Source organism: Salminus brasiliensis, chromosome 1 (genome assembly GCF_030463535.1).
Source record: "Salminus brasiliensis chromosome 1, fSalBra1.hap2, whole genome shotgun sequence".
Taxonomy (NCBI): domain Eukaryota; kingdom Metazoa; phylum Chordata; class Actinopteri; order Characiformes; family Bryconidae; genus Salminus; species Salminus brasiliensis.
The window spans coordinates 14,263,258-14,407,436 of NC_132878.1; the positions used below are offsets into that span (position 1 = coordinate 14,263,258).

The window sequence follows — 144,179 nt, forward strand, 5'->3', positions numbered from 1 at the left end:
GGAAACATTTCCCTGGAAACATTTGGTTTGGTCCCTATGAAGAACTAAACACATTATTTAACACACCTGCCAAGGAGTCTAAAGCTCTGAAGCTGAAGAAACTGGTGTAGCTGGAAGGCCCCCACGCAGAGATAACCTCTGCCAGCCACTATGCCAATGAATGATGTGTTGTAACAGGGTGTTCGACAGTATATGCAAAATATAAACACAATACATTTTAATATATTTCAGTATATTCTTTAAATGGAAAGTCTCTCTCTGCCTCACACACACTTTCACCCCACTCCACACATATAAAAACACAGTCAATCTGTGTGTTACAACTGTCTCCTATCTTCAGCTATGGTTTCCAAACACACAGCTCTATACAGGAAAAGGTCAGCAGAGGCAGACAGTAGAGCTCTACAAACAGGACTTCATTTCTAACATTTCTAACAGGGTCTCTCCACCAGAAGACCCTTGCCACTCCCATTCATCCACACCGAACTGTAACCAAACCCTGAGGCAGGAGGCCAGCTGTTAGGGGTGAAACATGCATCAGTGCATTGTGTTGCAGTGATCTGAAGGTGGCAATTAAGCTGCATAACAACATAACTGATTCTAATGGGAGTTGGCAGTGATTCACTACACAGCCGGTAGCTGTATTAAATGCTAGATCAGGAATAAAAAGAAAAAGGAGCGAGTAGACTGCTTCAGTGTTGCTACATGGTTGTGATGGCATTCCAGGTGATTTCTATGGAGTTGTTCAGTGGTTGCTATGGTGTTTCTAAGTGGTTGCTAGAAAAGTGATATAGTGTTGCCAGGTGGTTTCTGTTGTGGTGATGTTTCATGGTTGCTAGGGTGTTGCTAGGCATTTGGTATGCAATACAGGGTGGTTGCTATGATGTTTCTAGGCAGTTGCTAGGTGGTAGCCAGATGAGTGATGTGATGTTGCCAGATGATTTCTACAGAGTTGTTTAGTGGTTGCTATGGTGTTTCTAAGTGGTTGCTAGATAAGTACTATAGTGTTGGCAGGTGGTTTCTGTAGTGGTTATGTTCCGTGGTTGATAAGGTGTTGCTAGGCATTTGCTCTGGCATACAAGGTAGTTGCTATGATGTTTGTAGGCAGTTGCTAGGTGGTAGCCAGATGAGTGCTGTGATGTTGCCAGGTAAATTTCTATGGAGTTGTTTAGTGGTTGCTATGGTGTTTCTAAGTGGTTGCTAGATAAATGCTATAGTGTTGGCAGGCGATTTCTGTAGTGGTGATGTTTCGTGGTTGCTAGGGTTTTGCTACACATTTGCTATAGCATACAAGGTGGTTGCTGTGATGTTGCTTGGTGGATGCCAGATGGGTGATGTGATGTTGCCAGGTGGTTGCTATGGAGTTGTTTAGTGGTTGCTGGAGTGTTGCTAGGCATTTGCTATGCAATACAATGGTGTCGGGACTAACTTTTTAAATAACAAAACATGATTGGTTGATTCCATTGTCTCTTTCTAAAGAGTGATAATTAACCTAATGTGTCCTAACCAATGGGTGAGCTTGCTTTTTTAAAAATTGAATTCAGTGCTTTTTAATTCAGTCTGTTTACTTTTGCCATGTGCTTCTCGGTCCACAAGTCCAGTGTTCACCTTTTTGTTTCCTCTGTAATTATTACTGAGTCTCACCAGATTGTGCTGATATCCTGATGGCGCAGTGTGTGGTTAGATAGCTTACCCAGTTAGCTTTTAGCCTACACTCCCCTGTCCCTGGATTAGGCCACAAGATTTCCTATGCACTAAAGAGACAGCAGCGTTTGAGGTTCACAGCATGACACTTTCATGTATTGACTGTGTATTCAGTGTATTAAAAAAGGGCATAAAAAAGTAACCAAATTATGTCAAATCATGCTGATATTTGCCTTATTTTAAATCAAGTCATGATGAGGTCACTGCAATCTATATTATGCAGTGTGGTGTTCTGCACATTCTGCTGTTTGTGGTGCTGCTGTGAAATTGTTCCTGATGTTATCTGAATGCTTTCAGCTTCAGGCTAAAGGAATAAGTGCCTTGCATTGTAAGTGAACATAATAAATATAATGAATTTGAAATATTACTACATATAAATAAATAAAATGACCTGACCTTAGACCCTGGTTTACATTTTTGTAAAATTAGACCCACCCATTTGACCTGATATTGTGAGGAACTGGGTTTGGTGCACGAGTCACAGCACATGAAAAACAGGATTCCTTCTATTCATTCATTATTTATTTCACTATGTATCTTTTTACAGTAGGCTGCTTTATCCCCCCCCCATACACACACACACATACCCCCTTCTCTGCGGTTCCTGCATGCTGGCTGCTGTACCAGCGATGGGGAGTTTGCCTGTGTGAAATATTAATAAGAAAATGGCTAATGCATTTTTAACTACCCGGCAGCCACCCTGCCTCTCAGTGCTTCCACAGTGAAGCGACACCAGTCCTTAAACGCTGGTTTTAAGGAGTCTGGACACCTGCAGCCCATAGGGGGTGCTGGCCTATGGACTAGTGGGTCAGATCTCAGATATGTCCAGAAGAATTGTAAGTACTTTAACTTTTGATTCCCATGATTCAGCTTTTACATGTTCAAAAAATTATTCCCTTTCCCTAAGATATGGCTGATTATCCATGACAAGTTTGATGTCTGAAATTAGCTTTCTTTTGTTTGGCCCTGGTGTGCCAAAATGAATGCAACCATCAAGTGTGGAGAAATATAGCATTAGAAATGCATTAATGCTGTCATGCCTGTGCATTGCAAAGCAACATCATTCCAATTGATAGTTCTTTATATACTTCTTCCTACAGACTGCTTAGCAAGCACCTAGAAACACCTTAGCAACAACCTGGGGCACCTTAGCAACCATTTGAAAAACAATAGTAACCACCTGGCATATGTTAGCTACCACCCTAACAACCACCTGGTATACTATAGCATGGGAGAGTAGGAACACTTTAGCGACACCAAAGCATCCTCTAAGCAAAACTTTAACAACCACTTGGGACATCGAAGCAACCACCTGAAACATAGCAATCCCATACCAACTGCCTGGAAAACTATAGTAATCGCCACACCATAGCAACCATCTGAGATATCAGCACTTTATCAAGCAACTAGCAACCCCAGAGCAACCATCTAAAATACCATAGGAACCACCTAGCAAAAAATACCTTCAACCTACTGACCACATAACAACAACCTAACAACTGCCTGGATATGGGAACCATTTAAACAGTGCAATTTCTCTGCATTTCATTCTAGACATTCACTTTTCTGGTTTTATCTGCAAATCTACATGTGTGGCCATTTAGGTGTGCAGTCTTATAGAATCTCCAAATACCAAACAAGCGCCTTTGGTTGATTAACTATATTTGGAAAAATGGGCAATATTGTAAAATAAAATTGGAATCCAAAGATCAAATGTTTGTTAAATAAAAAGGAAAATAATCTAAATTATTGAATTATTTATAATCCAATTATTATTAGGTTGTAAATGATCTACACACACGCACACACACACACACACACACACACATATATATATATATATATACAGTGAGTCCAAGAAGTATTTGATCCCTTGCTGATTTTCTTTGTTTGCCCACTAATAAAGACACTATCCTTCTGCACTTTTAATGGTAGATATATTCTAACATGGAGAGACAGAATATCAAGACAAAAATCCAGAATATCATTTTAAAGAATATATTTTAATTGATTTGTATTTCAATGAGGAAAATAAGTATTTGATCCCTCTTGCCAAACACACTCAATACTTAGTGGCAAAGCCTTTGTTTGCAAGCACAGCGGTGAGACGTTTGTTGTAGTTAACCACAAGTTTAGCACACACACCAGGGGGAATTTTGGCCCACTCTTCTTTGCAGATCCTCTCTAAATCATGAAGGTTGGTGGGCTGTCGCTTGGCAACTCTGACCTTCAGCTCCCTCCATAGATTTTCGATCGGATTGAGGTCTGGCGACTGGCTGGGCCACTCCATGACCTTAATGTGATTTTTCTTGAGCCAATCCTTTGTTGCCTTTGCTGTATGTTTAGGGTCGTTATCATGTTGGAAGACCCAACCACGGCCCATTTTCAGATCCCTGGCAGAGGGGAGGAGGTTGTCCCTCAGGATTGTGCGGTACATGGCTCCATCCATCTTCCCAGTGATGCGGTGAAGTAGCCCTGTACCCTTGGCAGAGAAACACCCCCAAAACATTATGCTTCCACCTCCATGCTTGACGGTGGGCACAGTGTTCTTGGGGTCATAGGCAGCATTTTTCTTCCTCCACACATGGCGGGTGGAGTTGAGGCCAAAAAGTTCAATTTTGGTCTCGTCTGACCACAAAACCTTCTCCCAATAACTTGGTTCATCTTTCAAATGATCATTGGCATACTTGAGGCGCGCCTCCACATGTGCTCTCTTCAGCAGGGGTACCTTTCGGGCACTGCAGGATGTGAATCCATTGTTGAGCAAAGTGTTGCCAATTGTTTCCTTGCAAACTGTGGTCCCAGCTGCCTTCAGGTCATTTGCTAACTCCTGCCGAGTGGTTGCAGGACGATTTCTGACTGTTCTCAGCATCATTGCCACCCCACGAGGCGAAATCTTCTTTGGAGCACCGGGCCGAGGTCTGTTGATTGTCATGTTATACTCTTTAAACTTTCTGATAATTGCACCAATAGTTGTTACTTTCACATCCAACACCTTACTAATATTTTTGTAGCCCATTCCAGCTTTGTGAAGGTCAACAATTCTGACTCTGAGGTCCTGTGACAGCTCTTTGGTTTTACCCATGTTGGAGACTTGAAATCTGTGTGATCTGTCTGATTCTGTGGACAGGTGTTTTTCACACAAGTGATTAGTGAGAACAGGTGGCTTCAGGTCAGGTAACAAGTTGATTGGGAGTGTCTAACTGGTCTGTAAAAGCCAGAACTGCTAATGAATACTAAGGGATCAAATACTTATTTCACTCCATGAAATACAAATCAATTAATATATATTCCTTAGATTTATTTTCTGGATTTTCTTTTTAATATTCTGTCTCTCCATGTAAGAATACATCTACCATTAAAAGTATAGAATGATCATGTCTTTATTAGTGGGCCAACGAAGAAAATCAGCAAGGGATCAAATACTTCTTGGACTCACTGTATATATATATATATTGTAATTAAACTACCTTCTTTCCTAGCCACCTAAATGACTAAAACATACCAGCATAAGAAGTCAGTCAGAGTATGTTTTAAACCCCAGTACTGTTGAGCAGTTCAGCACACTTGGAGAAAAACACCAATTGTTTACATCAAACCAAAAAAAATTGGCTAGCACAGACTTACCACAAAGAACCAGGTCAGATTTCTGTCCCAAACAATAGAAAGGGATCTCCATGAGACCACTGCTGGTCAGATTTTACTTGGGTGGTAGACCACTGTTGTACCAGTGGAGACTCAAAGACAGTAAGATCCAAGCGCAGGGTTTTATTGGAAAAGTCTTAAATGGTCCATGTTGAGATTGACAAGAAAGTACACTTAAGGTAGCATTATGGAGGATTAGTATTTCTTACTCCTGGGCTCCCCCTACAGTTGGGAAGTGTAATTCACATTTTAAGCCACACCTAAGGGCTTTACACATGCATTTCTGGACAAGCTAAGAGATACAGACAAGACAAGACAACCATATTTACCATTTGTGTTGGACACAGATGGAATTTGGCTTCACCTATAACCTATCCATGAAGAACACACACCGTCCGTGAACACACACTAGTGAGCAAACGCACATCGTGACAGTGAGCACACATGCCTGTAGTGGTGGACAGGAGCAGGGAAGGTAAACTTCTCACTCAAGGGCCCAAAAGTGTCAGGTTGCCGAGCCCGGGTATCGAATCCACAGCGCTGTCATGAATAGCCCTGAGCTCTAACCGCTGAGCCAGTATAGTACCATCACTGGAAGTAAAAGAGGCATGTGGACTGAGGTGGTACATTAATATCACAGGATTTTATATGAATATGACTTGGTACAATTGATTTTTTGAACAATAATCCATAGATAAATACAACTTTATAAATGTTCATAAAGGTTTACATTAGTTGTCATGGAAGGCTTGTTTATGTAGAAGTCACGTAGCCTTATGATCAACCTTATACACTGTGTGCAGAATTAAATGAGTATTTAAAATGAGTATTTTGATCACATCATCCTTTTTATACATGTTGTCCTACTCCAAGCTCTATAGGCTTGAAAGCCAACTACCAATCAAGTAAATCAGGTGATGTGCATCTCCGTAATGAGAAGGGGTGTGGTCTAATGACATCAACACCCTATTTAAGGTGTGCTTAATTATTAGGCAACTTCCTTTCCTTTGGCAAAATGGGTCAGAAGAGAGATTTGACAGACTCTGAAAAGTCAGAAATTGTGAGATGTCTTGCAAAGGGATGCAGCAGTCTTGAAATTGCCAAACTTTTGAAGCGTGATCACCGAACAATCAAGCGTTTCATGGCAAATAGCCAACAGGGTCGCAAGAAACGTGTTGAAAAAAAAAGGCACAAAATAACTGCCCATGAATTGAGGAAAATCAAGCGTGAAGCTGCCAAGATGCCATTTGCCACCAGTTTTGCCATATTTCAGAGCTGCAACATTACTGGAGTATCAAAAAGCACAAGGTGTGGGATACTCAGGGACATGGCCAAGGTAAGGAAGGCTGAAAAACGACCACCTTTGAACAAGAAACATAAGATAAAACATCAAGACTGGGCCAAGAAATATCTTAAGACTGATTTTTCGAAGGTTTAATGGACTGATGAAATGCAAGTGACTCTTGATGGGCCAGATGGATGGGCCCGAGGCTGGATCAGTAAAAAGCAGAGAGCTCCACTCCGACTCAGATGCCAGCAAGGTGGAGGTGGGGTACTGGTATGAGCTGGTATCATCAAAGATGAACTTGTGGGAACTTTTCGGGTTGAGGATGGAGTGAAGCTCAACTCCCAGACCTACTGCCAGTTTCTGGAAGACACCTTCTTCAAGCAGTGGTACAGAAAGAAGTCGGTATCGTTCAAGAAAAACATGATTTTCATGCAGGACAACGCTCCATCACATGCATCCAAATACTCCACAGCGTGGCTGGCCAGTAAGGGTCTAAAAGAAGAAAAAATGATGACATGGCCCCCTTGTTCACCTGATCTGAACCCCTTAGAGAACCTGTGGTCCCTCATAAAATGTGAGATCTACAGGGAGGGAAAACAGTACACCTCTCTGAACAGTGTCTGGGAGGCTGTGGTGTCTGCTGCACGCAATGTTGATCGTAAACAGATCAAGCAACTGACAGAATCTATGGATGGAAGGCTTTTGAGTGTCATCGTAAAGAAAGGTGGCTGTATTGGTCACTGATTTGTTTTTGGTTTTGTTTTTGAATGTCAGAAATGTTTATTTCTAAATTTTGTTATATTGGTTTACGTGGTGAAAATAAACAAGTGAGTTTTTTATTAAGTTGCCTAATAATTCTGCACAGTAATAGTTACCTGCACAAACAGATATCCTGCTAAGATAGCCAAATCTAAAAAAAAAACCACTCCAACTTCCAAAAATATTAAGCTTTGATATTTAGGAGTATTTTGGGTTGATTGAGAACATAGTTGTTGTTTAATAATAAAAAGAATCCTCTCAAATACAACTTGCCTAATAATTCTGCACACACTGTATATCGGGAGCATCAGTGCAGCAGCATCATTCGTTTCTCAAGATGGCAACATTGACCCCCATGAATCTTTGGCTGATTATTTGGTGATTAATTAGTATCTACAGTGAATTACTCAGCAATTACAATGGGACTAATACGTATGTTGTGTAGCTGTGAGGGTAAGGAATTAAAGTCTGGGTCAAATATAGGTTCCTTGGGAGTTCAGGGCTTAATGGCCAGTCTATGAAGTCACTTAAACCATCACAGAACTTCCACCCATACACACGCACACACCCCCAAAGATCATATTAGAATGAACTCTCCATGGACCCCTGCAGCTTTGCACCACAGTGAGTATGCAAATGAGGCAGACTGCTGAGTATTGCAATAATATACACTAAACTCACACACATACACATACACACGTTCGTTTAAGGACAGGACAGTGTTGTCCTCCCAGTAACCTTCTCATTTTCTTCTCTCCCCTGCTCTTCATCCTGTTCTCTCTCTCTCTCTCTCTCTCTCTCTCTCTCTCTCTCACTCACTCACAAACACACACTGCGTCCCTCCCTCCCTCCCTCGTTCTCTCTCTCTCTCTCTCTCTCTCTCTCTCACACACACTTCCTTTCTAGGTCAGGTTCGAGCGTGCGCCTCTCTCTGCTGTCTGCTCCAATCTGCCCAGCTAAAGCTGATCCCAACCTCAGACAATACAGAAAGAGAACGAGAGAGATAGAAAGAGAGGGAGAGCAAGCAGAAGAAGCACACAAGGGAGGGGGGAAAAAAGATAGAGAGAGAAAAATAGGTGAAGAAAAGGCAGAAAAAGCAAGAGAAAGGAAGAGGCAGAACCAGGGAGAGGGAGAGAGAGAAGGACAGAGAGAGAGAGAAAGATAGAGAAATGGGTTAGGCAAGCGTAGCATGGGCTGAGGGGCGGGGTGTAGCAAGCTACTGGGATTGTGTAACACCCTGTCCTATTTTGTTCAGTAAAGACACACGATGCTCCAACACACACACACACACACACACAAACACACACACACACAAGCAATCATTTATATACTTTATTTGATTGCACACGCAGAATAAATATCAGCAGGATGTTTCACATGTTTCACAGCTCATTGGTTCATTATATATACAGGGTGCCAGCCTATCGCAATGGTCTATGCGGCAAGTACTACCAAACTATTCATCGTTTCGGACCTAGTAAACCCCTTCTTCGCAATTGTAGTGAGTAGTATGCAGTGGTGAGTACTTACTGACAGTAGTCAAAAGAGGAAACCAGTCACATGGTGTTGAGTGGTCAAGGCTTATTGATGCGTAAGGGTAAGAAAGGATATCCATTGTAGTCTGAACCAACAGAAAGGCTACTGTGGCTTCCTGTAGTTCAATGGGCTGCATAGCTGCAAACTGGTGCAAAGTGTTCATGCTAACTATTGTATTGTTGGGCACATTGCTGGGCAATGTTCTGCCCAGAGCAAGGAATGACTGGGAATGGCTGTTTCTAAGTTTAATGGGTCTATGAGCAGGAACTACATATTCTTTAAATGTAACAGACCGTTGACCTTCTCAATGATTCCTTGCCCTCGTCCACTGTGAGGGTGTCTGTCCAGTGCCTTGACTTTAAGCAGGTCAAACGTGTGCTCCGCTGGACTTGTAGATGATCAGCCAGCCCCATGTTCATAAAGTTTCCAGCCACTCCTGTATCACAGAAAGATTCTGAACCCCAGGAGGAAGAAAAGCAAGAGACACACTTTCCTCAGATGCCCCAGGAGCAGGAGATCCTTTCATGACCACAGCACAGGCATAACTGCATGGGTTCAGGCTTAGAATGGGCTGTTTAGTCAGAGAAAGCTGACTCTTTGGGTCCTTATTCTCACACAGCCTAGATACATAAACTGTTGAAAGTCAATGGCAAAATAAACTTACAATAAACTGAGGGGCATGGCGGTTAATAGGTTACCTCCAGAATAGCCATATGAACTAAGGAGGCTCCAGAGGTGGGAGCAGAGAGATTACCTATGAGGCTTTCTGGTCAACCACTGGCTGGGCTTTAACTGAGGGCACAAGGTGTTGAAGAAAACCCTGAACTAGTGTTAGTTCTTTTATCTATTGGTCTTAATTGACCAGACGTTCTTCCAAACCTGCTAGATCCATGTTTGATCCAAGTCTTCTGCAAACCAGACCTGGAAATACAGAATCCAAGTGCAGGTGTTTATTGCCTAGATTCTGGTTACACCTAGCAATCAAAGTACTGTGGGCTGATCCAAATACCAGAGTAATCATGAAAAAATCAAAAGTCAAAAAGCATGATAGAAAGCAACAGAAATTACAGTAATAAGGTAATTAATTAATTAACCCAACTGATGAGTGCATTACATAGGCAAGCTGCAGCAGAGCTGAGGCATAACATGGTAAACACTGGGAAGAGAGCGACCTTCTCAGGTGAAGAGGAAGATCACCAGGACCATCATTGACAGGACCATTTTGTCAGTTAGGTCTGTTTTTCTGTGGTTTTCCTACAAAGTCATGACATTTTTGTTCAGAAAATATATGAAAACTAACACACACACACACACACACACACACACACAACTCCTGCTTTCAGTATGCAAGGCGCCCTTACAGTGTGGAACAAACACACCAAACCCCCGGCCCTTCAAAGACAGAGCTAATCTCACTCGTGCTCACAGCCGATGCTAATTCAGTCATTGGGAATTCACAGCCACACTGCGCAACACTGCTTCACTGGCTCACATGAAGAGCGTTGGTGTAAGTCTGTGCTGCGGAAAAGCTACACTGCTTTACACCGGAGCTTCTTCGATCCTCAATACCCAGGACAATGGAGGAAGAACAATATACAATAGTCTAGTAGGTAAAACAGTTAAGCTAACATAATTTGCATTAATCTCAAATAATTGGTTAAATAAAACAATATTTAAAAAACAGCAGAATAAATAGAACATTATGCTAATACATTTTCCAATCTTTTTTTAGTGGGTGCAAACCCCATCATGAGCAGGCAGGTAAAATGCTTTTGATCATTAATTGTTTTTTGGTTTATCATTTTTTTGTGCTACTAATTGTAACTTACATCACACCTTACGTGTTCATATGCCAGGTATGTTAGTAGAACTATTAGTTAAGGCATAACTAGTTAGGCTAACTTAGCACCTGTTTTTTTTTTTTAGCTAATGTTAGTCGTGTTAAAGCGCCGTACAAATATAAACTGAATTGTGAATTAGTTAGTAAAGCATTGTTCTGTTCATGGAATAATCTTTGACCATTGCTTAGAAACATGAGTCTCCTGTCAATGGAAAAATATTCATTTCAGTCGCGCGTAACAATTACTTGCTTATATAAGCAAATGTCATTGACTTCACTCTCTGTTGCTTAGTAATGCCACTCACATTTTGCATTTTGGTCCACATCCAGCTGATGTTGTGAGCTGTGATATTTAATATAAATTCTAATAAGTGCATTGTGGGAGATTGTAGTGCTCTCAAAATCCCACTTTACAATTCAGACATAAAAATGGTGCCCTAAAACGGAAACAGGGAGCCATTTCAGTCATTGCTACACACACATGCGTTTAGCAGGCCGAGTTTTCCCCATAAGGGGGTGCTGTTAGCACTTAAGTTGCTTTTTCGCAACAGTTGTGCTTTGTATGCATAAATGAGATTACAAGTCCTGCCATGTTTTGTAACTTGAATTATAGAACTTCGAAACTGCATTAATTCTGCATTAAGACAATTTTGACTGCAAACTGCTTTAAGAGAAGTTTACACTGTATGACTGTCATTGTGATAATGCTGTCACAGACAAAAATTATGAATGTTTTTACTAAGAATCCGTAAATGCACAGTGTACATTGGACTTTACTGGCCCATTTAAACATGTTATCCACAGTGATACTTATGATACTGGATGTATGCCATTCCAATTTTTTGTTATGGTATACGATTTTGATATAATCCTATTTATAATTCGCTTGTTCAAAAATGTTCAAAACTAAATTAAAATCTACAATCAACAGGACTGATATATCACTATTACCAGAGAAGAGCAGACTTATCAGCAGAAAGTGGTATAGGTTTTGGTTGCTTTGGTGCGTTCTTTAAAGGGTTAATGAGTTGATTAGTCGCCAATCAATCAGCACTCAGTAGCTGTGCGGCTAGCATTCTAGCGCCCAAAACTAATTGCAGAATAGTGAAAGACACTGCTGAGATATATAGCTGCCTTCACACAGACTCTTCCTTACAGGTGCCAAACATTTATTTATTATATATTATTGTGCATTTAGTCAGATGTTTACACATTTATTAATGTATATCTAGTTTGTGACTTTGGTTGGGTTGAAAATTTTACAAACCCATTAAACTCTGTATTTTGCCAGAATTAAACATACTTTTTTTCCTTTTTGTGGTAGGCTTGTGGTAAAAATGATAATCTCTGCTTTTATTGGTTGGTTTATGTCACTGTGACGGCCCACAGCAACAGAAACAAGAACCGAAACAAACAAAAAAAATTTAATTATTCTCAAATCTTGCAACCTAGTACAGAGCCCCTAGGACGAGGTGAATTATTCTTTTTTTAGGTAAGAAAGTGGTGAACACCCGATACTATGTGGTGAGCACCAGATACTAAGTGGTGAGCACCAGATACTATGTAGTGAGCACCAGATACTACCAAATGAGCACTTCTTGCACTTGGGTGAGCACAGTCTTGCAGGTATGCTGTAGCTAAATGGATACTGAGTTTATTGAAGTGTACTTTCAGCTAGGTCTCAAATATAAAGACATAACATTTATTCTTGCTAATTGTCATGGACACATTATCACTGAGAGACAAAAAGCATTTAAAAGACAAAGGGTCTGTTTCGTCAAAAGAACTACAGTAACATAGACAACATAATTGTATTAATTCAACAACAACTGCGAAGCTCAGGTCAGCTCCATGGTTACAGGTGGATGCATATAAAATGTCAAGAAAATGGTTTGCAAGTGAAGAAAGAAGACGTTCCTAATCTGATACTGTTCATTCTGGAAAGGCAGTCATCCCATTTCCAGATGCCTGTTATCTTTAGATGCATACTTGTTGCCAAGGGCCGATGATAAAGAAAAGAATGGCTCATAAAGAAAAAATGGCTCAAGATTCTGAGACAGATTTTGAAGCAATCTTAACGATGAAATGACATTATTTAATAAATAATAAAAATAAAAATACCATGAGGAAAAAGTGGCAAAGCAAAACCGACTTTACTGCATAACACTTTTCTCTTAACCCACAGTCCAATTCTCTTAACCTTAACTATACTGCATTTCACTGCACAGTGGTTTTAATATGGCAAGCGTAAATGTTCTCTACATCTATAACTTTTTTTTAGATTATTATTATTTTAATTGTTATTATTATTAAGTTACCTCTGTAGTTTAAGCAACCTACAAAATTACTATAATGTAAAAAGGAACTTAAAACCTGCAAATTGCTGTAACCAATCTTGCTGAGTAAGTAGCTAGTAACTTTAATGCTACTTTTTTATTGTGAACTGTTATAGTTAACAAACATTAGCTATTAGCCCAGAGCTAACGGTAGAAGCAGGAGGTTTCTTTTTGTAGCAAAACCATTTTGCACTACTATTTAATCTACTTTCACCAAGTCTAACATATATTTTGTAGCCTTCTAGCTAGCTAAGTTAGATAATGTTAGCTAGCTAGCTAACTATATCTGTCAAAGGCAGCCTACATTTATATCACAAATGGTCTTTATAGCTGTCTAAACAAGCATAGAGTAGCATGGAGGAATCCAGTGAAAATTGTTACTGTTTATGGACATACACTGTCCTGGTGTATCTGATGCTCACCACATAGTATCAGGTGCTCACCACATAGTATCAGGTGCTCAACACATAGTATCTGGTGCTCACCTGATAGTATCGGGTGCTCACCACATTGTATCGGGAGCTCACCACATTCTTACCTAAAAAAAAAAAAGTACACCATGTTCCTTCAGAGGCTCTCCTTCATAGTGTTGCTTTCCTCTCTGGGTCTCAGTGTCCAGTCATCACAGAGTATGGTTAGCTAGCTAAAGAGCTTTTACTCTTGTCAGCTGCTTCAGAGGCTTCCACAATACAGTCCTCTGGTGCAGTGAACCACAGTGGTGCTTGCTCCTGTCACCCGACGCTTTCTCTGTCCGGCCCAGCATCAGTTTGTAGGAGGGCAGCATCTCTAATAATCACAGTGTTGCTTGTTCCATTCCAAAGCTAGCTTTTAGCTTCTGATCAGCCATTCTCCCTTCTATGGTTTGCATGTCATTAGTTTTTAGATACCAACAAACCTTTCAGGCTGATTCTATAGCTCTGTTTTACTGAGCTTTACTTATTTATCAACCATGCCGAGGAAAATAGGGTACCATTAATCTGGAGGCTCTCAAGGACATTTGCTAATTTCATAAAATTGACAGTAATGTAATGAAACATAGCAAATGAGTGTTTAGATGATGTGTAACACGGCAGGGGAAAATGATGCTGTTTCAAAGACTTCAAAGACTATCAGTATGGACAACTGTTTTTTACCTGAACAGCAGTGATTATGATATGGCTATGTTAATACAGTGGTGGCTCAGCGGTTAGAGCGCCGGGATATCGATAACAGGGTTGTGGGTTCGATTCCCGGGCTCGGCAAGCTGCCACTGTTGGGCCCTTGAGCAAGGCCCTTTACCCTCTCTGCTCCCCGGGCGCTGGAGTTGGCTGCCCACCGCTCTGGGTGTGTGTGTGTACTCACTGCCCCTAACACATGTGTGTGTGTGAGTGTGTGTTCACTACCAGATGGGTTAAATGCGGAGGACACATTTCGCTGTACAGTGTACAGTGACAAATACGTGCACCACCACCTAAGTGCACCTAAACTGTTCTTCTACGTACACTGAAGAATGATCATGCTCTAACATTTACACCATTAAAAATAGATTTCAGTATTTGCCTGATACAACAGACACACACACTAACACTTGAGCGCACACACACCCATATGCCTCCTCACATGCACATAATATTGGAGGGATAGCTTTTTAGCGTTATTTGAAAAGAGATCTTATTGCCTCTCATAGTGTTTTATCCTTTCATTCTTCTAAATTCTTAAATCCCTTCTTTTATGTTATTTATTCGGCATCTCTCCTTTCAGACTACAGGTGCTTCTTCTCGCAGCATGATGTAATTCAATTGTAATGCCAAACATCAAACGACCATGCAGTCGTCATGTTTCAGAAACACGCTCTTCAAAGCCTTTGGCATCTCTTTGCATCAGAGTGTTTGAGTGTGAGGCTAAAAAGTTGGCCCTGAGCATCAGTCTGGGGAAAGATAGCATTCATTTTTAAAAGAATAAAGTACAGATGCTGAACCACTCGTGTTCGTCTTTAGCCTTTTGACTCTGTTGTGGGGCATCGTGGAACGACGTGACCTTGCACACGTCAGAGTGAATTCTCTAGCACGCACAGACACACACATTTCTCTCTGTAGCTCTCTGAAATTCTAATTAGCATCACAGCAATGTTGGGACTCTTTTTAACACCATGATATTGGAAGCCTGTTGTCCTGTTATCAATTGTTGACTATAAATATAAACAAAAATATATCCCTATCTCCACTTACTCGCTTAATCTCCCTCAAATCAAACCCTGGATATACATCTAGCACATACCTCCTTCACAATGCCCCTAATGCAGCATCACTGGGAGTGTTTAAACATGCTTGGATGAGTATCCCTTATTCCCTTTCTCAGCTTATCCCCTATCTCCCTCAAATTAAACCCTGATTATATATCTAGCATCTAGCGTTCTTCGAAATACCCCTTTTTTGCATTAGGAGCATTTTGAAGGAAGCACATGCTAGATGTATAATCAGGGTTTGATTTGAGGGAGATCGCAGGAGCAAAGGGAACCTATCCTGTCTCCCTCAAATCAAACCCTGACTGTCATCTAGCATTCCACATTCCACTTTTGAAATACAACTAATCTAACATTATTGTCCATGCTTAAACATGCTTGGAGGAGAGCACTAACTGACTGGAGAATAGTATCACTTGCTCCCTATCTCCACTCTTATTTGGGTCTTTATTATAGTCTTTATTATAGTGTACTATAAATAATGAATAAATATTGCTATTTGCTGTCAGGAATTTGCAGATTAATTAATTATTATTATTATTATTGTTGTTGTTGTTGTTGTTGTTGTTATTATTATTATTATTATTATTATTATTATTATTTTAACCCAATTTCCAATTTCTAGTCGCTAGCTACACCATTAAAAAAATAATGTAAAGAACATGTAAAGTCATTTTCTGGCAGCAGGGGTGTAAAAATGAGGCAATTATTTGGCAGTTTGTACTGACATTTTCTAGCACTCCTGCTGAAAGAACAAATATATATATATACCTCAGCTTAGTTGACATTTTGACGGTGATTACTACCCAAACTACCCAAAGCACACAGCCAACCATACCAAAATGTCTCTTAGACAATATACACACAGTGATAATGCTTAATAAAATTACTACTAAACTTCTTTTGTTTCTAACTAAAAAGTATCATGGGAGCACTTGCTTAAAATATTTCTTTAGTCTATAGTCACACATTGAACATGCAGTTATATCAGCATTATGAATTATGAAATTATGAAAATTGTATTACTTTTGTAATAAATACTTTTTATTTTGCAGTTAGTTTTGTTAAAATGTACAAGCTGTTAAAACAGAATGTTTTCCACTTATATATGATTTTCTTGTAAATAACACATTTCATTTTCTTGTTCTTTTCTTCTTGTAAATTGTAATTGTGTCATTGTAAATTTTATATATATATATATATATATATATATATATATATATTTTTTTTTACAGTGTAAGCCTCATACACACACCCTTATCAAGAAGGGGTGGACATGGACATGCTTCAACACGCTTGGAGGAGAGCGCCAACTCCCAGTCCTGTTATGTCAGTTACCACGCGCCTGCGCTGATTAGCATTAGCAGAGTGATAAGGGAGAGCCAGAGAGCCATCCACAGAGAGAGAGCAAGGCCAGTTGTGCTCTCTGGGACTCCCAGTCACAGAAGGATGTGGCAACACTGGGAATCAAATGAATGATCTCCTGACAGTATTGACAGCATTTATACAACCCTATCACCTCCTTCCCGTAGTGGTAACAGGCAGAGCTACGTTTTCCTCACTCCCCTGCAATTTCAGTAGTGTAAGTTAATCTGCCTGCCTTAACTCCAAACATTAACCTGCTGACAGAATGAAACCCACTGATTTCCCTGTTCTGTCTCTATTATAGTGCTAGGAGGATGTTAACTGGTGTAGCTAATGTGATTATCACATGACCCCTCAATCTTTTGGAGAATTGTTGTGATGGTTTGATTGCATTCAGTGACAAGAGAGATAACTCAAGTATCGGGGGGTGCAACCATCATTTCAGAGAACACTGCAGCAGAGTTTAATGCAGGGGGGCTTTACAATCTCTCTTGCTTACATATGACTTTAGACATGGTGCTAATAGGTTTATGTTTATGTGCTCCAGAGAGTCCTATTCTATTGGCAATACTGTTCTACAGGAACTAGACAAGCTGTGTGTGTGTCTGATCTGATCTATAGATCTGTGATCAACTGAGTCGTATTAGTGGGAGAGTGCATGTGTGGTGTACACTTAGAAAAGCAGTATAGGCCTGCACACTGTGGAGAACAGTTTACTGACATGGTATGGGTTAATTTATCCCCTTAAAGGGAGTTCTAAAATCAATACAAAGTTATTTCTGATTATAGGACATTTCCATTACTAGGAAACTATGATAAATCATTTTTATTATAGTGGAATTGATCTCTTCCAGGATTACAATGCCCCCATCCACATGGTTTAATAAGTATGAAAATTATGTAAATCATGTGCTAAAGTCTTCAGAGTCACCAGGCCTCAAACCAATTAAACACTTATGAAAGATTTCGAACAGCATTCTTCACCAATACAAACAAAACACCAACTGAGGGAATATCTTTTGGAAGAACGGCGCTCCATGCTGCCAGTAACAGTGCCTGAGACTCGTACAATCTAATCCACAGTTGCCCAACACCTTCCTATGTCACTGCCTGATGCCAGGTGTGGGCTAGAGGGGTACATGGGCAGAACATGGGTTGGCCATATAAAGCTAACTCAACATAGGTTCATTAACCCCCTAGACCCTGTAGCTCACACCTCTCCACTCTTTTATAGCTACAATACTGTGACAGCATTTCCATAGGCCCTAAAACAGAACCTTGTGGAACTCCACAAGATATGCGAAATCAAATTGCTACAAAAAAAATCCCAATTGTGTCTGTATAAGAATTAATAAGCCTATGAACATGGACTGTGCGTGATTGCCACCTAACCATGTGTCTATACAGCAAAATGACCGTACAGACACTGTGTTCAGTCACAACCCATGTGTTTCGGACAGAGGTATCGACATCACATGATCTATAAGACTGAATTCGAATCAATTGCAACCTCTGGCCACTGAGTGGCATCGCGTTAAGAGAGTTAGGAGGTAAGCTCATCCATGGAAAATAGGTTCTAGCCTGAGAACCAAAAAGAGTCTTGTATAACCACGTCTGGCGAGTACCACGGTACAGAACAACAGTGCCATCCAGTGGCTAGACGTGGGAATGCACGGCAGGGTCTTGTCTGTCTCTATTGGTTGCGGGTGTGTTTCTCTGTTTTTCTGTCGGAGTTTGTGTGCACTGCTTGTTGCCGTTTCTGCTTGGGAATGTGTGTTTGGATGACCTTCTATAGTGTTCGCTGTCTCTCCACTCCCACACACGCACACGTACTCCAGTCTTTGTGGAGTATTTATGTGTCCTTCTGTAGGACTGAATTCTCCTGCGCTAAACAACCCAGTCGAACCCAGTCGAACCCAGTTGTACCTTGTACCTTAACTTCAGGTTGCAAAAGATAATGTTTTTCCTCCTTTTCTTTTCTAAAAACTTTTTTGGTAGCTTTTTTCTTTTTTCCATTAATAACAGCTTGAACAGATTTCCATAAAAACGTCCAAACATTCGTGTTGTTCATTATTATGGGGATGCTACCTTATTTCAATGTTACTTTACTAAATGGTTAATAATATTATAAACTGAATCATATTTCTGCACTTTCTTTTACTTTCATTAAAAATAAAAATACATAAAAATACATTATCCACATATTATTATATTTGCCCCAAAATAAATAAAGGAATTAAAAATTTCACATTAAACATGAAAATAGTTTCCCCGTCATGTATTTAGCTCATTTAGTCAAATACATCCATTTTGCAAAACTGTAAACATAAGTTCGCTGTTGGATCCTTAAGCAAGGCCCTTCACCCTCTCTGCTCCCCGTGCGCCGCAGCAATGGCTGCCCACCGCTCCGAGCACATGGGCTCACAGTCACTGTGTGTGTTTCACTGCACGAATGGGTTAAAGGCGGAAGCCAGATTCCATCTGTGTCCAACAATAATGGTGCATATGGTTGTCTTGTCTTGTCTTGCTACATGACATAGCTAGCACTATTAGCTTTATGCTATTATACTCAAAACACAAACTTCCACCCTGATAGGACTACATTTATATGGGGTCCTTGGGTAATTCTCTCCTTATGGGCTCCTCTGTAATTAAATCCCATCCAGATTGACTATGTCTGTGTTTTTCTCCCTTGTCCTCTGAGAAGATTACAGGCTGAAAACTTAGCAGGCGTTACAGTATTTGTACATTATATATTACATTATATATTATATATTACAGTGCATTGTGGAATTGTCAGAGTGCATTGAAAATTCAGCACTTTGTTTTTGGACACCACCTGTAGTAGTAGTGCACTATACAGTGAATAGGGGACAGTTTCAGGCCCAGCTTCTGTGTTTTTTTTCTAGGGGAGATGTTGCTTCAAGTTGGGAAAAAAGGTTCTTGGCCACTGCTGCACACCGTATTTAGTCTCAGCATTCCTTCAGTGGATATTAAACAATTACCTAATCACTAAAAACACTTTATGAAACAAAAACTTTCTGTAATGAAAATGAAAAGAGATTGCTATTGGGACCAGAGCGTCTTTGGCCGTGTGAACGCAGCTGTTGTGAAACATATTGAACTCGGTCAGCCTTTGGTGTTTTATATAAATATGTACGTGAGTATAACTATGTATGTAAATAAAATCCTAGCTGTTATGAGGCCGAGGAGAAAAGGAAGTAAATTCGAATTGTTCACTTTTTGTGTTTTTTTGGGGGGTGTTATAAGCTTAGGTGTCTTAAGCAGTGACCCTGTAATCAGGAGATGATGGCCGCTTTGATCCCCGGTGATGCCACAGCCATCCATGCCTGGAAACATAAATAGCTTTGCTCTCTCTGAGCGGGATGGTAAGCTATCCCTCACCCCTAACCACTCAGGGTAATAGAATTGACAGTTTGCGCACTCCTCCAAGTGCGACCAGCTATCCAATGATGCTGCGGCAGTTTGAAAAGATGGGTGGCTGACTCAGGCCAAGCACATGCTAGCCTTCATCCTCCCCGTGTTGATGGCATCGCTAGTCAGTAGAAAGAAATTTGCTGGAAAAAAATTGTTCCTTAACAATAGATTTCATTGATCTTACAATATGAAGTTAAAAGGACAAGAACTAAATTACTTAGGTTTAATAAACTCTATAACAAAATTAGTTTTTTACATTTTTCATGTTCACTTTGTGTCCCCATTTTTACTGTTTTTGAGTTTTTGACATAATTTGAACAGAAATATTTAATTCAATTCAATGCAATTCAATTCAAAATGTATTTATATAGAGCTTTTCACAACAAATGTTGTCACAAAGCGCTTTACACAGGTCCAGGTCCTTATGAGCAAGCACCACAATGGAGGTGGTAGCGACAGTGGCAAGGAAAAAACCCCTCATGGATGAAACCTTGGAAGAAACCAAGACTCAGTCCGAAGAACCCATCTTCCTTAGGTCGCCCACACAGCACAGACAAACAAACAAATAACATTACAATTGTGATCACAAACATGAATGTCATGATAAAACCATTTTATTTTTATACAATTTTATATTATTTCATATATTATATATTTATTATATAATTATCTGTAACAAAACCTTTGCGTTTTGTTAGGAAGCAATAATAAATACCCAAAATACTGTGATTAAATAAAAATGCCATGTAGAAAAGTAAGGACCATGTCCAATCTAGATATATACAGCTTAAAATAACAGTCTAAAATTTGTAATCTGACCTTTTATTCCCATTGCATATGTTTACTGGGACTGATTTACACCCTCTAGGCTGCAAAAGCCAAGTATATATATATATATATATATATACAAGGTTAAAAAATTACAATATGAAGCTTCAGTTCAGGCAACGTTGGCCTGAAATTAGTTTTTAACATTTTTGGGGATTTTCTAAAAAATCAACAAAGGCTCAGAAATATCCATACAGCACACCTGTATGCAGCAACAGTATAGTCAGCTCATGTGTTGCAGTGCACATAAGTGTTTTCGAAAGTGTGTACATGCAGTATGTGTGTTTATGTAAATTAGTGCAGCTGATGTGTCCTTGTGCCTGCCTGAAGGAGCTGAAGGTCTAGATTGGATTATGATGATCATGAGTGAGGGTAAATGACCTCCACACACCTGGGCTCACCGGTCACCATAACCCAGCACTTCCAGATACGGGAGACCAGCCGCTTTCCATTCAGCAACTTTCCATTTCCATACGAGCTTAGATACAACATTTCTATTCCAAGGTCATGTGGAAGAGGCAGTTCAGTGAGAAAACTAATTTACAGAATTCCCTGTAAATTCTCTGTAAATTCCCCCAGTTTCCATATGGACTGATCTACTGCATCCCCAAATGTCAAATAAAAAGCAATGCTTAAATGTAAGATGGCTTGTGCAGTGAGTTAGGCCTGCAGTTGATACAGTGCTATTTAATGGCACCGAAGCTTTTACTTGCAATTTTACTCTGTCATTGCCACTCCGGGTCCGCAACACTGCTACTGCACTATGTAACTCTGGTGGAGCTGCAGGAGACCTCTTACGAAAATTGTGCAATTCTGCGTGAGCTGTATTTGTGTAAGGTCCTGTAAAATCACCCTACTGTCTCAATCCACATGCTTCTTTAACTTCAGATGGTTGTGCTGTATCCCTGCTTGCCAACAAATGCAGGTGCTGCTCAAAGCACAAATTTGTTTTTACAGCAGTGGTGTAAAAGTGAAATACACTCCCCCAACTGTAGCAGCAAAATATACTAATTCCCACATAATACTGCTTTAAACCAAAACAACAAAATCTATAAAACTATAAACAATGTAAAAGAGCAAATCTCTACCAGCAGAAGCTTATTTTCCAGTTGATTTCAACACTATGGTTTTACTATTCATTCTAATTCTTGCTCACGAGCCCCCCTAGTGGTGGGCTGAGTTAATACCGGATAGTAAAGTCTATACCTCAGTGCAATGTGATTTTGTGATCTTTAATTTGTTCGTTGCTAACTCCCATCTGCAGGTTAGGACTCCCCCAGTAATCTGTGACCCCAGACTGGGAGGCTCTTAAACAGACTGTGGCCTTGCGAGATTCAGGCTTATGATCTCCTCGCTCCTGACCAGCAGACAGTTAGACTGTTGTGCCTTTTAAGCTTTAAAGATTATGCCATATAAAAGCACACTGTCCTGCACAGAAATGTAGATGGTTTAACAGCTCTCAGGTGGTGCAACTGTTTCCAGAACTCTTTGCTTGTCACGAGACAGGAGATCATACAGTGGTATGCAAAAGTTTGGGCACGTCTGGTCCAAATTTCTGTTACTGCACTGTAATCCTACATTTCTCTTAGGAATCACACCTGTTTAGACCTGTTTTGCTTTTAGACAACCACCAGCTTGTACCTCCATTCCAGATGTTTTTCATTTTTCATTGTTTTTGACATAGTGTCAAAATTCCATGATGAATGGACCAATTGAAATGATTCAAAATGATTACAATCTTTTTACATTTTCTTTTTTTAAGAAGGTTTTTTGATCGTCCTGTAAAGTTGCCAATTTGTATAACAGGGGCGATATACAAAGTAATGACTAAAAAGCCTTTGCCCATTGTTACTTAAGTACTAATAGCGGCCTCATGTGTTTTTTATCAAATGACAAACGGATCCCTAATATACAGTATTGTGGTACAAAGGCTAGTGTGTGATGTCAGCAATTATTCACCACCTCCAGAGCTTGCCTTTTCCTTACTCTATGGCCTACACTATATGGACAAAAGTATTAGGACACATGCTCATTCATTTCTTCCAAAATCAAAGGTATTCAAAAGAGTGTATCCTCCATTTGCTGGATTAACAGTATCAGGGAAGGCTTTCTACTGAATTTTGGAGCACTGCTATGAGTATTTGTGAGACCAGGATGTTAGATGATTACCAACTCCCCCACTCATCCAAAACGTACTGGTTGGAGCACCATCAAACCGTCATTCCAGAGAACACAGTTCCACTACTCCACAGCTCAATGCTGGGGGGCTTTATATCCCTCTAGCCCATGGCTGGCATTAGACATGGTGCCAGTATGTTCATGTTTATCTGCTCCAGAGAGTCTTATTCTATTGACAGTACTTCTCTACAGAGACTAGACAAGCTGTGTGTTTGTGCATTTGCACATCTGTGTCAGCCATGGTTGCTACTGAAAGTAGCTGAATGCATTCATTAGTGAGGGTGTCCACAGACATTTGCACCTACAGTGTATATGCAGCAATAAGAGCGTAATTCCGGTGTGTGTGAGTGTGTGTGTGTGTGTGTGTGTGTGTGTGTGTTAGAAGTCACAGCAATTACAGTACTGTAATTACGGTATGCATTTGCTATGCAGCAGATTCATCATTCATGGCTTTTGCTGAGAGATTGCTCTTTCTGCATCACTGTGGTGGTATTTAATGTCTGCTGCATATATTCATTTGAATGAGGGGGATTTGAGCTTTGTGGACAATACACCCTGTCTCGTAAATGTAAAAAGTGTAGAATAAGCAGGGGAGAAGAGCAAGGAGGATGAAAAGGTTGAGTGAGAGAGAGAAGGGGAGAGAGAGTGGACGGCAGAAGACAAGAGAGGTGAAGAGAAGGTGGAGGCTTCTCTGACGTTGCTGACTCAGGCCTATTCCAGAAAAGTGTTGATTTCCACTCCATTTCTCAGCCTGCTTTGTAATTCTAATGAGAGGAGGGAAGACTGGCAGAGGGTTCAGGGGGATGGAGAGAGATTGTGTGGGTGTGTGTGCGTGTGTGCATGTGTATGTGCGAGACAGAGAGAGAGAAAGAGAGAGAGAGAGAGAGAGAGAGAGAGAGAGAGAGAGAGAGAGAGAGAGAAAGCAGATTGAATATCGACTGACTCTAGGCTGTCCAGTGCAGACAAGCAGAAGCGCACTGACTCATCATCAGTGAGCTGTGCCAGCATTGGTAAAAGGATAGACAGAGTCAGGAGAACGAGGAGGAGGAGGAGGATGAGGAGGAGGAGGAAAGAGAGATGGACAGAGGAAGGAGGTATAGTAGAAGAAGCAGGAGAGAACAGCTTAGGTTGGCTTTATCTGGTGAAACATTTAAATATAGGCCCATATCCCACATTTTCCAGACCCACATTAGGACCCGCCCCATTAACATGATGTCCCCAGACTGGGAAGCTCTAGCCCATGGAGTACCAAGGCCTTGCCGGGATTTAAGCAGGCAGTTAGACTGTTTTTATTTAGGAGCTATGAGATCACACCCATATAAAACACTGTTTTAAGTGAATTTACTCTTTCTGTTCAGTCTTAGAAACAGATACGCTACATGGCCAAATGTTTGTGGACATCCCTTCTAATGAATGCATTCAGCTACTTTAAGTTGCACCCCTTGCTGCTACAGACGTGCACACAGCTTGTCTAATCCCTATAGAGTAGTACTGCCAATAGAAAAGGACTCTCTGGAGCAGATAAACATGAACCTATTGGCAACATGCCTAATGCCAGGCATGGGCTAGAGAAGTATAAAGCTCTGTGAAGCAGAGGACGTGTGTTCTCTGGAATGATGGTGGTGCTCCATGCAGTGCTTTCGGAATGAGTCGATTAGTTGGGGCATAAAGTGGGGTGGCGATCATCCTCAGCAAATGTCTCAATACTTCTGTAGGGTTTAACACTTCTAGAGTGGCAAAGCCGCCTAACTGCCTGCTTGTCAAGAGACAGGAGGTCATACAGTGGTATGCAAAGGTTTGGGCACCCCTAGTGAAATTTTCTGTTTGGGCGTTTTGACTTATGTCTTAACTTATTAGAATTTAGTTGCAACTGGATAGTGATTGGCCCACGCAAGCCACAAAATGACTCATTAAAAAAAAGAAAGAAACTGCACTGATGTTGGACAGAATCATTCATCTCAAAAAGTACATGTAACTGAGTTAGCTGTGCTATTTAAATAATATAAAGTGACATAGGGGGAGGATTAATTGCATATTATACATGTCGTCCCCCCTGTCTACCCTTTCGTGGACATGTATGTATACCTATACATACCAGTATACCAGTATGGCCTACAGTTTAAAGAAGTGGGCATGGGACAGGTTGGTCAACGGTTCGATCCCCTGGACCAGTTGGGGGATTGAAGGAACACTGCTTTCTCCTTCCTCAACATTCATGGCTGGCTGCCCATCGTTCTGGGGGTGTGTGTTCACCGCCCATAATCACAACTGTGTGTGTCTGTGTTCACTGCCATAGGTGGGTTAAATGCGGAGGCTAAATTCGGTTGCATTGCTGTACAGTGGCCATGAAGAATGATCTTAATTTAAAAAAAAATAAGAGAGAGTGAAGAGACGTAGTAACACAGGAGAGTGCTAAAAGGATGATTAGTGTACACAGAGTTAAATAAACCACTGTGCAATGTTATGATAAACTGATGTTTATGCACTTTATGTGAAATAATTCCATAACATTGAAACCACCTGATCAACAGCATGGGAGCAACTATAAAACCCACCACCAGATGGAGACATGTTAAACAATAGACACATTTGAACAATTCTGCCTACTCGTCTAATGTGCTTTGAGGCATTTCCCACTGCAATATTTGATGTGAAACACCAGAGTATGTGATATACTCTAAAGGCAGTATATACCTTGGCTTCATTAGCCAAGAGATGCCTTCATTAGCCACAAGACTGCACGTCCAGTTGATTGCAGTTGTTAAAAAATGCAAGTAAAGGCTGGGGTAGCAACACACCGGCAAGAGGGACCACTTTAAATGTACATTTATTTAAAAATAATTAAATACAAAGAAATCACAAGACGCAATGCAGAAGGACAGCAAGACAGCAAGACAGCAAGACAACAAGACAACAAGGCAGCAAGGCAGCAAGGCAGCAAGACAGCAAGACAGCAAGACAACAAGGCAGCAAGGCAGCAAGGCAGCAAGACAACAAGGCAGCAAGGCAGCAAGGCAGCAAGACAGCAAGACAACAAGGCAGCAAGGCAGCAAGGCAGCAAGACAACAAGGCAGCAAGGCAGCAAGGCAGCAAGGCAGCAAGACAACAAGGCAGCAAGGCAGCAACGTCCCGTTTCAGACGCGCCCCTTGTGAACCAATTCAGGAAATGTCGTAGAGGAAGCAAGGTTTTGTGGAGGTCGTAGTGGCACAGAGTTTGGGCCATGATTTAGTTTAGGAGCTGAACATTTACACGTGCACGGAACTGAAGGTAGGTCTGTTTAAACTAGCTGCTGTATGCTGTAATCCTGCTGTAAATTATTGTTTATGGCGTTAATACGTGCGGCCTTGCAGGTGCAACGTCAGCGGTGCTCTTAAAATAGGCTTTTCTTTTTAAGACATTATTGTTACTATCATAATCATAATTATTATTATTATTATTATTATTATTATTACAGGTATACTACTACTACTACTACTACTAATAATAATAATAATAATATATATTTTCTGCCGTTGTTAAGTAGCGTTAGTAGTAGATGGGGAGCCGGCTCTTTGGCGAAACGGCTTGTTGGGATTTCAGCGTTAGAACGTATCTAGCTACCTACCTAGTGCTAGTGCTACGTTATCTAGCCAGCGGCAGCTAACTTCCCTAACTTCCTTTACTTCTTTATTCTGGAAGCTCTCTTAACTATAAACCACAAACTCGGTTGATCTGCTGTAGTTGAAAGTAAACCGATACCACGTTGCATCTGTTTTTTTTATGATTATTACAGTCAGGAAGATCATCTCTGGATGAGACTTTCTAAAACGCCTAATTTTTCTTAAACACCGCGAGTCTAACTTATCACTTAACACGAGAGTCCTCTGCCAAGTGGACGAGCCTGTAATAGAAAGGAGACCGATTTCAGTTACTCTGTTTGTTCTCCATATAAACCCACTGTAAGGAACAGGCTTCCCTTCATTGCTTTATTTTTAGACTGCAGTTTCATCCATTTGGCTGTGCAGAGGGCTCAGGATCAGTGAGAGGTGTTGGGGGCTTACAGGTCATTGTTTAAGCTGGTACTTTAAACCAGGGTTAGCTCTTTTTCTTTAGGATGGGTTACAATGGAAAGAAAACAGATTGTATGTGTATATATATTATTATATATATTAATAATAATAATAATATATATATAATGTGTGTGTGTGTGTGTGTGTGTATGTATGTATGTATGTATGTATATGTCAATCTGACATAGGATCTTACCGAGCATATACACCCTGAAATGTGTGTGTGTGTTTATTTTGATATATAGATTCTTGACTCATTGTAGTAAGTGAGCTATTTATCTATAGGGCACGGTATTATCTATTTATAATGATTTTTTTTTATAACTTACATTTTATAACTTTATACTGTAACACCCTTAATATTGTATGATATTACTGTGCTGTATTGTGTAACTGCTACTGGCTTCTAAATTTCCTTCAGGATCAATTATCTATCTGTCTGTCTGTCTATGTAAAGCTTTTTCAGGATGGATGGATTTTTCATTTGAAATGAACCTTAAAAATGGAAAATGTGTAATTTCAGTGCAGATAAGGCTGAAAACTAAATACGAGTGACATGCTATTACTTAGTTAGTTTCTATATGTTTTGTTACCTTAAACTGAAGCGTGTTGAAGTGCTAGACGTTTAGTCACGTCCTTCAACCCTGGTCATAAGACAGGCGATGACAGCTGAAGCCAGACCAAGTAAGGCCTGAACTGACTGCACAGTGTTGATGCAAGGTTACAGGCTGTGTGCTTGGGTTTCTCTTGGAGTGTTCTGCATCTGACTTGAAGAAAGGAAGTGTTGGTAACGTCTTTACCATTTGGTAAACAGTGAGGTGCGCCACAGCCTAAAATTGTTCATCTCTGAACATTGAGAATTTTAGAAGCAACTAGCTGAGCAGCTTTGGGGTTTTATTAGTGCCAGACACAGTTAAGAAAACAGCAGCATATAACTTGTATGATTGTATTGTGTAATTTCAGTCCTTTAAATTAATTAATTAATTAAATGCTTACTCCAAAAAGTTAAGTATCTCTTTTTAAGTTTTGCTCTTAGCAATGTCCTCTGAACCAGTTTCCTCCCAACAGTCCACCAATCTTTGGTAAACGGTCTCAGATTAGCAATGTTAACTAACCTTTATGACTGTCTTCAGGATGGAGGACAACCTGATTGAAGACAAGGCAGCTTTTTACTCTAAGGCGGAGCATTACTGGAAAGATGTCCCGCCCACGGTGGATGGCATGCTTGGAGGTTATGGCAGCATTTCTAGCATTGATATCAACGGTTCCAAGAAGTTCCTTCAGAAATTCCTTGGGGTGAGGGATCACTGAATGTTTATATGCATGGATGATGTTGAATTAGGAGACTGTGTCATATTCATTTTTCATTATTCATTATCTGGGGCAGGTATGTTTTGAGTAAAGCTGAAATTACACTCAACATTAACGTAGCTTGAGAGGGGGGGGGAAATGTTCCACATAGAAAAATTCATACATTTGATTCCTTACCCATAATGTAGTTGATCAACCAAGAAATTAGAGGATAATATAGAGAATAACCATGCTGCACTGGTACAAACATAAAGAGGCAAATGTGGAAACCAAGCATGGTGAATTAACAATATAGATATAGATAGATACAGATATGTATGTATGTATGTATGTATGTGTGTGTGTAAACGCTGGTGAGCAACAGCACTGTCCCCTTTCCATTTCTCACTTTCTACCCCCCTGTTCCCTTTTCCTCAGGAGGGTAAGGGTAAGACCAGACCAGGTTGTGCACTAGACTGCGGGGCAGGAATCGGCCGCATCACCAAGCGTCTCCTCCTGCCCCTCTTCCGGACCGTAGATTTGGTGGATGTTACGCAAGAGTTCCTGGACAAAGCCCGCTCCTACCTTGGCGAAGAGGGGAAGAGAGTGGAAAACTACTTCTGCTGCGGCCTACAGGATTTCCAGCCTCAGCCAGAACGTTACGACGTCATCTGGATCCAGTGGGTCATCGGTATGGCACAAAAAGTATTACCATTAGAAACTCTTTATTTTATAAATGTCTTCTAAGAAACATATTCATGTAATTCATAGAAACTGGGCATTCATTACCACAGTTGGTTTTAATTACTTTTATTGTCTTAGTTTATACAGTTTATACTTTATATTTTGTCAGAATTTCATAGATAGACCAATGCAAAAGCATTCGCTACAAAAGGTTTGTGTGATAGTGTAGAAAAACCCATTATCTGGGTAGTAAGTGTTTATTTACTCAGTAAAACATTAGAAAAATAATATTAGTAAAAATACTAATCGCATGCATACAAAAAGTAGTGGTTTTACATTCACAATGTTCATTAAAACATCCCCAAAGCTTTTATTGTGTGACTTATAAAATTGCTTTTATAAATTGTGCTTAGGTGCCTCTGCACAGTACTGTATGTGTATGTACATAGCAAGTAAACACAGTTGGACATTTACATTCACTTGACGTGACTAATGTCTAACAGTCTAACTAACAGTTTAAAAAAAATTATCCACCCTCCCTTTCTATCCAGGTCACCTGACTGATGACCACCTGATAGAGTTCCTGAGGCGCTGTCGTGGTGCCCTGCGTCCTGATGGTCTGATTGTGATAAAGGATAATGTTGCCTACGAAGGTGTGGTGCCCGACGAGGTTGACAGCAGTGTGTGCAGAGACTTGCAGGTAGTGCACCACCTAGTGGCTAAAGCTGGACTCACCGTTGTCCATGAGGAACAGCAACAGAACTTTCCTGAAGAGATCTACCAGGTCCACATGATCGCTCTTAGATAGGAACCATGCGAGTGAGTAACTGAGCCAGTGTTTTAAGAGAAACTCTGTATGAGCCATATTAACTCTGTACAAGGTTGTTGCTTACTGCCGGTGTCGCTGCTGTTTCTGATGATGCACAAGACCGGAAAAGCATCAGTATGTGCCTGCGTCAAAGTGTGGGACGTTTTCAGGGCTCCTGTGGACTGCTGTAAAGAAGATATGTCAGGATACAGTAGTTGGGGGTACAACATCTTCGGCCTTTAGCACCTTTCAAGGCACTGTGCGCTTTGGATCCAACAAGTTCTGGGTTATGAAAGTGCTTTTTGTGCATTGATTGGATTGCATTGATAAGACTGTATTTTAAATTTAAGCCAGCCCAAATTTAACTCCCGTGTGTGCTTGTGTTGGATTGACTTGTCTGGGTGAATGTTTGTTCATAACTTATTTAGACTTGTGTATGCATGCAGTGTTTACAATGAATTGAGTGTGTGTGTGTGTGTGTATGAAATAAATAGCTTTGTATAAATGGTTAGTCATGTCTTCTATTTTGTCAAAGGGCCAGATAATGAAAAAGGAATAAACCACAAAGAATAGTGTATTCAGTTATATAAGGAATAATGCAAGGTTTGAAAATGGTAATATAATTATTAATTTAGTCTGTTTTGGAACATAATTCTGCACAAATATTAAACATGTTTAAACATGTTTAAGCTGTCTAGAAACTGCAACTGGAACTGCAATTTAAAGAAACTGCGACTCAATCCAGATGACCTTGAAACTGCAAATTGAACTTCGAAGAAGTGTGTGAAGTATGTGTACTAATACGACGAGTACTAATGTGGAGCACACCTGAAGCCTGATACTGTAACATTATCAGCTTATGTAGTGAAGGTGCTGTCCCCAGCTACATACCATTAACACACACCACTGACTTAAATTCAGTCTGCATTTAGTACTGAAGGCCAAAGTAAACATTTAAGTGTGCAGAGGTCTCTTAGGACAATGGGATCCATCATTATAAAAGCAGAGCTGTGAACAATTCTGCACATCATGGATCTGAGCTGGACTTTTCTCAAAACAAATTCTTATGAAGATTTAATTTATAAATAATAAAAAAAACAATTAAGACAGAATATTAAGAATATTTGTGAATTTATCAAGACACTTTATGGTTTTCTTATGTAACCTTAAGAAAGTTATTATTCTTAAAACCTATCACTTTTCTTGGCCATCTTCTTTATTATCTTTTATTATCTATTTTCTTTTTAAGGATAATCATCTAAGATTTTTTTTTTTTGACATGTTTGTTAAACCAAGCCTCCAGTCTTGCTCTGAAAGAAGCCAGCTTCCTCCATGGCTTCCAGCATTTCCTACAGTAAGCACTAATGCACAACAATGTCCAGTTCAGTCATAAGTTTATTCAAGGCTAATATTCAGTGTATATACATTGGAACAATATATGCATATTAATTTGGTTTTGCACCCTTTGGTCCTTTGATAGTCCAGTTTTGGATTCATAAATCTCCAACAATACTAGGCTGACAAATTTTAAACACTCTTCAAACAAAATCCAAGGCAAATCCTTAAAATGCTCATGGGTCTTACAACCTAAAACCACTGACAATGTCAGGCTCAGTCCATAACAGTCTCAGTATTTTTCCATCTTTACATTTTTTCCAGATTGTTATCAGTTCAAGTGGTAGATGCACAGACCTCAACTGCATGGCACACAACTGACTTGTGTTCAGTGTTACTTTCCTGCTGAAGGCCATGTGTGAAGTAAATATTAAGTAAGCAAACAGAGGCCAATTAGGACCAGGTCTCGCTCTGAAAACGACCAACTTTCTCCATTGCATCCAGCATTTCCTGTGCCTGGCTCTCTGTCACGCCTCCCTCCTGCTGAAAAACCTCTTTCAGTGAATCACATACACCTGTAGGCATCTGCTTGGAGTTCCTAGAGACCATGAAACAGACCATTAATGCAATGTATACAAAGAGTACATACTATAAAAGGCTGCTTAACTAGATAAAGGTGATTTCTTTAAACAACTTGAATTAAATCTTAAGAACTTAAGAACTGTTTCATTTCAGATCCCTTGAGGTGGTGTACAAAATTCCAACAATGTGACTGTCCAAATACTTTTGGACCAGACTGTAAACTCTTAAATAGTACTTTTTGAGTACCCTGCTATGTAGAAGACTGCATTCTTGTTCGCAATCAGGTCCCATAAAAGCTTGGCCTGCTCCTTTACTCTGTGCTGGACATAGATTTTATCCTCCTAAAAACAACAGAACGCATGAAAAAATAATAATAGGGTCATTCAATGCCAACTCGCAGAGGGCCTATCTAGTCATGTTAAGAGTTTACCTAAAACAACACAAAAAAAAAAAACACAAATTCCAGAGCTGTATATCAAGAAATCTGCCTTATTAGGCTAAATTGTAAACTTGAGTTGAAATGCTACACAATGACAGGAATTACCCTGGGCACAACACAATTTTTAAGTTTAAAATAACTGATTTCATTTAAATACATTTGATAAATTATTAATCATAGTCATTCTTTATTTCAGTTGAAGTTTACACTGGGGGCCATAAACAGGGGGTTTCTGATTTTCAGTGTAGCTCAGCATAAAACTACAGACTACAAAGCCAATAGAACACAGTAATAAACAGATATAAGATTTAGCTGTTAGTCAGATTTTATATATGTATATACTGTATAAACAACTTCTTTACAACAGTTTTACTACTCATTGTTATTGGGCAACTTAAAAAGTACATGCTCCAATAAATTAACCTGAACAATTATTAATGTGACACCATATACTTCCTGAATATATCAGCTTCAACCAGTTTTTCTGTAAGTAGTTCAACTTAAACTAAAAAGATACTTTCTATTGTTGCAGTAATTAAATTCTCTGACTGAATCAATATTAACATTAGTAGTTCCCATACTAATTCACCAATGCATTCCCATACGTTTTATTTCATAACCCCTTAAGCTCCCAGACTTTTATCACACCCTGAGGATTCCTAATCCATAACTGCATGCAATGCAATGCATACAGAGTTATTTTTTAGTCAAAACAGCGGGGGAGAAAAGCTAGGAAACACCGGTGGTTCTAAAGAGTTTAAGAAGTTAAGAAAGTAATCTCGCAAACGGGCCATCCTTGGTTTATGACTTGCATTAGTGAAATTGCTACTTATTTTGCAGCTGGGTCTTTAAATACCCACCTCCAGTGATTCTGATTAGTATAGCGTTATGTATTAACTCCATATTATAGTGTATTTTCCACACCCTACTGACCTGGTCCCTGGAGAATGCGGTGAACAGGGTCATGTGACCAGCCTTAACCCTTTCCTCCCATTCTGAGTGAAAGTAGAAATCTTTGGTCTCTGAGCGGCAGCCGAAGAACAGCACATTAGCTGTGGCAACAAAAAGAACATATTGGGGAAAATGTCTTAAAATGACTTAAATAAACAGTACACACACACACAGCAATTGTATGGCGCTGTATTGTATCCATGTTCATGAAGTACTCTTTCACTGTTATGTTACTATAAAACCATAAGTCAGGTCACCTTTATTGACAGACAGCTTCAGAAGAATTTGGAAAGCAACACTATTTTTGTAATTTTGCCTCTGTACATCACCTCAATGGATTTGAAATGAGTCACGATTTGATTAAAGCATAGATTTACAGCTTTAATTCAAGAGGTTTAACAAAAAATATAACTGTTTAGGAACTGTAGTCATTTTACATGACATAGTTTCTGTTTCCTCAGGCTTACGCCCAAAGTACTTGGACAAATTACTATAAATGATAAATAATTAAATAAAATAATTATGTAATATTATGCAATTAATAAGTTAATTAAGTCTAAAACCATGGACAACACCAAATGTTAAGTGGACCACTTCACTTGCATCAACGCTGCTTTGGGCTAAAACAGCTACCAAATGCAAATTCAACACCTAAAATCAACTCCAGACCATAAATTCACTTAACTGGTCATTATAATAAGGGAACAGGCTATACCAGGCCATAAAACCGATCAGTCAATTGTTTCACTACTTTTGAGCTTGTGAATTCCTCTACAGGTAATTGTTAAACACACTGAATTAAAGCTGAAAGTCTACACCTAAATCACATGTTGCTTATTTTATTTTAAACCCATTGTTCTGGTAAACAGAGGCAACATTGCAAAAATTGTGTCACTGTCCAAATACTTATGGACAAGTCTGATAGTAGCATACAGCCAACTGTAAACAAACTACACTGCTTGGTGGATGAATTGCTTATAATTGGTATGCTTGTATTTATGTGGATTCTATGATACTGCATTTCTATGATATTGATAAGCAATTTTATCTATAACCATATGCAGTACAGAAGCAACGTAAAGCTAAAATCTCCTCTCAAAAGTACAGATAAAAAACACAATACTAATCAGGTCTATGAACTCATATATCTGACAAGTAATTAAAAATATACACTCACCTGTTTTACTCTGAGCAATTCTCTCTTGTATGGCTGCTCTGAATGGGGCAACACCTGTCCCAGGGCCTACCATTATTGCAGGGGTGTCAAGATCCTGGGGAAACTTCAGGCTACCCTTCTTCACCCACAAGGGCACACAGACCTCACCTAAAGATCACACATGTCTTAGAATGTGATCATTAAAATGAATAGGCAGTGATGCAGTAAATTAGCTCAAACATGTCTGTTTGTGCTATAATTATAATAATACAGACTACTACTACTACTACTAATAATAATAATAATAATAATACACTTTATTTTAGATGGTTACAAAGGTACCCCAGGTGGCTGCTATGATGTTGCTGAGTGATTAGTATTCCTACCCTGAGAGGGGTCCAAAGATGCTAGCCAGGAAGAGCAAAGGCCTCTACGTGGTTTATGAAGTCTGGTTTTATACCTCACCACAGCCACTAAAATCTGGAGCCGGTTAGGGTGTGCCTGGAGAACATGTTTAGGTGAGGATTAATCATACTTAAGCATATTAAATGAACATTCCAGTGGTTCCAACCTAAGGAGTTGAACTTACCAGAATGGAAGACGCTATTGAGAAGGAGCGAGGCTGGATTTCAGGGAATAAATCTGGCAGATAGTCCACACTTAGCTCAGCTGTTGTATGAGGGAAGTCAGACAGAACCTATTGAAAAGACACAGAAGTTAACATCAGAGAACAGCTGGATTATGGTTTAACAGGCTTGCACCCAAAACAGTCCAAAACCACAGCTCACTATTATAGAGAAGTAAGTCATATTGCCTCTGCCTTTTTGATTCAAATATCCACTACAAATATAAATATGCCTGCCTAAATTACAAATTCACTGCAACTGAACCACCACCTTCAGATCAATTCATCAGCAATGAATTATGTACTTGCCTACTAGTTATTTTTCACCCTCAAACCATATGTTATATAGAAGTTTCATAGTACGTACTGAATAATAGATCATACTATCAATAGATCGTACTGAATCATAGTAGATCCTGAATCATTTACAGCTATTTCTGTATCATTTATAGTAGATACTGAATCATTTTTGGTATGTACTGAATCATTTATAGGAGGTACCGAATCATTGTGTTGATACTGAACAATTTATAGTAGGTTCTATACCATTTATAGTAGAGACATTTAAAACAGCGGCTGAATCCTTTAGTGTAGGTTCTGAATAATTTGTAGTAAACTCATCCATTTCAAGCAATTATTCAATCATTTATTTTACATACTAAATCTATCAATGTATCAACCAAATAATTTATTGTAAATACTAAATAATGTAAAGTAGCTACTGAAATATGCATAGTAAATACTGCCTGATTCAAAACGCTGAAACCCTGAGCGATAATTTTCTGTAGTTTCTGAATAATACGCATTACAATGACAAAAACAAAAATGTCTAGAGTTCTAGAATATCATGTCTTCAAGGTCTTGGAAACACTAATGCCCTCCAGAAAACCCTCACCTCCAGGGCTGTGCGACGGGGTCTGTTGCAGTAACTGTGCAGCTCATCCTGACCTTGCGCTGAGCTGAACTCGGCTAGTTTCTCTCGTTCTAGCTCATTGGTAGCGAAGGTGGTGAGCAGCTCAAAGAAAGAGCGACGTGGAACTGCAGCAATGTCCAAAAACTGCTCCACCAAGTACCTGACTGAACAAGGTTGAGGCAGGCGCGCAGGAACCGGAGCTGTGAGAGGCAAAGACAATATGTTCATTTTACATGGTTTCTATAGCTTCAAAACAGCGTCCAAATCATTTATAGAACACTGACTTGTTATAGGGAGAATAGCATCTCTGTCATTGAGCCCCCCCTACAGTTAGGGAGTGGGCCTCGTTCACTAAAATCTTCTAAAGAAATTTCTTAAAATTGCTCTTGAGAAAAGTTCTTTAGAAGATTTTAGTGAACGAGGCCCACTCCCTAACTGTAGGTCTACATTAGATTCATAATGTTTTTAGAAACTGCAGAAGTGTTCACAGCTCTGCTCTAATAATAATGGACCCCATTGACCTCATAAACTGCACAAATCCCAAATAAGAACATATTGGTGATTATCAGAATAAGTTTATCTTAGGCTTCATCACAAGTTCATTGATTTATTTATTTTGTAAAGCCTTTGTGAGTTTTTCCCCTAATCGTTTTGAATTCAATACCCAACTTAAAATTTTAGCCGATCAATATGGAGATTCAACTATTTGCTTTTTTCCTCATATTAACACTTAAAAATCAGTAAAAGAGACGCTGCATGTGAAGAAAGATTGCAGGCGACTTTAATTACCATCATATGATGTCGGGTGGCCATTGGGATTTGTGGAATATTGAGACAGACAGCATCTATGTATTTGTGTTTAATATAAGCTCTTTTAGCTTTTTTTTCCAGACAGGATCAGCCTACTTCTTTATTTCTCTTTAAACATAAAAAAAAATCAATAAATAATAATAATAATAATAATACATTAATTAATTAATTAATTAATTAAACTAACTAAACTAACTTATGTAAAAATTGAATCAAGATTTGAATTATTTTACATACAAATACATCTTAGACATAAACAAATAAATTCAAACAAAACTCAAATATTTAAGATGAAAAAGCAAATGTTTGTCTCTTTTTCCAGCAAAACAAAGAAGCTAACAAAATTTAAAATGTATCTGAGTCACATTATTAAGAATTCTTTGTTAACATGTAATCCTTTTGCATTTTTGAAAGACTGAAGTCTTTTGATTTACAAAAAAATAAAACAAAACCCAATCTCAGCTAACTGGTCTGGTCTGATGATTCGATTTGTCAGCTTTCAGGAAGCAGCTCTACTACAAACACATATAAATACATTAAATACGTCATTGTGGTGACCTATCATCAGGGCAGCAGGTCAGTGTTGGCTTTTGTGTGCATGCGGGTGGTTTTAGAGCCGAGGTGTGTTCACACTAATTACATGCTAAGGGTCACTTACAAACACAAACGTCATTCCTCAAGATAGAAAGATTACCTCTGACCATAAAATCTAAATTTAGCAATAGGAGTAATGTGTAGCACTTCTTGTCTACATGTCATGGCTACATGCCAGCTACACCACATGTTGTCATGGAATGCACAAACAGAAACACACGCCTGTGCTGCCGTCAGCAGGGTTAAGTATGAAGTAGCTGTCAGGGTCCAGTCTGAGAAGCTGGCAAAACTGCTCCACGTCTTCAGGAGAATTGCATGGCCTCATCATCACAACATCGCCTGCGCTGTACCTGTCAGACACACATTGTATGTAGGAAATTGCATTCATAAATTAAACATGAAACCCATACAGTCTTGCAGTTAGAGATCTATAACAAAAACGTCCTATTGGGACCTAAATAATATACACATACTTTTTAAAAGGTCAGTACTTTCTGTACTTACTGGATGTTTGAGCCTGTAATGTCAAAGTCAATATGCCTCACATCCTGGAAATGAGAAGGGTCTGTTACTCTCTGATTGGACACCATTCGTGCTGGGAAAGGTTGCGCTGAACTGGGTGGGATCTGGTCATCAGGTGGGAGGGGCTTCATCACTGGCTTCCCTGTGGTGTCATCGAGGAAGTGGAATACATACCGAGGTGGAAGACTACACAAAATACACACACATATATTCTTTACTTGCATCGCTGAGTGTGTATATATAGGCATAAAATTAAGACCACTGACAGGTGAACTAAAAAAACATTATCCTCATCTACAGTGGCATCTGTCAAAGGCAGCAAGTGAACAGACCATTTTTAAAAGTGATGTGTTAAAAGCAAGAAAATGGGCAATAATAATAACCTTAGCCATCTTTGACATACACACACACACACATCAGCCATAACGAACATATACTCCCTCATTTTCACACATATCAGACGCCCATGATCTTTAAGTGACTGATGTGAGGTTGTCAGGTGGTTGTTATGCTGTTTCAAGTTGTTGCTATTTGTCATTTGTTATGGTGTCTTACGTGGTTTCAGTAGTTACAAGGCAGTTGCTATGCTGTTCCAAGTAACTGCAATTCTATGTTATTTCAGGTGTTTGCTGTGGGGTGCTAAGTTTGTTGCAATGACTTTTCAAGTGATTGTGAGCATTTTGGAAGGTAACTGCTAAAGAAGATTGTTGGGTAGTTGCTATGGTATTTCAGGTGGTTGTTAGTTTATTGCTAGTTAAGTAGTGTCATAAAGACGTATCAAAAAACAGAACCAGAAAACAGCTTAGCAACCACCAGATACTGCATAACAACTAGATAACAGCACCCAATTAACTGCCCAACAACCACCTGGTAACATCATAGGATCGAACTGGAGTACAATGACAGCCATAAGAGATGCCACTGCAATCACCTAGCAACATGTAAGCACCCTAGCAATGGTGCTTGGACACCACAACAACTACCTAGCAACACTAAGCAAGATGAACCACTTGAAACAGAACAGATCAAGGAACCACTTGAAACAGAAGAGCAACCGCCTAGCAACCCTTTAGCAACCACCTAGCAACACTATAGCAACCACCTAGCAACACTATAGCAACCACCTGAGAAACGCTTTAGCTGTTTTTTTTTCTTCAGGAAATGCACTTTTCTAGTTTCTAGGTACAAGATACTTACAGCAGTTTTCTTTGCATTCAAATGCATGTAGGCTAAGACTATGACAGCTATGACAGGTCAGTACATCGGTTTTATTATGGTGACCTTTATTGTGCCATGACAAAAAGACTGCTGGAGGTAATTTTTCCACTTCACACAGTAGAATAGCTGAAAGCTGAACTCACAGATCTTCCTCACGGAGTGGACTTAATCCAGGAGGAATGGGATACAGGGACAAAGTTTTCTGCCAGAACGAAATCAACCAAGGGTCAGTCACTCCATCCGGTCTAAAAGAAATGAAATATATTGCATGATATTTTATTAGCTAAGTTGAATGTATGCTGTAAAATGAATATGAAAATATAGCTCTTATAATGCACTTAATAGCACTCTTCTGCTACACAACCAGTTTGTCCAGGCTGTGAGCAGGTAAAGCACTGCTCTCTGATCAGTATCCAAGAGTACTTTGCCAAAACCACAGATACTTACCCTAGATCATGCTGATCATCAGCCAGGCCCACAGGAAGCAGGGCATTAGCACCAAGCTGAAGCAGTCGCTTATAGAGCTTCTTAGCCACGAAGTTGAACCTAGAAAGTGATAGACATCCAAAGATCTAAACACAACATACTACAGCTCTATTGTAAGCCTTCATAATAGTATTTTACGCTGTTTGAGTGCAAATCTCTCAGACCATTTAAAGATTTTATTAATATAATTGTGTCTGTTTCTGCAATTAAGGCTCATAATATTTGAACTGAAGGTAAGGCAGCTGAAATGATGAAATAATGAAGACTAGCAAACTACTTGAAAATGGTAATTAATGCAATGGAAGACCTTACTTAGGATAAGACGAGTCCCCCAGGCCAAGCACTGCATAGTCCAAGCGACAAAGAGAACCAGCAGGCAAAGACTTCCTGAACAGAAACCTCCAGAAATTCTGCAGAACACAGAAAGAGACCATATTCTATGTTTTGCGTAGTGTGGTCTAAAACAGCAAGTCATTTTCATTTCATAGTTTCCTCCTTCTCTTCTTTCTTTTTAATTATTAACAATTAATAAACTTTATGTTTGCTTTTGAACCTCTTGAGTGGTCATGCACTACAAGTTCAAATGTTTGTGGACACCCCCTTAAATGAATGCATGCAGCTACTTTCGGCTGCACCCATTGCTGACACAGCTTGCCTGGTCCCTGTAGAGTAGTACTGCCAATAGAATAGGACTCTCAGGTGCAGATAAACATGAACCTACTGGCACCATGCCAAACACCAGGCGTGGTCCAGAGGGGTATGGAGTCCCCCAGCATTGAGCTGTGGAGCAGTAGAACTGTGTTCTCTGGAGTTTTGGTTAATGGAGCTCCATCCAGTACTTTAGTGATGAGTTGGGGAGTTGGGGATGAGGAGGGGTGGTGATCATCCAACATCCTGATCTGATCTGACTAACGTTCTCGTTGCTGATGCAATCAAACCCTAATAGCAGTGTTTTAAAATCTAGTAGAAAGTCTTCCCTGGACAGTAGAGAGAGTTACTCCAACAAAAGCAAGTTAAACTCATTTTAAGAAACAATGAATGAATGAGCAACATTAATAATGCCTTACCTTCATGTTGTCTGGAGGGTCACCTTGCCCTGTGGTGGCGCAAACAAACACCACAAGAGTCTCCGATATCAGATTTGCCTAAACCACACAGATATATGACAAGACACATGAACATTTACTACAGTTTTTTAGCAGAACAACTGATTTCCATTCAGGTTCTTAAGATGGACGCATGCCTTTACATTTCAGTAGTCTTTTTTTAGTTAATCCTAAGCCTAAACTAAAAGACGTTTCCAATGGAAAATCTCTACTGGCAGTGGAATTTAGTCCAAGATTAGGCATGGCTAGATGTCTAGACAAGCTGCACTTACTGTTTGTTACAACCACACAATTGTCTACTGGAGATTCCTTAACAACTTGACACGATTTGAGATGTTAATTATCTTTCATTATTTTTTTCTGTTACTTTACAGTACATTAGCATTATTAGTTCCTCACAGAGCAAAAGTAAGGATGCCAACATTGGATATCAATAATGTCCTGGCTAATCAATTACATTTTGGTGTATGGTGTAAGATATATACTAACCACACTGTAACTGTCCAGAGGTTGCACTCGCACTACTATCCGCCTTCTCTGGGCCTGCCGCCCAATTCTCTCGGCCATGTCCTGAGCCGTGCCTGTCTGGCTCCCATATAAAACCAGAAGCGTATGGGTCGACATTCTGGAACTAAAGCAAGCAAACATACACTGTTATATCTGCAGTGACCACGTGTAAAAAACACTGTGATCAATTCAAGGAGACACAGATATGGGCAAGTTGGCTTAACTTAATTTGCATATTCAAGTGATTAAAAAATAGGTAAACAATTTCACTGTTCTGCAAGTTTTAAATAAAGGAAGACTAACAAATACAATATACGTTATAACAAATGTACAAAACGCATGTACAAGGAAAATATTAGGGCTGGGCAATATGGTAAAAATACTATAACATGATATTTAAAGACATTTTCACAATTCACAATATGGATATTTATCATAGTACATGTAATCACAGACTAAATACATCAGTAGGAAAAGATTAAAAAAAACTGCCTACTCTCCTGTACTGAATACAGTAATTTATATTCAACATCTGCTGCACTTCATCTAATTAAACCTGTGTAATTACAGTGTTTGTAATGAAACTGCTGAGCAGTGTTTATTATGCACTTACAATATCTTTAGAAAAGCATATTGTCATGGCGTGTACAGCTAAATGCAGCAAGGTGTAGCAAAACAGTGAACACAAAACAAATGTGGAAACCAAAAGGGCGAACACAACGAACCTGGGACTGGGAGGAGCTTGGGAGCTTAACGGGTGAATATCGAGGAGGTGAACTAAAAGGGGGACTAAACATAAAGCCTCTAGCCTAGTTTGGGCAGAAAGTGCAGATACAAACTCAGGGCAGAGCCGCGCTCTGTGTGCAAACAGAGGTAGCTGGGGAACCAGCTGCCTGACTAAAAAACGAGGCCAACGTACCTCGCTTGCCTCTAGAATAACACTGAGAACTCTTGCCAACCTGAACACGCCACCAACGCATGAGGAATCACGGAGCGTCAAGGAGATTCCTGGAGATTTAATTCACGGCCTTGAGTGGCCGTAGTGGAGCTCCTTAAATACTCCCAGTCCCAGGTGCAACACATGAACAGAGAATGAACACAAATGAACCGCTATCCGGAAGTGAAATGGAAGTCCTTATTTGGGTCTGTAGGCGGTGGCTCGTGATCGCCCCGGGAGAGGGCGCGTTAACGCTGGCCTGACAACAATAATAAAATGTATCACAGTATGATAAAGCATATAGGCCTAAACAATGACAGTAAGAGTTAGCCAGCCCACAGTACAGGGTCAGATAGGTAAGGCAGTGTTACAACTAAGCCTCCCCAGAGAAACAACAGCAGAAGTCCATATTCCCCCCAAAAGAAAATGTCCAAATGTTTGTGGACACCTCTTCTAACAAATGCATTCAGCTACTTTAAGTTGCACCCAGATGTGCATAACCACCCCTCTCCCCCTCCAGCATTGAGCTGTGGAGCAGTGGATCTGTATTCTCTGGAATGATGGATGGTGCTCCATCCAATACTTTTGGGATGAGTTGGGGAGTTGAGGTGGGGTGATGATCATCTAACATCCTGAATGCAATCAAATCCTCACAGCAGTGCTCCAGAATCTAGTAGAAAGTCTTCTTCCCTGGACAGTAGATACAGGTACTCCAACAAAGGCAGCATAAGCATGCCCTTGATTTTGGTAGAAACAAAGAATGAGCAGGTGTCCCAATACTTTTGCAAATCAAGGTGCCATGTTTAACACAGCCACTATTCACCAGTCGTACGTATATTTGGAAGCAGCTAGACATTTCTATGTAGATTGGACAGCTTATTTAGCTCAGACATGTAGCTAGTTATGTCTACATTAAGCTGTACGTCTGTGAAACAACCTCACAGTTTAGACAACGGGATCGTTTTATGCAATATGAATAATAGCCTACCTTTTTCGTAGAGCAGCTCTTACCGCTGATAGTGTAAAATAACTAGTCCTGAAATTACCGCATGACCGAGTCGCCTCTAACTCACAGGGTGCGTTCCAATAGTGTGAGGGGATGCCACCTTGCTCACTATTCCCTATGTTTGAAAAATGGCGGACTCTTCGAGTACAAATATAGTTAGCACTACTTCAGTCCAGTAATTTGTCTCTTGCCAGCTTAGGACATTTTCGAAACAGTCGGTTTAGCTTCACAATACTAAGAACCACTAAGAAGTGATTAAGAACTAATTAACTAATTAAGAAGTTAATTATCGTCGCTTTCACACACAAACAAATAGTGTGACTTGACATTTTTGTGCCATATTGGTCAATTCTTGATGAACTTTTTGCCCGTTAGCTAGTAAAAGGTGACAACGCTGCTACTATAATATTTTAATTAATGTTATTATTTTATTTAAAGGTCATGCAAAATAGATAAATACAATAATAACTCAGTGCTGCCTTATTAAAGCAATTCTGGCATACTCAAGGCTGAAGGGCCCCTAGCGGAATGATTTGGGACGCGGCCACGTCGTGCGGCGTGCAACGCGTTTATCTCGAGACCTGGAAGTGCTTCCCACTGTCGGCAGCTTTTCCATCTTTTAAAAATGGCGACCGACAAAGGATATGTGTTTATGAGTGTTAAGTTATTTTTTGTGCTATTCTTTGCAGAAAGCCAGTGTCGGCTCCATCACCTCATACTTAAGGTAGTGAATCTGTGTGTCTGTCATTGAGCTAATTCTCTTAGCATGGCCGTGGCTTTAAAGGGTTGTCCTGAGGGGCGAGTTTAGCTGTCTAACAGAAACACTGGATGAGGAATTGGATGCAGTCTGCGTTTCACTGGCAGTGGTCCTGTTCCCTGCTGTGCCTCTCCGAAGCTGCGGTTTCTTTAACGTTACCTTCAGCTAGCCTCACGACCCCGGGTACCAAATGATGCTGGAGCCTGTCTCGTTTATAGAGAGGTTGGAGCAGTGGAAACAGCAGAAGTCTTAATGCTGTGCAGTAAAACCCTTTCATTTGTTTCTATAAGTGCTACTCAACCAGTAATGCTGGAATATCTAGCTATAATTCACCCTGCTAGAATATCTATAATTCACTCTGGATTTATTGCTTCAGTAATGCTAGAATATCTATAATTCACCCTGCTAGAATATCTATAATTCACTCTGGATTTATTGCTTCAGTAATGCTAGAATATCTATAATTCACCCTGGATTTATTGCTTCAGTAATGCTAGAATATCTATAATTCACTCTGGATTTATTGCTTCAGTAATGCTAGAATATCTATAATTCACTCTGGATTTATTGCTTCAGTAATGCTAGAATATCTATAATTCACCCTGCTAGAATATCTATAATTCACTCTGGATTTATTGCTTCAGTAATGCTAGAATATCTATAATTCACCCTGGATTTATTGCTTCAGTAATGCTAGAATATCTATAATTCACCCTGCTAGAATATCTATAATTCACCCTGGATTTATTGCTTCAGTAATGCTAGAATATCTATAATTCACCCTGGTTTTATTGCTTCAGTAATGCTAGAATATCTATAATTCACCCTGGATTTATTGCTTCAGTAATGCTAGAATATCTATAATTCACCCTGGTTTTATTGCTTCAGTAATGCTAGAATATCTATAATTCACCCTGGTTTTATTGCTTCAGTAATGCTAGAATATCTATAATTCACCCTGGTTTTATTGCTTCAGTAATGCTAGAATATCTATAATTCACCCTGGTTTTATTGCTTCAGTAATGCTAGAATATCTATAATTCACCCTGCTAGAATATCTATAATTCACCCTGGATTTATTGCTTCAGTAATGCTAGAATATCTATAATTCACCCCCGGATTTATTGCTTCAGTAATGCTAGAATATCTATAATTCACCCCCGGATTTATTGCTTCAGTAATGCTAGAATATCTATAATTCACCCCCGGATTTATTGCTTCAGTAATGCTAGAATATCTATAATTCACCCTGGATTTATTGCTTCAGTAATGCTAGAATATCTATAATTCACTCTGGATTTATTGTTTCAGTAATGCTAGAATATCTATAATTCACCCTGCTAGAATATCTATAATTCACCCTGGATTTATTGCTTCAGTAATGCTAGAATATCTATAATTCACCCTGGATTTATTGTTTCAGTAATGCTAGAATATCTATAATTCACCCTGGTTTTATTGCTTCAGTAATGCTAGAATATCTATAATTCACCCAGGTTTTAATAAATCAGTAATGCTAGAATATCTATAATTCACCCTGGTTTTATTGCTTCAGTAATGCTAGAATATCTATAATTCACCCTGGTTTTATTGCTTCAGTAATGCTAGAATATCTATAATTCACCCTGGTTTTAATAAATCAGTAATGCTAGAATATCTATAATTCACCCTGGTTTTAATAAATCAGTAATGCTAGAATATCTATAATTCACCCTGGATTTATTGCTTCAGTAATGCTAGAATATCTATAATTCATCCTGGATTTATTGCTTCAGTAATGCTAGAATATCTATAATTCACCCTGGTTTTATTGCTTCAGTAATGCTAAAATATCTATAATTCACCCCCGGGTTTATTGCTTCAGTAACAATCTAGTATTGATAATTCACCCTGGTTTTATTGCTTTAGCAAAGCTCTAGTATTGATAATTTACCCTGGTTTTAATAATCAGTAATGCTCTATAATTGATAATCCACCCTGATTTTGTTGCTTGATTCATGCTAGAATATTGATAATTCACTCTGGCTTTAATGCTTCAGTAATGCTAGAATATTTATAATTTATGCTGTTTTAGCTAGTTCAGGAATGCAAGAATGATTACATTTACTCTGGTTTTAATGTTTTTGTAATGCTCTAATATTGACAATTCATCCTGGATTTAATGAATCAGTAATGCAAGAATGATGATAAATCCCTCCAGTTAATGTTTTTTTAATGCTATAGTATGTATAATTCACTGTGGATTTACCGGATCAGTAATGCTATAATATTGATAATTCACTGTGGATTTAATGGATCAGTAATGCTATAATATTGATAATTCACTGTGGATTTAATGGATCAGTAATGCTATAATATTGATATTTTCTTCTCAGTATTGGGTAAATGGGACAGATGTTTTGTTTTTTACCTCAGGATGACGTTCGTCAGAGAGTCCATCTCAACACATTTGGGTTTTATAAAAATGGATACATGAGTGTAGAAATGGACAGTCTCAGTTTGAGGGGTGTGCCAAGTGAGGACATTGACAGCTCTACGGTAAGACTCCCCTTAAAGTGTTTAGCTTTCACAACCTGTTTTGCCCTACTTGATATATAAGACCCAGTTTTAAGACCCTGTTTTCAGCACATTTCTTTGGACAGCAATGTCTTTTTGATAAGAGGTCAGCAGAGAATGGCCAGACTAGTTGGAGCTGATAAATAGAGTACAATAACTGAAATGACCACTTTGTACAATTTTAGTAAGCATCTCAGAATGCACAGTGTATTGGACCATGAGGAGGATGGGCTACAACAGCAGAGGGCAATTTGGGTTCCACTTCTGTCAGCCAAGAACAGAAAGCTGAGGCTGCAGTGGGAACAGGCTTACCAAAACTGTTGAAGACTGGAAAAACAGAGCCCGGTCTAAACTCTTGATTTTTTGCTGAAGCACACGGATGGTAGAGTCAGAATTTGGCACCTACAGCATGAATCCATGGCCCCAACCTGCCTTGTCACAACAGTCCAGTCTGCTGGAGGCGGCGTGATGGTGTGGGGACTGTTTTATTGGCTCGTTTCGGCTCGTTAATGCTAGTCAACTATCACATAAATGCCGCAACATATTTGAGTATTATTGTTGCCCATGTTCTTCCAGCAATCATCTCAAAGTGGTTTCATATACATGACTGTATTTTCGCCCAGTCATCCAGTCTGAACCCAGTAGAACACTTTTGGGATGTAGTGGAATGAGGAGGTTCGCGCCACATCATCTTGTAGAAATCATGTCCCGAAGAATTGAGGCTGTTATGAGAACAAAGGGAGGCTCTATCTGTACAGTGTTTTAAGTGCTTGTGATATATATAAATAAATAAATAAGCTACTCTAGGCACAGTGTGTTGTAATGGTGATGTTTTTCAACATGTCAATATTACATGTGTGTGTGATAAGCAGTCTTCCTCTTTTGTTGTGACTTGGCAACAGATTGGTTTCAGTCTGGACCGCACAAGTAGTAACGGCTTCTCTACTTATCTGGTAAGACAATTATCTCTAATAACAATCACTGATTATTTGTTGACTTTATTATAGTGTTTGTTGTGCTGTCAGATGGACTAAAAAGTTTGTCTTCAGCCTAATAATCAGGCTCTACAGCACATGCATACTATTAATCTGCTATAGTGGGTATGCATGTGACATCACAGTTGACAGGAAACACTGCACTAAGTGGCAAAAAGACTGACTGAGTGGCAGCGCTACCGTTAAATGCAAAAGCCGCTAAAACACAAAAACTGAAGAAGGCTAAAGAAAATAAGCAAATGGATTGCTGCAATTCACAGAAATTACTGGAATCCAGGCACTGGAACGTGTGGGAGTTCACAAACGGGTGTAATTATTATTATTATTATTATTATTATTATTATATATATATATTTTTTTTATATATATTATTTTGAAACCTGGATGAACCAGTCTGAAATCAGTCAATCACTCGACTTTGTGCTCTCCGATATGAGGCTCTAAACTTGTGTGATTTGAGCCTCAGGACATACCTGGCAACATATCAGTGTCCATGGACCATCGGTTCTATGGTTGTTTGGTTGGATTGCTGTCGAGTCCTTTAACTTGAAATAATCAAGCTTGTTTCAGTCCTGGTTTGGCTGTTTTCCCTAATAAACGCAGCTCTGCTGTTGAATGTTTTGCCACTCAGTCAGACTAAAGGGGGTGTTCCAGTGGGTCCATGACATTATTGCATACCCTCTATTGCTGCATGTATGCATGTGAATAGCAATAGTTTTCAGTTAAAGATCCGGATAGAAAGGTGCTCTGGAATTATTCAACAAAATCTCAAGGAAGCTTTTGGTGTATTTTTCAACCTTAAATGACTTTTCCAATAAAGTTTAGAATTTTAAGTGCTGTCTTCCTCCTGTACTGGGTTTATTGGTAGGTTGTAGAAGCAAATTATATATTTTAAGAGTTACAGCCTTGCTTGAGGGTTATTTAAAGATGTTAATTGATTATTTAGTAATGGTAGTGATTGGTATCGATACATACCTTACATTCATATTTTTTGGGTAATGGCTGTGATGAGGCAATATGCTAAATTCTTTATGCAGGATGATGGCCTTGATTACTGCGTTCTGAAAAAGGTGCCTAGCAGTGACTTTGCTGTGGTCTTTCTCTTGCTGGACTTCAAAAAGAACCTGTGAGTTAAACTTAGAAACCATCAAGCACTGTTTCTAATGTTGGTATTGTCTCACTTACCTTCAGTCTCCAAAACAGATGTAGAATTTAGTTCCTTGCTTTTTGTCTCTCAAAGGGTGAGAATGAAGACTTCTGCAGATGAGGGAATGTTCCCCCACATCATTCCTGTGTTGCCAAAGACTAAGGAGGATGGAGAGGAGAAAAAACCTGAGAAACCTCAGTCTGATGGTATGGCAGCTTAACTCATGACTTTCATTCATCATGTACTTGTTGCTTGAGTTCACTTAATGTTGAAGCCATTTGCGTTTAGATCATTTCATCTAGTGCTAAGACAAGGCTGAATTTTCATTTCTTCTACTCTTAATGTGTGTAATATTTTCCCCCAAAAAGTAGAAAGGAATGGTTGACTTTTACATCTAATTTTCACATTTACCCCCTTACCCTAAAACAGTGTATCCACCAAGACGTGTTTGGTGAGGCTCATGCAAAACTGTTTCCATTGTAATCTGATCCACAACTACATTCATATACAAATATTGTCATGAGAACCTGCTACTTAACTACATTTTTGTACTGAAGTTAAACATGAATAAAATGTTCTCCTAGAACTCCATATTGTATGATTTCACATCCGTGTCTTCTGTGGCCTTTTTAGGAAAAACTCAATCCAGGCGGGATGTGACTGAGGTAGGAACACTTACTTTAAATGCTTAAGAGTTGAAAGGATTAATGGTTTTGGCTGCTTTTGTACTGAAGTTTACTAATTACTTCTCTGGCAGAATAAGGCAGATGTCACCTACCCCCTGCAGGACAAAGACCATGTCTACTCTTTTCAGGTAGGTCGTTTTTATAGTGTTTATAGATTTTAGTGATTTAACACTTTTGTTCAAACATTTATTTAACTCTGTGTACTTGATAACCATAAATTAAGCCTCATAGTGAAAAAATGCAAAGAATGTTAACTTTGGGAGAAACTTGACACTGTTTGAAACTCAACAGCCAAGCAAATAAATAGATAGGATAGATAGATTAAACTTTGTCATTGCTCTGTACAAGTACAAGACATTTAGCATCTACAAGAAGAGCAAATGTGCAAAAAAGTGGCAGTATTGTGTAATGACACATGGTGCAAAAATGGCAGTAATGTACATACATAGAACAGAGTGAATAGAATAAATGATAATAAAATAAGGAACTAATAGTGACATAAAAGTAGTGCATCATAAGTAAAATAAGGCAGTGATGCAGTCACTGTGGGGTGGGGATTAGTGCAGTGTAATAGTGTGTGCATGTCAGTGTAATGAAGAGTTCAGTGGTGTAATGGATGTCTGGAAGATGCTCCTACACAGATGCTCCTGCGTGTTCCTGATAGTGCCAGGCCTTTCCTGGACAGTAGAGAAAGTAACTGCAACAAATCAGGATAAACTCAAGCTTTTTTCCATTGGTTTCAGAAGAAACAATGAATTAGTCCTAATACTTTTGTCCATATAGTGTATTTTAAAATGGACTAAATTGTATTATATATATATATATATATATATATATATATATATATATATATATACACATATACACACACACACACACTTGTAGAGAATGTGGATAGTGCTTAAAAGAAATCTTTTGATCTTTTTTTGCAGTTTTACTTTAATGTGACAACAGACATGCAGCAAGGCCTCTACAACTTCTACTTTCACAACTGCTACTCCTCTATGGCTGCAAATCAGGGTGTCTCATCAGTGAGCGCACTCACTTTCAGCATCGAAGTAAGTGCTGAACCTTAGATTGATTAGAATAATTACTGTAATGTCAGCCAAGCTTTAAGCTTTTCAGATTTGAAAAATGGTAAAACTACACATTAAACTACTAAAGATTACAGTTTTGATTAAGAAAGTGAATGTCAGTACATTTTTGATCAGATGCGTTCAAGACTGTTGGACAGTTGGGAACGCTGATAAAAGATCACTTCTGTGTTGTGTTGTCATTGTTGTATTATCAAACTTATTTTATTTGTGATTAGTTGATTCAGTTTCTTAAAGGTGCCCTAGAATGCTAAACTGTATTTGTCTCTGTAGAGCGGAAACATGAGAGTTTGGTACATGGTACTGACATATTGTGGACCTCAAATTCTGTGTCCTTCTTCAAAAGAAAATCCTTAAAGCAGAGCTAAAAAAAAACAGGCCAATTCCATAACCTCTAACTAACTACATACACACACCCAGCCCAATAGCAAAAGCCTTTCGAGGCTAATCATAGGAGCTAAAAAGGCTGTTAGTTAATGCTAGGCCAACTGGAGAAGGTCCAGCCAGGTGCTAGGCTAGAAGCTAACTTGGCCAACCGACTAGATAACTATAGAAACCAAGAGGACACAGAGGGGACAGCAAGAGCAGACAGTAAGACTCTGGAATCATTACGAAAAAATAATTTATTTGCTAATTTAATAATTTGTCTATGCTAAGATAAGCCAGGCTATGTTATGCTCTGTGGCCACAAAACGAGTTTTATAAATATCACCTGCCTAACATTGTGTAGATCCCCTTCAAAGTAAATAACTTTTTAAATAATGTATGGTGGCTTTCTGCGCTAACCTGCCTGGTTTCAGATCCACATAGAAGAGAAGAACCCTGACAGCTTTCTGTCTGCTGGAGAGATTCCTCTACCTAAACTCTACATCTGCATGTCCGTGTTTTTCTTCCTCATCGGCACACTCTGGGTCCATGTTCTGCGCACACGCAGGTAGAGGAACGATTTGCTCTAGCATCTGTAATTTTTGATGCAAGGACGCACACAAGAACACAGGGCAGACAGTAGAGGGCAGCAAAGATATCAGAAAAGGTTGCAATATAAAAACAAAAATGGTTTGCTTTGTCATCCTGACTAGGATTGTATGAGTTAAATTATTGATTGGCATTATCCAACAAATGTAAGTAGTAAGTCTGTTAAAATAATCCATGTCCTGTTTTACCCATGTGTTTTTAATATATTGGATAAGGCATATTGCAACTGCAGTATGATATTTTGTCTATAATTGACAGTGTTATGTTCATACAATCATTCCCATGGGTATTTGAACACTGACACGTGTATCATTCTAAGTCTGTACACCACCTCAGTGGATCAGTCAAAATGTGATTATAGTGTAGATCCTCAGTGTAGATTTAATGCAAAGGCTACAGCAAAAATATTGCATGAAGACTCATTCATGGGAACTCTCAATATGTGGTCCAATGAGGTATTGATACAAGTAAACAAGGTCACCAAAACTCCAAGAGAAACCTATCAGAGAGATAGCAGAAAATTTAGGAGTGGCCAAATCAGCAGTTTGGTACGTACCTCTGAAAGAATGCAATGGCAAACTTGGCAACATCAACAAACCTAGAAGACTATGGAAGACAGCTGAAGTAGACGAATGCAGAATATTTTCCTTGGTGAAAAAGAAATGCAGAAGAAAAGGAATGGTTCGTAATCTGAAGCATTCCACATCAACTGTCAAACATGGCGGAGTCATTGTTATGGCCTAGACATGAATGGCTGCCAGTAAAACTGAGTCACTGGTGTTCATTAATGATATGACTGCTGATGGAAGTAGCAGTCCGATGAAGAATAATTCCATTGTGTATAGAGCTATACTTTCTGATGAAGTTCAGTCAGATCCTACACAGCTGATAAGAAGGTGCTTTTACAGTACAGATTCATAAGGACACAAAAGGGAAAGCACACCAAGCTTCTTGAGGCACTGAAATTGAATGTTAAATATCATAGTCAGTCACTTGACCTCAATCCAGTTGAGCAGCTTTTCACTTACTAAAAACAAAAAAATACGAAAAGGCAGACAGACCTACAACAAGCAGAAGCATCTCAAAGAAGGAAACTTCATTTTAGACTTCAGGCAGTCATTGACAACAGAGGATTTGTGTCCAAGTACCAGAAACGTATGCATGCGTTATTTTATGTCCAATGTGTGTAAGATTTTTGTTGACGTTTAAAGGAGTAGTTCACCTGACATCTAATTTTCACATTTCCCCCTACCCCAAAACAAAGTGTATCAATCAAGACTTGTTTTCTTGAAGTATGTCTGTTTGTTTTAGCATAAAAGCTGGGAAGTACATGCATCTAGGATTTTTTATATATATTCTGGGATATTAACCTCATATCTTCAAGACAAAAAGGGGAAAAAAACAGCATTTAGAGCATTTGGTGACTTCAGAAAGTCACTTACAACAAAGGACATGCATATAAGTATTAAAAATAATCTTTAGATTCATAATTATTCTTTAGATTCAATATTATTAGTTTTTGAAATTTTCCTTAAACCCCTTGAATTAAAGATGAAAGCCTGCACTTCAGTTACAATCACAATATTAATATGGTGTACAGAGGCACAAATACAAAAAATATCATCCCCAAATATGAATGGTAATGACTATATGCTCAGTCACTTATGATATAATTAAATTAAATCAGTTCTGACATTTTTACTTTTATTATTTCTTTTATAGTTCTGATGTGTACAAAATCCACTGGCTTATGGCAGCTCTCCCATTCACCAAGTCTCTTTCCCTCATTTTCCATGCGGTGAGTTGACATTTTAGGGTCTGTATGTATATAAAATACATTATGATTGATTTAGTCTAGTGCAGGAGCTATACTCATAAGTGTTCTTTAAGACTGGCTTCTGTGCTGAGAGATTCTTTCACATTATTCAGTTAATGTTCTTTATTTTTACAGATCGATTACTACTACATCTCCAACCAGGGCTATCCTATTGAAGGCTGGGCTGTGGTCTATTACATTACACATCTGTAAGTTGAGTCTGAACTCCATGAGTTCATATCAAGAAGTGTATTTCCTTCTTTACCAAATTCTTTGCTTGTTTATTAAGATTTTGGCGTTGTGCTTTCTCTGTAGGCTGAAGGGGGCACTGTTGTTCATTACTATAGCTTTAATAGGGACTGGCTGGGCCTTTGTTAAACACATCCTGTCAGACAAAGACAAGAAGATCTTCATGATTGTCATTCCTCTGCAGGTAATTTCAATTGATACTGGGATGCGGTTTTCCCTGTTTTGTTTGGCTGTTTTAAGGAATGACATGTGGAATACACACAAAAAAACAAACACTAATTAAACACACAAAATGCTCAGATGAATGTTTTAAAACCAACAGTTCAGTAAAAGTGGACACTTTCTACCTCAAAATGTAGTCAGTCATTTAAGACATGTCTTATGCCTCATTCACTTTTACTGCGTTAGCTATGAGGCTAACATGCAGTTTTGGAAAAAAAATGTAACACTCAATTAAAACCTTTTATTTTATCTTCTTGAAATTCATCCTTATTTGAATGATGAGGGAATACAACTAAAGACATACAACTGAAGAAATGTCTTGTAAATTTATTTGTAAAATTTCATTAATAGAAATGCTAATTGTCTTATGAGGAAAAAGTTTGGATCCCCCCACACATTTATTACTACAAATGCCTGAAATTAGAATTGGGTGTAGCACATTAGCTGCAGGTGATTAGAACATCATTAGAGGAGATTTTGGAGGAGCTTGTCTTGTTTGTTTTATTTTAGTTTGGTTTGCTCTAGACTGTTGAAGTGAGTGGTGGTATCACTGTGGCAAGATCCCAAACAAGTCTGATTTACATGGGAGGTGAGCAAGGATGAAACCCTTGCTGTCAAAACATCAGGGCAAGATTTAAAGTTTGCTAGAGAGCACCTTTAAAGACCAGGACTTCTGAAAGTCCTGCCTCTTATTTTTTATTATTATATTACAAGTTACTTTTAAGACCTCTCTTTTGGTTTTTCATGAGGTGCCCTAATTTATACATGATGATAGCTACAAGTAATGCAAAATTATAACTAATTAATGTCACACAGACTGCAAGCCTAAATTGTCCCACACTTCCCTTTATGTAAGATTACTTAACAATCTAAACTGGTTTGAGGCAAGTGTGGGATGATTTAGGCATGCAGTGTGTGATGCTAATTAGTAGATTGTATGCCTTCATGGCTTGTTTGCTACATTGTGCTTCTAGCTGATGTAAACCTCTTGGCCAATTGAGTACGTTTGGGGAATGGCGTTAATTTTCTGGCACTCTTGGAGAGAACTGTCCATTTTTACTCCTAGTGTATGTACTGATCTGAGGAATCTAATCTGTGGTTCCAGGTGCTGGCAAATGTAGCATATATCATCATCGAATCCACAGAGGAAGGCTCCAGTGAGTATGGCCTATGGATGGAGATTCTGTTCCTGGTAGACCTGCTGTGCTGTGGAGCCATTCTCTTTCCTGTTGTCTGGTAGGCATCAGTTTGAAGCTTTTTTCAACATTTCACATGGATCTATTTAGAGTATATAACGTTTAAGTACTGATTAACTGTTTCTTTGCAACTGGGAAGGAGCCTGTTTTAATTGCTATTTCTACTTATAGGTCCATCAGACATTTGCAAGAGGCATCAGCAACGGATGGAAAAGGTAGGCTCCGTGTCATCCCTGTGATTTTCTAGTTTGTGTTGTGCAATGAGTTTAATAATTGTTAATAATTGTTTAACAATTTGTCTTTGATTTTGTTTTCTATTGCGCAAATTTCAAATGCCAGTTTAAGTACGTTATTCCAAAACCTACCAATTAACCCACACCTACAATGATTCACAAAAAAAAAATCCTAAACACATTTAATCTCTAGTGTAGGATGCATCTGGCTTTGGTTTATGCATATTTTGTGTGATTTGTACTGTTGCCATTTCGCACTACTTTGTAAGACCACCATTTTGAAAATGGACAATCAAATATGCTGACCTTAAAATTCAAAATCATGTAAGACCTGAAAATGGATATCATTATACACCTTGAAATCATGTCATGATGAAAATGACAGTCCTTTCTTATTTTGGTTACATCCTACTCCAGTAGAGAGCTATACACATACTGGTATTGGAAGGTCTGTACGCTTTTTAAATATTTACACGAGAACTGTGTGGTAACAGATAGTAGGAAGTCCTCTATCTGGGTCGGATCTTTTATTTTTGAACTCTTTAAATGCTTTTATTGGTAGCTGTGCTTCATGGTTCTGTCACGGTTGACTGTCTTCTATAACTAATTCATAAGCTGTGTTTTTTACAGCGCAAAATGAGTTTTTGCTGTCTCTCGGGTCTGTACCTGGCCACATTGAATTAGACTGAGGATGAATGAAATACTAAAGCCATACAAAAATCAAATCCCGCTTCTGTCTGGAGGTCAAGTGTATTAGACGAGTCAGAGACCTACATTAGTCATGATGGGAAGTAAGATGTCTGTGGTGCTTTATGGTTTTGTATGAAGTCATAGCTCGCACTGTACTGTGGAGGTTTCACTATCAGTGACTGAATTCATTTGTTAAACCCCTGTAGAGGGGATTAAAACACTGGTTCCATTCCTTTGCATTCTATAGAAATTAAGCAAAAATTTAAAAGGAGCAATGGCTGTTGAAAACATGAACGCTGTGCTTTCGTTCCTTTCCATTGTGTGAAATACACCAAAACTGTTTAACAGTATAAGTGCAGTTCATGCAAGTTCCGCTACAGCTCAGTTACTCTGTGTTATGAAGAACAATTATGTGACTTAGGTCCTGCAGACAACCAGTCTCTTCCGGCCGAGGCCATCACTTCACTACTAAGTGTAACCCTGCCTTCTTTCAATATAGCAGTGTAACATTTAAACAATTCGATTTTTTTGGGAGGGGGGATATAAACAATATATCAATATTTGCCCAGGAACAACTAACGGTTGAAATTAGACACTGAAGATGGAAGGGCAGCTTAGAGGAGAAAACTGGGCTGTTTTGTCATTAAAACATGGGGGTGGGCGGAGCTACACATCATTATAAAAATTTATTTGCAAAGGCGCTTTACCGTTGAGACTTTGCATTCTCCATGTTTTCTGCAGCCGTTGATATTAACGTATGTCATTTAATAACCTATAAGATTTAACACACTCCAGTACTTTTAGTTAAACAGTACTGATTGGTAAGAAGTTTTCTTATTTTTTAATCAGTTCTCTTTGCAGTAAAGCCAATTATAACCATAACAATTCATCAGTGGGATTTTTGCTAATAGCGATAAATATGTGGAACCTCACGATTGATTAACCAACATATAAACCCCTAAAAACTCCACATCTGGATCTGTTGTTCTCTTCAAGAGTACCTTTCTGTTAGCATTTCACCAGAAAATCCTGAATTAATGACCTTGATGGAAGGAAAAAAACAACTCGTGCCAACAGTGGTGTAACTGGAAAGAGCCGGACCACCTTGCGCCGTCGCCCGTGGAGACAGCAGATGCTGGAAAGACCGTAAATGTCACAGCGCAGGGAGAGTGTCCTGAGCTACATCTCCGTCAGAGCTGCAGATAGTGCCACAGATTTTTACCTGCAGTGTGGGGGCCATGCTGTTTCTGTTATCGAGAACATACCTGACCAAACTAGCCCTTTTCACACACAATCACTCCATACCTCAAAGTGACACAGTAGGAATTTGAGCAAGTGGTCATTATTATTCTAATAGCACTGAAACATGACATTTAAAGCTGCATTATGCAAGGTTTGTTATTGTTTGCTCCAGGGCTCCCCCTACAGTTGAGGAGTGTAATTCACTTTTACACCACTGTAGTAAAGCATTAAATTGCGTTTTCAGGACAAGCTATGAGGTACTGAACTGTGACCGTTGTCCCCATTGTCTACACTAATATTGCTGTGGCAGAGCTCCAGGCTCTCTATTACTAGGGGTGTACAAAACTATCAGTATATTAAAATATTGTAATACTATTATTCTCCTAAATTCTTTTTTTTAAATAATTAATAGTTAACACTCAGATTGGTGGCAGACAGTGGCTAATTTGCAGTTTTTTAGTCTTTAGATCCCACTGTTCCGACTGCATTAAAAAGTCCTTTTTCCTTTTACTCCGATTTATTTTTTTTTATTGCGTACTTTTTATATATATATATATATATATATATATATATATATATATATATATATATATATATATATATATATATATATAAATAAATATTAACATGTTTTGACTGATGGGCTTCATTTTCAGTAAAGGAAGAACTGGAAAGCATTAATATACCACTGGTACACCCAGGCTACATCTGGGTTCATTAGATTTGTTGCAGCTGTATAGGCTGCTCCCTCTCTGTGGGGTTTCTGCAGTGTTGTTTAGTATGCAGCCTTTCTGTCTCTCCATCTTTCTCCTTTTTTTTTTTTGTTTTTTTTTCCCTCCCCTCCCCTGGTGGGTGTCGTGTAAGTGTGTCCCTGTTGTTAAGGCTTCATCAACATGCTAATGTTATTAGAGTGTGTGTGTGTGTGTGTGTGTGTGTGTGTGTGTGTGTGTGTGTGTGTGTGTGTGTGTGTGTGTGTGAGAGAGAGACAGTACTTATGTGATGAAACAGGTTATTCCCTAAACCCCACAGTGTGTGTCCCACTTTGTTCCACTGAAGAAGGACCTTACTCTTCTAAAAATTCAGAAGTAGTTTAAAAAAAGAAAACCGAGATGAAAACTCTTAAGACGGCCCACTTCACTTTCATCTTGGACATTGTGATTTTTAACTAGCTTAGATAACACACGCTTTGTCTCTACAGTCCATACACCAAACAGCCATAACATTAGCAAAATAAAATAGAGTTGTGCTGCCACAACAGTTCTGTCCATTTGAGACGTGGACTCCACAAGACCTTTGAAGGAGTCCTGTGGCATCTGGCACCAAGACGTTGGCAGCAGATCAAGTTCTATAGGTTGTGAGGTGAGGCCTCCATGGATCGCATCAATGAGCCTTAGATGCACTTGACCCTGGTACCGGTTCACTGGTTGTCCTTCTTAGAGCACTTTTGGTAGATACTAACCATTGCATAAGGGGGACTCTCCACAAGCTCTGCCTGATGCTCTGACCCAGTCGTCTAGCCATTAGCAGTCTTCTAGCCATCAAATTCTTACAAATGACCATTTTCCTCATTTAAGACAGGCCACGGTCAATGAAGTGTTTCTTACTTCGCTGGTCAGTGGCAATAATGTTGTGGCTGATTGTTGTATATGTACATTTTTATTTATTTAATTGTAGACAATAGATGAAGGATTTACACCAGTGGTGTATTTGAAATAAACAGAATGAAACAGAAGTGTTTTTGCAACAGTTTTCAGCAAATGCTAGAATCAGTCAGTTTTAATAAAAGGGAGGCATACATTGATGATTGATTTAGTATTTTATTTTTTAATAAAAACAGGAGTTGAGGTTTCATTAGATTTTCCATGGTGAGAATCTTAATTTGCTGATTATGAAGGCTCCAAGCATTAATTTTTTGTATAAAGTGGGACACTGAAGAAAGTGGGTTTGTAATTGAAGATTTCCACACTTTGATTAGACTGCAACGCAGTCTGACACTGCACCTAAAAAACATTAAAATTCAAGATCATGTGACTAGGAATGCACATGTGAAGAAGGGTACATTCAGTAAACTCCAAATGACAAACTTGCAGTGTCTTAAAATTACCCTTGCAGCTGATACTAGGCCTGTGGTAAAAATTCTGATTTCACCCTTGGTTAAATTCGTCGCAGCCTTTCTGTTCTCCTACTGCTCAGCAGACATCTTCCCAATCTATTTACCTATTATGTGCAGTGTTTCTTCCCATAAAGGTTGTAAATGCATACTCCCATGTTCATATAAGTACTATATAAGTACCATGTTCACTGAGTACTATATAAGTGTTTTAACTCCTTGTATAATATTCTGCTATTGAAGCCTAAATTATCTTGAACAGAAAACACTAAAGAAGGTTGGACCACAGAGGGTCATTGGGATTGCCCTCCCTAAAATTGTAATGTCTGTATATTAAAAGGGTACCTTTGCGAGTACTAAATATTGTTTGCTGCTGTTCTCTTGAGTTTACTGAAGAGTAACAGTTACACTATTTAACTTACAAGATTACTCGATAGATTACCCAAGGACTCTTATTATTGGTGTAGTGTATCATCATCACCCAGACCAGGAGACAAACCCCAGTCTCTCATGGGATCATAAAGGGGAAAAAAAAAAACTCCCAGTTAGTGGCAGTGCTGAAAAGCATCTCTGAATGCTTTCAGCCAAGAACTGAAAAATGAGGTTGCAATGGGCTCAGGCCCACTAATACTGGACAGTTGAAGACTGTGCTTCATCAGATCAGGCTACATTTTGCAGATTTCTGCTGAGGCATGCAAATGGTAGGGTCAGAATTTGGCACAAACGGCATGGATCCAGAGATCCCAACCTGCCTGGTGTCAACAGTCCAAGCTGGTGGAGGTGGTGTAATGGTGTGGGGTTCTTCGATTGAATGCCACCGCTTTAAGTATGGTCGCCAAGCTTGTTAATCCCTTCATGACCTCAATTCACCCATCTTCTAATGGCTACTTCAGCATGATAACGCACCATGTCTCAAAGCAAAGGTCCTCTCAAACTAGTTTTATGAACACAGCAATAAATTCAGGGTTCTTCAGTTTTCTTCCTGGAGAAACCGGGAAGAACTGATCTCAACTGAACTGATCTTACCAGCTCTGATTCCAATAGAACATATTTGGGTTGTGGTAGAACAAGTGAATAGCAGTATGTTGGGTGCCCTTGAAGAATTTGCAGGAATTGTGTGATGCAGTCATGTCAACATGGACCAGACTTTCATAGGAATGTTTCCAGCGTCTTGTGGACATAAAGAATCAAAGCTGGTTTTAGAACAAATGGAAGTTCTACCCATTACAAGCAGTGTTCCTAATAAAGTGCTAGTTGACAGTATAGAAGTCTTCAGTGCACAATAGCAAAGTGCCTACTTTTCAGTGCTTGAGAGGTCAAATATGTTTAAATGGTTAATGGTTTTCTTTTGTCATATCTCATTTGTTTTTAATAGCTGCCATCAATCTAGCTCAGCTGAAGCTTTTCAGGCACTACTATGTGATGGTAAGTGCTGATATTATTCACACACTCAAGTCACACACTCTCTCCCTCTCACCCACTCTCCACAATCTCCCTTCTCCACACATTCACTCTATCTTTCAAATGGAAATTCACCTAACAGGCCGTTCTTTGTAGATCTCATTCTCATTTCATGGTTTTTTTATTGGTTTATATTGGATGTCTGTTCTGCTTGACCCGAGCATTAACTGATGTGATTTGGATTCCTTGATTTATGGTATTACAGTTTCTTCTCCACTCCGAGATCCACCCGCTGTGCTGTTCCAGAGAATCCTTTATTAGTTTCATTGGTCTGCATGTGTTTCTCGTTTGACGTCACTCTTACTAAAATAAGTCAGATGATATAGAGTGTATTAGATTTTCTCTGATGTCTAGATCACTCTGTGCTGTTGGGTCAGTCTTGTGGAGCATTTCATAAACATGTCAGCTTTTGTCCTCCAGCCTTTCACTTTTTTCCTCCCTCTCGCTTATATTTCGATTTATATTTCTCTCCAGCAGCACTCCTCTAAATATTTTTAAAGCCCCTGAAAACATTAAGTATTTAATACAGCTCAATGGCTTTATTAGACCTAAAGGCAGTTACACACTGAATGTGTCCCGAATAAACAAGATGAAAATGTCTAATGTTGTCAAATGATTTTTCACAGCAGCCACAGTAAGATTTATTTTCTTGTTGTTGTTTGGGCTTAAAAAAAGTAAACACGAGTGGGCAGACTGTTTTCAGGAGGACTGAATCACTTGTAAACAAGGTTTTAATTTTCATACTGCTATAGCTGTGAGCTGTGTGCAGAAACACTCTGAAAGTTTAATCTCCACAATAAAACTCTACTAGTTTCACTGTTAACCTGCACAGTTTCTGAGACTACACCATCTCAAATCACATACTCCCTTTATAGTGCCCTTCTTAAAAACCGAAATACTCCACAAAAATTCAGTGTTAAATAGACATTTGTCTAACCGATTGCTGAATTTACGTGACTTTAGATCTGACCGATCATGCACTGCTTCGATGGAGGTGCTGCTATTTTACAACCTACAATGTGCACTACATAAGGAAAAGGGAGTGATTTGAGTGAAGTCAATGAAAACTTCTAGTTGTGAGTAGTCATGGCTGGCTGTTAAGATGCCAACAACAGAAAGATAGCTGTGAAGGAGAGAGCTTTTGCCACATGCGAAAAAGAATAAGAGCAGGGGTGAAGAAATAATTGTTTGCTTTTTGACCAATCACGTTTGGTGAAGGGCAGTTCCTGATGTATGAATAATTTACACAAAACAGATTGCATTAAATGTGTAATGGCCTTTATGGAGATGGTGAGAGAAAGACACAGCTTTTATATAGAAGCCGTTCTTTACTTGCTTTAAGTGTGTCTTAATACAAATTCTGTACTTGTTTATAATGAATAACCTTATTTCTGTTTTGCAGATTGTGTGCTACATTTATTTCACCCGTATCATTGCCATCCTTATCAAGGTCATTGTCCCCTTCCAGTGGAAGTGGCTATATCAGGTGAGTGAAGAACATTTTCTTTTTCCTCTACCTCTTCCACTGTCCAGCGCAATACATGTTGACCTTTTCGATGCATTGGCTATGCATGTCAGTTTTGCCTCAGGACATAATATGTCTAAGTGAAATCTAAATCGTTTGTGTCAAGAAAAACTGTGCAGGACAGGAAATTAAAAAAATGAACTAACAATTAATTGTTCATCAATGAATTGTTCCTGCTCTAATTAATTTATTATAATGGAAAAGAAAATGCAGCCTTGTCAACACCTTGTCAATAATTAGCATTAAATGTTCAAAATTACGCTACAAGAAACTCGTATGAAATTTAAACATTATTTTTCACACATCCAAATCTGAATTTTACACAATTTAAAATAAGACATATTTTTAGGTGAGGTCAAAAAGTTTTTTTGTGTTATTTTTGTCTTTTGAGTGCACAGCCATTGACCCTGCCCACCCTTGGCTAAGAAATTCAATTAAAGTTTAGCTCTTGTTTGTGAGACTTAAATATTAAACACATTATTATTTCAGTAAGATAACACGTCCTAGCACATTTAAACCATTTTCAAACTCTATAAACCAGTCAGTGAGCCCCTTCTCCCCTGTAGAGACCAACCCCATCAGGACAGAAATGTTTCATCACCAGATAGAGATAACCAGTCAGAGTAACTGTAAGGGCACAAGTGGACCTGAATCATTCCAGCGAATTGCCGCCCACAGCATAAGAAAGCTGCTGGACAGAGGTCAGTTTAGTGACGTTTCAAATTAAAGATGCCGTGGAATGGAAAACTGTATTCACTGTGGCATAGTTGAATAATCAGAGTTCAATATATGCCATCGTCTGCATAAGAGAACGTCAAAAGTCTAGAACGAGAAACCCCAGGGAAGCTGGTTTGAGGCTAAAAGCTAACTCTGCTGACCGGCAACAATTTCTTCAGCTAGCTAACTGCACACTGTGCCAAGAGGAACACAACTTGATTATTAAATAATTAAAATGTTGTTACAGAGCTAAAACAATTCTTGGCTAAACAAGACTGGGCAATGCTATGCATCTATGAGCTGTTGTGATGACACAAACCAGCTGATGTTTGGGTTTTTTTTTTTTTTTGGGGATAGACCCATAAAGAACTATAGGAACATTTAGATTGTAATAGTATTGCGGTGTAACACACCTACTGTTCTTTCCTCAGCTGCTAGACGAGCTGGCCACTCTGACCTTTTTCGTCCTGACTGGGCACAAGTTCCGGCCAGCCTCCTACAACCCTTACCTGCTGCTATCTGTGGAGGATGAGGAGGACATGGAGATGGACGACGTGTAAGATGTGCACACATCAAACATTAGTCAAATGTGCTGTTAATAACCCAACGTATGCACAAACACAAAGTCACCAGTACACACAGGGATTAGGTGACAGTATATTTTTGGCATTTTATATATTTAATGATCATTTACAATAAGAAAAAACTTCAGTGTCAAAGTAAAAGCATATTTATTCAAAGTAAAATCTGTTTTTACTGTAGCCGAGATTAAATTCTCATTGCCATTCTCCCATAAAACTTTTGCTGGTAAAGAACCTGGACAACAGCTGTTGTTTGTAGAGTCTCTCCCATCTCAGCTGCTGAAGCTTTGAACTCCTTTAGAGTAGTCATGGGGGTGTTGGTGGCCTCCCTCACTAGTCTCCTTCTTGCACGGTCACTCATTTTGTGAGGACGGCCTGTGTGCCATATTCCTTCTGTTTCTTAATGATGGATTTAACTAAACTCCAGGGGATGTTCAGTGACTTGGAATTTTTTGTATCCATCTCCTGGACTCGGTGAATATGTATGCAGTTATTTTACATTTATATAGTTATATTATATTAATTAATATAAGAATTACAATTATTTTATAAATAAATTTCTTTTTTTATTGACATTGACATTACTGTGAGAGTGAAACATGATTTTCTGTAAAGTAGGTTTTTGTTTTGTTGTTTTGTTTTTGTCCAAAAATAATAATAATAATAATAATAATAATAATAATAATAATAAAAATAAATAGAACATAAATAGAATAGAATAAACAGAAACTTAATGGCAGCATTGAAGGAAGGAAAACCGTGAAATCTCTTCTGTAATTTCTGTAATTTATTTACCTATCAAATATTGAATTGGTTGATTTATTATAAAATGAGTTTCTGCTCTGTATAAGAGCCTCTGCTGTATACATTAATGTAAAAGTAATTAAATATTGGGTAATAATTATATCAATCCATGCACCCCCTTAATAGGTATACCTGTCTCCATTCCTGAGTGCGGTCCCTTGAGAAGTAGAGAGTACTTTTGATGGTGTTTTGAAATAAGTATAATACACACCATTCCAGTATTTTGGAGTAGTGCTCTCCAGCATGGCTGAAGTGAGCCTGTTATTGAGGACAGTGCAGAGAGCAGTTGAGAGGAGGCTTCTGCTACTTTGCTGTCCCCCATGAGTTCTTAATGGAGAGCTTTTCTCAGTGGAGAGAGGAAGAGAGGGCACTACAGAGGCTTTAAAAGACCTTTCTGAACGTGTTTAAAACACAAGATACAATAAATATCACTAAATGGCACCTGTGCTTAATAAATTTAAAAGTAAACAAAGTAAAAATCAAGGTCCTGCTTTGCTTTTATAACCAACATGAAGACAGTTATCATAAGTTAGATTGAGGGTCATGTGTTGGTCATTCAGTTTCCAAAGATGCCACAGTCTTTTACAATTAAGTTTGAACTATTCATAAATCACATATATAAGCAGAAACACTGATATGATGAGCAAAGTCATGTGCTGTGGCTTAGAAGAAGATCACCCACTTAGAATCATCACCCAGTTGAGCTAAATTGCTGGCCAGGCTACACACATGCACACAAGGCTTGTCCTACCACCTGTCTTGGTTATAGGTGAAACCCAGAGGGTTCCAGCAGGGCCTGCTGGAAGAAGCTGTCTTTATTACAGGAGCTGGCTGTTTGAGCACCTGTGCTGCTCACACAAACATGAAGACAGCCTTGCTCCTGTAGAGATATACCTTGCTCCTGGTAGACATGTCTCTCTCTTCTGAAGGCCTCGCCATTTCTGCCTTGCCTCATTACTTTCTCACTGTGTCCTCATTTTAATTCACTTTCCTCAGGCAGGACAGTTCATGTTTTATTGGGACTAGGTTCCTGTTGCTATGTGGAAAACACACACACGGTATACACTGTGGTTTTAATACAGTGCCAGGGCAGGGGCTTTGTGTAATAGGAATTTACAATTTGAAGAAAAAGCCACTTAGGTGCACAAACACCACTCCTCTTCTGGTCTTTTTTCCCCCCACTCTCTCTCGCTCGCTCATATATTCTGTCCCTCCCTGCCAGACCCAACCAGAAATAGCTTTGTGGCACCATGGTGTCCTTGTTCTTCATCTGCACAATTCCCCTACCCACCCCTCCTTCTTCCATGCTGTTTTTTTTGTCCCACCTGCCTCAAGACAAATTCAATAAATCCCTCCCTCCCTCGCTTGCTGAGCCCTTCACCTTAAATAGAATAGGGCAATGGACTACCTTTGCCTATTTTCTGCCCCTTTTTTCCTTTTTGGGGGGGGTGGCAGAATAAAGGGGAGTGTAGCACACACATCATGAATTGGTTGTGCCCATTAAGTCATAAGAGGAACAGAGGAAAGATGTGTGATGGGAAAGGCAAAGGCTGCTCTCCATCCTGATAATTAGCTAACATGCATGACATACTATGCATGTTGTAACTGTCAGTGTGGCTTAGGTAGTTGACTGACAGGTCTTGAAAACATGCCATAATATAGAGCTCGGTGGCAGATGAAAATTGTAATCAGTGCAGATTTATCGACATTAACACATGTATTAATTATAAACACAAGACATTCAGATTTGTTATTACCTTATTATTATTATTTGAGGGGATTATTTGGTGTTATTATTTGATGGAAAATTTCATCTGTGAAATACAATTCTTATAGATGCTATTAAATAATAAATGTATGATCATAATTTGCCCACCATATATCAAAATTACTATTACTAATCCATTTACTTATGGCAATATTAACTTCCGATATTTTCCATTTATTTTGTTTTTGTTTATTGCACATTCAGAATGAATAGCTAATAGATTCTATTCATTAATTAATTAATTATTATGAATTAATTATTAACTGGCTGTTAGCCCACCCTATCTGTCAATACTACTTAATTGTCATAGTGTAACATTTGTTATATCAGAAAAGACTATTTTCATTTATGTTTTTTTTTTTTTCCATAAATTATGATCAAAGTAATTCATAGGGAGGGTTATATAGCTGGGTTAAACTTATTGGAAGGGAATTTTTATCTATGATGTAATTGTTCAAATGCGAAAACTTAAATTAAACTAATAGATTTTGTTAAATAATTTATTATTAAAGAATAAAATCCTTTTAAAGTCCCTTTAAAGTCCTTTTGCCTGTCAGACTAAAGTGAAGTCATGTCATTTGGAAGAATATTGCACAAGGATTTATTACCTTGAATTTTGCTTCAGTTTTGAATAAGATAAGATAAGATAAGTCCACTTCTCCATTGAACATTACGTCAGAATGCCGTCTTGCCTTTGCCAGATATTTGGCATAAGCCAGCGCCGAACAGTGCTTCAAGTGGGCACCATGTGGCCTGGCATTTTTGGGGCAAGTTGTGAGTGGCAGCTCGGTCCCAGGAGAAGAAGGAGCAGGTGCTGCTGGTGGAGCAGGTTCAGCTGGCCTCCTGTTCAATGCCATCGCTCTCTGTAGCTTTTCTTAGCCCGAGGCTGAGGCTGTCCCATTCTGGACCAGTACAGACCACGTGCTGGTGGAGTTTTTTGCATTTTGTAGTGAGTGTTTAACTTGTACCCTTGCTTATGTGTGGTAGGCCAACAAGGCAGGATGTTCCACCATCAACATCCCTAGGTCTACACTTTTTTTTAAGTTACCTTAGCTGGAAAGTTCATTAATCAAAGCTCAGTAAGTTTTCAGTAAGTTTTTGCTCCATTGCAAAACCAAAGAGAACAATAAGCCTGTCTTGTCTGATCAAACTTTTGAGGTCAAATGTGAATCAGACTTGTTCCTCCACAAGGGAGGAACAGAGACCTCAGTGGTGTGAAGTTCCTTGCCAGCTAATTTGGTGTTTTACTGTCCACATAAAATTCACTTACCCTTGTAGGAAAGGACATGATTAATATACTGACCAGACTAGTTTTGGTGCCAAGCAAGTCTGAAAGGCACCTTTTACTCTGGTTGCAATCACAGCAACCACCACTGGTGGGAGTTGGATCGTGAAATTGTTTCAGACCACTTCATTATTTAAAGCCAATGTGATGTTCTAAATTTACGAGGTGCTTGCCTTTTTGAGTCCGCAAGCGAACACATCATGCCCTGTGTTCACAGCCTGCTTTTATTACTATGTCCAAATGCAGGAGAAAGTAATGAGGTTTGATTTAATTGCATAAAACAGCCCAATCTGTGTCAAAACCCAAGTAATTATCAGTAACAGAAGTGGCGGGTTTCATTTTGACACTTGCACACATCTTGTTAAGCTTTTAGAAGCGGTTTTATCCCAAGCAGTCACTTTCAAGTTGCCTCAGAAAACAAAGAATTCAGACTTGTTCTTGATCTATTAACCATAGGCTTGTGGCATAGCTCAGAGTGAACATGAGGGTTTTAAACACTGAAGTAGTATAAGCTAGGATAATGTTCTTCTAGCTGATCATAAAAAGCAAAGTGTTGACTAGAAAGCACTGATACCCAGCCCTTAAAGACCTTTTAAGATTTGGCTGATGTTTTTAGACAGAATTAATTACATTTTCAAATTGAGTTGCACAAAGACCCTCATTGGACACTTAGTCTTGTAGTATTGGACTAGTTTTGCCAAAGCCACTGGTGGCAACACAAGTACTTTTAGCAAACGGTTAGCAAGGGGTATGTTTAATGAAATGCAGTTAATAGTTTTCTCCAAACCAACTTGCGGAGTATTCGTCAGTTCACGGCACTTATTTCCAAAATTCATTAGGCTTGTCAAAATATTCTGTAGCATACTTTAAATGTTGAGGTTGTAGGTAAGGTTTTCGTCTTATGACTCTTTCATTGTGCAAGCTAGACTCAGCTAAATCTTCATGCAGGTCAGTCTGGCAGTCCACTGGCAGTTTTCTTTGCCTTTCGTACCAGCATAAGAGAAGTTCCTTGAGGGTTTTTTTGTTGTTGTTGTTTTTTTTGGTGGTGGGGGGGGGTCTTTGTACCATCCTGACCTCCATAGTTCTGATCTTAACATGTAGAACTTACTTTCTTTCTCAGATTTTTAGACTGTCATTTAGAGCAATTTCCATAGTAGCATTGCAATGTAGTGTTGGTACAAGGTTTGAAGAGTCAAATCATTTATGTTTGGAAGTTTGATTTAACTGACTGTTCCTAATTACATGTTTCAGGACTTATTGCTAAATACTTGTACTTGCTAAATCAAGGTCTGAGAGTCAAAAACAACCAAAACATCACGTCCAAACACGTCCAAACATTTGCAGAGGCAACATTAATGGTTTTGGTTTGTTTGTTTGTTTGTTATTAAAGACAGAGTAACTCTGCATTAGTAGACGTATTCATTTATTCATTTATTAGTAGAACAAAATATTGGTTGGTTGATTAGCCACAAAGGCGACGTCTACAAAAATGTTCATTTGGTTTTGTTTGACGTTTTAATGTATAGTAGTTTTATTAATGCTTTATTAATGACATTCGATTTTGTATAATTTGTGTTTTATTTTTGTGAGGGTATTTTTGTTTGTGGCTTTTAAAATGCTATTCAAACATAAAATTGAGTATTTGGAGATCAGTCAGTAATATTATATGGACAGGTATGGAAAATATTGTCATAAATGGTTGTCTATGCCAGAAAAGCCATAGCTGTAAATCTCTTACCTTGTTGTAACCCCAGTCTACTCTCTCCGCAGGGTGACTACATCCACAGTCATGGGGGATGGCATTAAGAAGGTGAAAAAGGTGTCTAACGGGCCATCTGAGGAGCGGGAGAGCGCAGCATGATGAGAAATGCAGTCCCCTGAACTCAGGGTGCCTCTGGACTTTGTGGCTAGCTACTGATGTGGTGGACATTCTTTTTAAACAGAGCTTCACTGCCGCGTCCACTTGACCTGATATGTGGACGACGGCCCGATTTGTCAAATTCCTACTGGACCTTCCTAGATGACCTTGTGCTGAGACGTTAGGGGTCCAAAGCCCATATGTATATCTCTGTAAATGTTACACATACAGTATGAGGACTGACATGCCGCTGTGCAATTTTTTTTCCCTTCCCTTCACTGTAGTTCTGATTGAAGTGCTTGGTGCTGTGCTTTGTCATCAGCTAACGCAGGTTGTTTTGCCTTTGTTTGTTTGTTTGTTTTTATTTATTTATCTTTTTATTATTAATCTCCTTAAGGTATCTCTTGTTCTGAGATGTCCTTGGGCACTTTATCCAACACACTCTGCATAAACACACACGGCTGCAGGGCCAGCAATTTCTGTCCTACAAATCTAATTTAAATCACTACTCCTTTTAAACACTGAGCTAACTGAGTTTTTTTTTGTATAAATGTACAGATTCTGAGACAAATGTACAGAAAGATGAAGACTTTAAGGTACAAACGGCATATGCAATTCTGAATCTTGGTCATGTTTTCAGTGGCAGGTTTTTTTTTCTTTATTTGGGGTTTAATAGTGGTATGTGAGGTTGTATGTAGGCAGTTGCTGTTGCACATTAATGGAAGGACTGGGTATTTTGAAGGTTCAGTTTTAATACTAGTGAGACTAAAGGTCTATATGGGTTTCTATTATTATTATTATTATTATTTGTTTGTTTTTTGCCCAGAACCATGCGCTATACTTTTGTTTTCATGCTTAAATATTTTGCTTATTTTTGGAAATCTGTAAACAAGCTAGGTGAAGTGATGGCATTTTTCCTCAGTATTAAATTGTGCAATGGTTTGATTTCAGTTTGTCTTATTTTTTCCCACCAATGAAACTTGTAAAACTAAAAAAGCATTATGACAATATCAAAAGTTTGGAATTGCATTAATAATTTATTGTTTTATACACAATAGTGGCACATCTATAAAATGTAGATTTCTCAATTTTATTACACACCAAATAATTTAATACAATGCATATATATGCATATAATGCAATCTTCTTTGGTCAACATTTGAAGGATTTTTTGTTAGGGGTATACCATGCCACTAGAACACTTTAACAAAATAACTGAGGTACTTCAACAAAAAATCTTTAGTTTGCAAAAAAACACAATGATCAAAATTAGAGAACAGCAATAACTGTAGCACAGAGAAAGATTACAACAAAATTTTCTAAAAGTTACAACAGTCAGTAGGAAGTGTACAGGCCTTTGCTTTAGATGACTTCAGCACATCTGCGGCCACAGGACATCACTAGTCTCTCGCACTGCTCTGGTGTGATTTTGGTCCGCTCTTCTTGCAGTTTCTTTCACAGTTCGGTGACTGTAGTGGGTTTCTTGGCCAACTTTATCACCAAGAATTTTCCAATTTTTCTATTGGGTTTAAATCAGGACTCTGAGCTGGCCATTTCATTGTTTCAATGTTTTCAGTTTCAAGGAACTGCTTTACCTGTTATTGCTGGCTGATTGAGTGACAAACACAAGGAAGGAACCACATGTTGTTGAAGAAGGTTCTGATACACACTTGCATTCACTCTGCTATGTAGCTGTATGAGAGGCCCAACTCCTGCTGCTGAAAGCATTCCCCAAACCATGAAATCTCCTCCTCCACCTTTCACTGAATTCTTTACACACTTTGGGTTCAGTCTTTCCCCAGTTTGTCGACGAACATAATGTTTCCCATCAGACCCAAATAAATGAAACTTGCTTTAATAACTAAAGTGAACTCTGGACCACTTTTCCTCTGTCCACACAACATGCTCATTAGCAAAGGTTAATCTAGCCTTTTGATTCTTTCTGCTAATGAGAGGTTTGGTCACTGCAGAGTGGGCTTTCAGTCTAAATGCTCTTAAACGTCAAGACACTGAATGACAAGTAGATCCTTACCCTGTTCAGTGCTGAACTGGCGAGCAATTCCAGCTGCAGTGTTGAACCGATTGCCCATGAAGATTCTCTGCATTATCCTGTCCTCTCTTGCATTTGTCTTTTGTGGACGACCAGCCTTCTTGGGGGACTTGAATGAGTTTGTGGTGTTGTAAAGATGCAGTATTCAAAAAATCACAGACTTGGAACGACCAACTTCTCTTGCAATGGCTGATGGGGTCACCCCTTCGGCCTTCATCTTGACAATCTGCTGACGGAGGGGTTCAGTCACTTTGGAACGGCTTTCCATCTTGCAAAGTCAGATTATAAGTGCCGAATTAACACCAACAACTTGCAGGTGTCTGAAGTGTTCTCTAATTTTGATCAGTGTTCGACAGCTGTGTTCCCAAAAATCAGCTCTTGTACTGGTTCAGTAACACAGTGCATTTTGTTCTTAAAGCAGGAACGAATCCGCAAGATGTTATACAGAGCTGGTGGCAACCCTAAACTGTTAACCCTGAAGTTAACAATAATGATGGTCATAATAATAATACTCAACAAAGCCAGAAATGTGTTTTGCACACTGCTCATACGGCCGCATCAGTGTGTTATTTTGTCAGGTGACAGAAACACCCCAACCCTGTAGTAGCTCAGACAGGGGAGAGGTAGGGTCACGTAAAGTTGAATAACGACTTAGGCCGATTTTCAGCCTGCATTCTTGTCTGTGCTTGTGTTTCAGTGTTCTTGTGAAACATCTGGCCAAGTTTAGTCCGAATGCATGGACGTGTTCCTGTTCCGCCTGTGTTATCAAGGGTGTATCAGGACGTGACTTGTGTGGACTTATCCCAGAATGCATACTTCCCCTTGGAAGTAAAGGCCTTGGCCTTTGCTTAAAGTTAGGAACTTTTAGCATCACTGGATGAATCGTCTAAGTGGGTATTTGTATATTTTCAATCTGTTTGTTTAATTTTGACCCAGAATTTAGTGCGCAAGCTATTAAATATGTTACATGTTGTACAGTACACTCATTGGAAGCCCAGTATTAAAATACCATTCAGGTTCACAGTGAGTGTGTTATCTTCCAGACACAACTGCATTTGACACCAACACACAGACATGCCAATCAGGTGCTCATGCACCCTTTAAGAGGCTCTGAAGTTGACAAAATGTCAACAAGCAACTAATGAAGCCAAGGAGTGTGTTGCTAGCGCTAATCTAGCTCCCACTTTGTGAGTTCTGAAATTTTCCTCTCTTCTCATAGTCCATGTGAGAGACAGATGGTGGCCTCAGTGGTACAGTGTAGAAGATACAAACACGCCCAGTACAGACATATGGGGTGTTGCATGGCTGAGGAGAAATGGCTGGTAAATGGTAATGTCCCTAAGACTATGTTCACACAACAGGAAAAGTTTTTTTTTCTTCTGTCTGAACAGTTGACGCTACTAACCTGACACGCATGTGCAAAGAGCAATGCTTCACTCAAGCCACTCATCCAGAGTTAAACAATTAAATTGGAGTCAGCAGTAACAGCCACTTCATCAATGGTCGTGTTACTGTGCAGTGAACGCCGGCTGCAAATTTGGAAGCAAATTATCATTAGTATTTTGTTATTATTATTATTATTATTATTATTAGTGTGCATTTAGGATGCATGTCAAGTTGGATTGATGTAAAATTCACATGAATTCCGAGCAGGATGATCAGACCAAATTCAATGACCTAATGAGGAGAACCTATAAAACATCTGAATGTTTTGAATCTAATCCAGAGCGCCTTACAAAAGTGCTTCGCTGCTATAGAACCTGTTACACATGAACTTTGTATCTCCTCCTTAACTTTCAATAGACGTCAAAAGACATAACATTTTTTACTAATTTTGGAGCATTTCTATTAGTCCATTCATCATGAAATTTTGACACGATGTAAAAACAGATTCAAAGTGTTTTAAAGTGAGAACATTTTAAAAGTTAAAAAGGATTTGTGCATGACTGTGACGATGTGTAACCATTGATTTTACTAAAGCAGTGTTAAAGTTCCTGGAGGTCCTGGAGGCACCCTGCCCTGACATTTTAATGCTTTCCCTGCTCACCTAAAGTTCTTTCAGAGTTGCAGCGATGGTGTGTTAAAGCAGGGAATCCACTAAACTGTGCAGGGCAGGGTGCCTCCAGGACTAGAGTTGAGGAACACTGTAAAAAAAGAATCCATGTTTAACAGTATATTGGCAGCCATTATATTATTCACTGATAAATGGACACACTGTACTACAACTACTACTAATACCACTACGACTACTACTAATAATAACAACAGTATTACTACTAATACTATTATTAATACCACTACCATTACTTCTACTGCTACTCCTAATAATACTATTATTACTACCAATACTACTACTACTACTGTTACTCCTACTATTATTACTACTAATAATAATCATAACAGTATTACTACTAATGCTATTATTACTATCGCTACAAATACTACTACTACTAATAATAATAATCATAACAGTATTACTACTAATGCTATTATTACTATCACTACAAATACTACTACTAATAATAATAATAATACTATTATTACTACTACTACTATTATTATTACCACTACAATTACTGCTACTACTACTAACAATAATAATAACAGTATTACTACTATTTCTATTACTACCAATACTACTACTACTACTTCTATTACTACTACTACTACTACTACTAATAATAATAATAATAATAATATTACTTCTACTACTATTACTACAACTATTACTATTATTAATACTACTATTCCTACTACTACTATATAATAATAATAACAATAATAATAATAATAATAAAGTGCAGAACAGAAAAGTGGATAACCATATTACACATCATATATGACTAGGCAGTGTGAACTTGGTTTAAATATGGACAATACAATTAAACAAGGCTAATCATTATTAAGCAGTATTAATTACCAGTCTTGCTACTGACTCTATTTAATTTGATTTTATATACCATAGTAGCCATTCTCAGTTACTCCTCATGTGATTAAGGGTAACAGTTTCCCTCTTAACTTCTATATACTGATATACACATATATCAGTGATGTCAGTATATAGTAAATTAGCCACAGTAACAAACTACATCTGTGTTCATATTGATCTGATACCTCTGTATTACAATGTGCTCCTTATAATATACTGCAGAGGATCACATCAGTACTTATTATACCAACAATCTTTGCCTGGCCTGTTCCTAAGAATTAACAGCACATGTAGCATTATAGGCTACTGCTAGTAAGCATTTGTTATTGTTTGCAGCTTATTGCTATTACGCAGGCAAGCTGTCTGTCTTGCTATTTAGGGACACTGGGATTAGCCTAATTTGTCCCTCTTTCAGCGTCCATTGCCTAGACACAAAACCGTTTAACTCCCTGACCATTTGGGGTTGGGGGTTGATTGGGGCTTGTGGTGGTTCTGCTACTTATTACAACTGTCTAAAGATTAGATACTAGTCACATTAGCTATCTCCCAGGGTGCAAAGGGGTGCTTTTAAAAATGACCAGACAAATAGCAATTGTAGATTTAGAGTCTACAGTATCCAGCTCTTGTTGCTAGCTGCCTATTTTGGGCATGTAATGTATGTCTTGCCAAGTTAAGCCCATCTGTGATTAGTCAATGGATAAGGGACCACCACATATCCTCTTTTATTGATAGATGGGGCAGACCAATACAGACTACATTTAACTACATTTAACTATAGTACTACATTTAACTATAGTAACTGTCTCTACTCTCCAGGGTGGGCTTCCTACCAGATTTTAGAGCACTGCTGTGAGGATTTGATTGCATCACTGAATGCACTCTTCACCACCCCATCTCATCTCCAATTCCCCAGCTCATCCCAAAAGTACTGGATAGATCACCAGAGAACACAGTTTCACTGCTCCCCAGCTCAATCCTGGGGGGCTTTAAACCCCTCTAGCTCACGCCTGGAATTAGGCATGGTGCCAATAGGTTCATCCGCTCCAAAGAGTCCTCTTCTATCGGTAATACTTATTACAAACTGTGTGTGTTTTTCCGACTTGGATTCTGATAGCTTAGCTCCTGTAATCAATTTGTGTTGTTTATTTAACACTTGAGCATCAACAACAGCCCCAAAGTGTCAACCAAGAGTCCTGACTGAACCTTAATCTTAGCGGCTTCACATAAACCAGAAACAATACAACACTCAGAGCCACTCTGACAAAGTTAATTACATGACATGATGATTTGTGGCACAGTGTTCCCATCATGCTTTAGGGTTTGTTTGGGATTTGTGTTTAATCAATAATAATACAAATAATAATAATAATAAGAAGAAGAAGAAGAAACTACTTTTAGTAGTAGTGGTTGATTGGGTGTTTTTGGTGAGTTTTGGGAAATCACAGTCATAATGTCAACGTAGCACTAAGATGATGGAACGAACTCCCTCTGGGTGTCGATACAGCATAATCACTTGCTATCTTCAAATGTCAAGTGAAGATCCACCTCTTTCAAAAGCACTTAACCTCTTGAACTCCTCTGAACCACTGATCTCTATTAAGGCTTTTATTGCACTTAGTATGTCTTGTTCTTCTCCACAGGTTTCGCACAGTTTAGTAATCTTTACATTCAGCTTCTAGGAAATTGCAGATTGCAGATTGCTGCATTAGGGTTATTAATAACAGTGTCTGCTAAATGCCATAAATGATTGTAAATGTAAGCAGATGCAGAGCCTTATGTAGTCTTATTATATAATTGATGTCAAACTAAATTTCACCCTGGGATTTTGGTAAATGATAAAATCTTCAGTGATGTGTATAGTGAAGGTTGGTGGACCTAATAGACTGGCACCTTAAAGTATGCCTCTGTGCACAATTTAGTAATTTTGGCTTTTCATAGCCAAACTACACTTTGGAGCAAATTGAACAGGCCACCGCTGGGCAGGCATGCTGTGCAGGTAAGCTCCATTACAGCTTTGTCATTGCTGCTTCGCGTCTGCTTTGCATGTGTCGTTTGTTTTGGCAGGCTTTGATTATTCACCCCCAGACAATGCGGGTGGATTAGAGCTCTGCAGGCCCTCTGCTCACGAGCCTGTCAGAGTGTTTTATGTAGATGTCAGCCTTGTCGCGTGGAGACAGCACAGCATATCACTACTTTTTTTCTTAACTTGTGCACCTTGCGCAAGTTCTTGTGGTTTGTTTCTATTAAAGATGTATGTTGTAACTCACCCTTCACCAAGACCAACAAGAATAGTTCAAATAAATCCATGACATTCATGTCTGATGAGTTTGTAGTTGCAAATGAAATGACTTAACCCCCATTGCAAAACAGATTTATTAGCAAAGTTCACAAACTTCTATAAACCAATCTAACAAGAACAATTAAAATAGCTCAACTCAACTAATATGACAAATGCTTTCTCTAAATTCACCACAAAAGGACTACTGCAATCTCAGAATTACTCAAGCCCTTCATGGCAAGCATCTTTAATACTTAGTAAAGCACCCTTTTACTGTTTTGACCTGCTGCAGTGTGATGCATAGCCAGACACCAACTTCTGGCAGCCTTCCTGAGAAATTTTAGCTCATTCCTCATGGGCAATGACCTCCAGTTTACTAATTTTCTTGGGTTTGCGTGATGCAAACCTGCTTCTTCAAATCTCACAAGTTTTTTGTGGGGTTAAAGTCAGGCAACTGCAATGACCAATTTTCCAGGGCTTCTTCTAAAACCAGGTCTTGAAGCCTGGGTGTCAGTGAACCTTCCAATAGGACAATTTTACCAAGCCACTGACCATGAGGAAAGGGCTAAGATTCCAGAAGCTGGTGTCTAGCTATGCATCACATTTCAGGTGATGTGGAGGTCATTAAAGCAAAAGGGTGCTCTGCTAAGTACTAAAGATGCTTGTCAAGAAGGGGTTAAATAATTCTGAGACTGCAGTGGTTATTAAAAGTTAAAAAAAATTGATGTTGAATTTAGAGAAACCACATTTTACATTAAGTTTGTACATTTTAAAAATCTGTACATTTTGCTAATAAACCTAATTTGCAGTGGAGGTTGAAAAATCTTGATTGCAACTGTATGTAAACATCATGTCATAACTGTACATGATGTACACAGGGAATAAAAAATGATATAATTAGAATTCAATTCAACAAACATGTATTTTTACAGCGCCTTTCACAGTGGTTGTCACACTTTACAGAGCAGCAGGTTTACAGAGATCCGGGTCTGAGCCTCTTTTGAGCAGTGCAATGGTGACAGTGTCAAGGAAAGACTCTCTGAGAGCAGAGGAAACCTTGACTCAACCAAGACTCAAAAGCGGAACCCACCCTTCTCTGGCAACACCGGATAGCACAACAGATTTCAAATGGAACGTGTCATAACATGCTATAATGTGATGGCAGACAATGATAAACACAACTGACACATCCATCTGCTGATGCACACTCACTCTGCTGTCTCATTCTGGACCAACTTTATGCAAATGAGCTTAGTGGCAACACGTCAGATTGTTGCTATGTGGCTTAGTAAGCTACTCAGCAAACATTATTCACTAGCTCTGAGCTCATGATTCTGCAACTGGACCTCCTGAGCAACACACCTCAGACAGTTAACATTCAGAACAAGTTGTCCTGTCCCATCACCCTAAACACTAGAGCTCCCTAAGGCTGTGCAGCTTTTCTCTGCTGTGCAACTTGCTCACCCATGACTGCATGCAGATCACAGCAATCACATCATGACATTTGCTGATAATGTACGTAACAGTTGTGGTGCTTCAACAATGATCAGACAGCCTAGAGAGAGGAGGTGAGATAGCTGATGCAAGGACAACAGTCTCTCTCTCTCTCTCTCTGAATGTCAAGAGACAAAATAGGGATGCAAATGCCTCGGACCCCTCTATACTAATATGCTGTTAAACTAGCACAGCATAACAAAATATGCCATCTCATAGAATTGATTTTTGTGCTTTAACAAGTCTTACTGGATAGTGTTGCTGTCCTTTTGGTGCAGTGTGTGGTTAGCTTTTGGCCTAGCACCCGCTCACTCACCATAGTTCGGCCTGCCTGCATGACACTTTCCCTTCAAACCTGTGGTCAGCTCCAGTTCGGTGGTTAGCTGACGTACTTCAGTTTGTTTTCGAGGGAGGGTAGAGATGGTAAAAGCCACTAAGATAGTGTTCGTTTTTAGCTTAGCACAGACACCACCCTCTTCCACTCTACCACCCGGATGGATGAAGTTGAAAGCAATTTAGAAATGTTATAAAGATAAAAACAGTGCAGATGTGATGCAAATGTCAAATCTGAAAGAGAACACAGAGATTTCTAGCAACCAGGAGAGGTCTCTTTGACACACCATTCCTGTAAACAGTGCAGCTAAACATGCTAGATACATGGGCAATTGCAACCTGCTAGAAAAGCTGTCATTTATGTATAGGGTTGGATGGGAGAAGATGTCTTCATGCTGACATACTATGTCTGGATATAGTATAGCATAGCAATGTAAAGTAAACCTAAGGCTAAGACTTTGGCTGAGGAAACTTTGGCTAAGGGATTACATGTAAATTAGGAAAAAGAGGACCAATAATAGATCCCAGAGGAACCTCTTTGGCAACACGTAGAGTGGACAATCTGTGTTTACCAACAGTAACAAATTGCTACTTGTTTGTGAGGAATGACCTGGCTGTTAAATGTGGATATAGAAGCAACAGAAGAGAAGTACATAACTTATTGGAATGGAAAATATGCACTCAAAAAAGTAGACTTAATGCTAGGTGTGTACAAAAAAAGAGATTATTTCCAATAAGAAAAGAAAAACAGGGTATCTAATTATATGGTATTGTTTATGTCTAATGACACATTTGCATAATACCAATGTCATCGTGGTGTGACCTGCATGAAGTTTTGTGTGACACAATCGGAGCATGATGTAGAGGTGATTGGATGATAGGGTAAGGTAAAAAAAAATACTTCCATTGGAGGGAAAAGGGGACATATCAGGAGATGCAGCCTACTTTTAAAGTGGCCTGAGCAAGAGCTATTCTAATCTAGGGTAGCCATAGTCTGCCAACTCAATATGGTGTGTTCTCTAAGGGAGTCGGGGGAGTGGTGGTGGTGGTGGTGGTGGGGGGGGGGGTGTAGAGTGACACAGCAGGTGATGCTGCTGGCAAAAGACTGCAGGCTGCTTCTGGGGCAGCATGGCGCTAACTCAGCACTATCCATCACTGCTTGACTTTTTCTGCCCCCTTTTTTAAGCAACTCCCTTTTGTGAGCACAGTCTGTGTCTGTCTCAGTCTTTCTTTCAGTGACCATCTTATGTCTGTCTGTCTTTGTCTGTCTGTCTCTCTCTTTTTTCTTTCTGCCTGTCTGTACACTTCTCTCTCTCTCCCGTTTTTTTTCCCTCTATTGCGTCCTGTGGGAAACAATGTTTCGTCCAGTGCACCCCGCCCTCTAATGTCACTGGGTTGGGTTTAATTAAGAGGTCAGCTGACATATGTATACAGTCATGGCCAAAAAGCTTGGCACCCCTGCACTTCTTTTAGAAAATGCACCATTTCTCCCAGATATCTGATATCCTTTCACTCAGGACACCAGGAATGGAATGAACAATATTGCTGTTACAAAATTATAAGAAATAACTAGATTTCAATCATGTGATGCTTCTTTATTTTTGTAATTATAGCAAGTAAGAAGTGCTGGCAATGTACAGTAGAAATCACATGTTTAGACAGTTTAAATGGAGAAAAGTTGACTCATCTTTTGAGTCTGTTTACCACACAGAGCATGGAGAAAAGAAAGAACAGCAAAGATTTGTCAGACGATGTGAGAACCAAAATTGAGGAAAGGTATGGACAGTTTCAATTCTACGAGTGCATCTCCAGATATCTTAATCCCTTAAAAAGCCTATGGTCCACCTTAACCCATCTGTGCAGTGAACACACACATACCCATTAGTGTACAAACACACACAGTGACAGTGAGCACACAGGCCTGGAGTGGTGGGCAGCCATCGAGGCGGTGCCCAGGGAGCAGAGAGGGTGAAGGGCTTTGCTCAAGGGCCTAGTCAACAGTAGCCTAGTATTAATAGCCCAGTGCTCTTACCGCTGAGCCACCAAAAAATATCCCCACCAGTTTGTACAGACGTCCCTGTAGTTACTGATTAATACACCTTAGTGTGTAATAAGCCTTGGAGTATTAAGGAGTTATTGTACCTGTGTCCACTGTGTGCAGCACCAAAACATTTACAGCCCATGACACAGTAGCTAACCCCCTGGAGGTAGATGGAAGAAAGAAATTGATGGAAAACTGCAGTGAACGATTGTTTGAATAGTGACTATATTTTTTTTCCATGACTGTATGTAGCTACACACATTCTACGAGTAAGCTAACACTTCTGTTCGGCTGATTGACATCAACGAGGTCTTTAAATAATGCCACCCTTGTACCCATCACTTGACTACCACTCTTTACAAAACTTGCTGGAGGAAAGAACTTTTTTTGTTGAGGTATTTTTACTAGGATGAATCTGATTCAAACTCTCTGCTCAAGTCCTGCTCAAGAACAGCTGGTTTCAGATTGTCTTAACTTGTCTTTGATGGTCAGTGTGGTTGAAAAGCTGACCATCCAGGCAAAACATACCCTATGCAGGTGAACAAGTTGGTTACATATATTTTCAGTTGAGACTATGATGGACTAGCTGATCTATCAGCATGATCAACCTAACAAAGCTGGTCCATGTTCTCAGCTGGTTGACCAGTTTGGTCAAGTTGATCATGATTGTCAACCAGCGAGGTCAAGCTGCTCATATTGGTGAGCCAGCGTGGTCAGGCTGGTCAAGCTGGTCTATCAGCACGATCATGAGGGTCATGCTGGTTATGCAACTAACTTGGTCATGTATTTCAGTTAGCATGGTCAAGTTGGCCATGCTGGTCAACCAGTGTGGTCTTGTCATGTTGGTTGCCCAGTGTGATCATGGCGGTTGACCAGTGTGATCACCAAGGTGGTTATGCAACTACCTTGGTCATGCTGGTCGACTAGCTTGATCAAGTTGGTCATGCTGGCCAGTTAGCGTGGTCTTGTCATGCTGGTCACTCAGCGTGGTCTTGTTATACTGGTTGACTAGTATGATCATGATGGTCATGCTGGTTTTGCAATTTTGCATGGTCAGGTTGGTCGTGCTGCTAGAGCATCAAAAACACACAGGAATTTAAATAACCACGTGTTCAAATCATGTTTAACCAATACAATACTTAATACATATTACAGATATTTTTACGTCAAATTAATTTGTCTCTTATTTTTCTTCTTCTGCTTATTTTAATAATAATAATAATAATAATAATAATAATAATAATAATAATAATAATAATAATCTTATGTTCGAGACGAATAAAGGATAAAGGGGTGTGCCTTACACAAAGAGGGCGGGACCATCGTTGTCAGGGACGACGGCACCAACACAACGCGTGGCGTGTATTCATCCCCTCTAACACCCTCCCACACGCTCTGTCTCTCTTTCATTCACTCACACACACACAGACACACACACACTCTCTCTCTCTTACATACACACACACGCCCGCGTGCACGCGCACACATACACAGACAAGAGCACAGCCAGCGTTTGACCTGACAGCAAACCGAGACTTCCCCCAGCTCTGGCGGCCAGCACCGCGGGCTGGACCCCAGGACACGAGCGTCTTTGGCGCGCTCGGGCTCTGACTCCGCCGCTGGCTGGAGGATTGGTGGGAGGAGGAGACGCGGAGGGAAACAAGAGAGGACACGAGAGAGGAGATTACAGGCTTTCTCGGTCTCTTTTCCTCTGCCTGAGGAAGGAGACTGCGCGTCTAAATCGCATTTCTCTCTCATTTGTTCCGTCCTTCCTCCTGGCGTTGTTTTTAGTCTTTTTCCTTCTCTTGTTTCGTCTCCCGCACTAAATGTGAGCGGGGGAAGAGAGGCAGTGGGGGCGGGGGACACATTCAGGGAGAACCTAGAGGAGAGATGGGCAAATCCAACAGCAAACTCAAGCCTGAGGTGGTGGAGGAATTGACCAGAAAGACCTACTGTGAGTACTGCCCTGCCATGCATGGGCAAGAACACACACACACACACACACACACACACACACACACACACACACACACACATTAATTGTCAAAAGGCTTGTTAGCTAGCACGCTCTCTGTACAGCTATTCTGAATATTGTTTACTGTTTATTTTGTTTGGATATCCGTGACTGGGCCTGGCGAGTTGTGTGTTAAGTGAGGTGTGTTTAGTGAGGTGTGTGTTAAGTGAGGTGTATTTTAAGTGGGGTGTGTGTTAAGTGGGGTGTATGTTAACTAAGGTGTGTGTTAAGTGGGGTGTACAGTAAGTGATGTGTATGTTAAGTGAGGTGTGTGTTAAGTGGAGTGTATGTTAAGTGAGGTGTGTTAAGTGAGGTCTTTGGTAAGTGGGGTGTACAGTAAGTGAGGTGTGTGTTAAGTGAGGTGTATGTTAAGTGAGGTGTGTGTTAAGTGAGGTGTGTGTTAAGTGGAGTGTATGGTAAGTGGGGTGCATGGTAAGTGAGGTGTGTGTTAAGTGAGGTCTTTGGTAAGTGAGGTGTGTGTTAAGTGAGGTGTGTGTTAAGTGAGGTGTGTGTTAAGTGGAGTGTATGTTAAGTGAGGTGTGTTAAGTGAGGTCTTTGGTAAGTGGGGTGTACAGTAAGTGAGGTGTGTGTTAAGTGAGGTGTATGTTAAGTGAGGTGTGTGTTAAGTGAGGTGTGTGTTAAGTGGAGTGTATGGTAAGTGGGGTGCATGGTAAGTGAGGTGTGTGTTAAGTGAGGTCTTTGGTAAGTGAGGTGTGTGTTAAGTGAGGTCTTTGGTAAGTGAGGTGTGTGTTAAGTGAGGTGTGTGTTAAGTGGGGTGTACAGTAAGTGATGTGTATGTTAAGTGAGGTGTGTGTTAAGTGAGGTGTGTGTTAAGTGAGGTATTTGGTAAGTGAGGTGTATGTTAAGTGAGGTGCATGTTAAGTGAGGTGTGTGTTAAGTGGGGTGTACAGTAAGTGAGGTGTGTGTTAAGTGGGGTGTATGTTAAGTAAGGTGTGTGTTAAGTGAGGTGTGTGTTAAGTGAGGTGTGTGTTAAGTGGGGTGTATGGTAAGTGAGGTGTATAATAAGTGAGGTGTGTGTTAAGTAGGGTGTATGGTAAGTGAGGTGTATGTTAAGTGAGGTGTATGGTAAGTGAGGTGTGTTAAGTGAGGTCTTTGGTAAGTGGGGTGTATAGTAAGTGAGGTGTGTGTTAAGTGGGGTGTGTGTTAAGCGGGGTGTATGGTAAGTGAGGTGTGTGTTAAGCGGGGTATATGGTAAGTGAGGTGTATGGTAAGTGAGGTGTGTGTTAAGTGAGGTGTATGGTAAGTGAGGTGTATGGTAAGTGGGGTGTATGGTAAGTGAGGTATGTGTTAAGTGAGGTGTGTGTTAAGTGAGGTGTGTGTTAAGTGAGGTGTGTGTTGAGTGGGGTGTGTGTTAAGTGGGGTGTATGGTAAGTGAGGTGTGTGTTAAGTGAGGTGTATGTTAAGTGAGGTGTGTGTTAAGTGGGGTGTGTGTTAAGTGGGGTGTATGTTAAGTAAGGCGTGTGTTAAGTGGGGTGTATGTTATGTAAGGTGTGTGTTAAGTGGGGTGTATGTTAAGTAAGGTGTGTGTTAAGTGGGGTGTATTTTAAGTGAGGTGTGTGTTAAGTGAGGTGTGTGTTAAGTGGGGTGTACAGTAAGTGATGTGTATGTTAAGTGAGGTGTGTGTTAAGTGAGGTCTTTGGTAAGTGAGGTGTATGTTAAGTGAGGTGCGTGTTAAGTGAGGTGTGTGTTAAGTGGGGTGTATGGTAAGTGAGGTGTGTGTTAAGTGAGGTGTATGGTAAGTGAGGTGTGTGTTAAGTGAGGTGTGTGTTAAGTGGGGTGTATGTAAGTGAGGTGTATAATAAGTGAGGTATGTGTTAAGTAGGGTGTATGGTAAGTGAGGTGTGTGTTAAGTGAGGTGTATGTTAAGTGAGGTGTGTTAAGTGAGGTCTTTGGTAAGTGGGGTGTATAGTAAGTGAGGTGTGTGTTAAGTGGGGTGTGTGTTAAGCGGGGTGTATGGTAAGTGAGGTGTGTGTTAAGCGGGGTATATGGTAAGTGAGGTGTATGGTAAGTGAGGTGTGTGTTAAGTGAGGTGTATGGTAAGTGAGGTGTATGGTAAGTGGGGTGTATGGTAAGTGGGGTGTATGGTAAGTGAGGTATGTGTTAAGTGAGGTGTGTGTTAAGTGAGGTGTATGGTAAGTGGGGTGTATGGTAAGTGAGGTATGTGTTAAGTGAGGTGTGTGTTAAGTGAGGTTTATGTTAAGTGAGGTGTGTGTTAAGTGGGGTGTATGGTAAGTGAGGTATGTGTTAAGTGAGGTGTGTGTTAAGTGAGGTGTGTGTTAAGTGGGGTGTATGTTGAGTGAGGTGTGTGTTGAGTGGGGTGTATGGTAAGTGAGGTGTGTGTTAAGTGAGGTGTGTGTTGAGTGGGGTGTGTGTTAAGTGGGGTGTATGGTAAGTGAGGTGTGTGTTAAGTGAGGTGTGTGTTGAGTGGTGTGTGTGTTAAGCGTGGTGTGTGTTAAGTGGGGTGTGTGTTAAGTAAGGTGTGTGTTAAGTGAGGTGTGTGTTAAGTGTCAGTCCTACCCAGAATACTAATGAAGTCAAGTTCTGCCAACTCCCTCTGTTTCAGTGACCCCTACCTTTGATTAGATTCCCAATCTAACAAAATAACCTCCTTCAGATGTTATTAAAGTTGCAAGAACGTTTACTAATAATGTTATATGGATGTTATAATGTAGGGTCCCAGGAACTGTCCAAGAGATGACCTTCCTGACATTCTAACAATGTTTCAAGAAGGTCACATTACTCATAAAATCTCAGAATAGCTTGAAAGTTGTAAACAGGTATAAAAATAACATTGTAAGAACATTATGTTGTTGGGTCCCAGAAACCGTTCAAGGGATGACTTTCCTGACAGTCTAACAACGTTTCAAGAACGTTACCATCACTCATAACATCACGTCTTTAGGATGTCCTCAGAGTGGCTCGGAGGTTGTGGATAGGTAGCCTGTAAAGATAACTTTGTAAGAACGTTATTTTGTAGGGTCCCAGAAAACGTTTAAGAGACGTCTTTTCATCAACATCCCCATCACTCAAAAAAGACATCTTTGTGATGTCCTCAGGATATCTTGAAAGTTGTAAAGAAGTACAAAATGAATGTTGTAAAAACGTTAAAGGGATGTTTTTCCTGACAGATCACAGGTAAAGCCTTGTGTTTAGGACGCATTCCTGTAATTAGCTCTCAGTCCAGTTGGAGCCTTGACCATCTCTCCTTGAATAAATAATGCTTGTCCACTGCTGTGCCCTGTGTTGTGCCGCAGCTCTCCTCCATAACAGAGAAAACCAATAGCCCAACATCACTGTGGGTCACAGAGAGACGCACTTCGATTGAGTTAAACGATTCAAGTGAGATTAGACTGCCAGCCCTTGATAATGGATAATGATCCAGCCATGGAATAGGTCGAACTGGTACACAGCTGGAGGACATAAAGAAAGTGTGGCCTTTTCTGCAAGGAACAGGCTTTTAACCAGATTTCGTTAAGGCTTGTTTACTAGTTTCCACAAAAAAACAAAAACAGTAGAACCAAGAACTTCAAGCATTTGTAGCCTACATTTGATTTTTATGAACAACCATTTCCCCCACATGGAAAAACCACCAAAATAGCCGAAAGTATATAGCTCCATTGTTTGTACAGAAGTCCCTGTAGTTACTGAGTAATACTCCTTAGTTTGTAATAAGGGGTTAATCCATTGACCCAAACCACACATAAAGGAGACCAGTGGGCTGGTACTGAAGTTGAGTCAGTGGACTAATAGAGTTTCAGTTATTTTACGAAATACAGAGAAATTCATTGAAATTCAGTCACTGTTAATGGTCATCTAACATATCCCTGACATGCAGAAACAGCCCTCTTAACATTCAGTGGAAGACATTGTAGATTATTTTATTCCAAGTCATTTTGGAGCATTTTCACACATTTTTAACAAAATGTAAACATCAGCTGCCAAATATTACACACATAATATGTGTCATTGGGCAAGACTCCTAACGACTCCTCATTCTTCTGCCTGTGCAACATGATTTAAACATGAAATGCTTTGGATGAGAACGTCGGCCAAATGCCATAAATGTAAACAAATACAGATACTTTTGCTGGTAGCCGGTTTGCTTGGCAGTTGAAAAGCTGGTTGACTAGTTGAATCAAGCTTGTTAATAAATTTGGTTAAACTGGCCATACTGTTGGGTGTGTGTGGTCAGGATGGTTATGCTGGTCATACAGCTATTTTGATCATGCTGGTAGACTATCTAAACCATCAAATTTGAACAAAAAGAAAGTTTCTCGGCCGTTACAGCACTGTGCATTGTAGGCTCCTTTGAATACAGTCAAGAATCGTGTCCTTCATATTTGAGACTGGTAACTATACAACCCTCATATGTGGCGCCAAATTTCAGCCTAGTGCAGCCATTATACACCAAATAGGTGTGAAAGAGTCTTTAAAGAAGCCTTGCTATAAAGTCATGTCCTACCTTGGCTGCAGCCTAGACTTTCTCTAGACAAACGCTCCTATTGTGCTGGCCACAGTCAACTCAGAGGATTCAATATTTAAACACACACAGAGCAGGAGATATACTGACTACAAAATAATGCACTTATAAAGTGAGATATTTACATCAGTTTATGATTTTTTTTATTTTGAACACAATATTTGGCTGCTTTTGGACTCAGAACGGACCTACAAATCTTCATTTACTTAAGTGCTTGTATTTTAGCAACATGCCCCCAAAGCGACCAGCAGAAGGAAGCAATTTGGCTTTCTTTTATAGAAATGAAGCATTAACTTAAACAGTGCATGACAAGACTACCACACAAAACATTACTAGGTCTTTACTATGCTCTCATTTCTAATCATAACCTTTTTTTTAGCAGTTGCAGTTACACAACCCTAAAATCAGAAGGGAAATCAAGTGGGGATACTGCAGTCCCCACAGCACGCCCAGTTCCATGTCCCTGGCTATAGCGATTTTGTGCATGATTCTAGAGTAAAGCAGCAGATGGACCCTGCCTGTGTGAGTGATCGCTTCTGTGAAAAAGCGATGCAGCATAGCTGTCTAAGCAAAATGACTTTGGGACATTTGTTTGCAGGTTTATTTAGAGTGTATTTTTTGCATGGTTATAAAATAATGGAGCTGTTAGCATATTATGCTGAGGATATCACACCACTCGCACCAGGGCTTTCATGGCATGTATGAACTCATGCATTAGGTTCTTAACATCAGTTCTTATTTGTGAATTCATGGATAACATTTGGGCACTCTAACTTACATAGTTGATTAGCATGACAAGAGAAAAATAGAAATTATAGCATGTGCAAACACATGAAACTGGACACATTTCCAATTTCAGAACATAATAAATTAATTTTGAGCTTAACTAACTTAACTGATATTATAGTTAGAAAGTCAAGTCAGAGAAAAGACTATGAAAACTCTCACAAAGAACTGCTCATATACTGGCTAGAAAGGCAAAGTAAATCCCTACATGATGGCTTTGCCTGCACAAACATGATATACATAGAAAAAGATATCAGAAGCAAACCTTAACTGCGATCTAGTCACAGATGTCACCACCTATCAAGTTAAAGGTTTTGGTTGCTAGGTCTAGGCTGAACATTTCAGTAGATGAATAACAGGCTCCTCCGATAGCATTCAGCTTTATTAAAGGATTAGCGCAGCAGTGGCACTGAGGTTGCGTACAAAGTAAAGTTTACTGCAGTAATCTCTCATTTATAATATTATACACTGATCAGCCACAACATAAGCAAAACCTGCCCAATATTGAGTAAGCCCCCCCTTGTGCCACCACAACAGATCTAAACATTCAATGCATGGACTCCACAAGACCTCTGAAGGTGTCCTGTGGTATCTGGCACCAAGGTGTTGACAAGGTCCTGTAAGTTGTAAGTTGCACTTAACACATCACCTTCAAGAACTGACTGCTCACATGCTGTCTAATATATTCAACCCATTGACAGATGCCACTGTAGATAAAGGTAATCAATGTTTTTCATGTTGTGCTAATGTTATAGATGATCTGTTGATAATGACAGCTGCATATAATTACCTAAAACAGCAAAGATTAAAGAGAAATGAAAGATTAATTAATGAAATTGAATCCTCAACTTGATGTGATTAATAATCAAACTAATACAGAGGCAGAAACTAATATATATATATCTGTATTGAATGTATGTCTGTGTGTTACCTTAACCATTCACCAACCTCTCCTCGAGGAAGCTCAGTAATTACTGATGGCATCCAATCCCTAATTACCTAATTACCTTCATTAAAGTAAATCAGGTGTGATGCTGATGGAATACAAAATTCCATTCAGTGGCTGGATGATGCACAGAAATTAGGCATAAAATAGTCTAACTGGATTTTTCTAACCAACTTAGCAGTATCTTTACTTTCTGATGCAATGTTTTTTCATGGCTGCTAAAGAAGACTTTTAAATATACTGTGTATTTGCAGTATAATAAAACTAGCTCCAGCAACGCTTTGTGGAATCTCTGTGTTTTTATGTATGGAGTGGTATCACATCACTGGTCAGTTTGCTTTAATAAATTCCATAATGTGTGAACGACATATTATGCAGACATAGATCTAGTTATAGGTGGGGGCGTGGAGCATTATGGCATTAAAAAAACACCCTTAAAGCTTTACATTTAAAAACCTATTTGTCCTTTAACACCAGTCCCCCCCCACTCAGACCCTGAGGCACCAGAGCTGCCACAAACCCTTGGGCAAGCTTGAGGTGCCCATTCATAGGGAGAGTAGTAACAATCCTAAATGTATCTCTTCTTTAAAAGCAAAAGCAGTGATTTACTGATTAAATAATAAGGTGGATTTTCTGTGGCTGCTGAAGAAGACTTTTGCACAGAACTGCAGTACTGAATGTTTTTAAATATATTAAAACTGGCTCCAGAAACCCTTTTCGAAGCTCTTTTTTTAGGAGTATGTCATAATACCACATCGCATGTCAGTATGCATTAATAATAATTAAATAAAGAAGCCTTTCTAAGTACAGCTTCTTTAGTACGTTAAAATTCTGAATCTATATTACTGTATATTAAACCTAATTATTGTGTGGGAACCAATTCCACCATTTTTTACATATAAAAAAAAAAATTTAACAATTTGAAGAAGCCAGAAAAAATACAATGGACGGTTTGTTAGTTATTACTTAAACTCAATTTTAATGCACGTCGTCAATACCAGTATACTGGTAAAGGCTATATGTTGCCCAGAATTTAAGGATTACAATCACATTTCCTCTGAATTAGTTACTATTTAGTATTTGTGTGTTTAGTAGTGTAAGTAAAAATCCCAGCGGACGTTTCTTTCACTGATATATTTACATCACGCTGGGCCGTACAAGTTTTAGAATGCATCCGACTTGATACTGATGTGTGTGAGTGTGTGAGTGTGTGTGTGGGATCACAGAGGTCGTGCTCACTTTGTGCCCAATTGCATTGGAGGGGGCGACTGAAGCTGTCCACATGGAGTCTAAATTACCACTTTCATGCTGTGAAATTCACTAAGTGTGTGTGTGTTTGTGTGTGTGTGTTTTCATGCATGCATCTCATGACAGAGTCGGAGACTGTGCTTAAAACACACCCAGACTTCAAAGGCTTTTTGCTGTCACCATTTTACTGTAGCAAGTCTTTTAATAGTTAATAAGCTGTGTGAGATGACAGACTTCAGCGTAAGGCATTGATTTAGTTTCTTCTCAGCTGGGATGCTCTGTTTGAAGGGAATTATTTTAAGAGTGTGCTTAGAAGTAAGCATGCTTGGGCATGGTTTCGCTTCAGGTTCTGTTCATTCTGTCTTCTGCTGTAGAACAGTGTGGTTCTTATAATAGCCGTTAAGTACACATCCCGAAATACACACACTCTCTTAAAAGTCAAGCTGCTATGAAGGGTTCTTTAAGCAATTCTAGAAGAGCATTTTTGGTTACATAGAGCACCATATTTGTAAAGGAGATAAACTATATGTGAACAACTCAAAGGTTTAAGTAAGTCAATGTTAGAGTTCTTTACCCGTTTAAAGCTTCTTTATGCCCACAGCTTTTTAACGAACCATAAAAGGGCTCTCATATGGCATCACTCAGTGAACATTTGAGTAGCAGCTTAATGTGCAATAGTGTACAAACAAACAAGATTTAATTTAATTTAATTGGGGAATTAGACATATTTATCTGTTACTGTAACAGTGTGAATATATTACATGCAAGTGCTTTGTGTTGTCCATTGCAATACGATGCATTTATGGTTCCACATCCGCATTACAGCTTTATTCCTGTGCTATTTAAGCATAATTACCTACAAATGGTCAATGTAGAAATGGTGCAAATCATCATGGTGCAAATCTTATTTGCAGCTACAGAACACATTTGGTTAAAGAAAGATCTACAAGTTCAGGGTTCACTTACTTTTTCTAGCCTGCACTGTGGATGTTTACTCAACATACTTAATAAAAGAGACGACCAGTACTATGTTTTGTGTGTTATTAGTTTAGTTAGATTGTGTTTGTCTATGATTGCAACTTAGAAAACAATCAGATCACATGTTGTTTTATACTGTATATTTCATTGTGTTTCTGATCATCTAAATTGTTGAAACCGTTTACATGGACTTGGGAAGGACTTCCAAGGCGTTCTTCAGTTTGAATTGAGCATTATTATATGTGTAGCTTCCTCTGTGTGTCTCCGCCTTTGCCCTAGCTTGTAATTACTGCTGGTAGGCCAGTGGATAGATTGGCCTATAATTAGGTTGACACTGGCATTGCTCAAAAGACCTTCTGGCCCCCCACTCATTACAGAAGGCAAAAAGCGCAAGCACGAATATACATACATACACACTTGGAGGGAGGGGGCTTTATTATAAAGAGGTAAGAAATGGCAAAGACATAATATACAGTATTACTGTATCCTGTAATACCATTCATATACTATTCATATAAATATGGTTTCCTTTCCAATACTTCAACACAAAAAGGAAACTTCTGATATACTTATTTATTCACAGGAAATTCCTCTTCCTTTTCTTACTACTTCAAGGCTGTGAAATATGCAGAACGTTATAACATAATAAATATTTTAGCAATGGCTTCAGCACGTGTATAGGTACCTGAGAAAACCTGTGCCCCAGCCTGGCTGCTTGTCTGTGTTTATACTGATCTCATGCCAGTCTGTATAAGAGACTCTACTGGCCCAAGTACTCCTTTCCATCTTGAGAAGAATGTATGCCATATTACTCCACCCTATCTCCTCAATGCCCCATTACTCCACCCCATCTCCTCAGTGCCCTGTTACTCCACCTTGTCACCTCAACGCCCCATTACTCCACCCTATTTTCTCAATGCCCCATCATTTCACTCCCATCTCCTCAATGCCGCATTACTCCACCTCATCTCCTTAATGCACCATTATTCCCCATCTCCTCAGTGCCCCAGTACTTCACCTCATCTCCTCAATGCCCTGTTACTCCACCCCATCTCCTCAATGCCCCATCATTTCATTCCCATCTTCACAACGCCCTCCAACCCAATCTCCTCAATGCCTCAATACTTCACCCCATCTCCTCAACACCTTGTTACTCCACCCCTTCTCTTTAATGCCCTATTACTCCACCTCGTCTCAACGTCCCATTACTCCACCTCATCTCCTCAGTGTCCCATAATTTCACTCCCATCACCCTATTACTTCAAACCTATCTCCTCAACGCCCCTATTACTCTAACCCCATCTCCCCAGCACCCTTTTACTTCACCCCGGTCTCCTTAAAGCTCCATTACTCCACCCCATCTCCTCAACACCCCACCACTGCACCCCAATCTCCTCAAAGCCCATTGCACTACATTAGTCCACTCCCTATCTTCTCAATACCCCATTACTTCACCCCATCTCTGTCTGTTCAGCTAAAGCAACATGGCCAAAGCCGGTCAGTCCAAAGAAACACGCTATGCTGCCTGAAATGACACAAGAAATATGCTAAACAGAAGTAAACACTGGAAGTTAACATTATTTCTTGTGAATGGGCTGAAGTTGGATGCAGATTTAGCGATGCCACAGGTTTGTAAACGCTGTCAAGCTGCATAATATGCTGAACTGTTTGAGTGACAGACTTCACATAGCAAATTGTGTAGATAATTATACCACAGCTATGCTACACAATGCTGACTAGCTAACATGGATCTTCACTATTGCTCCTTTAAGATGGTTATCCAAATGAAATGCAGCAAAAACTACATAAACAGTAAAATCTTACAGTGATAATATGTGCAAATGTAGATGATTCATGTAAACAACTACAGGAACTGTAATTTTGGTGTTGTCCCAAATATTTAGCTAGCTGCTTGTTCTTAGTGTTAGAACTTGTGTGCTACTCGTGTGATCACATGAACCTCTTTGCTTTTATTATGTTGTTCTACAAGCATTTACCATTTTGTTACAGAATCTGATCAGATTTATTTTTCTATTTTTTTTATTTTATTTGTTTTTCCTACAATATCCGAGGCGATATATTCTGCGGGTATCAGATCAACAGCGATATTGTACATGGAATCAGTGGCCTCTCTGATTCAGTACGATACGTTTCTTTGTGCTTTGTCACTTTCTCTCCTCTTGATCGCTCTTCGGTTCTCAATCAGATCCCCCCTCCTCCTCCTCTCCCTACTTCCCTCTTTCAGCCTGACTGCCGCCTGTCTTTTCTTGTTCTTGTCCTCCACTATCTCCATGCGCTCTATCTTTTCCCTCCATTTAGCTCCCTCCTCTCCTCCTTTGTCTCATTCTCCCTTTTCGCCTCTCCCTCTCTGTCTCTTCTCTGTGGCTCCATTCATCTTCTCTCCACCCATCTCCCTCCTTCCCAAATGTAACCCCAGGTTGTATCTACTTATCTAGAGGCAAAATGACAGATGCCTGTACCCTCCTCCACCAAGGAGATGTCAGTGTGTATGTGTGTAAGTGTTTGCATGTGTGTGTGTTTGTGTATAGTGTTTTGTGGGGACCAAATGATGGAAAGCTCAAACTGCAGTTTTGGCTGCTCTCCATGATTAAAAGCTTTTTTATTTTATCAAGCAAATGCAGCTTTTATTAGTAAAAAAAAGTAACAGAGCTAACAAGATGAGCTTAATGCTGGGTCAGTTGTAGCACAGCTGCATTTAGATGCTTTTGAAAGGAACATATATGCCCAATATGCCCAGCAGGTACTGAGTGTCAACACTGGCATTGAATTTTAGTTAAAAATGAAAATCTGGTTGATGTCAAAAACCAATATTGTACAGATGTTGAGTTTTGGTTGGAAGTCACGTATCCATCAAAAGACAACATTGGATTGACATCAAGCTCCAGTGTTAGGTAGACGTTGAATTTTGATTAGAAATCAAAGTTACATATCTGTCAAACCAACATTGGATTGACATCAAGCTCCAACATTAGACAGACATTGAATTGTGGTTGGAAATCATAGTCACGTGTCCCTCAAACCAACACTGGGTTGACTTAAGCTCTAAAGTTGTACAGACAGGGGAAATGGGCAAGCATAAGAATCTTAGACAAGGGCCAAATAGTGATGGCTAGACGACTGGGCCAAAACATCAGGCAGGTCTTGTGGGCTGTTCCCAGTATGCAGTGGTCAGTGTCTTACAAAAGTGGCCCAAGAAAGGACAAATTATATAATAGATAATATTAACAAGTATGTGTGGATGTGTATGCCTGTGTGAAATGAAGTTAAAATGAGGCCACTTTACATCTAAACACAGGCTGTCACATTATCTCACACAGTTTGCTCACACTTACACACTCCTGTTTTCCTATCTCTCCAAGTATCTTTACCATGCTTTGTTCTGTATGTTGTCCACATCAACATTCCTTACAGCACCCTTTTTCTTAGCTGCCTAATTGCCATTATTCAGGTCCATTTTTCATGTTCTGTAAAGCAATGTGTATTTTCACTGCTTACTAGAGACAGTGGCGTACAAAAGTTTGGGCACCCTTGGTCAAGCATCCTGTTACTGTGAATGGCTGTTAGTGTAAAATAAAAGATGACCAAATTTCCAAAAAACACATTTAAAGATTACATTCCTGTCATTACTCTTTTTAATTTCCATATTTTACAGTTTTTAAATAAATCCGAAAAAGTGCCCCAAGCTAAATATTGGATGCCCTGCATGGTCATTGCTTAGTAACACCCCTTTGGCAAATATCACAGCTTGTAAATGTTTTTTTCAGCCAGCTTCTTTCAGTTCTTGTTTGGTGGATTTTTGCCTATTTTTCCTTGCAAAAAGCTTCTAGTTCTGTGAGATTATTGGGCCGCCTTGTATGCACTGCACTGTTTTGATGATGTTTAGGTCAGGGGTCTGAGGGGGCCCCAGGAAATTCTTCAGCTTGCTCTTTTTGAGATAGTCCATTGTATTAAGAGGTGTTTAGGAGTATTATTCCGATGTCATATTTAGCTTTTTTGTGAAGTTTTCTGTACCAATGAAGACCACAGGACCTGTTTTCAAAATGCAGCATTTATGCTGAGAACACAAGAAACCTTTTCTTCTTTTGATTCTTCAGTAAAGCTCATATTTGTGCAGGTGTCGCTTCACAGTAGAGCCACCATTCCTGCCTTTCTAGCAGCTATTTGAACAGTAATCTTAGAACTTAGAACTGCTTCCTTAAAACGCTTTGCTGTGTTCTTATAGGCTTCTCCTGCTTTGTGGCCATTTTAGTTATTATAAAATATGGCTAGGCAGCTGCTTAGAAGAGCCTATGGTGGCGAATTGTTGGGGCAATGTGCATTTGAGGACATTTTTAATATTTGCATCACCTGACAATGATTCTGAAGTCATAACCCCAACACTAATTAAGGTGTGAGAGAAAACATAATCCAGACAGAACATTTGACTGATTTGCTTTTGTAAACCTGGCCTGGGAATCAAACTGCAGTCTACCATGGGGAAAGCAGTGCTGTTACCCACTACACTATACCAGCCAAATAGATAAATCATTATTTTATTTTAGCCTAAGAAATAAGTCATTAATTCAACCTAAAGTCTCGCAATTTAAACCTAAACCTTACGAACATTTAAAATAAATAGTTATGAATTCCAGCCAAACACTGGTTTTCAGTGTGCAAAGTCTTATGTTAATTCTGAAGCTGTGGCTGCATTGTGTTCTGTATTTAAAAATAAAAACACTAATTTGGCAGACCCCACCAGCAAACAGTGTCAGTAAGCTGTCAGTAATCAGCACCTCTTTTAGTAAATCCTACTCTAATTCTCTCTGTAGTACAGTATTTGCCCTCTGTGCTACAATAATTCTTTCTGTAATGCATTAATTAATTGAAAAGGGGAAGAAAAACAACGGTTTGGTTTACAGCCTCTGAGGAGAAATCTAATGTGCTGTAACTGTAATTAGGATCATCTTTTATGGCCATTGCACAACAGAATTTAGCATCAACATTCAACCCATGCGTGACCATGACTATGGGCAGTGAGTAACCACACATTGTTGGACAGCCACCTAAGCGCCTGGGGAGCAATTGGGGCTTAGGCACTGTTCCTTCACTCCCCACCCCCACTTCCCAAGCCTGCTTCTGTAACCATTAGGCCTCAATTCAGCATTTTCTGTGACCACTGTAGATTAACATTATGACTGTAATATCGCCATGGGTCACGGTTTTCAGCCAAGTCAAGGTAAGTGGGTTAACTAATTTTCTTGCCACTTTAAAAATCACTGAGGAATTCTGTAACAACATGCAGTTCACATATTGCAAGACCAGGAATGTTATGAGCATATTCCTTGGAAGCTGCTGTGCTTTGGAGTACATTAATTAATCTATGGTTAATTTATGGTTTATTCCCATCTGTAGGTTAGAAATCCCTCCATCTCTTGATGTCGCCAGACTGGAGGCTTTTGACAGTGGAATGCAGAGCCCTTGTCGGGATCTGAACTTTTTCTCACAATTGATGAACAGGCACTTAGACTGTTGTGCCACTGTAGCGCTTTGACCAGACACTATATTAAAGCACAGTTCTGAGTAAATTTACTTTTCAGTTCCTTCTTGGACACAGAAACATACATGGTTTTACAGTTCTAGACCATAAGTTTGATTCCCATCAATACCACAACTCTCCAGGAGTCTAATGCACACATTCTATAGAAGACTAAAGGCAATCACTACACTAAATGCTTATTTCATAAAGCATCACAAAGTTTAAGGAAAATAGGTTGTAAGGAATAATGTAAATATGGAGGCATGTCCTTGCAGATACAATAACCGCTATCTGGCTTTGGCCTTTGACTGACTAGAAGTCTCTCCATTTCTCTCTCTATATGCAATTTATTAGAAAGACCTATACATCTACTAATTTTTGCAATAATTTAATCCTCCCGTTGTGTCGCAAAACTTCAGTAAAACAAAACATCCAGTGAGGTCCAGACAGGTCCAGTGCAGAATGACCAGACTGGTTTGAACTGACAGAAAGGAACTAAAAAACATCCCAGAATGCACCACACATCAATCCTGGGCTGAACTACAACAGCAGTAAAAAAAACATGTCGGGTTTCACTTCTGTCAGCCAAGAACAGAAAGCTGAGGCTGCAGTGGGAACAGACTGACCATAACTGGACAGTTCTGTATGAATGCCGATGTCTGCTGAGGCACACAGGTGGTGGTGTCAGAATTTGGCAGCAACAGCATTTATTCATTCATTCATTCATGGACCCAATCTGTCTTATATCGACAGTCCAGGCTGGTGGAGGTGGTGTGATGGTGTGGGGAATGGTGTGTTTTCTTGGCACTCTTTCAATCAATCATCTCTCGAATGCTGCAGCATATTTGAGGACTGTTGATTACCATGTGCATCCTTTTATGGCCACAATTTATCCATCTTCTAACAGCCACTTCCAACATGATTATGCACCATGTCGCAATACAAAATTTGTCTTAAACTGGTTTCATGAACAAGGCAATGAGTTCAGTGTTCTTCAGTGGCCTTCCCAGTCACTGGAAATGAATCCAATAGAACAGCCTTTGGAAGTTGCAGAATGGGAGAATCGCAACATAAAAGTGCCCCTGAAAAAACTGCATTGCTGCACTGCAATTGCATGATGCAATGATGTCAACATGGACCAGAGTCTCAAAGCAATGTTTAGAACATCTTGTGGAATCCATGCCTTAAAGAACGGAAGCTGTTTTCAGAGCAAAGTAAAGAGGCATCATTAGTTCGTAAAGTGCTTCTGTTTTGGTACTAAAAATGAGTGCAATGAGTTTTGATCAATTTCATCTTCAGTTTTTATAAGCCCTAATTCCAGCTCGTCTCTCCTCCATGCTGCTCTCACCCACGTCGAGTGGCTTTGTGTGTGTGTGTGTGTTTCTGTGTGTGTGGGCTTGTCTATAGAGCTGAGTAGAAGCAGAGAGGAGGCATGTCCATTGGCTTATTCTCAGCCTCAGGGTGGGAGTGCTCCTCTTATTTCACTCACATAAACAGGTTTCCAGCAGTACTGCTGCTTTAACGCAGAGCTGCAATGCTAGTGTATAGCTTGTCTTATCTGGATCATGCTGATGTTTATTTGCTACAGTCACCTTTTATCTGTAAAATGACTAGTGAAGGAAACCATGTGGTATTGTTTTTGGGGGGCTAAATGCAACCAAATTCAAATTCAACATCTATTAGTAAAGCCTTCCCAGAATGAAATTCCCCTAACACCTTTGATGACAGATGGACTTTTGGATGAGCAGGTGTCTACGAACGTTTAGGTATATAGAATACATTAAGAAGATCAGATCTGATCCAGAATCAGTGAAGACATTTTCTTATACAGGTCTGCTCCCAGTCACCCTCATCATGTTCCTCACATTGCCTTTATTTACTCAAATAAGCCTAATCAAAAGCCTCTGTGGGGGTGTGGATCACAGTGGTGTTGATTGTGATTTGGCTTTGCTGCAGGAGCCCACTCACACAGGCAGGCTGGCAGGGGATAGCCCCTTATCCAAGCACGATCAGTTGTGTCAGTCTGTGTGTGTGTGTGTGTGTGTGCTGCTATTGGAACATGATGGCTTGTGGGGCCTCCGTTTTTGAAGTGATGTTTCTTTCTGTTTAGTTTTTTCTATTCAGTCAGATGTCCTTTTAAGGTCAAAGGTTTAAAGTTTAAAGTGAGGTAGGGGTGTGTGTTAAGGTTAGTGTGTGTATATGTGTGAGGGTGTGCATTAGGGAAACTTTAGAATTGTAATAATTACTATTATTTACTGAAAGCTGCATGGTGTACATTTGCTCTGGAGCTAAGCATGGTTTACTCTGGCTAGAAGTTGGTTAAGGGACCACATGGCCAGTTTAAGGGTGGCATGGTGGGGCAGCAGCTAGTGTGTGTATGCCACACAGCTCCTGGGGTTCTGGGTTTGATCCTCGCTTTCGTCACTGTCCCCTGTTCTCTCAGTGTTCACATGGGTTTCCTACCACATCCCAAAAGCTATGCTAAATTGCCCCTTGGTCTGTGTATCGTACTTTGTAATGGACCAGGGATTTCCTGATTTGTGCCCAATGGTTCCAGGTAGGCTCCTGACCCATCCTGACTGGCTGCTCTCTGATTTTATACATTCTCATACTTAAAAAAAAAAAACATATGTGGGAACTCTAGCCTCCACCAGAGGGTTTGGATTTACAGATATCTTATCTATTCAGTCTTACTATTCACACAATACGTTTTTAAGCTAAATGAAGTTATTAGTCACAATAAAAAAGCCCAGTCATTGCATATGGTGCTTAGCATGAGCCCTGCCCACTTTGCGTTGATAGGTTTCACCAGGATGACCAGTTTTAGTCAACACTCGGATAAGATTCATTTTGACACACTGTTTTAAGTTCTTCATTATAAAAGACTAAGAGCCCACAAGACAGAACAGCTACACGGAGATAGGACATAGTGTTAAGGATTTGTAGATGCTTCAAAACCAGCTTTGAGTCACATCAGTTGTATCCTCCTTTACTGTCCTCTCTCTGCTTCTCCCATACCCTTTCATTCCTCTCACCCTTCATCCTCCACTACTCATAGCTCTCCGTCCCTTCATCCCCTGTCCTGCTCTCTCCATTCTGTCCGCTTGGATACACTCCACTGACCTTTGTAATGACTACGCCGATGCCCTAGACAAAGGGCTCGGTGTGTATGTATGTGTGTGTGTGTGAGAGAGAGCGAGAGAGAGAGAAAGAGAGAGTAGTATCAGTAATAACGCAGTGGGGGTTACCACGGACAAAGCCAGGGAAACACTGTTCCCTTAGCAATGCAAAGCATTAAGATAATAGGCCGCGGTACACAAACTCCAGCAGCTTTCTGATGCACACTCTTTGTTCATAAGGGTTCTTATTCTTATAATACATCAGATAATTTACAGACAAACTGTACTGGCTGTTTTCAACTGTATTTGCTCTTTTTTTACCCATGGCATCATGTGTTATGCTGTATGCATTAAATGAAGGGTTGTCTGCTGTTCAATGAGACTGTTAGAGCATGAGAAATGATTAACATGGCTGTTGATATGTTGCTAGGAGAGCTCAGACCACGCCACCTTTGTTCTTATCCACGCTGGTTATAGTAAGCTGCAGTCAGCAAAGCTAAGTCATTAGCAACAACAAGCTGAGTCATTTGTTCACCACATCAACTTATTTTCCTCCTTTGCTTTGATATATGAAGCTTTCGTCTTGATAAAATTAGACAAAAGTATGGGCAACATTCACTACTTAAAACATTAATACCACCTGCCTAATGTTAAGTAGGCCCCCCTTGTGCTGCCACAATAGGTATGACCTCTGAAGACCTCTGAAGGTGCCCTGTGGTATCTGGTACCAAGATATTAGCAACACATCCTTTACAGGACAGTTGTAAGGTGGGGCTCCTGTCACCTTTTAACCGACTGTCCTTTCTCTGACCACTTTTGGAGATATTCTGACCCAGTCATCTAGCCATCACAATTTAACCCTTGTCAAGTATATTTTTTCCTGCTTTTAACCCATCACCTACAGAAATGGACTGTACACGTGGTGCCTAATATATTCACCCTTTAACAGATGCACTTAAGTGTTGCTAAAGGTGCTAATGTTAAGGCTGATTAGTACTGTTGGCCATAACAAAATTCCATAACAGAAAGAGTAGAGCTAGGCTTCACAGTCAGTGACGTATCTAGGTCTTCCAGAAGTGATGGTCTCACTCGTTGTAAAATCATAGCGTGATTGATTCATTCCACTGTCAGTTGCTGTTTATGTTTGTGGTTAATTGGGCACAAACGATCTTCAGTTCAGCCTTTAAAGGCCTCAGCAATGAGAGGTTGTTTTACTGTAATTACCTACCTGGGGATGAAAAAGTATAAATGGGACAATGTTCAGTTGGGCATTTTAAATTCTTTCTAGGGCTGCAACTAATTATTTCCATTATTGATTAATATGTCTATTATGTTTTTGATTAATCTCAGAAAAAGTTTTGGTCTGAATATTTCTTAAATTTGTATTTATATGACAAAGTGTTCTTAAAAGGTGCAGACTTAATAAACATGCATACACATGGCAAACAAATACATGGCAGTCCAGGTACTCATATAGAGGTCTGAATATGAGGCTTAATGAAATTGTAAGTCCTAAAGCAGCTCATCACAGGAGGAACAGCCTCAGCTTTTCTAGAAAAGAACACATTGGAGAGCAAACTCACATGTTCAGTGACCTAAACCATATACTATAACTATATGGACAAAAGTGTTGGAACACCTGCTTATTTATTGTATATTCCAAAATCAAAAGTATTAAAATAAATGTTATCCTGCTTTTGTTGGAGTAACTGTCTCTGCTGTCCAATGAATGCTTTCTTATAGATATAGGAGCATTTCTGTGAGTATTTGATTGCATTCAGTGTGACAATAGTGTTAGTGAGGTCAGTATGATGGATGATCATCACCCCACCTCATCTCCAACTCCCCAACTCATCCTTTAAGTATTGGATGGGGCACCATCATTCCAGTTCCACTACTCCACAGCTCAATGCTGGGGGGCTTTATACCTCTCTAGCCCATGCCTGGCAGTAGGCATGGTGCCAAAAGGTTTATATTTATCTGCTCCAGATAAATAGAGTTCTGTTGACAGTAATGTTCTTCTTTACTGGGACTAGACAAGAAGTGTGTGCATTTGCACATCTGTGTCAGCAATGGGTGCAACTTAACATAGATGAATGCATTCATTAGAAGGGGTATCCACAAACATTTGGACTCACTGTGTAGTTTTTGTGTGGTTGGGAAACCTGTTTTCAGTACGTATTCATTTACATGTGAGCGAGTCTGTCAGCTATAGGAATCTGAAAGGTTCCCTCATTCTTCTGCAGTGGGTGTTCTTAAGATGCTACTGCACCTTCAGAATTTGTTGTGCATAATCCTGCACTGAAGGATAGGAGGTACAAATATCATCAGATTAACTAATCAATAACCAGATTCATTGCAAGCATTATCGTCTGTGTCAGTTAGTCATAGCTACGTTAGCCTTGTAGATCCAGTGCAAAAAACTTAAGACAACAAACATCTTGGCTGATCGGCTTTATGTATTTGGAGTAAGACAGAAATATCATCAATTTGGTCAATTCTTTGGCAAACTACTTCTTTTACTCCGAACATGCAACAGTATGACTGTGTTTGTGTGGATGAATGTGTGTGTGTGTGTTGTGAGAAAAAGGCAGAAGTGTTTTGTGTCACCTACTGCTTTAGAGGCTGTCAATAATGCCAGAGATGGCAGCTCCAGGTCTTTGCTTGTCACAGCTCCATATTTCCTCCTCCTCGACTGCACTGTCGAGATGTTTCATAGTCTGTCTTTATACACGAGTAAACCGACGACACAACCTTCTGAGAGGTGGTTTTATTGCTGTATGACAGTGCTGGTTTAAAAGATGCGTATAATAATAGTATATGTGGAGTAGCCTAGCTTTTGGTTCGTTTTGGAGTAAAAACCTTTCATCTTTTTAACATGATTCAAAAGAAAATAAATGACAGGATTAATAAACACAATCAAAAATCAAATCAATCAATCTCTTTACACTGACTTACAGCAAAGAATGTTCTCCTGTGAAGTTCCTATTAGCATTTTACTTTAGATTGGGAGAAAATATGTATGAAGAATATACCAGACAATGGTGGCATGTAGTTTGAAATTTTGGAATTGTTTTATAAATAATTTATTTTCCATAATTTAATAAATTACACAACATACACAACGGAATATTAGAAACAATGTATATATATTTTTATTTTATTTTTTGTTGTTTGCGTTAATTATCTTAAAGGACATAATTAATTATCTTATTTACCACCGGATTTGGGTAATTGTGGATATGAATTTTGGATTTACTCAAAATGCACTCTGAAATGCTTTAAGAATGGTGGAGTGGAGGGTAGCATATCCTCATGCATCATGTTTTTTTATATACTGACATAATTTACATTGACTTCCATTGAGAGTTAAGATGTTTTTTCCTTCCCCTGTAAAGTTGCCATTTTGTAGAAGACTTTTTGTGGGACAATATGTAGATTTTACAGTATTTTACACAGATGTGTCTCCATTTTTGACATTTGTTACTTTTTTTTTATAATCTGAAAACTTCAGCTGTTTTTTACACCGTCTCTTACAGTCTATTCTGTTTTTTTCTCCACAGTTACTGAAAAAGAAGTACAGCAGTGGTAAGTTATCTCCTTCTTACAACTTAGAAACCAATTTTTCCTTTCTCATCAGATTCTTTACATACTACCACTCACTTTCATCAAACTCCATCATAAATCATAAGAACTTAAAAGCTTAACATAATACAGAACAAAACGTATTATGCCAATTGGGTTAGTAGTGTACTGTGAAAGAGCTGAATAAATGTGGAAATTGTGGCATATCTGTGTGGTTGGATTAGAACTCTCAGTTCCAGCCTTCACACCTTCATTTTAGAACTCTGGATGGCAAAAGAACTAAATGGACCCCTGACTGTCCATTAAAGCTGCAAAATGTCTTACCAGATAGTGTTGTACTTTTGATGTGGTGTGCACTTAGCTAGCTGAAGAGATTGTAGCCAAGGTATCGTTTAGCCTAGCACCCACTCACTTCCTCAGGTTTGGTTTCTTTTGACTCTGATGTGTGGTTAGTGCTAGTCTGAGGTAGCCTTATTTGTTTTCAAGGAAGCAAACCTTTGAGAGAAGAGATGGTAAAAGCTGGTGCTGCCAATCAGGTGGCAGTATTGTAATCAGTATGTGTCTGCTCCAAGAATTGGCATGCCATGTTTGACTGATCTGGATAAGGCCTGTGCGATAGGAACTTCAACCTGGTGTTCAGCAAAACCAAGTTGCGGCATTATATGGAGTGAGCCCTAGTACCATCTCCAAATTGAAGGCCAAGTTCCATATAACGGGGGATGTCAGAGGCAGGCCGCGAAGTGAGCGTCCCAAGAAGATTGTTTCCTCACCCTGTCAGCACTAAGGTAATGTAGGCAGTCTTCTGCAGATTTGCAGTCCAGGTTTGCAGGATGATATGGCCGTCAGCCCTCAGCCCAGACGATCCAGAACAGACTGCACGCAGCCAATCTCCTTTCTCATCGGCCTGCCAGGAGGAATGCCATGACTGGCCTTCGTCATCAGGCTCGTTTGTGCTGGTGTCAGCAACATGTGCACGGGAACCGGAACATGTAGAGGATCGTTATATTCAGCGTTGAGTCCAGGGTGAATTGTAGGGTAGAGAAGACGCAGAGTGCACCAAAATAGTAACACATTTTGGTGGAGGCAGTGTGATGGTGTGGGGCGGCATCTCCCTCACTTGTCATCGTTGGAGGCTCAATCTCAATACAGAGAGATATCCAGATGAAATTCTACCATTAGTGGCAATTGACAGTCTGGAAATGAACTCTATCCTGGAATGGCCGGCCAGCAGTCCTGACCTCGACCCCATTGAACACTTGCAAAATCAGCTTGGGCCAGAGTGACCAACACAACCACGTTGACCGACTTGCAACAAATGCTGGTTGAAGAATAGGATCCCATCCCACAGCAGAGGGTGTCCAGGCTGGTGACCAGCATAAGGTGGAGGTGCCAGGCTGTTGTGGCTGTTTATGGTTCTTCCACATGCTGCTAAGGCTCCTGTTTGTTACATGAATAAATTGTTAAATTGCCAATATGTCGTTTCGTCAAATGTCAATCATCTAGTCCACCAAACGCCAAACGAGTCAATGGCAGAATAAGCTGTTTGCCATTGGCAGAGAGGATTTGGCAAATGTTTCATGGGCGCAACTCACATACTCAGCTCTGCTGCTCATTCCACAAATGCATGTTCCTTACAAATGAGGCACAATTTAAAAAGGGAAATTAACAGATTTTATAATAGTATAAGATTTATTGCCAAGAAGCATTGTTACAACCAAGAAATAATCTACCAAACAAGAATGTCCATACTTTTTGTGCTAGGTTCATAATTAGTCAAGACTATAATATCACATATTTGGGGTTTTAGACTTGGACAATTTCACAACTCTATTTTACTAAAGAAGGATTCCTTTTCAATGAAGAGACAACAATGTTTAAGACTCATAGTATGTCACGTCCACATGCTGATCTCTTATTATTTAACTATAAGAATATAAATAGAGTTTTCCATGTGTGTAATTTATACAACAATGCAAATAAAAAAGTGCAGTCAGAAACTAAATTAACTCAACTTTCATTTACCACTTGAATCCCAGTTTAAAGTTTTAACACCTACTTAATGTCTACTTATTATGTAGTGCCTACAAATCATTCAGTACCTTTGGGCTTGGCAAGCTGCCACTGTTGGGCCCTTGAGCAAGGCCCTTTACCCTCTCTGCTCCCCGGGCGCTGGAGTTGGCTAAACTCAATTAAATTATTTAGTACCTACTAATTATTCAGTACCTACTATTTACTCAGTATGTACTGATTGTCCAATAAGTAGCAACTATTCACTACCTACTAATTTTTTTATAAGAATTATTCAGTATCTGTGTATGTGGCCACATATAAGCCACATATAATGTTTTTTAATCAAGTCAAGTACACAGTGGTGTGAAATTACGTGTCTCCAGCACCATTGTCAGGACATGGAATGAAAATACCGTACAGATACATAATGGGCAAACATGGAATCTGGACAATACAATAAATACAACCGACCTTAGACACAGTAATCAGACAGGACAACAGTTCAACACTGTCACAGCACTCTATCCTAAATAAGGTGTATAAGGTGTAGAGGCATGTAACATACTATGACAGCTATAAGCAGTCAGCTTGTAACATATGTGAACACTGCAGTTACTGAGGTAGAAGAAAACAGTTCTTTTGTAATACAGTATTTAGCAGGTAGTATCCTGATAGGTGTGCAAGTAGGCACATGGTGGGAGCATCAATAGAGATGTGTATGTGAGTGCGTATAAAGTATGTGTGTGTGTATGTGTGCGTATGTGAGGTTAAGGGGAGCTCAGAACAGGATTGAGGGAACCACACGCAATGCCATGGATTGTAGCAAGTCTAGCACACGTAGCTCTTCACGCAGCCCGTGGCAGATTCCTCAACTGTAGCAGGGTCTGGCGTTGGTAGACGTAGGTGCTAGTTGTAGTAGCCATGATTTTAAGTATGGGTCGGGTTGCGACATATTAAACAGCTGCCTGGCTGTGTGACATCATATTAAAATATGTATTAGCAAATACAGTAACACAAAAAAAGTCACTTTTTTCATATGTTTTATGAAGCACTTTGGTTGCGACTGGCTGAGAGGGATGTCAGTCATTAAATTGCGGTCAGCCGGTCAACTGCTTTACATAAGCTTTCATTACTTGTTAACTACATTAGCCTTGCAGCTCTAGTGCAGCTAAAGAAGCAAACCAGACACATGGCTTGTGCATGACTCAGGGCCAAGGAACAGAAGGCAAATCTAGCCTCGCAGTTACACCATCAGGAATGTTTCTTTTGTACTACATACTGAGAGTGGCTAATGGCTTTACTGTACGTTTTTGAAAAGATTTGGCATTACACAACAAGCTCACAGCTGTATGGCTCCTGCAGTGCTTCCTCAGCCTGCACATTTAGAGGATGTTGATTCCTTCTCCACTTTTCTTTTTTCCCTCTCTCTCTCTCTCTCTCTCTCTCTCTCTCTTGCCGTCTTCCTCAATCCCTTAATGCGTGTGCCAAGAGCTTTGCTTTGCACGCCTGCTGTATGCCACACATGGCAGATGGAGAACGATTGACACTGAAGTGAGCGCCCGAGGGAGAAAGAGAGAAAGGGGTAGAGAGGGAGAAAGAGAGAGACAAAAGAAGGAGAAAGAGGGAGAAAAATGAGAATGCCCCAAGACAGAGGTACCGCTATCACAAGTGTGAGGAAGCCTGAATAAAGAACACACAAGGTAAAAACAATAGACCAAAGTGAAAGCTGATAAAAAAGAGGGGGGCATGAAAAGAACACAAATTGAGGAGTGGAACAGAAGACAAAAGACTTTTCTTTATCGCGACGCCGACGACATGCTGAGAAAAAAACTTTGTGTGGCCTGGTAACAAAGCCTGCTCGTTATTTTGACATCAGTGGAAGAAGTCACTCACGCATTCAGGCTTGACAGGTTCATGTGACACTAGAGAGACGTGCTGTTCTCCCCTACAGAAAGCCCCTGAGCAGCTCAGTTGGGCCTGATGCATGGTGGTTCCAAAATCAGTGTCTGATTTTGCGCAAATGTGTAAGTGCTTTGAACTGGTTTTTAAGGAAGCTGTTTGATGTCATTTTTGATGTCCACATAATCTCAATTTGGTTGAGATCAGGACTTTAGCAAAAGCTTAGTTCAAAAGCTGAATGTTAGTTGATACTCAGTTGTGTACAATATACAATTGTCTAGCTGACGATTTGAGGTTATAATGAGGAATTCTGAGATCCTTCTTCTTCATTATTCAATCCACTTTGGAAACTGTGCTAGTTACACTAGCAGTAAAACAGCCCCATAGCATGATACTACCACCACCATGCTTAACAGTTGGTGCTCTTGGAGTTGAATACATCACTGTTAGTCCTTCAAACATACCTATGATCATTGTGGCCAAACAACTTGATCTTTGTCTAATTTGTCCATAAAACTTTCCTCCAGAAGGCTTCTTCTTGTAAAAGAGATGTGTAGTGTGAAGACTTTTGAAGATTTAAATAACCTTTATTGGATGTAAAGGTCCTGTACCAATTTCTTCACACTTACATCTCTTTTAAAACATTGGTACATGGTAATCTGTGGATGAAGGGCCCACACAGTGGACTAAGATTCATGAGATCCACCCAAACCTTAGGCTCTCTGTCCAGAAAGTTGTACAGGACAATTTTTTTTCACGTCCCATCTTAGAAAGTCACGGTCAGACCACAGAATCAGCCATGCTACATGCAGCCATACATATCTTTTACTAACATGATTTTTAATGGAACCAAAGACGATTCTCCTAGGGTATCACTTAACCCTCTCAAACAGCCTATGGCTCGCCAGCGGTCCATAAATGTTATTACAAACATTACCAAAGAATAACCCCACCAGTTTGTACAGAAGTCCCTGTAGTTATTGAGAACCCTGTGCCAGGTTTACACGCCGCTAACAGTCTATTTTCACACCTTCTGTTTAAATAGCGACGGTGCTTGCGAATATCTCGAATATCTCAACTTTTACATCAACAATAAACAGAATACAATAAAATTAACAACATTATTCTAGAGACAAGGCGCTCCAACGCTTTGGCAAGCTTTCCCAGACCGCGCACGATGCCATTGGTATAGCAATCCACCAAAGTTAGACCGCACCTTGATCTTAAAGGGAATGGCAAGTCACACGCTGATTGGTTTATTGCATGTTACACCCAAAACACATAATTAATAGACTTAGTACATGCCTTTTGCACGTTTCGAGCCAGGCAAGGCATACTTTCACCGTTGTTACGATAGCAAAGACACACTGATGCCCTAAATCAAGCTGTGCGGTTTGTGCTTGTCGGTTTGTGCTTGTCGGTTTGTGCTTGTCGGTTCGCCTACGATCGCTAAAATAGGGCTCATAGTGTGTAATAGGCCTTGCCGTTGTTTTTAAGAGTTTATGATTGCAGTGCTGAAACAAAGAACAAAATCATTGTGTAAGCATGAAACATAAAATGTTTCAAAGTACTTGAAAAATAATTAATACTCATGAAACTGCAGAAGAGAATGAAACAATTGTGCAAAGCTGAATTAAGGTAAAGCTGAGTTACTATGAAGAATCTAAAAGTAGTTAGTAGAGAGTTTGGTTTTGACCACTTTTGTGTTCTGTTCTGGTGTGTGGAGCTTGGAGGCGGAAGCGGACGTAGACGCTGATATTTATTAAGACAAGGAGAACAAAACAGAACAAACAGGCTACAAGCTGAGGAACAAACCAAACACTGAGACTAACAAAAGAAACAAACAGAACAAACAGGATCAGCAAAACCTAACAAGCATTAAAACTAACAAGACAGACAGACAGACACCGAACAAGATGGCGAGGTCAACAAACCGCAAACTGACATGGAAACCAAAGAGACAATGAGGAACACCTGGGACTAACATGGGGGCGTGACTACAGAGGAGACACAGGCGGGAACACTAATGAACAGGAGGGGCTTGAACTGACAATACACAAACAGAGCCATGTGATTGAGGGCACACGGTTACACAAAACAGAGACAGACATGATAGAATAGGGGCAGGCATGACAGGTCAGTGCATAATTTCATATGTGTCATTCCAAACAAAGCAATTTGATTAGATGTAAATGTTCTGGAAACGCATCATAAATTCATAACAAATAACTATGGTTAAAATAACATTTACACTAAAACTCTTAGTAAAAATAAATAGTACATAAACAATAGAAACAATGCACTGATGGTATTTTTCTTTGGATGTATTAATGTTGTGCATACTTTATATAATAATGTAATTATAAGCACCTATATCATAGCATTCCATAATTGGTGCAGTTTAATTGCCATGAGAGGCATTTTTACTCCAATGTTCACTATTGATGTAAAAGTGTGGAAAGTTGTAGACAGCTCTGCCATGGAGGCTGGAGAGCGGCTTTGTTGTGTAGTGTAAATTAGGGTTCCCTGGAGAGCCACACAGGGGCCCTGATCACACACCACAGCAGCAGCTATAGACATGCCTGTCATACACGTTCACAAGCCCCCTAGCGTACAGCGTTTTCCCTGGAGTTCCACTTCTTCCAGCACTTTATTGAATTCAGGTTTCAAAACATTTGTTGAGATGAAGACTAACTGTACCTCAGAGCCATACCTGTTCAGGCCTCGAAGGAAAACCCCTGAAGAAACTTCAGAAACTCTGTTCCAAACACTTCACTTCACTTGGTAAAAGGGCAGCGCAACTTCAAACACACTGCACTCTTTAGCGGAAAAACTGCATTTTTTTTCAGCAATACAATATTTATCCTCCAACTGAGACTGGAACATTGAATTTTATTGTATGTAAGTGGGAGTTTATGTAGTTAGTAGGTGATTGAGATCAGATTGCAACTTTCTTACTGCTGCTGTATTTAAATGATCCTTAATGTATGCATGAAATTGTTATCAATTATTTTACGTTTGTTTGTTTGTTAAAATTTGCTTTAAGTACAAATGTTTGTGGACACCCCTTCTAATGAATGCATTCAACTTCTTTTAGTTGCAACCGACACATCTGTGCAAATGCACACACACACACACAGCTAGTCTAGATCCTGTACTTAAGATCTTAAATTAGGACTCTCTTAAGATATGTAAAATAGGACTCTCTGGAGCAGACCTGAACCTGTTGGATTATCAGGTGTCCCGATACTTTTGTCCACAGTGTATTTTTTTTATAGAATTGCAATTCTAAAAAGCTTAATGTTAGGCTGCTTTATTCCACAACCACATTTGGTTTGTTTTTGGGGTCACTGCCCTGTCGGAGCTTACAAGTTTCAATCATCTAGCCAAGGTTTGAGGTTATACTGATGAATTCTTTGGTAGTTCTCCTTGTTCGTTATTCCATCCACTTTGTGCAATGAACCAGTTCCACTGGTAGCGAAAAGGCTCCAGAGCATGATGCTACCACCACCATGCTTAACCATTATTTATAAAAAGGTTCTATGAAGAACTATCTACATTAGGTTTGCCCTGTATCCGAAGCTTCAATTAACCAAGCAAAGAACACTTTAAGCATTAATATTGTTAGTTCAAGGTGCTGACACTATGATCCGAGGATCTCGAGTTCGAATCTCGGGTCATGTTGCTTGCCATCAGCAGCAGGAGCCTGGGAGAGCATAACCGGACGTTCTCTCTGGACGGGTAGATGGCGCTTTCTCCCCTCATCACGATTGTGCAATGTTGGCCAGCACAGGTATCTGTTATCTGATGTTTTAGAGCTGGGGAAGAGACTGAGTGACTGAGTACACATGTACTGACATGCACATGCAGGTAATAGAGTGGGAGTCCTAACGAGTGGGTTGAGCAATTGGCATTTCTAAATCATTTTGGTTCACAGTGTTCAAGTACAGAACAAGCTATTGAGTTCGGACTGAAATCTTCAGGGATGTCCGAAAAAATCTAATCTAAAACATCTTCTACCTTGATTCTCGGGATCCCTTGGAGGGCAGCAAGAATACAATGTGAATAGTTGACAGTATTAACAAGGTTAAGATTTAAAGAAAGAAACTTTTTTTTTTTACATGATACAGCCCTTCAACTGATCTTATAGCACCATGTTTCTTATCATTTTCAGTCCTTTATTCCACCCTGTGGTTCATCTACGTCACACACAGACAATTGAAACACATTATATCTGTCTCAAGCTCTTAGCGTTCTCTTATTACCCCCACGCTGTTTATTAGACGAGACAATCAGCTGCCCATAAATGTGGCTGTAGTCTGAAGAGCACCTCCTCCCACAAACTCTTCAGCTGTCTCTGCTGATTACAATAGACTGCGCCTCTGATTAAAATAGCCTGCCGTGCCAATGCCATCGCTATAGCAAAAACACTCATGCAAATAAATGAAGCCTGTAGAAATATTCATACTAATGGACAAAAAATAGCCCGAATGAGAATGACTGAAACCTGCAACCCCAAAAATTTCATGCAGCTAGGTACACAAAAGCACACATTAAGCTAAAATAGCTAAATAAAAGAATAACAAAATGCTTGCACATTTATACCGAGTTGCTAGTTTATTACATATATCTTCTACCTCTAATGTTATCAAGTATTATTGAAATTTTGTACACTAAAAGTAGTGAACCATGAAATTTTCTTTGAATATTGTTGTTGTCCAGCAAAAATCTTGCATCCCCATTTTTGACGTTTGTGAATTTTTGACAGACATTTTCTTGGAATAATCTTCTACACTGATTTCAATTGATAGTAAAGATTTAGTAGAATTATTTTTGTCCTGTAAAGTTTCCTTTTTGGAGATACAAGGTTTTTGCATTGTGGTGATGATATATTACATCCACACAATAATAGTAATTAGGTAAGTAAACTGAAACAAAACACTCGTATAAAACCTCATAAGTTGTTGAACAATTTAATAACTGCCATCTAGGCTGTGAATCAATTAAAAGAGACCACCACTGAATACATTTGATTCGGGTCCTGACCATTAAAGAACAGGGTGAAAAGAGGCTAACAAAGTATGCAGAGAAACTGATTGACTACAGTCTGTAATTATAGAACTTTAACGTGCTCCTCTATGGTCAGTGGAGCTGATAAAAATGGTCATTGAATGTAGAAACAAGGAAGTGGTGTTAATGTATCAGGAACAGCCGTTGGGTTTTACATGCATGGGTTGTATACTTGATGGTCATGTTATTAGAAACACCTACCTCTCTGCTTCACCTTGGAAGTTTACACCATTCATGGTTTACACTAAGAGATTGAGGTCAAAATTCATAAAACTAAGCAGTAGCCACAGCTGCACCTCACATAGTGAGACTGAAGAGACGTTTATATCGGTTTATATGGTATAAGTACCTGAATGACCATTCAACTGAGGTTCTTCACACTCATACATCTCTACAAACATCATTCTTTATGAAACCAAAAGTGGCATTACTCTAAGAACTTAATTATTGAGTTTAGGTGTGTCAGCCAATCAATCACATAGCCCTTTAAACTTAATTTAAATCTCCACTGGAAGCAGCGAAAAAGGCAATCGTGGATCTGATCAAAACAGCAGGTCCTGTTGGGTGTTCCTGGTATGCAGTGATTAGTACCTACCAAAAGTGGGAAAAGTAGGAGAGACAGGGTCTCGGTCACCCAAGGCAATTTGATGCCTGTGCGAAGGAGCTAGGCCATCTGGTCTGATCGATGAAGATATTAATGTTGCTGTGTCTAATGGAGACCATGTCTTGACAGATCAGAGCTGTTTTGGTGGCACAAGGGAGACCTGTGCAATATTAGGAAGGTGGTTATATTCTTATGCTGTGAATAAATGTGATTCATTATCTTGCCAGCTGCATGATTATGTCTTAATGAACTTGCAGTGACTTGCAGTAGCCTGATCATTTGCACTATAGCAAATTAGCTTATGCCCTCCTGCAGTTCTCTGTCTGCAACCTACATTAGGTTTTCCGCAACCTACTGAATGGGCTAAACCACTGGGAGTTAAATAAGAGGAGCATTTAAGGAGGGTTTTATCTGTAAGAACAGGGATGTGCAAAAAGGGAACGTATTTGTATGTGTTCACATGATGATTCATGTGAACATCTTATGCCTACATTGTAGGTCAGCAAGTGCTTGACTTACATTAAGATGAAGTTTGGTAATCTTGCTGCACGCCAAACATTTTTTCTGACTCAAGACGAACAGAAAAGCTGAATGCTGCAAGGGGTGCTGGCATTTAGAAGAAATACAGTATAAAAACCATGTGTTCAATTCCATCACCAGCTCCCCTGATTGAACCTCAATTAAGCACTGATTTACTAAAGTAGGTGTTGGGGGCTTTGGAGATATTTTAATGAACACTGTGATGTAAAACCACTATTTTTGTATGGATGTTATTATTGTTTATTCTAATATCAGTGTTTACCGAGTAAATTAACACTTACTGCCCAGATAAGGAGCTTTTTCATCTCACAAATACACAAATGTTTATACACTGTTTTATTGATTGAGAAGCATTCGCTTAGTTGGAAATTGGAAATTTCATGGTTGAAATCTTTAATGATAATGATCATGTCTTACTAAGTCTAGTAAAATGATTTTTTGGTCTCACTTTATTAGGATAGTACACTTTCTCCTCTTATGTTCAAATACATCTGATGTTCAAAGTATTAACAAACTACCTGGTGAAACCAGGTCTCGCCAGTGTTCGGGTTTAGCACTAGGGTTTTGGTTTGAGTTCAGGTTAGGGAAAATGAAAGTGAATTTAATAGATGCTAAGTGAAAGGTATGCTATATGGACGAGATCAAGGGTGTTAGAAAGAGCTTATTCTGCTTTTGTTAAAGTAACTGTCTTTACTGTCCAGTGAAGGCTTTCTACTAAATATTGGAGCACTGCTGTGAGGATTTGATTGCATTCAGCAACAAGAGCGTTAGTGAGGTCAGGATGATAACCATGCCCCCTCAGCCCCAAGTCCCCAACTCAGCCCACAAAAGTGTTGGATGGAGCACCATCATTCCACAGAGCACAGCTCCACTGCTCCACAGCTCCCTACAGCTGCTTCAGAATGCAGTTGCTTTGCATTACTGCCTGTATTCCACTGCCTCTGCAAGTAGGAATTTTCCTGCCGCCACTTATTTGCATATGTTTGCATATTTACTCATTTTCTAAGAACACACCCTCCAGTCTTTTCCATTTCTGATGAAGCAATAACTAATCTGTTTCTCACCCTCTCTCTCACTCTCTTTACATTAACGGTGTTCCTGTGTGCCCTAGAGAGGCATTTGTAGTTATCATTTTAGTTCAGCTGTCCTTACTCAAAATTGAAGAGACAAGGTCAGATCGTTTTGCCTGTTACTTTTCAGTTTTTGTTAACATAAACTTTCCTAATTCTTTGAGTGTATTTTGTAACACTTAACTTTAAATTCATCAAATGATGTTGCTTTTTTGTGAGAGTTTAGGGTTGATGGCCACAAAAATCTCTAAAGTTTGCCAGCACAGTGGGATTATTTGGATCCATGCATAATAGGTAGCATTAGTTGCATAAGTGTGTGCTATCACCGAGGTGGCAGTGTTGGACGAGGCCAGTAGCCGATGTGCTACCAACCCAGGTAGCGATGTTGGACAAGGCTGGTGGCCAGTGTGCTGCTACCAGATAGCGATGTTGGACAAGACTGGTGGCTGGTGTGCTACCACTAAGGCAGCAATGTGGAATGAGGCCTCTAGCTGGTGTGCAATCACCAAGGTAGCTAGCTAGCTACCTTCCTTGTGCTTAGCTGACACAAACCTACACTAATCTTATCGGTCAATGTATCTTATAAATATAAACAAATAACTCGCTAGTTTTTACTCCGTTGTGTTTTGGACGTTGTGTTTATGTTGTGCTGTCTTTTGGTCCTCAAGCCCATTGTCATTACCTTGGTAATGCATGTGCATGAGGGGCCAGAGCTTCTGATGGCACACCTCAGATACAGCAGATAGCAACCACCCTGAAAAAACACTAAACTATCCCTTGATGATAATATCTAACCTCAGCTTTTGCTGTCTTTTCTTTTTCAGGTATAAGGGCTTCATTAAAGACTGCCCCAGCGGGCAACTGGACTCAGCTGGCTTTCAGAAGATCTACAAGCAATTCTTCCCCTTTGGCGACCCCACCAAGTTCGCCACGTTCGTCTTCAATGTATTTGACGAAAACAAGGTAACAATAGGTCAAATCTTGACCTGGTGACTTCAGTAAAAGGAAAGGGCAGGGAAACATGGTTACTGTGCCAAACAAAGAGGCATTTAGTCAGTGAAAAGAACATTGGGTTCTGTGTAGGTGTGCAGGTGGATTTTATTAGCTTGTTTTTGTCATGTGAGTTATCTGTGTGTTAGGGGTGGGACGGTGTCGAAACGTAGAAGATCTCACTGCAATGAACACTTTTTTTTTTTTTTTTTGAAAAATGTTAACATACTGAATGCTTAAAAAGCACCTAAACACTAGAATCATTTACTACATTGGTAGACTTTAGCATTTCTTTCACATTTTTTATGAGGCCCCCAACATATCAACAAAAAATTATTAATATAGATTAGAACTCTGTAATTAATGAAACTCTGTAAAATGAGGTCAGATTATATACTAGTATATTATTAAAAGTAGTGTCCATCTCCACTTCATGTTCATGTTTATGTGCAGTGTGCATTTGGCTTCCTTGGCTTTTGATACATTAGAAATTGTAAAAATCTCCTCCGCAGACTTGTCTGCAAAAGCCAAATCTTCATTCAGACCTTCATTTCGCAATGTCAGACTGACATGACAAATATGAATAAACTGTCTCTCTGGAAGAGTTTCCACTTGCAGCGTTTAACAGCCTCAAACGAATAAAAATCTGTGTATTTTTGGCATGGTTTGGGTAATTTTGCTCTTCTGGTTTTCACCAAAATGCTGGGCCTAAAGCTATAATGCCATTCCTTATATTTGATCCAACAGTGCTCAAAAAAAGATATCCAAAAACTTTATCACTCATTTTCTCTAGAATGCCCTTTGGTGTTCATTTGCACAGCTTTCCTTTAGATTCACAGCCTGACTACTTAAATTAGGGGGCAACATTTTCCCTATATTAAGCAACTGCTAATGATATTGTATCCTACTACTGCTAAAGCCATGTGACTCTCACACTTGACAAAGCTGTTATGAGAAGGGTAATTTGGTAAGACTGCCAGTCCTATCTGGTTAAATTCAGATGTTTAGATATTAACTTGCATGTAGCAACAACATGTACTGGTTTTGGAACCTCAGAACCAGTTTGGCTTAATTTTGCTATACTAGTTTACACCATAATGGCTAATGTTTATATTACCAGTGACTCAAATCTGATTTTTTTGCCTTAATGTGACACAGAACTGATTGTTTCAGGGCTGCGCTCATGACAAGCCTCATTAATCAATTCCAATATTTTGCTCAGATTGGATTTGGCTGTCTTCACGGTTCACTGTCATAAATGGAAGTGACCTGTATCTGTCTGTAATGTGAACAAATCTGTCCTTGAGCAGCACGCATGTGTACATTGATGCGTTTATGCATGTTATAAATGAGGAGACTGGCCACTGGTTGAAATGTAAATGGGAGATCTTGTAACAGTCAATCTTAAAAAAAAAGAGCCACTTAGCTTGCTTGTTTTGCCACCAAAAGAGGAGGGTCAAAATGCAATTACCCCCACCCTCCCCACAGTAGCAAAAACAATCCAAAAATTCACATTTGTTGTGTATTATTGATCCATATGCTACAAATTGTTCATTAGTTTTGTGTTAGATTTTATCAGTGATTTAAAATATATTTTTGAAACTGTAATTTGACATAGTTTTAAATATCTGACCGTTCACATTCAAGTTGCATATCCACAAATCAGATTTGTATCCAATCTACAATCACATATTAAAATTGACTCAAATCTGATTTTAAAAGTTTAAAATTAAACATGTCCACACAGCCCTGAAAATAAGCTCTAGTGTTGTTGGGATATCAATTTCCCAGTTTCTTTTAACTGTGTTATCCATGTTTTTATTTTTCTACTGTGTATGAAAAGTGCTATGCAAATAAACTTGCCTTGCCCTGCCTTAACCACTTAAATTAAGGGGACATTCTATGCAGAGAAGGTGAACTTTTTTAATGATTCACAGGTTGAGGGCAAATATAAGCTAATTGTACAGTAGCCTGTAGGTGCAATATATATATATATATATAGAATATGTTGAGAAAAATTGCAACAGAAGTGAAAGTACAACACTGAGCAACTGAGCAAGATATAGCAGTAGTAGTAATAATAATAATAATATATAATTATTATTAATAAATAATTATTATTAATGAATAATAATAATTATTATTATTATAATTCTAATAATAAATGATAAAAACATTAACTCAAAATAAACCCCTCAAAATCTCATGTTTGTTTTTGGTTTGTAACAAAGAGCATCATGGACAGTAAATAGAAAGCTTATGAAGGATTGAGCAGTACACCCTTGTGCACATTTCCCACAACATTGGATACTAATATAGAGTTCTATTAAATTTTCATGGTATCAGTGTAAATATTAAGAGCTCTATAGCATTACAGAGGCATTCTGTGTTTCTGTCTGAAGCTTTTCAGTAACTCAGTCACAACTTGGCTATAGTGTTCTCCACAGCGCAATAGCTTTCATTATTGTAAACTTGGAGCATCCACTACACTGTGCTAAATGCTCCTGCAAGCAGCTTTTTCATTGATCATTTTTGCCACAGATTTATTTCTTACGCGAATCCCAACATCGCTGTAAAATGTTCTTTTAAAATAAACGGTCACAGCACATAATATCAGTGGCATTTGTAATTCGTGCAAAACTGTTCTTTTAAGGGGGTGGATTACTTCTGAATGGAACTATAAATGATTCATTATGAAAAATGTACTTAGGGTTTCTTACCCTAGGTAGCAGGACATATAGCCCTAATAATGATCTTAGATACACCTTTAAAGTATTGATTAACATGATAAAACTCATGCACAGTTAGAATTTAATATTAAAATAAATGAGCACTGTGTTTAAGACAGACTTTTTCTTATATTAAATTAAATTGTAGCCTACTACCAGAGCCATGTGACTCTCACACCTGACAAAGCTGTAATGTGTAATTAAATGTATAGGTAGCTTGCATGTAGTAGAAACCTTTGCAGTCAGTTAAGCACAGTTTAATATAACAATTCACTTTAATGTACTTTATTATGCACAAATTAAACCCCTTATGAATGGCAGAACCATCTCTGGTAAGAACAGTCCAGGTCCAGTAGTGCTTTAGATATTCCACAGTTTACTCGTACCCGTAACAGATCTGACTACAGAGACAAGCGGTGAAATGAAATTAGTCGAGTTCTCTAATCCATCTTATGGTGCGGTACCTGTCAGATAAAAAAGGGTGCTCTAGATTACTTCTTATTGTCTTACTTTGTACTCTCTCTCTCTCTCTCTCTCTCTCTCTCTGTCTCTGTCTGCAGGATGGGCGTATTGAGTTCTCAGAATTCATACAGGCTTTGTCTGTCACTTCCAGAGGAACATTGGATGAGAAACTCAGATGTAAGAGCAAAAGCCTGCCAACAAATCCATTTCAATACTCTCAGACCACTGTGTTTGAAGCTTTTATTTATAGCAGGGATAAGCCTTTTAACCACTTTCACAATGTGAATACTGATTTTAAAAGATCATTTTCAAATATCTCAGATTTGAAATGATTTATTGTATTTTTATTATTTTTGTAAGAATAAAAATTAAACCATGGAAGGTTTAGGGATTTATCATTGTCTTTTAAGTGTATTTGATGCTACATTACAAGATGACCTATAGGACAACCACAACAACAACAACCACAACAACAACAATAATAATAATAATAATAATAATAATACAAAAACAAAAAAAAGAAGATGTGCATGTCTCTAAAATCTAATATTCAGGGAGACTTATCATCAAATCATGCTATGCACGTACTCCCATGTCTGAGAGGAGTGATGGACCCTGTTATGTGCTGCTGCCCACTACAACCTTTAACGTAGAATTTGTTTCGAAATGATTTGCTGCTGTGATAGTTGAGTGTTTTCGCTGTTCAATAATTCTTTGTAATGATCTCTTGTGAGTTCATCAGTCACTACCCATGTTAGCTGGTTAGCTGCAGCTTACCAGTACCACATATATTTCTCTGAAGGAGGTTCACCCAGAGCTTTACCTTTTTCAGCTCTCTAAGTGATAAAGATTTATGTAGTCCATTCTAGAGCTTTGGGGCATTGGGAAAAGGGGTAGAGTGATAAGGTGTTGAGGAGATGGGGTGGAGTGGTAAGGTGTTGAGAAAATGGGATGGAGTAATAGGGCATAGAGATAGGGTAGAGCTTTGGGGCATTGGGAAAAGGGGTAGAGTGATAAGGTGTTGAGGAGATGGGGTGGAGTGATAAGGTGTTGAGGAGATGGGGTGGAGTAATGGGGCATTGAGATAGGGTAGAGCTTTGGGGCATTGGGAAAAGGGGTAGAGTGAGAAGGTGTTGAGGAGATGGGGTGGAGTGATAAGGTGTTGAGGAGATGGGGTGGAGTGATAAGGTGTTGAGGAGATGGGGTGGAGTAATGGGGCATTGAGATAGGGTAGAGCTTTGGGGCATTGGGAAAAGGGGTAGAGTGAGAAGGTGTTGAGGAGATGGGGTGGAGTGATAAGGTGTTAAGGAGATGGGGTGGAGTGATAAGATGTTGAGGAGATGGGGTGGAGTACTGGGGCATTGAGGAGATGGGGAAGAGAGATAAGGTGTTGAGGAGATGGGGTGGAGGGATAAGGCATTAAGGAGATGAGGATGAGTAAGTGTTAAGATGTGGATAAAAACACAGACAAGGAGCCAGACTAGGGCACATGTGCTCATATTATTACTAAATGATTATTTTATTGTTTTGTACATATTCCACAGTTTTGAATTAATAAGTAAAAGAAGAGAAATCGATTGATGCTCTTCACTGATGTGAGGCTGCCCCTGATTAGCTGCTTCTGCTATGTGTGCGTAATACAAGTTGCACATGAATAAATGCTTGCATGTTGTTTGGGTTGCAGGGGCTTTTAAGCTTTATGATCTTGACAATGATGGCTACATAACTCGAGATGAGATGCTAAACATTGTGGATGCTATCTATCAGATGGTGGTGAGTTTATTCATATATTTTTTCCTTCAGTGCTCTCTGTCTACACTAATGGATATAAATGTATCCCTGTGGAGTGAGTGTCATTTTCTGTTGTAGTTAAGCACCATAAGAGGTTCTGACACTGATCTGACCTGTGTCTTTATTTGCATTTGTGTGTGAATGTGTGTGGCTGTATGCTGTTAACTATGCACATGAGAGCACCTCTATTAGATAAGATTCTCAGGTTTCTTTTGGATTGCAGGGAAACACAGTGGAGTTACCAGAGGAAGAAAACACACCAGAGAAAAGAGTGGATCGCATCTTCGCCATGATGGACAAGGTGAAGTCCATACACACATAGAGCCTATTTACACACATCATTATATTTCTAAAAAAAAGTCCAGATAAGACATTATTGTCTACATTGTATGTACACGTAGACACATAATTGTGTTTCTAACCTGAGACTTTTCCTCTGGAATCCCCTGAGATGATGCCAAGCATCACAGAAATGTTGTTTTGCATTTTGTAAGAGCTGAAGGGAAAACTCCAGCTGAAGGATATAGTAGTAATTAAAAGCCTACAGAGGCTCTTCTATGCTACCTTTTATCTGTGCGTTTTTCCTTTTGGTTTTCTCTGTGCCAAAGTTTGGCACCCTTGGTCAAATTGCATATTTTTAAGTGTTTTACCTGAGAAGTAGTAAACAAGGGCTAATCAGCTAATCAACCATAATACACAACAATTTCAGTACATTCTAATGCATAGTGTATCTGTCTCTTATGAAAAAATTTAGAAAATTCGATCGAATCAGTTCAGCCAAGCTTTGCAAAGGCTCAAAATTTCTTTCAGCAAATCAGGCTTAAGGCATGTCACCAATTCTAATTAGATTGTAAGTAGATCAGATTTGTTAGGCTATTATACATTCAGACTCTTTAAACCTTGAACTAACACTTCCTAACAGCTCCTCTAAATCTCTTAAGTTATCAGTGTCCACTAGGCAGGGGAGGACAATAGTCAGGCGCTTTCAGCTTGTGCTTTCTACAGTGCTGGCTGTTATTAAGAAATGGCTGTTTAAGGGAACTGTGGAAGTTAAGGCGAGATCTGGAAGACCAAGAAAACTCTCAGAGAGAACAGCTTGTGTGCTGATGAAAAGGCTAATCTACAGTTGACTACCAAGAACCTGCATGACCAGTTAGAGAGTGGTGCACAACTCCATAATCTTCTTCATAAGAAGAAAAACCTTACCTGTGACTGTATCTTTAAATGTAACATCTGAAGTATGGTACAGAATGTCTAGAGAGAACAGTTTCTTTAAAGTGCTCAAAATAGTTCAAAATAGATATCTTTAGCAAAGGTATTTTACATACATACCTCAATTAGCAAAGGTATGTATGTAAAAAAGGAACTGCATTTCATTAAAAGAACCCTTGCCAACTGTAAAGCATTAGGGTGCATCTATGCTCTGGGGGTGTGTTACTAATAATCTTTAATTTGGAAAATTATACCCATGGCCTATAAATGCCATTTTTATAATGTTAAGCTACAGTTATCTTACTTTCCATTTGTGCTCATTAGCTCATATGACTCATCATTGCCTGTTAAAACTCACTGGTCATAAAGCACACCCCAGTTCATGTGTTGCTTCAGAAATGAACAGTAGCTCTTACCAGAGCCATTAAGTACAGATTATGTAAAAGGCCAGAAATGCAGTGTCCTGCCTCTCTCAGGGGATACCGGCTTAAATGGACTTTAAAATTGACGGGAAGTTAATTCCTTGATTAGCTGCTAACACTTATCACATGTACACTCGCATGTGTTCTCAAGCATGTTATTTGACCTGAATTCAATAAAAATGATCATTTAGCAAGCAGACCATGGGCGAGTAGACTGTACTCTCATCTTGTCATTCAACCTATTCCTTCTTTGTAGACACTAAATTTAGAATTTCTGCAAATATGTGCATAGGCTCAGTCATTTAGAGCTTTTTGGAGGTTTTACAGATTTGCATGTTTCCCCTTGATTCCCCCAGAATGCAGATGGGATGTTGACGCTGCAGGAGTTTCAAGAAGGCTCTAAGGCAGATCCTTCCATTGTACAGGCCCTGTCACTCTATGATGGTTTAGTGTAGCCCTGCCTCATTATGGCGCACAGTAAGTAGACATCATCCTTCTGCCGTTCACTGTTTCACCGTTCACTAGGAGACTGATAACAGCTCTGTAATAGTAGTCATATCATTCTTGTACAGTGATTTACGTGTATGATGTTTTGAGGTGTGTATGGTCATGTTGCAAGAAAACTGTGTATCTTTAAGATGGTAAAATAATAGTTTTTAAAACAGGATAATTTTTTTTTATGACAGTGGCAATATTTTGCAGTATCTGATTGTATACATACATGTAGACTTCCAGCTGCAATGTAAAGGGTTTCACAAAATCGTGCATTGTATTTTGCATTGCATTCATGATTTACAGCCATTTATACCCTCCAGTTGCACAGGCTCAAAGGTAATTAGGGAACAATTTTTAATACTTGGATGCAAGTAAATGACGGCCTGAAGTCTGGAACCCATGACCAACACCAAATGCTGAGTTTCCTCCCTATCCCAGACCTTTAACGCAGTCGCCTTCAGTTGCTACTCATTTGTGGGTCTTTCTGTCTTCAGTTTTGTCTTCAGCAAGTGAAAGGCTGCTAAAGTGGGTCAGGCTATTTAAGAAAACTAAATTTCTTTGCCCTAAGAAGTCCTTGAGTTACTTTTGCTGTATGTTTTGGGGCATTGACCATATTCTTTCAGGCCTTTTGGTATTGGTGAGCTCTTGTGGCAGCTCCTACAGTTTCTGCATATGTTTTTTTTTATCCAAATGATGCTCTATTTGAATTGCATTGATATCTCTTTGGAGCACATATTGGGGTTCCCAATAAACAGGTACCAAATTTAAACATAACACTTGCAATCAATTCCAGACCTCCAGTTCTCCTTCATTTTATCATGAAATAATGAGGGAACATGAATGAAACTGCATATCAGCCAATTGTCAGCCTTAATGAAAGCTAAAGGTCTACACCTCAACGCGCCTTGTTACCTTCATTTCAAATCCATTGAGCTTGTGCACAGAGGCATCATTAAAACAATGTCACTGTCCAAATACTTGTAGACCTAACTGTTGTTCCAACTGCAGTGTGATTGGCTTAGGATGGTGTCAGGATCTCTCTACACTGCACTTTTAAATTATTCTTATGTACCTGTAACCCAGAAACAGCTACAAGGCTGTATCTCCTGTATCTTACCTTTTTTGTATCTGTAGTACAGCGCTCTTTCTCTCTCACATGTATGACTGCATAATTCTTATTTTCAGACAATGTTTTTTTGTCTAATTGTAGGCCATTGCAACAGTCCATTTATGCCATTCTGCTTGCTGTGTGGGAGGGTAGCTGATGTGTTCCTAGCTTTCCTATGCCTGCCTGTACCAGGCACTGAACTGGTGCATTGTGGGGGTCGATTGTGGAAAGACTCTGCTCAGCCTCTCATCTCCATAGTTAAGGGAAAAAACACAGGTCAAGACTACAACCTTAATTCGCCATCTTCTGAAGAACTGTTGAAGTGGGTGTTTTTTCCGACTGTAGGAAATGTGCAAGTGAATTGAGTGAAGTTTCTCTGAAAGAGGCAGAGAAACACCCACATGAGAGCGGTTACTGAACTGTTTGCCTTTCACAAATGCAGTACACATGTACAAAAATCTGGATACTCCTGAATACCAGTGGACCTGGACCTGGCATGGCTGCGATTTTGTGAATCTCTGCAATGTAAGATAAAGACAGTGAGATGCATCACTCTCCATGGAGCCTCCAAACAATCTGACAAAGGACAGCTTGCTACAGTATCATACATGCACCATTATACAACAGCCTCTCTCTACAAATATGTTAGGTGAATATTGAACTGTGATATTGGATTATTGGTTTATGGACAATAAAACAAAATGGTACTGAAGCCTGTAAATGACTGGAACTGGCAAATTCATCTTTCTGAATATGTGAAAAGGTGCAGTTGTACATTATGTACTTTCAAATGTGCAGACAAGCATCCAGTATTTATTTGTCTTATTTATTTGATAGTTTGAGCTGTTTTAAGAATTTTGTTGCACAACGATATGTCAAATTATTTTATGGTGTAAAACGCAATGGTCTCGTGATGCTGTAATGATCATACTGGCCCATGTGGCCCATGTGTTTTTGCATTTATTTAACACTGGCTCAGCAAATCGGAGCCCTTTTGCAGTCTTGCTTTATTGCTTTTCCAGCTTGAACTAATGAACCACTTCAGAAGTGTTCCATGTACTACAGTACAGTGTTCGCAATTACAGCCTGTTGTACAGCATGAATTTCTAAAGTATTGTATGCTCGAATTGAAACGTTCCTGTTAACACGCTAGGACAGTCTTTCATTCTCATTTTTTTTTTAACTCATACCTGGCATTACATTTGTATGCACATGTCTTTTTTAGCTGGTATATGGTTTCATATAAATAAAAATAAAAAAGGTATTTTCCAGTAGCCTGTAACACACAGGCCAACTTCATCTCATCTCAGTAGAGGAATGACTTGGATTTCTGAGAACTCTCTGTTGCCATTTGTATTGCTGTTACAGTCACTTCAGTCAATGAAATATTGTGCATTCAATCACATTGCACCATATGTAGTGGTATGTGTTAACTGAGGTTCCTGAATAAATCAAACTGACTTCAAAACAGCACTCTGGGTCTGTTACAGTGGGAGACATTAAACCGATGCTAAAGCATCAATGGATAAGTAGTCTTAAGTCTTACCACTGGATACTTTTTTTCATTCACTGTTCAAACCATTCAATTATTCTACATTAAAATCATTGTTGCTAAAAATAAAGGTGCTACAAAGGTTGTCTGAGGAAAGGCAGATGCCACTTTTGCCAATATCTTCTTAAGAATGAAACATCTAGGTCAAATTCGTGATGGGTTTTTAAACTGCAGGATTGTTCACAGCTCTGTTCTTACAATGATGGATCCCATTGTCCTCATAACTGAGCAAATCCCAAATAAGGAATTCGGGAAGAAATATCTTTTTAAGAACAGTTGGCAAATGAAGCCCTATGTCAGTGTGAGAACCTTTTAAAGACTTCTAAAGGTTATAAAAGTTCTTCACTTGTCCATTCAAACCTTTATTTTAAGAGTGTACTGGCTTGAGGAACAAAACGTCTCATCATTCATTAAAAAAGGAGTCAAGTCTCCTTGTCGAGCTGCTGCCAAGCCTAATTGGGTAATTATGCTTTTTGCACTCACTTATTGTCATAACGTTTATGCAGCACTAATGGAAGTACATTTTTAGAATCTTAATTATGGAGCTTTTTTTCTAAATTTTAGCACAGCAACATGAAAAGTAAAGAAGATCTTAAGCCTTACACACCTAAGACCCCGTTTACATCTGGTTACTTCATGTGACTAGTATCTGGACTGTACCATGAAAAGATTTTAGCCACATGCATTTACTGCGCAGCATTTATCACTGGTGTTTAGGTTGTACTGGGAGGGGTGTTAGTTGTACTGGGAGGGGTTTTAGTTGTCGAATGTGTCTGGGAGAGATGGATGTGTTTACACTGCTTTAACATGTGGCACAAATGCATCTCCTTTCTCCTGAAGTGGTTTGAGTGATCGGATTTGTATCTGGTTTAAATTGTTCTTGGATGAGTTTACACTTGTAGTTTTATGAGGCTTGACCTTATTCAGAAATAATCCTGATACTCCAGTCAGATGAAGTGTCCAGGTCTAAACGTGGTCTATGTTTCAGGCAGCATTCTTAACCAGCATTCTGCATACAGTTGTGGAGTGCAGTTCATTTTTATACCACTGCCATAAATCCTCCTTGTGGACAAACTCTACACGTGTATTTGTTGACAAGTTGAGTGATAAAGAACAGTAAAACAACCAGTCAACTGAGAAGGTAATATTATAGCAATTTACACAAATAGGGTTCTGTTTTTTCGTAAGAGGTCTCATGCATTTCCATCCCAGGCCTTGAGTAGCAATGACAGAGACAACATTCTCCCTATTACATGTCAACATTGTACATTCGCAATGATTTTGAATGCTGCATTGTTAATACAGTATTAAACTCAACTGCCAGAGCTGTCATTTGAATTATCTTAGCAGTGATCAGAGAAACAAGGAGGATTGCATGTGGTAAAATCACTGTAACACATGGGGCTCCTTATCTTACACCCTGTGCAAGGCATGTCGCGATGCTCATTGCTATCTTACACCCAACCAACAGTCTATTATCACGGGTCCGTCTGCGCCGTTTAAATAGCAATGATGCTTGTGAATATATATATACGCCGATGAGCGTGGTGGCCTCGAAATGAGGTGTGTTCAGGTAAATTTCTGGCGTATTGCTATCTTGGCAACAGAAAACACAGGTGCACCACTGACTGAAAGCAACCTGGGCAGATGGCAACAGTCAGACACTAGTTGTTATCTTGGCAATGAATGGGTTTGCAGCCAACACAGGCGCGTACCCAATGCGCATACACCCCCATATTGCACCACTGAAATAGCAATCTACCAAAATCAGACCACACCTGGCTTTTAAAGGGAATGGCGAGTGACACGCTGATTGGTTTATTGCACGTTACACCCAAAACACACCCATGATTAATTAAGAGACTTTTCCAAGGCACAAGGTACACTTTTCCTGTCGTTGCGATAGCAAAGACACCCTAAAATCAAGTTGCGCAGTGCATGGTTGATGGCTCACCAAAAAATCGCTAAAATAAGGCCCATCTTGTGGCTCCCTGCTTTCTATAATATAATAATAATTTATCATCTATTATATAAAAATAACTAAAGTTTGGAAGAAAGGCCACATCCACCTCTTCTTTACTACACACCCAATAAAATTTGCCTCCTCCCTCCCCCTCGTGACGAAAACTGCACCCCACCACGACCCCAGGTCCTCCTTCTCTATGCAACATATGCCTGGTCTTTGCTCAGCAGTGGGGTGTTCTGGCTTCAAGTCTCATCAGCTGAAGCTGCCCAGAACTCTTGAGTTCCCCTTGTCTCAGCCCACAGTGAGCATAGTTCACACTTCACAAACAATCTTTTGATGTTCTTGCAATGTCTCATGGGTTTGATTGGCTGATTGACTGCCCACATGTTGCCAAACTTGTTATTTTAGGGAATTGTTTTTGTGCCATTTTGACAAGCTGTCTTCAGTGCAGGCTAATATGCCAGTACCCTGGGATTTAAGGTCTACAAGAGTATAGTATCAAAGCTTGGATTGGAAAAACATATATTAGCACTGCCCTACAGTTCAGTCTACATTTAAAATTCCATAATGTCTATTTCAGATCATTGACTTTAGTCTTCTATTCACTAATCACCTTTCCTGTACTGAGAGCACATCTTTTTCTCATGGTTGTGAAATAGAAAAAGGCCTTGGTTGTAAAAAGAACTAAAAGATGGTTCTTCTGATTGTAAAGCCACTGTAAATGGCTATAAAGGCTGTAACTGATTATAACAATAGTCCACACTGTAGATGAACTGGCTATGCTAAATTGCCCTTAAATGTGAATAAATGTGTGTGTCTGGTACCATGAGCTGGCCACCAATCCAGGGGTTATTCTTGCCTTGCATTCAATGATGTGGACCCACCACAACCTTGACCAGGAAGAAGTGGATACGAGGCTGGATAGACATGTATTCTGTGGTCAGCTTCGCTCCTACTAGGCCATCTACTCTTTTAAACAACCCCTTGATCTTTGTCGGTCGACCTCACTACTTAAGGTTGAGTTCTTCTGTCTGAGAACCCTTCACCATCCCAGCAGGTTCACTCAACCTGTGCTTCTTCCTGACAGTTTAATGGGGGACGCTGTCACAGGACATCTTCACATACCTGCAGGTTCCTGTCATTCCTCATGAAGGTCACACGAGCTGGGTGTTCATTGTGTTCAGGGTAGTGTCCATGTGGAAGAACAGCCTTTCTTATTTGTGTTGTTCTAGCCCTTGTTTACTGTTGCTGATGGAGTCAGAATACAATCAGAGGGATTTCCATTCTGCCAAATATTTGTTTCACCTAATTATTCAAACAAGCAAAGCAAAAAATGTCAATTAAATAATGTCAGAAGCAACAGAATACTAAGTGGAGTGTGATTAGCACGACTGTCACAATATGATACAATGTTACGGAAGGACACCATATGTCCACTATATGTTAGTGAACACCCCTTCTAATGAATGCATTCAACTACCTTAAGTAGCACCCAGTGCTGACACAGATGTGCAAATGCACAGAGCAAGTCTAGTCCCTGTAGAATGTACTCGCAATAGAACAGGACACTCTGGAGCAGATAACATTAACCAACTGGCACCATGCCTAATAGTGTGGACTAGAGGAGCATGAGCTGTGGAGCAGTGGACCTGTGGACCTGTGTTCCCTCGAATGATGAAGTTAGGGATGAGGTGGGAGGTGATCATCCAACATCCTGACCTCACTAAAGTTCTTAAAGTCACTGAATGCTAAAAGAAATCTAGTAGAAAGCCTTTCCTGGACAGTAGGGTCAGTTACTCCAACAACCCCCCCCCCCACCACCACCACCACCTTGATTTCAATAGAAATAATGAATGAGCAGGTGTCCCAATACCTTTGTCCATATAGTGGAGAAGGTAAGTGGATGATTTTTTGTGCTATATTTCTAATGCAAATGCTATTTGTCGTGTATTTGCATATAAATATGTATCAACTACTGTACAATTCATTTAATTTAACAGTGACTAAAACAGTGTTTTGTGCCAGACGGCACAGCGCCCCCAGTGGCCCGGAGGTCCAGCAGTAGCTCTCACTGCTCCACCTACTCCATCCACAGCAGAAAGAGGAGGTACAGCAGAAGGAGAGTCCCAGGACGTGAAGCTGAGGAGTAGGAGAATTAAGTATAATGAGGGAGGGAAGGATGGTGGAGGATGGAGTCCACAGTGAGGGTGTCTGATGACAGAGGTGTGCTGCAGGACATTTAGAGCACCCACACAAATACACACAGAGCATGGATTGGTCAGTTTGCCCTGTCTGTCCACTCTCTGTAGGGGAGCTGGAGCACATGTAGGTGGAGCTGTACTCTCTGAGCACAAGAAGATGCGGCACAGTGTTCATCGGCTACCAACGGGAGGACTTGCTGTCTGTAAATAACACACTAACACTCACACACTCTTACAGCCACACACACACTGCATAATATTGGCTAAACCAGCCTAACAACACCAGGTATATTCAGCACCTATCAGATTAACTCTACAAAGTAAATCAATAAAAATAATATTTTATATTGTTATTAATGAAAAAAGCACACAGTGTCCAATGATACAAAGCATCACACTTTTCCTGTGTGCTCATTTCCTAGATCTAGCCAATATTCCTGAGCTGCCTTAGATCTAAACACAAAAAGATAGTATTTTAAACTGAATTAAACCAAATCAGCTCATAAATGCTGGTTGCTTTACTCAAAACAACGGAAAGCAAATTTAATATATGTCAAATTACTGCACCATATTGTGCAGCTCTGAAACCATGACTTAGTATCACTACAGTTGGAACACCGGTTCCCAGCCCTGGTCCTGGAGGACCCTCTTCCCTGCACACTTCAGTGTTTTCCCTGCTCTCAACACACCTGATGCAAGTAAGCAGTTAATTAACAAACCCCTCTTAAGCTGAAGTGTGTGTGTTAGAGGGGTGCTCCAGGACCAGGGTTAAAAAGCTGTGCACTAGAATGGAGGTGGATGAATGAGGACTAGAATGAGTTACAGCAGTTCTGCTAAGCTCTCTGTCGCCCTCTGGTGTAGAAGATGCTTTATGTGCTAAAGATGTGCTTTAGCTTCACACTGCAACCAATACGTCCAATAGAATGGAGAGGTAAATTTATTTAGGACTGAGTTTTCAATGTAGTGTAATTTTACAGCTCTAGAGTGATACAACAGTCTAACTGCAGCTGTGTGTAAAGAGTTTGCTCAAATCTATGTATTGTTAGAAATCACTGATCAGTCTCACAGCCTTAGAGCCCGTTTTTAAGAGGGTGATTGGTGCCCTCTAGTGGATCATCCTGGTGCCACACCCAAATTCAGCCTGTTTCAAATGCTGATCGACATCGACAGTTTTAAATCTATATTTTTACTGAATTCCTAAACACTGAATCTTTGCGTTGATTGATGCTGGCTATATTGTATTTGTATTTTTAAAACACAGTAAATCTAATATAAATAAGATATGTAATGAATTTCACTGAATGAATGAAAAGCACTGAACAGTTTTTGTTGGGGTATTTTGGGAATAATGCAGGAGAATTTCACCTTAGATTACAGTACAGTATATTTGCACAATATGGCAGCATCCTTCAGATAGAAGTGCAATTGTTTTTGGATTATTGACAATTATGATAAGTACAGGTAAAGGACACAGGACTTGTGGACATTTTAGACAAGGGTTCAGGACTATTTGCTCATAATTTTTTGCAAGAGTTGGCCCAGTAGAAATACCCCAAAAAAGTAAAAGAAATTATAAATAAATAAATAAATAAAATCACAAAATATGTAAGGGTTGCCCCTGTAAAATAACAATGCAAGGGATGGCATTGGTAATGGCATTATGGGAAAAATATACATAATTCAGATTTTAAAAGAGTAGAAATTCAATATTGAATTATGGGGAATAGACAAGGGCTTTGAAAGGAGTTGGAAATTAAATTGTTGTGTCATTGCTTAAAAATATGAAAATGTATTGATATAAAAACAGATTACCTTTGCCTCTCTTAGTCAGACAAACAATTGCTCCCTGTGGGTTATAGATTTTTCATGTCTTTTTATGTTATTTATTTTTCTTTTTTCTGTCTTTTACTAATTACTGATTGTGTAAAGCTGCTTTGTGACAACGCTATACAAATAAATTTGACTTGACTTGAATTGACAATAGGCACACACACACACACACACACACACACACACACACACACACACACACACACACACACACATATATATATATATATACCAAAATCACCTAAGCAGGCCTCTTAAGTCGTACACGGGCAGATTCGAGGAGGACTCGAGGGCAGGCCCGGCGGTGGTGTTCAGAGGTGGGCGTGTGCGCCACCTGCTGACCAGGACGCGGTACATGCGACTCCATCGTCCAGAACATCTTCAATAAAAGTCTGCCTTTCACAAAATTAAAACTCAATCTCAGACTGCTTTTTCTCTCTTTTTTAATGACAGGAGCACGTTAAATTATACAAGCGTCCTCTCTGAGAGGTAACGTACATTTTATTTACTATTAATTGAAATAAAACCAACATTTTAGCTACATTTTATCACTGACTCGACTAACCTATAGATCCAGTGATGAATGTCAACCCAGTAAGTCTCATATAGCTAGCTAGCTATTTCACTGTGTATATCATACAGTATTATTTTAAATATCTAAAATAATTATGCCATTTATATATTTTTTTTTTACTTTCCTTCTCACTATACTGTTGTTTTACTTATTGTTTTAAAGTCTGCATAGATAATTAGATCGATAGATTTATTGATTGGTTGATCTATGGGTTTTTAGGGTAACCCTGATTCCGGCCACGCCTCTCGGCTCTCCCGCTGGTGTCAGGCGGAACTTCCCGTCGCTGCTCTGGGTTAACGGGTTCTCTCCGCGGTAGCCGTTAGCTCGTCTCGTTTACAGACGTTGATTAAAACGTTCAGCGTGTGCTTCTTACATTTCGACAACGTCGAAAATTTCGAGGAGTGATGTGTCTATGTCTGCGTATGCAGTTTGATAACTCTTATCCTTTTATTGTGTGAATGCTGTACAGTAAATATGCTGTCTGGCTATGCAGACATTGGAGGTTTGTATAGCTCAGTTAATTAGCTTGCTAGCTTCAACAGACTTTAGCCAGGCTTTGCAGCAGAATTACTTTTTATTAAATTATAGCTGTATTATTTTCTATCCCTTCTAAACATAACCTTACTATTTTCGTTGTTAGCTAGCTACGTGTTTAGCTAGTATTGCTCTCTCTCTCTCTCTCTCTAACGCTGCTGCTTCGCTATTTAGCTCCAGCAGCTAACGTTAGGCTAGTTATCCAGCTAGCTGGGTTAGCTAGCTAGCATCCCCGCTAACCATCGGATTCTTCTGGAAATGGTGAGTCGCTTGTTGACTTTCTGACCGATTTGGAGACCGACATGGTGTGACTGGTTTACATTGCCCCTGTTGTGTGTCGCTTTCAGCTGTTTGGAAATCCTGGACGGGTTTTGTGTGGCAGCGGTGTCCGTTAGCTAGCTCGCTAACCTGTGTGTTTTGGTAGCAGCTGCTAGTTGGCGGAGTGGCCAACTTCTAAAAACTCGTCCGTTTAAATGATAGACTAATTAGCTAGATTTAGCTGGCTAGGTCTGAGAACTGGAGGTCGTTTACTCTGTGGGCAGCTTGCTATTTGCAGGGTGGGTCGCAAACGTTAGCTTTTAGCCTGCTGGTCAACAGATTCCTTCAGTCAAAACACTGTCAAGCTCAACCCTGAGTTGTCCTGAGTGTCCAGATTGTAGCTAACAGGCAGGACAACAGATGCAGCCTTGACAAGTAGTTTAGTCTGATGCATGGCACACTGTATGCCCAAATGTTTGTAGACACCCTTTCTATTATTTTATTATTTTTCTGTTTAGGTGCACTGGTTGCTGACACATATGTGCACATGCACACACACACACACACACAGCATTGTCCAGACCCTATAGAGAAGTGTTGCTAATATAATATAGCTTTCTGGAGCAGGTAAATATGAAACTATTGGCCCTCTGCCTAATGTCAGGTGTGGGCTAGAGGGGTATAAAGCCCCCAGCATTAAAGCTGTGGAGCGGTGGAACTGTGCTCTCTGGATTGATGGTGCTCCATCCAGTACTTGGGATGAGGTGTGATAAGATTATCCTGACCTCACTCGTTCTCTTGTTGCTGTTGTTGTTAAATAGTCACAGCAATGCTCCACAATCTAGTAGAGAAGCTAACAAAAGCAAGACTCTATTTTATTTTTCATTTTAATACCTTTGATTTCATAGGTTACATGTTTTTGTCCATATAGTATAACAAGCTCAGCCTGAAAGGGTTAACATGCTTGGCCACCTTCAGCGTTCTTGTTCTAGTGATACTGTAACTTAATGTTATCTGGTTTGGTGCCTCTGGGTAAATGTGTTGTGTTGTCTGATATGGTCAGGTTCAGATCCACACTTCTGGCACTGAATAGACATTTATAAGATCTGTACATTTCTGGAAATAATGTTAGGTGTTGTGAGATGCACAGACAATAGCAAAAATATAATTCTTAAAACTAGGCCTGCGTGATATTGTGGAAACAGTTGACACTGCAGTATTTTTTGTGATATTTATTGTGATATATCATACAAAATAAAGTATACAGGATTTGTGACCAGATTTCATCAGTTGTCACAGGATGTCAATAGCATATTCTGCAATGTTACTGTTGTGCAATGACAATGCTGAAATTATAAATTGTGCCGCTCTACTTAAAATTGTTTGACATTAAACGTTACCTTTCTAAGTGAACTGTATTTCGCTCTATACTTCATCATCTATTTAAGAAGGTGTGGAAGGTACTGAAAGTCCATACTGAGCGATGAAGACATGCAATATCAGTCATAATGTCAGTTGTGATGCTGTCTACCTCTTCTGAGTTTTTAGTATCCACATTTTTTTTTTTCAACAGGTAGACGCCCTCATGTGCCCATGGAGAAGGAGGCCTTCGAGGGATGGCTGGAGTCAGTCTCCGCCTCCTTCCTGGCATTGAATGATCAGCAGCGCAATCAATCGCTGGACCACCTGATCTCGCTGAGCGGTGCTGCCCAACTCCGGCACCTATCCAATGGGCTGGAGACGCTGCTGAAGCGGGACTTCTTGCGTCTGCTGCCCCTGGAGCTGGCCTTCTACTTGCTCCGCTGGCTGGACCCTCAAACGCTGCTTACTTGCTGTTTGGTGTGCAAGCAGTGGAACAAAGTCATTAATGCCTGTACGGAAGTATGGCAGGGCGTGTGCAGAGACTTGGGCTGGCGCATTGACGACTCCATCCAGGACGCAGTGCACTGGAAACAGGTGTACCTGAAGGCCAAGATTCGCATGACGCAGTTGAAAGAGGAAAATGCCTTTGAGACAAGCTCTCTGATTGGGCACAGTGCCCGTGTGTATGCGTTATACTACAAAGATGGTCTCCTCTGCACAGGTATGTGCAGAAATACAAACCAACCTGTCCTTTTTTTCTTTCAGGATATTTGTGTTTAAGGGAGCACTGCATGATTTAAACATATATGCTTAAAGCAATGCATGGTATGGATGTGTATGAGGAGGACACAGTTTTGTATGATAGTTTAATAGCTAGTGTCCCATTTAATCGGATCAATTAGGATGATTTGGGACATTTTTAGACATTTTTGGTAAATTACAAATTTATATCAATATACATTTATATCTGTTTTTGAACCCTTACAGATAATTTAACAGATAATTCACTGTTTTTAATTCCAGCACTAATGCTGCCATGGCTGGTCTGCATGAAGTCTAAAGTATGGATCTACTAACTTGCCATTGCTGTATCTTTCTTCCAGGTTCTGATGACCTGTCAGCGAAACTTTGGGATGTTCGCACTGGGCAGTGCATTTATGGCATCCAGACACACACTTGTGCAACTGTGAAGTTTGATGAGCAGAAACTGGTGACTGGGTCTTTTGACAACACCATTGCTTGCTGGGAGTGGAGTACAGGTGCCAAAATCCAGCAATTCCGTGGACACACTGGTGCAGGTTAGTGCTAGGTGGTGTTGCCAGGTTTCTGCCAGCACACAGTGTGCTATGAATCAACAGACTGATTCATTCTATTACTCAGCTGAAGTAAACGTTATAAGCTGTTTTGCTAGAGAAGCAAAGACTTCAGCAGCCTCGAGTTTCTTCATACAAGAACTTGGATAATATACAGTCAGTATTTGGACAGTAACAGTTGTGACAAAAAGTCTCTGAACACCATGAAGGTGCGATTGAAGTGTAGACTTTCAGCTTTAATTTTGCCAGTTTGTTGCCTTCTGTTTTTTCTTCAGTTTTTTCTTCAGCAAGTGAAAAGCATGCTCAGTTGGGTCAATTGGATTGAGGTTCATCCTGCTATTTCGGTCAAGTCATATCAGTAAACAGCAGTGACTCGATTTCTTTGACAGCCATACATGCCCTTTGCAACAGTGCTTCCACCATGTTTTACAGATGATGTGGTATTGTGTCAAATCATGATCCTTGTCTTAGCTTGTCCATGCTCAGTTTTTATATGTCGACAGATTCTTGTCCCTGAACTGATCAGGCTTTTAAAAAATGTTTTATAGCAAAGTCTAATCTGGTCATTTTGTTCTTCTGTGTTACCAGTGGTTTGCTGCTTGATGTAAACCCTCTTTATTTACATTAAGGAAGGCATCTCTTGATTGTAGACTTTGACAATGATACACCCACCTCCTCAAGAGTGTTCTTGACTTGGCTAGATGTTGTAAACAGAATGTTTTCTGTCATTTACTTCTATGAGTTGTATTTTTCCTGTGGTTTTCCAGGCAGGTGTTTTTGAGCAGTATCAAATAATGGATTTGGCCGCCAAGTTTCTACTTATGGGCTGTATTTGTAGACAGCTTTAGAGCCAGTTAGTTTTCAGTATAAATGCTGTATTTAGTTTCTTTTGGTTGTTAGTGATCATGTAACCAGTTACGCAACTAACGGTAAAACAGTAAAAATATTTTTTTTAAAAACAAGCTCAGCAATAAACTGACTAATAACCATGCATATTATTTTCAAGATTGCAAAATAATTGCATCAATAAGGAAGTGTAATTTTTATTAGCCCATTCATTGTACCCAGATTCACATTTTGTCAAAAAGTGAAAAACTGCTTGCACAAATTGATATATATCATTATATATGAATTATAATCCTGCTGATCCATTGTACGGAAGTGACAACCCTAAACAAAAGGACTGATGTAGTAAACACCTTATTTCAACATTTGTAAAATACTTTGGTCTCTCTCTGGCACTGTGTTCCTGCATGGGTTTGTAGTTTTTGTAGTTTGTTTAGCATTGGTGTGTTTCTAAAGTACCTCTGTTTTCAGTGTTCAGTGTAGACTACAATGATGAGTTGGACACGTTGGTCAGCGGTTCAGCAGACTTCTCTGTCAAAGTGTGGGCTCTGTCAGCTGGGGCCTGTCTCAACACCCTCACTGGACACACAGAATGGGTCACTAAGGTAAGACAGTGTTAGTAGTGTTAGCAATGTCTTATGGTCAAGCCGTTGAGGGCAGTACTCAGTATGGACTCAGAGATGGGCTGCCTGTTTAATACTCTAAGTAGGCTTTATGTAAGGTTGAGGGATGTTTTTGTAAATGTGTTTTAGTTTTTATATAAGCAGTTGAGTTTCTTGAAGATTGTGACTGAAAGATTAAAAAGGCTGCAAAGTACAGTGAATAGCAGCTCCATCTTGCACACAGTAGAGCAGGGTTAATTTTCTGTTGCAGGAGGGATGTTTTCAGGTGTTTGCCCATCACTGCAACCTGCTCTGGATTAGAATGTCTGTTAAAAACTTAGATAAATACAAAGAGGAAAGATTTAGTCACCACCTCAAACAGCCTCTTTGGCTATTTTGTCGATTTCATGGAAAACAAGCATTGTGTATTATTTTTTTGCATTTAATATTCTGGATCTACTGTGCAACAATATGTACTTAATTGCATTCAATACAGATTGTTTAGTCCAAATGATGACAGTGAATAATGACTGCACTGTATGTTTTCTATAGAAGCAAGACAAATAAATATGTTTGCACTAACATCATTGTTGTTTATGTGGTTGAACCAGTGTAAAATCCTTATCCAAGCTTTGTCCAGTACAGAGAGCTGATTGATCTTCAGAAGCAAAGCTTGCAAATCTTACAAATGGTGTGCCAACAATGTTGCAGAACAGGTGGCGTCTGTTCAGTTGTCATGTACTGTTACTTAGCTCAGTATATGACAGCCCATTAGCTCTTAGTAAGTGGTGCTTGTTTTCCATGACTGCTAAACTAAGCTACAAAAGAAAAGACATGTCATGCTTCTGTCAGTCTCAAAACTTCAGTTCAGCTTTGTCATTATACTAAAACATCACAAAACATTATTAGGATAAGTTTCTGGTGCAGTAATAGAAATGGATATAAGCACAGTAGTTCAAAGACAGTAGACGAAACAAAAACACAGGACAAGGTGCCTAGACAGTAAATACATTAAATATATGTATGAAGACAGATGTGGAATTGTAGGGTGCAAACTATTGTTACTTTATCAATGACTTAACTGTCTTACACTTGAGGCGATCCGTCTGTGTTGACGAAAGTGTACAGTATATTATGGTAAACCATGTCTCGAGTGCAAATTATATTAAGTGTTTGTAAACAGCAGCACATATGTCATATTAACAAAGCCAACAGTGTAAGTAATGAGCATGAGCAGTTTAGTGTAAAGATATAATACTGACAGCATGATGTTCAATTATAAAATGGTATATTGCTTATATCTGAATTGCTATAAAAAAAGAAAGTAAAATAGTAAGACATTTCTTTATAGACATAGTAAGACATTTTCCCCACATAAATGCCCCACAATATTTAGTAAAGCTATTTAGGGACTAAAAGGGAAGTCTGTAGTAATATAGTTCACAATACAAATTAAAGAATACTTTAAATGCAGAGTCATACAGGCAGAGCTGTCTACACACAAACTTCTCATTCGCCCTTTTCTAGGTACTTCTGCAGAAAAGCCAGGTGGAGTCCATGATGCACAGTCCTGGCGACTATATTTTACTGAGCGCTGATAAGTATGAAATCAAGGTAATGTAAATGCTGTTTGCAACTTTCTTGGGATTTGGGGGATTTCTTTCATTTACATAGACCCATTAACTCTCAGGCTTGGAGACTTAACATTTGCATGTTTGCTGGCATTTAATTAGGTAAAATCACCTTTTTTGCTGCAATAGTTATGCATATATTGTGACATAGGGCATTGTTAATCTTTCTCCTTTCTACTGGGTGTTTATACAGGTATGGCCTATAGGGCGAGAGATCAACTGCAAATGCTTAAAGACACTGTCTGTATCCGAGGACCGTAGTGTCTGCCTCCAGCCCCGGTTACAGTTTGATGGCCGTTACATCGTCTGCAGTTCAGATCTAGGCGTCTACCAGTGGGACTTTGCCAGTTTTGATGTGTTACGGTAAAGCTTTGACAATGTGCAATACCCCCCCCCCCCCCCCCCACCCCCCATGTGCAATTATAAGTCATTTGCTGTAAATAATATTGTTATTGCTTTTAAATTCTTATTTATATTGTGTATATAGTGTAATTTATTTATCTAAATTTTTGTAACTGAGTGTCTTGCTATCCCTTTCTGCTGTGACACTGAGAATTTCCCCACTGCGGGACTAATAAAGGACTATCTTATCTTAAATCAGCACAAAGCATAAGTACACAGATATAGACTGTATGTAGTCTAGTGTAAACTGTTTTGAACATATGTGCCTCTTGAACATCAGTTATTATTATTACTGTTTGTTATTAATAAGCGGCACATATGTCCAGTGTCCCACCCGTCATTAGTTCAGTTTGTTTTATACAAAAGCTTGTTTAAGAAACTGTCATGCTAATTTGTCCAGTATCTAATATGTCTTTACTGCCACTTACAGAGTCATCAAACCACAACAAGACACAGCCAGTCCTTCCCTGCTCAGCTTCGGTGAGGTGTTTGCCCTCCTCTTCGATAACCACCACTTGTATGTCATGGACCTGAGAACTGAGGCCATCACTGGTCGTTGGCCCCTGCCGGCCTACCGCAAATCCAAAAGAGGCTCCAGCTTCCTGCCAGGAATCACCTCGTGGCTGAATGGATTTGATGGCAAGAACGATGCAGGCTTGGTGTTTGCCACCAGCATGCCTGATCATAGCATTCATCTGGTTCTGTGGAAGGAGAATGGCTAGAAAAGGGACTGAATACACCCCAGCCTGGATTAACAGCAGGGACTTAAAAAAATTAAAACAAGAAAAGGGTGCTCTTGATTTTCAGAAACTTGCAGCCAACTACGTTAGATATTGCATGGACCAAAGTTTTTCTTTCTTTTTTCTTTCTCTTTTTTTCTTACTTTCTGCTCGGTTTTCTTTTAGGTTGGGAAAAACAACTGGCTCACTCTATCTCTCCATCATGTACAGAATCATAGTTGTGCATTCAAACATCCAGTAGCAGAGTCTGTGGTTAACAAAGGGACGGGCGGTTGGACTAACAGAGTTTAACCTTGTTTAAGCTTGTTTTTGCGAGTGATTAGGAGTAGAAGAGCAGAAACAAGAAGACAAAGGTGGCTTGAGTACGTGACTAAAAGGTTACATGTCCAGCTGCAGTACATTCACCCAAATTCTTCGCCCAAAAGAATTTGTAATTTAGTTTGTCTTTTGAGCCTAAGATTTTTTCATTAAAAATTGTTATTTATAAGTTACAAATCTACATTTGGAATACAGGGAAATGTTGCCTTAATTCCTCTACTTTCTTAAAAAAAAAAAAAAAAAAAAAAAAAAAAAGACACATTCTTGCAGATGACCATGTACACATTCGCTAGTTTGCAAGCGTCTCCAGTTTTTGTTTTCTTTGCATGGGGATGATCAGCTGCTGTCTGGTATGTAAGAATGTCAGAAAGTTTCATTAACACAGACCCTTATTTTAAATTTTCACTTGGAAATTAAGTCATGTGCCTTTTTTAATTTTAACACGTATGTGACAAATCTTGAGATTTAGTGTTACAACCCTTAACTTCAGTAAGTAAAGTATGCTTATTTTTTACACTTTTTTTTTTAACCCAATGTAATCAACACCACAGTATGTACTATCTACTACACTATTTACACATGCTAATTCACTTGAAAGTGTTTCACATAAATCTCGTTGAATGTTCATTTTTTACTGTTCATTTTTAAAAGCTGCTCTAGTTTAGTAAAGAAATGGCAAGGCTACCATTTGTCATTTTAAATATCATTTTTCCAGCTATATGGTTTTGCAGGTCCCCATAGATTTGCAGACAAATCCCACCCCTTTTTTATTTTTGTTTTAATTTAATTTTTTTATTGTAAGTCATCAAAGTAATCAGACGAACTCTAGCCTAGAATGTTTTCTGTCTTTTGGTAGAGGCTCAATAGCTGCCTTGGTGTTTGGTTTCTTTAGTGCTTTTGCGTAGTTTTCTCAAAATCGGCTTGCAAATATGTGAAACTCTTTTGGTTACAGTGGTTGAAAATGCTATTAGCTATGACACCTTACCACAGAACGGAATGGAATTGAGTGTCCATGCCGAGGCACGATTACCATCAACGCTTTAACACTGGAACCTGGGCTTCGACCTCTGCACAGTTGACTTATCACTTCTTTCTAACCTAGATCTCACAACAGTAACTCTTGCCACTGTAGACAATATTGCCATCCATTTACAATTAGCAACAATCAGGTTTGTTGGTTGTATATAATTATAATGCTGTCTTTCAAATAAATGAAAGTAGCTAAGGGTAGATGTTGCGCTCCTCTTTTTTCCATTTTGCTGTACTTGCAGGTATACAAAGGTTTGGATTCTCCTGGTCAAAGTTTGATACCATTTAACAGTTAGTAGAAAATGAACTGTTCTCCAAATGGTTTAAAGATGAAATATTATTTAACAAATTAAACAAGATTATTTTGTTTATTTCAGAGGGGGAGATGGCACAAAGCAAATGTTTGGTCAGCATAGGAGATTTGAGCTCTTAATTTTATGCATGGTGGTTTTAATGTATTCATTTATGATCATTATTCTGTTTTTGCTTTTTTGGCATTTGCATTCAGCGTTTGCTGATATTTGGTGGAATCCATTAGTCCCTTGACTCATGCAACATTGCCAAAACCACTGGCAGCAGCAACACCACCCCAAAGCATGATCCATCCACCTCATGCTTTACAGTTGGCAAGGTTTCATGAAATGAGCCCCCCCCCTCTCTTATTTTTTAATTTTTTTTTATTTTTTTTAATCCAAATGCCCCTTTAATGTATCGCCAAACCTCATCTGGCATGTGTAAATGTTTTAAATAGCATGCTTTAAGGCTGTTTTCACACCTGCACTTAAGCCCAGTTAAATTGGACTTTGGTTCATTTTTTACTCTTGATGCGATTCGTTTGGACAGGTCTGAACACAGTAATCTCACTCAGATGCACTCTAAAACAACCACACCCCCTGTTAAGAGGTGGTCTTGATCTTGGTCCTGGTCCAGTCCCAAACAAACTTTAAAGCGGTTTGTTTGTGGGGACCCAACTAACAGGTGTACTCTTCAGTTTGAGCTAAACTGCTCCTGTATCCAGGCATTAGCTATGATTCTGCCTCTTCTGCAGTTGAATTTTCAAACATTGTTTGTTGTGATGCGTTTTGGTGCACTTGACTATTTCCCTTCTGTGAAAACAAACCAAACCAAGGGGTAAAAAGCTCCAAATTAGCTGTAGGGGTGTGTGTGGAAGAGTGCACCATCACTCTTGACTAAACTTGGACCTTTCTGCAGGTTCTTGGCAGTTATATAGAGGCTTTGATTTGACTGTCTTACAAGGTTCTGGCTCTCAAGTTCCTCCACAGTGGACCTTGTGTTGTGCATGGAGGCATAGTCAAGGGGCTTCCTCAAGCTTGCCAGAAAGTTGGAGGCATGTAATTATTTAGAATTTCTTTGGCATTAGCCTTCATTGAAACAAAGGGTCCAGGCCCACACCTGGAAAACAGTCCCGGACCTCTACCAGCCTCCTTCCACCAACCCTTCATGTTGGCAGTTGGTAGTTAGTAAACAGTTTTCTGTTCTAGACTTATTGATGATTTGCACCCTCGGATGTTCGTATTGAGTGTTTATCAGAGGATGTAGTTTAATGATTTTGTGATGTTGTCAAAAGAAAAGTACTAGTTCTGTCAAATAGGCTATTTCTCAGTGGCCTTCCTGCTCAGAACAGTAGAGGGCACCACATATTTGCAATAAGACATGCACTCTTATCAGTTTATTGCATGTCAGTTTGTTGCAGGGTTGTCACTGGACTCATGGATAGGGGGCTAAGGTCTCTGGGCATGCTCCACCACACTGAATAAATAAAACCCCCAAAAAAACAGTACGTCATGTGTGTTTAGAGTAGCGAAAGATAAAAATAATCAATCCAAAATATAGCTGTGGTCGGGCGTTTACATGGTCAAAAATATGAATATAGCACACCTCATCTATGGTTCAGTGTCAAATTGTACTTTGACCAGATGCTTTAGGTAGCCGTCAACTCAACCAGGAATCAAAAGCATCACTTTTGTCAAGTTTATTTTTGAAGAGTACATCAGTTTCTATCTGAGGAGATAAAGACCTCCTTGGTTAAGATTCTTGAAGGTTCCACCTCTTTCTCCTAAAACACTCAGTGGTTAACTCCTACTTTTCAAATTGAATAAGTATAGCCTGTGATGTTTACCACAGTCTGCTCCATTATACTTCTTGAGATGTTAGCCTGTTGGAACTTAGCCTTAGAAACGGTGCAGCGCCAGAAACACAGACACTCCTCTTTCATAGAGAATGCAGATAGACCCCCCCCCCCCCCAAGAAAATAGGACACCCCATAAAATTTTTTTTTTTTTTTAATGAATGTTTTATTTATTTTTATTCTCAATATTGAGAGATGGAGGTAAAGGACCTACAGGTAGCTCTTGCCACAATGAATGTCAAAGTGCATGCATCAAAAAACACCAGGGCAAGACTAAAGTTTGCCAGAGAACCCCCAGACAAAAAACAATGAGATTTGGGTGCTTGCTCACCTCCCATGTAGATCAAGCTTGTTTGGTCTTTTTCTGGTGGTAGGTGCTGTACTTTGACAACTGTAGCAGGAACTATCCTGTGATGAAATTTAGGATTGTTGGAGACTTATTCTTTTTACAGTTGTGCTGAACCTGCTACGATGTCCTGACCTGGCCATGTGGGCAGTGGTTCTAAATGTTATCCACTTAAAAAGGATTAAGCTGACAGTGGAACAGCTGATTTCCAATTGTTCTGAGATCATTCAAAGCCTTCTCTTCTTTCTGAAAGCCTCAGACACAGAGCTCTTTGGATCTCGCCACACTGATACCACCACTCGCTTCAACAATCAAGAGCACACCGAATGAAATATCTGGGGTTTAAATAAGACTGACATCTTCAAAATCCTCTCTAACCATGTTCTAATCATCTGCTGCTGATGTGCTCCACCTGATTCTGATGTTCTACGTTTAAAGAGGTAATAAATGTGGAGGTGTGTGTTTACTTATATTACCTTCATCTCCTGATATTGCTCAAATATGTTCGAAACCAGCTGTTCACTGGGTGTCCTGGTTTATCCTCTTGACTGTACATAAAAAGAATAGAACTGATTTGACATATAAATGATACAATCCTTAAACCCAGATGGTGATTTAGTCTAAGACTCTCCAAGGGGGCTTAGGTAGAGGGGGAGGCATTTTCAGGAAGTTCTTTCCTTTTTTTTCTTCTTTTTTTTTTTTGTTCTTTTCAGTTCCTTTACATACATACTGTCTGTATGCTTGTGTCTGATTTAGCTTCACAGTAAAAGCACACTGTAAGTCTGAGTTTGGGAGGTATTTCTCCCTGTTTTTTTCCCCCGCTGTTTTTGTTAAAAGAAAAATTAAAGCCAACGTTTATACTTAGACCACACACATAACCTATTACAACACGCACGCATTCACTCACACTCAAACTCATAAAGTCCAGATGCAGCAGCTGGAACTGGCTGAAGGAACACTAAACAGGGCAGAGCTCTGAAAGTATGAATATGATTTAATTATGGATGAAGAGTTTAAAAATGTGCTGAAAGGGCATCTCCATCCCTGCTTCTATATAGGATTCTCCAACTGTTGTATAGGATGGGATGTCACTCTCAGACATGCCTATATACATGCACGCACACACACACACACACAAAGACACACACACGTGTTTATTTTC

At 39.4% G+C, this 144,179-nt stretch overlaps 5 protein-coding genes across 5 annotated transcripts; 4 read left to right on the top strand and 1 right to left on the bottom strand.

The window, feature by feature from the left end:
- The first annotated feature begins 26,317 nt into the window (after positions 1–26,317).
- On the top strand, positions 26,318–30,448 carry ntmt1 (N-terminal Xaa-Pro-Lys N-methyltransferase 1). The gene is made up of 4 exons (XM_072692811.1): positions 26,318–26,406; positions 28,322–28,484; positions 28,917–29,169; positions 29,714–30,448. The coding sequence occupies exons 2-4, from the start codon at positions 28,323–28,325 to the stop codon at positions 29,968–29,970; spliced, it is 672 nt and encodes a 223-aa protein (XP_072548912.1). The 5' UTR covers positions 26,318–26,406; position 28,322; the 3' UTR covers positions 29,971–30,448.
- Positions 30,449–31,347: 899 nt separating this feature from the next.
- Positions 31,348–43,218, bottom strand: ndor1 (NADPH dependent diflavin oxidoreductase 1). Its single transcript, XM_072692812.1, has 15 exons — positions 43,140–43,218; positions 41,197–41,338; positions 40,669–40,746; positions 39,914–40,011; positions 39,563–39,661; positions 39,259–39,360; positions 37,880–38,083; positions 37,598–37,725; positions 35,954–36,171; positions 35,023–35,130; positions 34,820–34,934; positions 34,455–34,601; positions 33,260–33,378; positions 32,134–32,228; positions 31,348–31,903 (listed from the first exon to the last, which is right to left on the bottom strand). The coding sequence occupies exons 2-15, from the start codon at positions 41,329–41,331 to the stop codon at positions 31,759–31,761; spliced, it is 1,791 nt and encodes a 596-aa protein (XP_072548913.1). The 5' UTR covers positions 41,332–41,338; positions 43,140–43,218; the 3' UTR covers positions 31,348–31,758.
- A 552-nt stretch (positions 43,219–43,770) lies between these two features.
- gpr107 (G protein-coupled receptor 107) lies at positions 43,771–70,074 on the top strand. Its single transcript, XM_072672460.1, has 18 exons — positions 43,771–43,881; positions 46,330–46,452; positions 47,373–47,423; positions 48,503–48,591; positions 48,706–48,818; positions 49,246–49,277; positions 49,370–49,426; positions 50,231–50,356; positions 51,193–51,326; positions 53,090–53,165; positions 53,319–53,392; positions 53,499–53,616; positions 54,760–54,890; positions 55,022–55,065; positions 60,501–60,550; positions 61,989–62,072; positions 63,260–63,384; positions 69,037–70,074. The coding sequence occupies exons 1-18, from the start codon at positions 43,783–43,785 to the stop codon at positions 69,125–69,127; spliced, it is 1,617 nt and encodes a 538-aa protein (XP_072528561.1). The 5' UTR covers positions 43,771–43,782; the 3' UTR covers positions 69,128–70,074.
- An 11,546-nt stretch (positions 70,075–81,620) lies between these two features.
- On the top strand, positions 81,621–124,832 carry ncs1a (neuronal calcium sensor 1a). The gene is made up of 8 exons (XM_072672474.1): positions 81,621–82,203; positions 102,941–102,965; positions 114,980–115,118; positions 118,435–118,513; positions 120,021–120,109; positions 120,351–120,428; positions 122,118–122,238; positions 123,467–124,832. Exons 1-7 carry the CDS (start codon positions 82,140–82,142, stop codon positions 122,214–122,216), a joined length of 573 nt encoding a protein of 190 aa, XP_072528575.1. The 5' UTR covers positions 81,621–82,139; the 3' UTR covers positions 122,217–122,238; positions 123,467–124,832.
- A 6,930-nt stretch (positions 124,833–131,762) lies between these two features.
- fbxw2 (F-box and WD repeat domain containing 2) lies at positions 131,763–140,718 on the top strand. The gene is made up of 8 exons (XM_072672487.1): positions 131,763–131,989; positions 132,196–132,282; positions 133,853–134,362; positions 134,745–134,939; positions 136,272–136,405; positions 137,930–138,016; positions 138,227–138,396; positions 138,866–140,718. Exons 3-8 carry the CDS (start codon positions 133,873–133,875, stop codon positions 139,155–139,157), a joined length of 1,368 nt encoding a protein of 455 aa, XP_072528588.1. The 5' UTR covers positions 131,763–131,989; positions 132,196–132,282; positions 133,853–133,872; the 3' UTR covers positions 139,158–140,718.
- The last annotated feature ends 3,461 nt before the right edge of the window (positions 140,719–144,179 follow it).

Excerpts from the sequence above, each read along its gene's own strand:
- ntmt1 (XM_072692811.1), top strand. The coding sequence starts at position 28,323 with ATGGAGGACAACCTGATTGAAGACAAGGCAGCTTTTTACTCTAAGGCG. Across the intron at positions 28,485-28,916 it reads TCCTTCAGAAATTCCTTGGG|GAGGGTAAGGGTAAGACCAG; the intron begins GTGAGGGATCAC and ends CCTTTTCCTCAG. Across the intron at positions 29,170-29,713 it reads CTGGATCCAGTGGGTCATCG|GTCACCTGACTGATGACCAC; the intron begins GTATGGCACAAA and ends CTTTCTATCCAG.
- ndor1 (XM_072692812.1), bottom strand. The coding sequence starts at position 41,331 with ATGTCGACCCATACGCTTCTGGTTTTATATGGGAGCCAGACAGGCACG. Across the intron at positions 39,361-39,562 it reads GATGATCAGCATGATCTAGG|ACCGGATGGAGTGACTGACC; the intron begins GTAAGTATCTGT and ends CATTTCTTTTAG. Across the intron at positions 37,726-37,879 it reads ATTACAGGCTCAAACATCCA|GTACAGCGCAGGCGATGTTG; the intron begins GTAAGTACAGAA and ends TGTGTCTGACAG.
- gpr107 (XM_072672460.1), top strand. The coding sequence starts at position 43,783 with ATGGCGACCGACAAAGGATATGTGTTTATGAGTGTTAAGTTATTTTTT. Across the intron at positions 53,617-54,759 it reads TGATTGTCATTCCTCTGCAG|GTGCTGGCAAATGTAGCATA; the intron begins GTAATTTCAATT and ends CTGTGGTTCCAG. Across the intron at positions 60,551-61,988 it reads TCAGGCACTACTATGTGATG|ATTGTGTGCTACATTTATTT; the intron begins GTAAGTGCTGAT and ends TCTGTTTTGCAG.
- ncs1a (XM_072672474.1), top strand. The coding sequence starts at position 82,140 with ATGGGCAAATCCAACAGCAAACTCAAGCCTGAGGTGGTGGAGGAATTG. Across the intron at positions 115,119-118,434 it reads ATGTATTTGACGAAAACAAG|GATGGGCGTATTGAGTTCTC; the intron begins GTAACAATAGGT and ends CTCTGTCTGCAG. Across the intron at positions 118,514-120,020 it reads ATTGGATGAGAAACTCAGAT|GGGCTTTTAAGCTTTATGAT; the intron begins GTAAGAGCAAAA and ends TTTGGGTTGCAG.
- fbxw2 (XM_072672487.1), top strand. The coding sequence starts at position 133,873 with ATGGAGAAGGAGGCCTTCGAGGGATGGCTGGAGTCAGTCTCCGCCTCC. Across the intron at positions 134,940-136,271 it reads CCGTGGACACACTGGTGCAG|TGTTCAGTGTAGACTACAAT; the intron begins GTTAGTGCTAGG and ends CTCTGTTTTCAG. Across the intron at positions 138,017-138,226 it reads CTGATAAGTATGAAATCAAG|GTATGGCCTATAGGGCGAGA; the intron begins GTAATGTAAATG and ends GTGTTTATACAG.